The sequence below is a fragment of the Miscanthus floridulus genome, chromosome 13, assembly GCF_019320115.1.
Source record: "Miscanthus floridulus cultivar M001 chromosome 13, ASM1932011v1, whole genome shotgun sequence".
NCBI classification, from domain to species: Eukaryota; Viridiplantae; Streptophyta; class Magnoliopsida; order Poales; family Poaceae; genus Miscanthus; species Miscanthus floridulus.
The window spans coordinates 78576423-78720601 of record NC_089592.1 but is presented as its reverse complement, the minus strand read 5'-3'; the positions used below and the strand labels follow the sequence as shown (position 1 = coordinate 78720601).

The 144179-nt window shown below is 43.7% G+C and overlaps 4 protein-coding genes, 1 long non-coding RNA gene and 1 pseudogene across 8 annotated transcripts; 3 read left to right on the top strand and 3 right to left on the bottom strand.

The window, feature by feature from the left end:
- The first annotated feature begins 23518 nt into the window (after positions 1 to 23518).
- On the top strand, positions 23519 to 35804 carry LOC136501130 (E3 ubiquitin-protein ligase IPI1-like). Of its 2 annotated transcripts, XM_066496624.1 has the most exons (7): positions 23519 to 23852; positions 24553 to 24716; positions 25210 to 25268; positions 27996 to 28018; positions 28095 to 28316; positions 28389 to 28461; positions 34982 to 35804. In XM_066496624.1, the coding sequence occupies exons 1-7, from the start codon at positions 23696 to 23698 to the stop codon at positions 35493 to 35495; spliced, it is 1212 nt and encodes a 403-aa protein (XP_066352721.1). In that variant the 5' UTR covers positions 23519 to 23695; the 3' UTR covers positions 35496 to 35804. The 2 variants fall into 2 exon arrangements, with proteins under 2 accessions (XP_066352721.1, XP_066352720.1); XM_066496623.1 differs by having other exon boundaries at positions 28095 to 28461.
- An 18007-nt stretch (positions 35805 to 53811) lies between these two features.
- On the bottom strand, positions 53812 to 72745 carry LOC136500114 (eudesmanediol synthase-like; annotated as a pseudogene).
- Positions 72746 to 92718: 19973 nt separating this feature from the next.
- On the top strand, positions 92719 to 93697 carry LOC136498962 (uncharacterized). Its single transcript, XM_066494655.1, has one exon. It carries the CDS (start codon positions 92821 to 92823, stop codon positions 93481 to 93483), a length of 663 nt encoding a protein of 220 aa, XP_066350752.1. The 5' UTR covers positions 92719 to 92820; the 3' UTR covers positions 93484 to 93697.
- Positions 93698 to 99123: 5426 nt separating this feature from the next.
- Positions 99124 to 114689, top strand: LOC136499283 (E3 ubiquitin-protein ligase IPI1-like). 2 transcript variants are annotated; one of them, XM_066494998.1, is made up of 7 exons: positions 99124 to 99457; positions 100158 to 100321; positions 100815 to 100873; positions 103600 to 103622; positions 103699 to 103920; positions 103993 to 104065; positions 113867 to 114689. In XM_066494998.1, the coding sequence occupies exons 1-7, from the start codon at positions 99301 to 99303 to the stop codon at positions 114378 to 114380; spliced, it is 1212 nt and encodes a 403-aa protein (XP_066351095.1). In that variant the 5' UTR covers positions 99124 to 99300; the 3' UTR covers positions 114381 to 114689. The 2 variants fall into 2 exon arrangements, with proteins under 2 accessions (XP_066351095.1, XP_066351094.1); XM_066494997.1 differs by having other exon boundaries at positions 103699 to 104065.
- Positions 114690 to 121080: 6391 nt separating this feature from the next.
- LOC136501557 (beta-selinene synthase-like) lies at positions 121081 to 122537 on the bottom strand. The gene is made up of 3 exons (XM_066497077.1): positions 122317 to 122537; positions 121742 to 122114; positions 121081 to 121618 (listed from the first exon to the last, which is right to left on the bottom strand). Exons 1-3 carry the CDS (start codon positions 122534 to 122536, stop codon positions 121420 to 121422), a joined length of 792 nt encoding a protein of 263 aa, XP_066353174.1. The 5' UTR covers position 122537; the 3' UTR covers positions 121081 to 121419.
- A 17916-nt stretch (positions 122538 to 140453) lies between these two features.
- LOC136501558 (uncharacterized) lies at positions 140454 to 141979 on the bottom strand. 2 transcript variants are annotated; one of them, XR_010770311.1, is made up of 4 exons: positions 141684 to 141979; positions 141181 to 141410; positions 140855 to 141095; positions 140454 to 140773 (listed from the first exon to the last, which is right to left on the bottom strand). It is a non-coding gene; the product is annotated as an uncharacterized lncRNA (long non-coding RNA). The 2 variants fall into 2 exon arrangements; XR_010770310.1 differs by having other exon boundaries at positions 140855 to 141410.
- Positions 141980 to 144179: the final 2200 nt, after the last annotated feature.

The window sequence follows — 144179 nt, the reverse complement described above, 5'->3', positions numbered from 1 at the left end:
CACCGCAGCCAGCCCAGCCACCGCGTCTTCCTCGCGCCCGCAGCTGCTGACCACCCGGCCCCACTTGTCGGGGCCGTCCCCTTCCCCGCGCGGCTTAGCAACCGCCCATGCCCGGCACTGCAGCAACCGTCGCCCATGACGGGTGTCGTGGGAGCATCCCCCCACCCGCTCCTCGGTCCTGTTAAATAGCAACCAAGCCTCCTCCCGCGTGCCCCTGCTATTTTCCCGCTCTCTCTCACGCTCGCCGTGCTCAGGAACCACCGCAGCAGCAGCGCCGAGGATCGCTGACCGCCCCTCTGCGTGGATTGGTGTCCCTGAGCCGCCTCCGTCTCCTATTTTCTCTAGGGTGAGATTCATCGTGCCCTCCTCTCTCTCCCCTACCTTTACCCTTGGTATTTTGTGGCGTGTATGGCCGTGTCAAGTGCGCCGGCGAGCTCCTCCTCGCTGCCGGCCATGGCGGGTGCTGCGCGAGCCATCCCCGGCCGAGTTTTGTCCCGGGGTGGACTCGCCATCTTCCCCGCATCATCCCCATGGCCTCAGTGGGTCACACCGTGGCCTGTGGGCTGGTTTTCCCCGTGCGTCGGCGAGCTCCTCGTCGTCGACAATGGCGCCCCACCGTGGAAGTCACTGTTCTGGCCAGCACTTTCTTCTCCCTTCCCCTGGTTTCATTCTTGGCCTGCTCGTTTCTAATCCAACGGCCGAGATCATCCGATACCCCTTCGCGGGTTAATTTTCTAAAGAGACCCCCGGTTTACATCTAATTGAACCCGCAGTCCAAGGCGTAGTTCCCCGAATGCGCATTCTCGTTTGGAAAACGTAAACCTCACGGCTTAAGTCAAAAATACGTTTTCAGTATTTACAGAAATGCCATTTGAACTGTTTCGCTTATAAAATTGTCGTTTTAGCTCCGAATTGATCCATTCAAATCGCGTTAGCTTCGTAATTTCATAAGCTACATGTTAGAACTACTGTTAGTCAAGTTTGGAACTTTTTAGTTTCATGATTAGATTTAATTAAATATATGGCTATAGGAAAACCTGTTTAAATCATAACTTTCGCATTTTAGCTCTCGTTTTTCGTGAACTTCGCGTTGACGTGATCGTAGCGAGACGTAGATTATTTTTACAAATATTTTATCTTGTTTTCTATACTGTTGGTGTACTATTCTAATAATAGGAAATGTTTGCTTTGCATGAATGCTTTTGGAATGTTGAATGTTGCCGTGTTGGTCGCTGTTCAGACGGTGAGGAAAATGTTGGAGACCAAGAACTCTTCGACGACCAGCAGGAACAGCAAGAGTTTGTGAACCAAGGCAAGTATAGCATGGGCCTACCTTGATGTCCTATTTCAGTTTAATCAATTACTCATTTGCATGTGTCTAATTTTGATACCCGTAAGGACATCCTAGTGATTATTTATCCTGTTCCTTGTCTCCTATGGGTTAAATGCATATGGGTAGATTGCTAGTGCTCTAACTGAAATTGATCTACATGATGATGAATGACTCTATGAAACTAAGAGTTTAACATGATTTATAACACACTATTCCAAAGGGCGAAAGTGCAAATGACCTTTGTTCATGTTGCTCCTAGCCCTCCATAAGGACTTATCTGTCGACAAAAGCTGGAACCGACAGTGCAACCGAGAGAGTCATATGGCTCTGACTTTAGCTCAGTAATAGGATCTTTTCTAACTAGTTAGAGGTTACCTTTTTGGCTGCAAATGGGGCTTGCCACATTGGATATAGGGCTGCCTCTGTTCCTATAGTGTATAGCCGCGATGGATATGTGCCATAGGAAAGGGGGGTTCCTACATCTGCCTGCCAAGGAAACCTAGCGGCCCTAACTTGATAGAGAAACCTATGAAATGGCTTCATAGTGTACCCTGCCCACTCACCTTGGCAGTGACATAGGGAGTAATTAACCCGGGCATATGGGAATCATGACTCGCGGTGAATGTGCACCACCTCTGCAGAGGGTAACAAACTGTTATAATAGCCGTGCTCATGGTTACGAGCGGCCCAGAAAACTCATAGAATAACTGGTTACTTGTTGATGATCATTTAAGTTGTTCAATGATGATATATGGTACACTTGACCCTGATATATGTTCTTATGGGAATTAAATGGGAGCTTAAGCATAATTTGATAATATCTAATAATAAAAGCTTGTCGTACTAAAAATGCTAACTGTAGTAAACCAGAGTCAACCCTTTTTGAGCTTCATAACCCCATGTTAGCTTGTTAAGTACTGGAATGTACTTACACTTGTTTATTCTCTTTATTTGGATAAAAATCCCGGATGGGTAACAGATGACAACAGGGTATGAGGAATTCCTAGAGGATTTTTAGGCTTGTGGTCAACAAGTTGACCTTCCCTGTGATGAAGCCCACGAGAGTTTATTATCTTTTATTTTCCGCTGTGTGATGTAAGACTAAGTTGTATTATGGATGTGATGTAAGGGACACCGTGATGATACTTTATATGATTTGTCGACTTGTGTGTGTGACTGTTTCCTGGGCACACATGAGTATTGTGCATTCAATTTTATCCTTAAAATTAGGGTGTGACATCGATGCTATTGTAGAGTGGTTGGGATGGATACTGCTAGGCCTCCACAATTTGATGGCACTAACTTCCTCTACTATAAGGCTAGAATGGCTTGCCACCTTGAGGCAGGTTGATTTAGGTGTATGGAGAGTCACTCGTGATGGGATGAAATCTATTAAGAATCCTAAAAAGCCCACAAAGAGTGACGAAAAAGAAATGCATTTTAATGCTAGAGCTAAGAATTGCTTGTTTGAATCATTTAGCATGGATGTATTTAACCAAGTGTTCACCTTAAATACGGACACATGAAATTTGGTTACAACTCCTAAGAGCTCCATGACGGCACAAGTAATGTCCGTGAGCAAAAACATTGTCTAGCTAAGCAAAATTATGATTCCTTTGCTATGAATGATGATGAGCTTGTTCGTGATATGTATTCTCTATTGAATCTAATTATCAATGAGCTCCATTCAATAGGATTATTAAAGCTAGACGATAGTGGACATCGTAAGGAAGATCATCTTCGTTCTGCCACAAAAGAAATATGCAAGCATCATCACCATCCTTCACAACATGGAGAACTTGAGCACCATGACCCCGAGCATTGTCATTGGCAAGCTAGTGGCATTTGAAATGTCACATAAGATGGGTCAAGGAGAAGCATCTTCATCAAGCAAAGGCAAAGCTCTCGCTTGTAGCAAGAAGAAAAAGATGAAGGGCAAGAAAGTTGAGTCAAGCTCAAGCTCAAGCTCCTCAAGTGAAGAAGAAGAAGATGAGGATGATGATGATGATGAACAAGAATCAAGTGATGATGATCAATCTTCCTCCTCCACCTCCGACCTTGATGAAGAATTAATCAAACTTATCAAAAAGGTGGAGAAGATGATCGTAAGGCTCAATGTCAAGGGTGTGCCCATCCAAATTCAAGACCTCGTTTTCACTAATCAAAGAAACGAGCAAAGAAAGAGAGGATGCTATGGATACGGCGAGTTGGGGCACATTGTGGAAGTTTGTCCAAACAAGCCCGCACCCAAGGCAAAGAAGAAGGCAGTGCAAGAATAAAGCCCTCACATCAATAAGGTCATAGGATGATTCTTCAAGTGAAGAAGATCATCACAAGAAGCAAGGGCGCAAGCACTCATCATCAAGCTCTTCTCGTGTGTGCCTTATGGCATGAGGTAATGAAAGCTCATCCTCTAGTGAGAGCGATAGTGATGATGATTTGCCTTCTTATAATACAATTGTGCAATAAAATCTTAAATATGCTAAAGTTTGCACTAGTCAACAAAAGAAGCTCAAAAACTTAAAAGAAGAGCTAGGTAGTTCACAAGAAGCATACACAAATTTGCTTGAACAATATGAAAACTTTGCAAATCTCAATGTTGAACTATCCACTAAAATTGAGCAACTTGAGGCTAGTGCAACAACAAATGCATGCACAATCAATGATGAGCAACTTTTAAAGAAAAATGAAAAATTAAAAGAAAAGTTAGCTAGCTCACAAGAAGCTTATAATAGTTTGCTTGCTAAAATGGAAACCATGTGCAAACATTGTGATGAGCTAACTAATAAAGTTGCTAATCTTGAAGCCGTTAGCACAAACCCCACCAAGGCATCTAAAAAGAAAAGTTATATCTTTAACATGTCAAAAAGGGATGCCTCTACTTCTTGTAATGATTTATGTTTAGACTCACCCTTGTGCAACCAAGTTTGTGTTGAGAAAGTTATTGTAGATACATGCACACAAGAGGTTGCAAAGGAGAATGAGCAACTCAAGCAAGAAGTAGCTCGCCTCACCAAGGACTTGACTCAAGTAAAAGGCAAGGCGAAGCAAACCCAACTTCATCAAGATAACACCGTCAAGGGAGTGAAGAAGCTTGATGAAGGACAAACCATGGTTTGTTACGTGTGTCACAAGGAGGGTCACAAGTCCTATGAGTGCAAGGTGAAGAATGGGGGAGGAGCAAAGAAGAAGGAGAAAAAGCAAACAAGCAAGCTCTCCAACACCTACACCAACAAGGTGGACAAGAAGGCCTCCACTCCTTATCTCTTGAAGAAGAAGAAAAGTGACAAGGTGGTGGCCATCAAGGTGAACAAGCAAGCCAACAATGGGGTCAAACGCTTTTGGGTGCCAAAGGAAATTATTTCCAACATGAAGAGCACCAAGAAGGTTTGGATCCCGAAAGGGAAGTGAGAAGTTCGTCGGACTTCGGGGAATTTGGAGACTTGGCAAAGTTTGGGAGCATTTCATGGGGTGCATCATGATGGACAAAACCATTGCCAAGTGGGTTAGTGAATACTATGGACCCAAATTCCCCTTTCCCATGTTAGGTAACTAGATGTTATTACTTTTTAATTGATACATCTTGCAATTGGATTTTCCTACAATTGGTATCTTTAAGCATCTAGTTACTCTTCATGCCTAGGTTTGCATTTGCATGCTTATATCTTTTGTCATGCATACACTAGGTATTTCATATGGTAGGCTTGCTCGGTTACATTCTTAACCCTTGGAGCAAACCTACATGGTGTTAAAATTGCTTAGAAGCACGGCACATAGCTTGTCTTACTTTTGTTTATCTAATATGTGCTAAAATCCAAATTGTAGATAATCTCTCCCGAATATCTATTTTGAAAATGATTCTCACATTCATGAGATGTCATCTTTCAAGTGGTATTTTTGATTCTAAAATCAATGTGCATGATTTCTACAAAGTATTCTACATTTGTGTGCACATATTTAGGGAGAGTATCTCTACAACTTGGATGCTTTGAGACTAACACTTTTTCAAATGGTATCAAATTTTCAAACTTATCACATGTGTAGTAGTCTCATTGTAAGAAAATTGGAGTCCCCGGAGGTAAGCATCATTCTTCAATTGGCATCATCATCATTGATTTCATTTCATATCTATATGCTTTCTCCATGCATTATATAGATTAAACTCTCTTGTGCAATAAATTGCTAATTATGCATATGCTTTGCTTCCTACCATATGTATGCATACATTTAGGGGGAGCTTAGTCTATAAATGTGAGAGTCAAATTTTGTGATCCATTTCATTCTATACACAAAGGATCACGAAATTTGACCCTCCCTTGTGCTACTAATATCTTCCTTTTCGGTGTTTGATGCCAAAGGGGGAGAATTTGAAGGACCAAAGGCAAGCATCAAGTTGATGTCTACAAGTGGTAATGGTCCAAGAAAGGGAGGAAAGTGGATTATGGATTAGACTAAGTAATGGTAAAATTTGTAGGAATCCATAATGACACATAGGGACTTTTGTATGGGCAAGATGGTCTTTGATTGGTATTTGAGTAGGATTTTCTAGCATCATATAACCTTGCCCTTTGCATTGCATCCTAGCAAGTAGGTAGTTTTTAAATTTCAAAATCTCTATCATTTGCTTGCTTTGGTCGTGTTGTCATCAATCACCAAAAAGGGGGAGATTGTAAGGAAAATGGACCCTAAGCCCATTTACTTTAGATTTTGGTGTTTGATGACCAACACAACCAAATTAGACTAATGAATTTGCAAGTGTTTGTTTTGTAGTCCAACAGGGTGCAAGACGTGACTTGGACGAAGGCGACGTGATGATCCGATGATCAACACCTTAAGCAAGACCTTAGGAGCACAAGAAAAGATCCAAGATATCAAGCAAAGTCCAAGCATGAAGAAAGGAACCAAGCCGTACACAAGATCAAGAAGAAACAAGCTCGCAGACGTGACCGGACGCAAGGACCAGATGCTGGAAGCACGACCGGACGCTGGATCGGTGGCTCGGCAGACAGGCGACCTAACGCGAGGACCAGACGCTGGTGGCAACTGACCGGACACAGGAACACAGCGTCCGATCAAGTATAGAAAGGTTCTAGAGCGGCATATCTATGACTGGACACGTCCGGTGGCAGGCGACCGGACGCTAGCCAATGTCCAATCAGTGTTTTGCCGGCTCAACGGTCGGGACAACTGGACGTGTCCGGTCAGGACGATTCAACGTCCGGTCAGTAGCAATTTCGTGGGAATTTGACCCCAACGGCTACTTTCTCAGAGGGGCTTATAAATACAACCCCCAACTGGCCATTTGAGTAGTGTGGAGCTGAGGAAACATATCAAGGGTGTTGATACACCATTTTAGTGATCTCTACTTACATAGTGCTTAGTGTTTTATTAGGTGATTAGCATAAGTGCTTTGCGAAGTGCTTAGGTTGATTAGACCATCGCTTATGCGCTTGCTCTAGGTTTATGCCTAGTGTTTAGTTGCATACCTCTTACCACCCCATGCTTGCGAGCACAAGTGGTGTACATCGGAGGGCCTTGAAGTCTTGCGAGATCACACCAACCGTGTTTGTGGTGTGGCTGCCACCGTGTACCAGAGGGAACAAGGCCCGTGGTGTTTCGGCTGGAAGCTTGATAGTGAAGACGGCGGGGAGCATCCGGGAGAGGCTTGCCGGAAGGCACGTCGGAGACCCACTTGCGCGCGGGGAAGGCCCGAGGCTATCCATGGAGTTACCCGGCCGGGAGCTTGGCCCTTGTGAGGGATTCCTTGCGAGGTGCTCCAACGAGGACTAGGGGAAAGCTTGCGTGCTTCTCGATACCTCGGTAAAAATACCAGAGTCATCGACGGGAATTTGCATATCTCTACCTTGCTCTTTAGCTTCCGCATTTACATTGTTTACATTACTTGTTTAGCAGTAGAGATAGCAACTCACTAGCAAAACCGTAGTTGCACTTTTAGATAGTTCATCTATTGCATAGGTTTTGCTAGAGTTAAAAAAGAGGCCATAATTTTAGAGTTAGAATTTTTAAGTTTCCTAATTCATCCCCCCTCTTAGGCGTCACAGTCCCTTCAATGCCCAAGAGGGGGGGTGAATTGGGCTAATTCTAAATTTTCTTGTAATAATTAAATCCTACGGTTAGCCCAATTAACCCCTTGTGCCTAGAAAAGTGTTTCTATTAATCTAACGCACAACAGACTTGCAACCTATGTTCCAAACTTACTCTAGCATGGCAATTCTATGAATGTAAAGACAAGTATTGAATTGCTCAAAGTAAATGCTCAAAGTAAATAGAGAGAGAGGAACGCGGCGATGTTTTGCCGAGGTATCGAAGAGTCGCCACTCCCCACTAGTCCTCGTTGGAGCACCCACGCAAGGGTGTAGCTCCCCCTTGATCCGCGCAAGGATCAAGTGCTCTCTACGGGTTGATTCTTTGATACTCCATCACGGCGAATCACCCAAAACCGCTCACAACTTAAGTTGGGTCACCCACAAGCTCCGCCGAGTGATCACCAAGCTCCTAATCACCACCAAGCCATCTAGGTAATGGCGATCACCAAGAGTAACAAGCACGAACTCTCACTTGACCACTCAAAGCCTAATGAGAACGGTGGATGCACACTTTGCTACTCTTGATTCACTAATGAGGCTACTCTCTTGGATTCACGAATCTCAATCACCTCACTAGGACCTTGCTCTTCTTAGCACTCACAAACGTGTTTCTCAGCTGTTGGAATGAGCAAAAGTGACTCCACACACAAGTGGAGCTTCTATTTATAAGGCAGCCTAAAAAACGAACCGTTATGAGCTTTTGCGGGGTGATCGGACGCTCCGGTCATGTTGACCGGACGCTCTGGTCAGTTCAACCCGCATTCCAGTGATAATGTGTTGACCGGACGCTGGTAGGGTCCGATCACCACTGACTGGACGCGTTCGGTTGCATTAAACCCTCACTAGAACCTTACTGTACTCGACTGGACGTTGAACCCCCAGGGTCCGGTCAGCACTGATCGGACACGTCCGGTCATAGATTCCCTTCTCTGGAACCTTACTGGAGTCGATCGAACGCTGCCTCTCAGCGTCCGATCACTTGACCTCTCCAGCGTCCGATCACACCGAATGCAATCTCTTGATCAAATGAACTGACCAAACCCTGCGGCCAGCGTCCGGTTGCACCGGAGCTAGCGTCCGATCAGCATTTGACCCTCCATTCACTTCCAACTCTCGAACATATATGAATGAAGTTTGCTCCAATGGATCTTAGGCATATTGAGGAGCTACCTAGTGCTAGTTTTAACAAGTGTGCACCACACCTAACTCACTAGACTCATCTAGGTCAAGCTACCCGTCCATACCCCCCTTAATAGTATGGCCAAAGGAAAAAACAAAGTCCTAAACTACTCTAAGTGTCACTCCAACTCCAATCGACACTTAGAACTAGTCATCCTTAACCTTGTCATCCATCCTTTGAGAACCAAAATGATTTTTATCGTAGGGGCATGACCACCTCGATTGCCCAATTGATCTCCATTACCATGACCTAACTTAATTGCCTCTGTAAAACACACGTTAGTCATAGTAATCTTGTATTGTCATTAATCATCGAAACCCAACAAGGGGCCTAGATGCTTTCATAGTGACCAGGGAGTTTGGAACCCTACAAGATGAAACATGTGGTTAACATGTTTTAAACTAGTCATGCCTTTAAACTAACTGAAAATAGTGCCAAGAGATGGATCACTTACTGCATAGTTTGATCAAGAGGTGTAGGCTCAGTTGGAGTTGTCTTCTTCTTCTTCTTACCGCATAGTTTCCTCTTCTTAGATGGATCATCTCTAGTTTCTATAATCTCAACCACTTTTGGCTTGTAAGTCCTTTTCTTCTTAATTGGTGGTGCAGGTGGTGGTGCATCAGGGTCTAGGACAGTTTCATTATAGGTTTTCTAGAGGTGGCCAAGTCCATCACACCTTTTACACCTTCCCTTGCCCTTGCTAGTTGACCCACCCTTTTCAACTCCAACCATCCTTCTCTTCCTTGGCCTTCCTGCCTGCTTTATTGCATTTAGGAGGAAGGAGTTTGAAGCCAATTTCCACCTTTTCCCATTCTTCCTTGCCTGGCATAGGAGGCACAATAGTTGCATAAGTTGCTTCAAACATTTCTACAAAGTAGTAATGGTCAACAAAGTCCAATTCAACTCTTCTTGTGCCAATGAAAGCTATGGCATGCACACAAGGCAGACCAGTTAACTGCCAACCTCTACAAGTGCACTCTTTCTTGTCCAGATCAACAATGAACCTCCATTGGACTAGGTCCTTATTCACTCCTCCTACTTCTCCCACCATTGGGCCACTCTTGTGAATGGTGTACTTCAGATTTCTGCTCTTATTGTGCAGTTTCTTCATGACATGAGACAAAATCTTGAACCTAGACAACTTTGAGGCCAACTGCCTCCTTGTGCAAAACCTCTCCATGATCAACTGCCTTATCTTGTCCATGAGTTCAACAATAGGTAAGGACTTCAGCTCTCTAATCCAATTGTTGAAGGTCTCAGCTATGTTGTTGGTGACATAGTCACATTTGCTTGTTGTGCTAAACTTGGACCTTGCCCATAGCTGTTTGTGATTTTCCAACAGCCATGTTATTGCCTTTAGACATGCTTTGAGCATCTCATTCCAGTGCCTATCATGAGTTGTCTATCTATAGCACCTTGATGTAGGACACAAGTTCCTTTCAAACACTTCTCCCCTAAATCTCTTCTGAAAATTCTTGACAAGATGCCTCATGCAGTCTCTGTGCTCAACACTATTTCTGAAGACTTTGGTAACAGCCTTATCTATTCCTTTACTTGTAGTTAGCAACAAAGGAAATAATGTCAGGCTGCAGGGGATGAAACACTGAATGTAACACTGCAACAAACAATGAAGGAAACATACCTACATCAGTTGAAATAACAAGACTAGGTGGGGATCGAATAGCCTTGTGCATCATCTTCATGAACCATTCCCAATTCTCGTTGGTCTCACTGCCAAATACTCCATAGGCCACTAGGAACATCTAGTTGTGGCCATCAATCCCTACTACAGCTGCTAACTGCCCCTTCCACTTTGCTATCAAAACTGTGGAATTAATTCCTAGATAAGGTCTACAACCTTGGAGGAAGCCATCAATGCATGGCTTCAGTGCTACAAACATCCTACTAAATCTTCTCTTCTTGTCCACAATCTCCCACTTAATCTCTACAACACTGCCAGGACTCCTCTTCTCAATCGCTCTCTTCCAAGAAAACACATGTATAAAGCTGTCCTCCCAGCCACCCATTACCTCATCTAAGGCCATTTGTCGGCCGTCCCAAACAACGTAGTAGCTCAACTGGATGCAGTACTTCTCCTCCAACTTCTCCTTCAAAACTTTAGCCCCAAGAGTTGGATCCTCCCTGAGCCAGTTTATAACTCTATCCTTGACCCAGTGATTAGTAGCCATTCAATTCCTTTGGACTTTGCTTGTGCTGGCACAGTTATGCTTGTGTGATAACTTCTTAATCTACACCCATCAATAAAACAAGTAAAACAAGGAAACAATGTGAACAATGAGTATACAACTTCATTAAGACCTGAATCAAACACTAAATCAAACTCTAAAATGAACACATACCTGTCATGTCTTCCCATCTTGACACTGAGATGCATGAATCCTCCACCTACACCTCTTGGCCTTACAATGTGCTCTGTACTGCCGTGACTCACTATAAGGAACTACAAGTTCAACTTTATTAAGCACATCATATTGCCTAATACACCTCTTAAAATAGAAACCATCTTCAAAAGTAACACCAACAACTATCTTAGGGTTATCTATGTCAGTCACATTCACCACACCCTCATAGCCCCTCTCATCATCCACGACTAGTGGGTCATCATCTTCTAGGTTAGTGTTAGGATAGTAATCACAGTCATCATCACCATCATCATTTAGCACATCCTTGTACTTCTCTTTCTCATCATCTACTCCTACATACTCAATTTTATCAGACTCTCCCCAATCATCATCAGCATTAGTATCATCCTCATTATTATCATCACCTTCAGGATTAGCATCAACCTCAGGATTACCATCTCCATCAAGATTAGCGGCCACATCAGAATTAGCAGCCACATCAGGATTATCAACCTCAGTATCAGCAGCAACATCAGGGTTACTAACACATTCTGGAATATGAACAACTTTAGCATTATGATCATCTACTGGATTAGGCACTGGAATATGAACAGCTTTAGCATTATGATCATCTATTGGATTAGGCACTAGAATATCATCAGGCAAAATCATAGCTAGTGGCAGACAATTGACCTGACTCTGCTGTGTGCTAATAAGAGACTGACTATTAACAGAGGCATTAGCACTGGAAAACTGAGATTGTAACAAACGTGGACCAATGTCAATAACCTGTATAGTCAGTGGCAGCTTCCTACAGTCCTAATACACGTCAAATGCATGCAACAGAGCAGAATCAGAATCTATGCGCACTTTCTCATCCTTGGTTTTGTCAAAGAAAGTAACCTATAGTTCTTGATCCTGACCATGAACTATATCCTGACAAAGCAACTCATGAAAACCCATCCAATTGAAGAGATCCTTGTCCACCACATGCATGTAGTTAGCAGTTACATGATAATCATCAAGCACATCTGGTCTTTGATCTACATAGGCAGGTACTCTAATCACCAATCTACACGTGGCCATCGGATCCATCCTAAATCAAAACAAAGGAAAAGAACCAAACTAAAAGATTTCAAACCGCAACCTTTCTAACGCATCCACAGGCATACAAATCAAAAGAGTACGGGTTTAAAAAAGCTCACCCTTTTGGAATCCATTTCAATTGAGGAACCCTAGGCGGAGAACAAGGGCACTGCGCATTCTTCCTGCTGGGGGACTTCATCTTCGGGTCGCGGGGGTGCTCCAGATCCTTAGCCCCACATGGCGGCGGATGACGACCGAGGCTGGAGGTGTCAACGGCGGCGGGCACTGGGGTGGACGGCGGCGCGGCGAGCACTAGAGTCGAGTGGGCGGCGAGGAATGGAGTGTGGGATTAGGGACGGCGCGTGACCTAACCCTAATGGTCGGGTCGGGGCCGGTTCTTATGGGTCTAACCAGACCAGGTTAGGGGCGGACCCAAGTGTGGTTCAGGGGCACCGGATGTCCAAAATAAAGTTTTCTCTCTCCTCAACCGGCTGTAACCGATCCGCGGTGTCCTGTGACATAATTTCAACGAACCAGAGTGTTCTATGGCAAAATGCTCCAAAGTGGGTGTTCGCCAGCAAAGGACCATCACTTTGGATGCTCCAAAGTTGAGGTTTTGCAAATGCAACTAGCTGTTTGCAATGTTGCTGGAGCAATCAAGCAAAATGAAAAGGCGCTAACCTAGTGCCTAACCTTTTTTTCTCTCTTTTTGTCCCAACAAAAATAAAACTGGTCTGAAGATCTTGGGAAAAATTTATATATAGTTTTTTTCTTAGGAAAAGGAATGCTTCATGTATAAATCTACTATACTACTTGCAAGGTAAGATAAAAAAAAAGGTAGATTGTTCTTTTCTCAAAAACAAAATGTATACATGCTTATACTAGGAATTAGTAATTAGTAAATAGGGTTTTATTCCCCCTTCTTTGTTGATAAATGGTGTAGGTTATTATTGCAATCCTTCCTTTTTCACCTTTGTGAGCAAAGTATTCGATCTCAAGCCACAAACCAACACATTGCAGTGCACTTTCCTGATCGCACAGCACAGATCGACAAGCAACGAACTCCCATTCCCTCTTTCTACATATGCGTCAATCTATCCTTAGCCAACTGGAAGATAAGACACCACCAAGTTAAATCCAACTATCCAAGCCCAAAGGTCTTCTTTTGTGCAGTACTAATGGAATTGTCGATAAATGTACACTGATTGTCTAATGGAGATACATACATTACCACAAAAGTAGTCAATATAAACGGGTAAAAAAAGTGCATAACCAACTGTTTTATATCTATCTGCTGAAGAGGGTCAATGACATGGCTGCTGCAGACAATGAATCATGTTTGTTTCTAGTGAATCACGAACTGTCAAAAAAAAAAGGGCCAACCGTCTGAAATTTGTTTAGACCGTGCCACCTATATAAACAAAAGCCTGTTTGTGATCTATCTAAAAGATAGATTGGTATTGTTGAAAATCATTTGCAATGAGTTGCCAAAACAAAAAAAAAATAACAAGTATCTTACTTTCATAATTTTATTTATTCTATAGATGTTCCAGCCATATCCGAACACAAAATAGGAGTTTGTATCTTGAATACCATGAAGTCAACGCTATCAAGTAGGAGTATTTAATTTGATTGGAGGGGATTTTTTAGTTTAATACATTTTAATTAATATTTTAAAAATAATCTACTCTAATTCTTTTTTTAACCTAACTCTTTTGATTGCGCCAATCCGCATGGCGTGACAATATAACGTCGGCCCAACAAATCAGTCACGCTAGCAAAGCCAGGAGGAGCCACTCATTCCTAACTCCGGCGGCTTCGCCTGTTTGCTAGTTCATTTGGACAGGAGCTACAGCTCTTTTTGCATATGCTACCGTAATCTACACTTGTAAAACTGTATGCAATAGTATTTGGGAGTCGGAACCGAAGCGCCTTGAAGCGCCACCCAATGGGGCCTTATTGTATTAAAAAGAAGAGTTCGTGTTGATAAAGATTTTGATTTGCCTTCCAAAATCAATTTTATAGTACTGCTGTGCAAGCTATTTTGTGCGAGTTGTAGTGTTTATACATATTTATTTGGAACTCCATACGTTACAAAATTATAAGCCATGGCTTTTTCTAGAGTTGTATAGTTTTATCTACGCATCTAAATTTATACTATGTTTAGATACATAGTTTAAGCCCTTATAATTTGAAATGTACTTAATCAATTATAAATTATAAGACGTATGTTTTGACTTTTTATAGATACATAGTCGTTACTATGTATATAGATAAACAACTTGTATCTTGAAAATTCAGAGCATCTTATAATTTGGAGTGGACTAGATATATAGTAACAACTATGTATGTAGAAAAGTTAGAACACAACTTGTATCTATAAAACTCAGAGCATCTTATAATTTGAAGTCGAGTAGATATATAATAACAATTATGTATTTAGAAAAGTTAGAACGTCTTACAATTTGAAACAAACTAGATATATAATATCCCTCCATTCTAAACTATAAATATTAGCTTTTCTAGATATATTGTTTTGCTATGTATTTAGACATAGTGTAAGTAGCAAAAGCTATGTATATGTCTAGAAAAGCCAAAACGTTTTATAATTTAAAACGGAGGGAGTAACAGCTACATAGAAAAGCCAAACGTCTTGCAATTCAGAACGGATGGAGTAGTTAGTATATTTTTAAGACAAACAAGAGGGGTAAAACACCCCTATTGAAATTTGTTAGAAAAACAGTAGTATGGAGTAGTAATCTATTATTGCAATTAACAACCACGCTTTTCACCCTTTTCCGCCTTTCGCAGCAAAAGTACTTGATGTCAATTAACAAACCTAGCTACTACACATTCAGAGAGCTCCTTTCCTGATTACAAAGCCGCAGCAGTGACCGATCGACAAGCAACTCCTCTTATCTATACATGTGCGCCAATAATCTCCTCTCCGTTGCGACCGACCGATCGATCAATCGACACCGTGGTCAACTGAGGATTCATAAATCACCAAAGTCAATTCGTCTGCCCAACAAATTAAAGGTCTTCTTCCTACATACAGATCGAGTACGTACCAGCAGTATAGTAATAATAAAATAATTAATGGAATATAATAATTGCCGCTGCGTATACATATATATATATATATATATATATATATAAATAATTACGGAAATACTGTGCTCAGAGCGTCAGATCAACCGGATGCCCCCATTCGTGGGGCGCGACATCAGCCCAAGGGTCCAACGGTCGTATCTTCTCCAACGCATGGACACTTCCGCTCTCCAGAAGGCATCCAACAATCGCGTGACCACCGGTCGGCATCTCCAACGCGCGCCGAGCGTGGCCGCCCACTTTCCTCCATCTCCATCGCGCCTCTAGCCCGCAATGGCCACCCGCCTTCCTCCATCTCCGCCACGCCTCCCGTCTGCCACGGCCTTCTCCAGTGCGCGGATGGCCTTCTCCACCAGAGCGGTGACAGCTCGCGCCAGATCCGTCGTGGTCTTCTCCACCGGACCTATCATGGCCTTCTCCATCGAAGCAGCGAGCTCCGTGCCACCGATGAGCTCTACACCGGTGAATTTCAAGCGCCGACAAGCCTCCATTCCCAAGTAGCAAGGAGATGTTGTGCTGAAAGCGTATGTTGCAAACATATGTTTTCAGGTGTTTCAGATGTTTCAGAGGTATATTGCATGTGTTTCGTATCGATGTTGCAAAAGTAGATCGGGATGTTGCACATGCATGTTGCAATGGTTATGCACATATGTTTCAAATGTATGTCCAACTATTTCATTTTGTATCGACCTATGTTGTAAATGTTTTTATCTAGATGTTGCAAAAATAGATCTGGATGTTGCATATACATGCATGTTGCAAGCGTATGTTGAAAAATCAAGTGTTTCATCAGGTGTTTTCATACGTCTGTTGCAAGTGCTTCATCTGGATGTTGCATATGTTTACAATGGTTTTCAAGTGCTTTCAGATTTTTTTGCAAGTGTTTCAAACGTTTGTTTTGAGTGTTTCGTCATCTGTTTTCTTCTTTGTATGTTGCAACTATTGCATATGAATGTTTTAAAAGTAAATCGGGGGTTGCACGTATTGGGATGCATGTGGGCGGCGGCTAGAGGTCGAACGACGTCCGTGACGAGGCGGCACCGCTGCTGGGGTGCTCGATCGCAAGCCCTACACGCTGGGGTGCTCGTTCGCTCGGGGTGGGAACTATGTGACTCTAGCACCTCAGATCGGACGTTCGAGAGCTAGGAAGCCCGATATAATTATTGCCCCTTGCAAAAAAAAAACTCTATATAATTGTCCAACCGCTACGATGGCCGTGCGCCACACATACGCGTACGCGGCGACGCAACGAAATAAAGCGACCGGCCGGCCACGCGCGGAGACGAAACTAAAGGAAGCACGGCTAGCAGATAACGAGATAAAGCTAGGAAAAACAAACAAAGCAGCCGCAGGGCGTTAGATATGTGGTGCCGTGCATGGTGGGTCGACACGTATAGCGCAGGTGGTCGTCGTCAGCATGAGCCGAACTGCCATGCACACGACGCTACGTAAGCTGCAGCAAAGGCATGCTGCATCGACGGATCCAAGCGTGTGTGCAGGCAGGCAAGCAAGCAAAGGTAAGCTGTTGCGTCGTATCGTATGGAGAGCATTACACGACACGATCTACGACGTACGTAGGACGTACTGGCGCGCGTGATGATTCAATGCAAGTGCTCCTGTTTCGTGCATGCATTGCTCTGGTGCATTTTGAATCGCAAGGAAACACGCCACTCGCTTCTGGCCTGCCTAACTGGCCTATATATCTTCGCTCTCTCATCTCATCGCATCTCGTCTCGTCTCTCTGTACTTTGGCATGTGAATTCATGGAATCAAAGTCCATCGATACAAATCTCCAAGGTTTTCGTACCTTAGTACCTAATCCAGTGCCTTTAAATCAGTCGCATGCATGCACAAATCTCGATATCTTTTTTCATCTATAAAAGGACAAGGCACCCAACTCGTTCATTCCGACAACGAGAAGGCCTCCATATGCGTGCATGTCTCTGCAACTACATACTGCCAGCTGACTGCTGCTGTCTCGTACGTACAACCATATACTACCACTCGTGGATTTCACCTCTATCCTCTGGTCAGCTCACCGACCGAGCACACACAGCAACCGCCATGAAGAGCATTGGCAAGGCGGCCGAGTTCGTGAGCAAGGCTTTGGGCGCGCTGCCGCGGAAGGCCGGCGTCCTCAGGGCCCGCCTCCTCTTCCTGGCCTCGCCGCGCCGCAGGGCCGCGGTGCTCGCCGGGATATCCCGCCATATCCGCGCACTTACTACGCCGCGCCAGCCGTGCCAGGAGAAGGCGGCGGCGCAACAGCGGCAGCACTACTGCCGTGGCGCCTGCAGGCCCCTCGCGCCGGCGGACGACGAGGGCGGCGTAGTGCCTTTCTGCTTCCCCCCCAACCAGCTCCCCGCCAGCTTGCTACTAGTCGTCCAAGCTGTCGACGGCGACGGCGACGCCGGCAGCGACGGAGGGTGCACCGCCGACTCCGACTGGACACTCGCGCTGCGCTCGCTGTTCGATGACGACGAAGGTGGCCACCACCGTGGTGGCGATGATTACTTGCTGGCGGCCGACGACGACGAGGACGACGGAGAGGACGTGACGTCGGTGATCGACGTCATCCGGAGGCGCCGGGAGGGAGACGGGCAGGAGTTCAGGATCGAGGACGAGATCGACCGGGCCGCCGACATGTACATCACCAGGGTTCGCCGCCGGATGAGCGAGCAGCTGGAGGAGCTAATTGTGGCTACCGGTGCTGGCTCTGCTTCCCATTAGTTTTGTTCTTTTTTTGGGTGTTCGATTCGCATGCGTGACAGTACTTGACTCTTGACCGAGTCCTTTGTGTTTGTTTCTTGTTTGCACTGCTGTAAACTATTAATTTACTGTCCTGTTTGGAGTTTGGACGCAGAGATTCATTTTTCCGTGCATAAGCAGTGGCCTGTTTGTTTGGTTGAACTTTGCACTGCTGTAAACTACTGTATTTATTTTCTTTTTGAGCGAACTACTGTATTTATTTTTACGGATTACGATCTAAATCCTCGAAATGCTGTTTCGAAACAAGTCTTTTAACAATTATTCACTTGGTTTTCAATACTCAATGTCGGCCAAATTCACTGCACCACGACACTACAATAGCATCTAACGTCTGTTGCTAAAAGTTGACATTAGCGTTGAAGGGTGAGTCGTTAAAGCTCGTCCTCGAATCGTCAATTGCTAATATCAAATACTGCCATGGATGATCCGTTACTATAAATATTTTGCTTTTGTGTTGGATCATCAGTCGCTATATACGAGTAACTGAGTTGGATCGTCGGTCGCTAAATACTAATATCCATTAGCATGATGTTTTTGACCTGCTTCCACGAACATTTTAGCCCAAAAGTCACACGTAAACCAAGCCCATCTCACCCGGACCAAATACACAAAGCCGCTCTTTCTCCCTGCTCCCGATGCCCCTCCACACGCGCCGCCTCCGCACAAGACCGACGCTTGCCCAACTGCCCTCCCTCACCAAGACCGATGCCCGCCCTCCCGGCTGCTCGTCCCCGCCGGCTGCCCGGCCCCGGACGACTGCCCCGCCGCCCAGCCACCCTTCCCCGCCGGCTGCTCAGGCCCGAACGTCCACCCCGCCGCCGCCACCCACATCTCCGCACCGCCGGCCGCCTCCCGCGCGTCCACGCCACCGACCACCTCTACACGAGTCCACGTCGCTGGCCACCTTCTCTGTGAATCTGCGACGCTAGTAGCCTCCCGCAACATCCACTCCAGCAAGCAGGGCGAAGCTGTCTCCACGACGCCGGCGCATCTTGGGTTTCACGGCCGCACGTTGTTGGAGCCCTTCCTGTGGACGTGAGCTACTGCTGCTCTCTCTCAATCTCAGATTTGGATAGTAGTGGTTGAAATTAGTAGGTGTAATGCTGCTCTCTCATGATTTGTAGGGGTGGAAATTAGTAGGTGTAAAGCTTTTGGTTTGATTTAGTGAATAAAAATCGATTTGCAGGAACTACAGTGACAGCTTCGATTATTAGGCATTAGTGAATCCGAGGGTTTTTCAGTTTATTTGAAACGGATCTAACTGTTTCCTTGCATTTCAGTCGGAACTACAGTGAGAACTTCGATTATTAGGCATTAGTGAAAACATATGACTATTGCATTTGCTACGTCGTAGGAACCAGGAAGGTAAGTTATCTCCATACACTTTTACAACCATCTACAGACCAGCCATTGTATAAGCTTCTATTTTTTCTTACTAGCTTTGCATCATCTTCAAAGAAGAGTTCAATAGCTTCATGATTGTGTAAGCGGTAACTTTCAATATCATGCTTTGTTCTTGCAGCTCAAACCTCTTTGTTTTTTTTCCAATTAAATGTATAGCTACAGCATTATCATTTTATATAGCTGCATTGTCAGGTTTGGTGTATGCCATCATGGGCATTCATCGAATCTCCAGTTTTTGGTTGCTGCGACGATCCATATCAATTTTAGATAGCTGCATTGTCAAGTTTAGTGTATGCTATCATGACTATCCATGCATTCTCCAGTTTGGGTGCTGTGAAGATTCATCATATTTGCAGCCAGCAATTCAGTGCACTTGGGAATTCTTGTGTTTTTCTTTTCCAATTAGCCATTCACAACCAGACCTAAGATGAAAAGATGCAAAAAATAATTCAGTTATTGTTAGGCTTTTTTTGCCTCATAGTGCTTGTTTCTGTTGATATGCTTAGATTAGATTCTTATATATAAATTTTGAATGCTTAATTTCAGGAACAACTGAAGGAATGACGCAAGATGCTAACGGGGTTTCGGATGCAGTTCAATAAATAAAGGGAAAATCAGACATTGTATAAATTTGTTTGATACTTCAAGATCGACAAGGAGGAGGTAGGGACTTTGATCATCAATTGAACCTACCTTTAGGCCTGCAGTGCATACATCGGTTAATGTCATATTCCTGAGCTTCCTATATACGTATCTATTTATGTATGTGCTATTGTTAATTACATATAAGTTTATTTTCTATTATTACGTATGTATTATATAGTGTAGGCTGCCAATGTGGGCATGTTCAATCACAACGTCCTTGGCTATACGCATGTGTTTTTTTATTTTTTTTATGACCATACATATATGTTACACGCCAACCTACTCTGTACTCTTAAGAAGGATCCATGTGGGTGCTAGCCAGACAAAATCCATCCCGTGGCGAAGCGCGGGGGACCAGCTAGTCTTTCATTTATTTCTATACTTTGCCTGTTGATATCACACTGCATATACTAGATTATGATAATTTCTCCACTTGATCCATCGCATGTCATTTCTTTCAGAAGTACATACAGCCTGTTCGTTTGGCTGTAGCTTGTCGTATACGATCGTAAATTTCCAGCTGGAACAATATTTTTCTCTCACACAAACCAGCCAGCAGTACTACTTCACGAACCAGCAACGATACGAACCAGTCAACCGAACAGGCTGATAGTTTCCATCATGATCTGGCAACCTGATGACTGTAACAATATAGTGGAATGCCATTTCTTTATCTGTATTTGCATAGTACTTTTGGTTAATTTTATGGCTACTATACATTGATAATGGCACTGTAGGCTCTTCCTTAAACAATATCTAACCTATCTGAATCATACAATGCATCTAGAGTGTTAGTTAATGACTTGGTGGTCATTTATTTTCAGATCTGTAGTATGTTTCTGTCATCCTGTGTGAATTAATGCTTTCTGTGCTAATATGCAAATTTCAGTTTCTTTCAAACACATAGATTTACATGTACTGGATGTGTAGATTAGACAAAGGATAGCTTATTAGCTTGTCTTGTTGAGTCATTATCTTTGTTGTCTGCTTTGAGATTGTCATTGAATTGAAACACTGAAATGTTTGAGAAACAGTCAACTCAAGTAGTGAAGTCTGAAATACTAAAACTAAAACACAAACAACTACTGTCAACTAAAACTACCGATTGCTAAATTGATGAGTTGTGCATTAAGCTTGTTTATCTGAAAATGTTTTTTCCTAGTTGCATTGGACAATGGACATATTCAAAGAGTCCAGTTCTACACAAGAACGTTTTTTTGTAAACACTAAGATTGCTAGTGCAGTTCCACTCGATAATCTTGTACCTTATGCAGGTTTATTGTAGGCAATCAAGATCTTCTCAAAGTGTTCTTGGAACTTCTCAGAGGCGATATTTTCAAGGTGTTGAAAAATCTTCTTAGAGGCAAATCTTCTCAAGGTGTTGCAACGTCTTCTCAGAGGTGGACATGAACCCAACTAAGCACTGATGGTTGTGTATTTTGAGCTTTTATCTAATTTTTGATGGCTTCCATGGATAGCAAGTGCTAGTTTGTTTTTGTTCATCAGTTGTATATATATGTATCTTGAGACAAGTATAACTTGATTTTAAGTGACATGATTGAATATGTACGTGAGTTTGACAATTGAATAAGTATGCCTAATGTGATCATTTGTGTGTCATTCAAAATCTGTACAATGTAATTTGAATATTGTATTGGTCTTGAATGTTTGGTCCAATTTACACAGTTTTAAATATATCTGTTTTTTTACCTATTTAATTGAGCTCGATGGACTGACCCTGTTTGGTACAGCTTGTCTAGAAAGCGCTTTCTAGATAAGCTGCATAAATAGAGTAAAAGCGGCGGTCAAAATAAGCTGGTCTGATTCAACTTCTGTTTTTTAGTACAAATGGGAGCTATGGAAATAAGCGTGGCCAGAATAAGCCGTTGAAAAGCGTGACATTTGGCTGTTGATTTCAGCTTATTTTGGCCATAAGCAGTTTATAAACAATACCAAACAAGGCCACCGTTAGTTGCTAAAAGTTCTTATTGCGATGAACTGTTGGTCGCTAAAAGATCTAACATATTGTCGGTCGCTAAAAGTTGGGCCGTCGAACTATTCGTTGCTAAAGATGATGTCCGTCGCTGTATACATATAACAACGGTTTTATTAGCAACTACAGGGTTCGTTGCTATAACCTTTAGCAACTTACTGTCCATCGCTGCACACCTCTTTTAGCAATTCTAAATCAGTCGCTGTTTAGAGGTTGTGGTGTAGTGATTTACTATAATACCCAATAAATAAAAAACAAAAACAAGACACTACGTAGAAGATGCAAGAGTTCTTAACTCGCCCGCGGAAAGAGTTGATTGTCATGAGCTTATGTTGGTAACTATGAACAAGATACGATATGGACATAGTGCAATTTAAGCAACGCACTTTACATCCTAACAGGAAGAAGTTTATAAATACCAAGTGGCCTTGTACTGACCATGTATACACATAAAAGATGTTCCTAGAAATCATATACTTTGGCAAATGGCAAAGTGACATGATGACAAAGACTTTTATAAACCCGCTTGCCAAGAAAAGTACCACTTAATGGCCTGAACAGAAACCTAAAAACAACGCAATTATGCTAACCATAAGTATTATCAACTTGGATACCTTGGTTTTCTGTTTATCTATCAAGAAGCAATGTAGAGAACAAGATAATGGAAAATATTATACGGACTCAAGTGATGCAATTTGCATCCTAACAAGTTTACCAAAGTAGATTGTATACCATATATTACCTCACATGAAAAAGATGTCCTGAAATATAAATTTTGGTAAGTGACGTGCCAAAACAATTGTCATTGAAGGAATATACCCCTTATATGCACAGTGGTGGATCAAAGGATTCAAAGCTTGTGTGTTGTGTCAAACTTGTTGATTCTAACTCAATTAATTAATACAAACATTACACAATTAACATATAAAATTCTATATTCTATGAAGGGAGTTAAATGTATTTTTGGCAAAACCTATGGAAACGGGTGGCCTCACCGCTTATACATAGATCTATCACTGCTTATGCATGGAGGCATCCTAAAATGAAGCGCTGGTGCGCAAAAAGGAGAAGACCATTATGGAACTTAAATATATGAAATTTGGCAACTAATGTGACGAAAAATGTTTTATCAACCCACTTATATTGAAAAAATACCACATAATGCCTTTTGGCTATCAAGAAACAATGGTAGAAAACAAGGGGAGTGTGGGATGAACTCAAGTGAGGCTATTTATATCCCCATACAAGTTCGTTGAGTAGACTGTACCTGAAATACCACGTGTAAAAGATGTCTAAATAATAAAATTCGGCATGTGACGTAGTAGTAAATACTTGATCACATGCTTGTTTATTGATTGAAATAAAACCTGTGCACGCATGATCCCCTCAACAGAAATCTAAAAACGAACCTGTTCCTAAAAACAAACCATGACAAGTGTCACAAAAACATGCCAAAACATTTGCGAGGTAAACAAGCATAAAAAACACGCCAATAATCATCGTCCATTTTTTTCTCGATCACTACTCCCATTTCCCGTCTTCCACCCTCCTTCCATTCCATTCCGTTCGGACACACCGTCCTCGTTTCTCTCTCCTCCCCTCTCCTGTCCTGTCCTTCCCGTGCGAGCTCACGGTCCCCCCCTACCCCCACGAGCGCCTCCGCGGCGAGGAAGAGAGAGTCAGCAGGCGGAGCGGGGGCGCGCGCCGATGGATCTGAAGAGGTCGCCGCCGGCGGAGGCGGCCGGGGCCGGCGGCGGGGGCTGGGGCGGGGCCGCGGCCTGCTCCATCTGCCTGGATCCGGTGCTCGCCCGCGGCGCGGGCCGGTCCGTCGCCAAGCTGCAATGCGGACACGAGTTCCACCTAGGTCAGATTCCCTCGCGCCGCTGCTAGGCTACGGGCTTTCATCATCCGGATCTGCTTGAGACGGTCGGTTTGGTCGGGTACCGTGCCCCACGGGCGCAATTGGCCGTGGAACAGGCGTAATTTGCCGTAAGAGGGGAATTCTGGTGGGTAGATTTTCAGGATTTCATAGCGTCATCGACGTGGTTCAGACTTGAACAACGGAGATGTTCATACATGTTCGGATGATGATGATGGGGATGAGAACTGCACGTGTAAGAGTAACCGAGTAAGTAGAGCCATTCCCGCGTAATTGGAGCCCCAGGTCTGACGGGCAAATCCATAAGCTTGAATTTAGCGGTAATTTTGGTTGTTTCACTAGCGGTTGGCCGGTTGCTTGTGGCGATGTAGCTTAGTTATTAGGCCTATAAAGGCTTTTGCGTAGTGACAACATGAAAGGTTCGGACCTTTGGGGCTTGCTTTTCCAATTCAAGTTACGCCTTCTCGTGTCAAGTAATGACTGCATCCGGAAACTTTGTCAAGCACCAAACTTCAGTTCAACTTGAACACCATCAGCACAATTTTGTTGTCGCATCTGCTTTTTTCTGTTATCTCCAAGAATGTCTCTGTCACCTCACCCCTGTGCGTTTATGTGAATGTGTGCATGAAAAATACATTATGATATCTTAGGCTGATTGCTGAACTAAACACATTTTTCTTGCCAGATTGTATTGGGTCCGCATTCAATGCAAAAGGAGCGATGCAATGCCCTAATTGTCGGAAGATTGAGAAAGGTCGCTGGCTTTATGCAAGCGGACATCGCCCCTCTGCTGATATTGATATGGGTGGCTGGGTGACTAGCGACAACTATGATATCACCTCCGAGCTTGTAAGTGCACATATTTGAGTAAATAAACATTTATGTCATACAAGTACTAACTTACATTTCTGTTGATTCTGCTTCATGAGCAGTTATTTTTTTAGTTTGTATTATAGGCACTAGAACAGGTGTTACAGTGCTGCTGTCTTACAACGTTTTGGTATCTTGTTCTCCCTCTTTTCAGCGTGTAGTTTAACTAGGCAAATCGATCTTTGACCGTAAATTTTCCCTATAATATTTTATTGATACGAGTTACAATATCATAAATTCATATTCATCAGCAAGTGATTTTGATTAGAACCTAACACTATCTTTGTGGCACATGACTCATGTTATTGGATTAATTGTTGGTCAAAGCATGAACTTGAATAGTCAAACTACACGTTATAAAAATTAAAGGAGGGAATACTAGAAGACACATTTTGCAGTCTTAGTACATCATCATTACCTGTCATAATTTAACCTTTCCTATTTCTCATTATCCTGTGGTCTTTATTCACAGCCTTTTGGATTTCAATGGTGCCCCTTTAGTGGATTCACCCAGCTAGCATCTGTGTTTGAGTAAGTACTTCTCCTTACCTTTGATTGGATGGATTTTGCATCATGTTTTCAATGATTGTGAAGCAAGAATGAGGATGCCCTCTTCCTTAGATGGTACTCCCTCCAGTCTTACTTTCAAAAGAGAGTACCTATTTTGCCATAGGAAAATTTTGATGTCGGACACTGAGCTTAGATGGTACTCCCTCCAGTCCATTTTATTAGGCGACACAGCAAAAATCATGATTCCATTTATTAGGTGTGTTGCTTTGATCTCTGTGTGCATTAACTCAGCTGGAGAAGCTGAAGCGTCTAGCGCTGCTGCATGCGTGCGTTTCCATGAGCGGGGTGCGGGGTGGGCCAGGCTTGCGGCATGCATGCATACATGCAGAAGTCGTAGCGCGGCACCTGACATTAGTCATTGTGTACGTTTCGGTATTGCGATTTTTTCCCCTTTGCCTAATATACCAGATTGGATGGAGTATATGCTGTTTCACTCTGTTTTTGTCTATATTGGCCAAGTACCATTACAAAATCGTGATTCTAGCACACCTAACGATTGTTATACTTATGTACTCCCTCCGTACTGGTAATTCAAGTCGTTTTGGACAGCGACACGGTCTCCAAAGCATAACTTTGACTTCTTATTTTTATACAAATATATATATTTTTATGAAAATACTTTTCAAGACAAATCTATTCATATGGTTTTCACATTTCCAAACTCAACAACTTAAAGGATATTCATGATTTATATTCCCAATGTTTGACCCAAGCCTTGTCCAAAACGACTTGAATTACCAGTAGGGAGGGAGTATCTGATTTGAGGAGAGAGAAGGTGGGGGAGGATTGACATTTTCCCAATTGTCTTCATCCTCTCACGCCAGATAAGATAGTGGCCTCCCTCCTCCCTTCCTCTCTTTCCTTGTTCATCTGCTGTTGTGCTCTCGCCTCCTGGAAGCTAAGGTCGAGCCACATAGTTGCTGCTAAGGTCTATGCACACAGTCCCAGAAGTGCTCCTTCGTTACCTGTTGTGGTGGGGGTGAGTGGTGTCTGCCATGTTGGGCATCTCCGGCAGCAGTGGCGGAGGCGGAGGCGGAGGCGCAGCGGTTGTGGCATGAGCTACTCTGATGGTGTCAATGCGCGACGCTTGATCTTGACACTAGCCTGCCTGCGCTGTTCTGGTTCTACTCAGTGCTGCTCCTGTCTGCACTTGGGCGAGCGACTGCTCCACGTCGCCGGTGGCTTCACCGATCAAATCACTGCATGCCCCCTCCACCTCTTCGCCCTTCCTGAATCTGCCATGGTGAGCTGCATGTGCATAGGGAGGTTGTGGTTGTGCGTGAGGTGCCTCCTACGGGTGCGGAATGGAAGCGAGCAGCGGCATTTGGATCCGGCCCACTGCTGGAAGGGGATGGATGAGCTGCTGGCACCCGACTTGGACTCGCTGCTGGGGGACGAATATGATGTGGCAGCACAGACCAGACTGCGATTCATATTGCGAGAAGGAAGAGGTGGTGGCGGCCCACAGTTGCCAATCACCAACACAGGAGGAGAGAGGAGGAAGAACGGAAGTGGACCTGAGGGCAAAAAGACATTTCTACCCCCTGTCTCATATTGGAAAAATGATTGTTAAATGGCTGTGGTGTGAACGAGCAAAGGTCCATACTTTTGTAATGGTACCCGGCCAATTTGGCTGTTTGCGGTTTGAAATGGCAAATCCACGTAAGTTGGATGTTCCACATCAAAATTTGCCTGTCATGTGGCATGTCAATGGGTATGTTGGTTTGTTGAACTAATTACCTGCTATTTGCTCTTAGTTATCAGAAAACATATGAGAAACCAAAAATTGCAAGATGAATTCGACATGTCTACCTATGGCTGAAAGATAACCTAGAACTGTAGATGCTATCATCAATGGTTCATGATGATGATGATTAATGCATTAGTTAACCATATGACATGCCCCTTAGTACCATTTCGAGTTCCAGTCCACTAGACATATCTCTTATGAAGGCATGCCATGGTTTGGGCCTTTATTTATTGAAATAAAACTAAACCAACCTAGGAGGACTAGGCGTTTTATATTAAGAAGAAATAGACACCCAATTTTTTTCTCAACACGGACTCAAGCTTGGGAGTTGGGTGGTTTGGGCATAATTGCGGTCTTTATTTGTAACGAATGCATATAGGGCTATGCTACAGTACTCCAATTACCCCCTAAGAGCTAAGAGTTCTAATAAATCTGGACCATTGAATTTCCAAAGAGATAAAACCATTAATAAAAAAACAGAAAATGAGAAATATCCGGATAATCTGGTTTCTCCAGTGCGCATCTGTGGCCGCACCGTTGTCGGCAGCCCTGTCGTTCGTGTGCCTAGGAGGTAATAATTCATGATATCTTATCCAGATAGACGGTCCACAATCATTTTGGAGTATCGTAGAAATTGCCATATATATGCACATTTAGTTTTCAAGGGCAGTAGTATAAGTCGGCAGTTGTATAAGTCTGATGTTTACATGTTGTGATATCAATTATCATCATCAGGCAAAAACATGTTGCCTGCTTTCTGAATTGCCATTCCGTTGGTTCATGTGTGACGATTACCTGCTTATGCCGGATTACTATGTTTTTTTTGCTAAAAACAGCTCTTGTTTGTTTTATGGTGATACCGTATATGGACCCTCAGGTTCTTAAAAGAATGTTTCATTTATTCAAGTTCTTAATTTAACCTATTTTTTCTTTTGCAGGGAGCGTGAAGCGGAGCCAACTTGTAAGCATTTTGACCTAAACTTCAACGTGTTAAAGTTCTTTCATTTTTACTGCATTGATATTTCCCTTTTATGAAGATCACACAACTGGAGATCACTCAAGTGCTGCAAGCAGTTCACTTGTTTGCCCATATCTTGCCCTGCGTGGTTTTGTCCATCCTGTTCATGTGCCTTCTACTTCTAATTCTGGTGCTGAAAGCACTTCATTTCATCGGCATTCAACTGGCATGGAAGGCCATGCCACTCCTGATTTGAATAACGCTCCAGTTTTCCATGCTACTGAGTCAAGAAATCATGACAGTGAGCACAGACATTTGAGTAATCTTCCTGTATCAGGAATTCCTGAATATTCTATGACTCCATTTGGTATAGGATTACCAAGATATGACAGTGGCAGCCAACCGAGATTGAGATCATATGTACATCATCACCCCCTAATCCATAGGTATGCCCAATTCATGAATCTCATTTTAAGTAGGTTTGTATCATTAAAATATATGGTCATGTATTTAAGTATGTTTGTATCATTTAAATGCATGGTCTTGTATTTATACTTTCTAAACAGCCCCATTTTATGCTCAAAATTACATATACTCCACCTCAATTCATGGACGAAGCTAGAAGAAAACTAAGTGGGCATGCCACTTTAGCACAATCTGTATAGAAAATATGTTGTCTAAATAATAATAAAAACAACAATTTGAACAGTTCAACATAAATGATAGCAATCTACAATGGGAATGAAATACCGATAAAATGTTTCCAAATTGAAGAAACACAATAACAGTATTGATTAGTGTACCTAGTGAAGGTGAGAATATTAAAATCATGGACAAAAGATAGTTGGCACAGGCAAAACAAGGTCATCAACAGCTTAAAGAAAAGAGAACATATCATTCATTTTTCAACTCCCAACAGAAATAGATATATTGACCTTTTATTTTCATATGTATTCTGTCTCCTATCTATGAAATATACATATTAACCATGGCCTAATTTATACCTTTCTTCATTTCTTTTTCTAACAAAAAATAAGATCAGATTACTCATCACTAATGCAGTTGGCTGATTGCACAACAGTGTTTTCATATACTTCGGACTCACTGTATTTAAGACGACTTTCAAACCTATCAAACCAATTCCAGACATAAATATCAAGAAATTCCACCTTTAAACCCTAACCCTATGATCTGGTCAAACAACAAGAATCACATGAATGAAACCCAACCTAGAGTCTCTACTTGATGGGAATCAGAATACAACAACATAGCCTTTCAGTCCCAAGCAAGTTGGGGTAGTCTAGAGTTGAAACCCACCAAGAGCCTCAAGTCACGGTTTAGGCACTTCAATAGCTGCTTTCCAAGTATTCCTATTCAAACATAGATCTCTAGGTATATCCCAAGCTTTCAAATATCTTTTTATTGCCTTCCCCCATGTCAATTTCGGTCTTCCTCTACCTCTCCTCATATTATTAGCTTGGCTTAGGACTCCACAGTGCACTGGTGCCTCTGGAGGTCTCCTTTGGACATGGCCAAACCATCTCAACTGATGTTGGACAAGCTTTTCTTCAATTGGTGCTACCTCTAGGTGATCACGCATATCATCGTTCCAAACTCGGTCCATTCTTGTGTGACCGCAAATCCATCGCAACATACGTATTTTTGCAACACTCAGTTGTTGAACATGTCGAATCTTTGTAGGCCAACATTCTGCTCCATACAACATAGCCGGTCTAATCGTCGTTCTATAGAACTTGCATTTTAGCTTTTGTGGTACCCTCTTGTCACAGAGAATGTTAGAAGCTTGTCGTCACTTGATCCACCCTGCTTTGATTCTATGGCTAACATCCGCATCAATATCTCCATCCCTCTGTAGCATCAATCCCAGATACCGAAATGTATCCTTCTTAGCCACTACTTGACCTTCCAAGCTCACATCTCCCTCCTCCTGTACAACTCCGCCAAAGTCGCATCTCATGTTTTCGATTTTAGTTCTGCTCAATCTAAAACCTTTAGACTCAAGGGTCTGCCGCCATAACTCTAGCTTCCTATTTACTCTCGCCTGGCTTTCGTCCACTAATACTACATCATCAGCGAACAACATACACCACCAAGGGATATCCCCTTGTATGTTCCTGGTAACCTCATCCATTACCAAGGCAAAGGGATATGGGCTTAAGGCTGACTCTTGATGAAGTCCAATTTTAATCGGGAAGTAATCTGTGTTACCATCGTTTGTTCGAACACTAGTAACAATATTGTTGTACATGTCCTTGATGAGGGTCACGTACTTTGATGGGACTTTATGTTTGTCCAAAGACCACCACATAACATTTTTTGGTATCTTGTCATAAGTCTTCTCCAAGTGGATGAAAACCAAGTGGAGGTCCTTCTTCTGCTCTCTAAACCGCTCCATAACATGTCTTATTAAGAAGATTGCTTCTGTGGTTGACCTTCCAGGCATGAAACCAAATTGGTTTGTTGATATCTGCGTCGTTCCTCGCAGGCGCTGCTCGATGACTCTCTCCATAACTTCATAGTGCGGCTCATCAACTTAATTCTCCGATAATTAGTACAATTTTGGATGTCTCCCTTATTCTTGTAGATCGGTACCAATATGCTTTTTCTCCACTCCTTAGGCATCTTGTTCGATCGAAAGATATTGTTGAACATCTTGGTTAGCCATACTATAGCTATATCCCCGAGACACCTCCACACCTTGATTGGGATACCATCAGGGCCCATCGCTTTGCCCCCTTTTATCCTTTTCAAGGCTTCTCTGACCTCCGATTCTTAAATACTACAACAACAACAACAACAAAGCCTTTAAGTCCCAAACAAGTTGGGGTAGGCTAGAGTTGAAACCCAACAGAAGCAATCAAGGTTCAGGCACGTGAATAGCTGTCTTCCAAGCACTCCTATCTAAGGCTAAGTCTTTGGGTATATTCCATCCTTTCAAGTCTCCTTTTATTGCCTCTACCCAAGTCAACTTCGGTCTTCCTCTGCCTCTCTTCACGTTACTATCCTGGCCTAGGATTCCACTACGCACCGGTGCCTCTGGAGGTCTCCGTTGGACATGTCCAAACCATCTCAACCGGTGTTGGACAAGCTTCTTTTAAATTGGTGCTACCCCTAATCTATCACGTATATCATCGTTTCGAACTCGATCCCTTCTTGTATGACCGCAAATCCAACGCAACATACGCATTTCCGCGACACTTATCTGTTGAACATGTCGTTTTTTCGTAGGCCAACATTCTGCACCATACAACATAGCAGGTCTAATCGCCGTCCTATAAAACTTGCCTTTTAGCTTCTGTGGTACCTTTTTGTCACATAGGACACCAGATGCTTGCCGCCACTTCATCCACCCTGCTTTGATTCTATGGCTAACATCTTCATCAATATCCCCGTCTCTCTGTAGCATTGATCCTAAATATCGAAATGTATCCTTCCTAGGCACTACTTGACCTTCCAAACTAATATCCTCCTCCTCCCGAATAGTAGTGCCGAAGTCACATCTCATATACTCAGTTTTAGTTCTACTGAGTCTAAAACCTTTGGACTCCAAAGTCTCCCACCATAACTCCAGTTTCTGATTCACTCATGTTCGCCTTTCATCAACTAGCACTACATCGGCCGCGAAAAACATACACCAAGGGATGTCCCCTTGTATGTCCCATGTGACCTCATCCGAATCCTCCGCACAAAGCGCCTTTGTCATCAAACGAGTCGTCCAGCTGAATGGTGGTGTTCTCGTTCTCACCATTGAACAATTTATCAAAATACTCTTGCCATCTATGTCTGATCTCATCCTCCTTCACCAAGCGCTGCTCTCTCTCATCCTTTATGCACTTGACTTGGTTGAAGTCCCTTGTCTTTCTATCGCGAGCCCTAGCCATCCTATAAATGTCCTTCTCTCCTTCCTTCGTACTCAAATGTCGGTAAAGGTCCTCATAGGCCCGCCCCTTTGCCTCACTCACTGCTCGTTTTGCAGTCTTCTTTGCCACCTTGTACTTCTCTATGTTGTTTGCACACCTGTCATGATACAAGCGCTTATAGCACTCCTTCTTTTCCTTAATAGCCTTTTGCACATCTTCATTCCACCACCAAGTGTCTTTTGAGTCGCATCCGCTCCCTTTGGTCACTCCAAGCACCTCTGAAGCAACCTTCGGAACGCATGTTGCCATCTTCTCCCACATGCTATTTGCATCGCCTTCATCATTCCAAGGGCCCTCTTCAATGACCTTTTTCCTTAAAGACCTTTGATGCCTCCCCTTCTAATTTCCACCACTTCGTTCTAGCAACCCTAGCTTGTTTGTTCCCACGAGCTTGCACCAGAAAGCGGAAGTCGTTCTAGCAACCCTAGCTTGATGGGAATCAGAATAATTGACAGAATTGGAGCATTAGAAGAAAGATTGGTGAGGTTTTCTGCCTTGTTTTTGATGAGTAACAAGGATGACAGAAAGTGATGACTCCATGGCCAGCTGTGCTGCTGCAGCCGGCGACAGAGACAGCCTTGGGTGCAGCTAGGCATTCTTCACTACTCAGGCCACCAGCAATGGGAATTGAGGGGTACAGAGCCACATGGATGGTTGAGGGGGGCATCTTTGTCGGAAGATCCTCTATGGGCCAAGCTAGGCCTATTGGGATAGCATTCATTCCATTTTGGACTGTATCCTTGCTGTTTGCTTAACAGGCTTTTTGGTGTCACCCCGTGGCCACCGGTGGTTAGGGCTGGGACGTGAGGAAGATGAAGATGCTCTCACGATAGATTACTGATGGCTGCCAATGACATTTCCACCCCCACAAAACGTTGCTTGTCCCCATGACATGACCATGAATTGCATCTCCATGACTGGAGCCCAGAAATTCCAGAATCCCATTGTCTGCCATGTATGGCTTGAGTTGCTCACATTTGCTTGGGCTGACACCACTGTCTCTCCATGACAGAGTCACTTCAAACAATGTCACACCATGGTCTACCTAGCTTCTTGTTTGCAGGACCCACTCTGTACTCTGGAAGCAGCAATATTTCATCCACTTGGTCAAAAATGTTGTATACATCCTCAGCACTAAAACCCTGGGCCTTAGAACAGAAGACTTGGCCAAGTACTTTGATTTGCACAAACATTTGGTTTGTTACATCCATGCCAGGTTCTAGGAAGAGGGAAGAGTTGTCCCCATTGGTGCACAACTTGTGCACTATGCCTAGACCAAGCTGCAGGAAAACAGAACAAGCACTGTATTTTGCAAGTCTTTTGGTATCCAGTAATGTAGCGGACATCACAGGCCATTTGTTGTAGTAAGTTGTCCTGTGTCTCATTGTTAAATGGCATGCCCTCATGCCACACATCCGCATGAGGTGCTTCATTCAACAGTTCCCATCACATGCAGCAACTTTATTTCCATATGAGCCCTGAGCATGTCCAGTTCAGCCTGAGCTGCTGCATTGGCCTCAAGAGGTCATTCATCAAACAAATTATCCTCAACATATATGCCAGCATCCAATGGGAAGTAGTCGCTGCTATCATGACTCATGAGTGAGCACAGCCACGATGACAGGTTTGGCACTTGATTTGTTCTCCTCACCACTCAAAGTGCTCTCCATACTGAATTAATTGCTGCAGTAATCCATCCTTTGGGTCCATGTCAGATGACCTCTGTCATCCCATACGACGACTCTGATGCATTTTAGCAAGTTCTCAAGAGGAAGCAATACCAGGAGTTCCTGGTGACATTAGCATAACTGTTCTATATGTGATGCTTCCACTTCCACGAGAGGCATTTCCTCGAACATTGGTGATGAGTAATAATCAACATCAATGAGTTTGGTTTTGGTGATCTGCGCAGTGATCAAATTGATTTCTTCACACCCTACTCACTCTATGTGGTATGTGCTACTGACAACTCTTGATTAAGCCATGCTGCATCGTGGTTACAAAGAGGCATATCATTGAAGAGGCATATAAGTCATGAGCAACCTTGTCTGTCGCCTTGGATGCTAGACGGAGCGACTGCACTGCTGCCCACTGCATGTCAGGAGCACGATCCTTGGTAACTGAATTGAGCTGTGCAGTCATCTGTTGATATACGTGGTGCCAATTGATCCCAAGCGGACGTACAGCCCATCCATGCACTATGATCTGATCCAACATGTCCTCTGTTTTCTGCTGTGCCACCACTATTGCCTCCAACATGGGATTGTCTTCCGCCGCCACACAGCTCTTGAACTCATGTCGTGATCCACTGCCACTATGCATGCCGCGTGGATTCCAGTTGAGATCCACTACTGAGATCCCAATGAAATCTACTGCTGCTGCTCACCACCAGAAGCCCAAGATGTGGTCTACTGACACTAGGCACGCTGCGGAGCCGCCACCACACCCAGACCCACACTGAGAAAAGCTAGCTCTGAATATCAACTGTCGCACCTGTGGCCATCGGCGGTGAAGACTAGGAGATGAGGCGGTAGATTTCCTGTGGTTGCCGAAGAGGATTGCCGGGACACGAGAAGATTTGCTGCAGATGAGGTGGAGAGGGCAATATACCCTGTTTCAATTTCTGATTCGATCCTACTCTGCTCTGGCATGTCGTGTATATGTATAGACCATGCCTACAGGTGTTACACCAGGGGTTCATGGCTTTGGGCCATGCGGGTGCATGCATGGTAAAATGAGATGGCAGTAGCTGATTTTTTGTTTGGTAGTAGGTGCATCTGCACCCACATGGGATAATTAACTTTCGGTCTGCCTTAAATTGGCGGTGCCTAATAGCTGCTGCTGCCTAAGTTATGCTGAAGTTCAGCTGTAAAGCCCTAAAACTGAAAATTTGATCTGCTTGATGGTTCCATTGGCTAGTTCAAGCTTACTGAAATATTGTTTGCTACAAATCTTTGCCTGATTTTCTTTAGCTTTGTTAAATCACAAATTCCCCTATCTCTTATACGATGTTTAAATACTGCAGGCCAACACCTCGCAGTGGAAGCAATTTGGTGGCACCATTAGGGTCAGTTCCAGCTGTCGTGGCAGAGACTAGAGGCCATGGTCATGGTGCAAGAGGCCATATGTACCAACAGTCGATGCATTCATCTGTGCAGGGCAGCCCATTCCCTCCTACCACTAGAAGGGTTAGGCCCAGAGCCTTGACAATTACATCTTTCATTGCAGCGACTTCCTCAGGTGAGATTGGAGGGCCCCATGGATTTCCCGCTCCTGGAGCTGTGAACAGGAGCGTGTCTGATGCTGAGGGCATCTCTCGACCCATCGACCGACCATATACATGGGGCCGGGAGGGCTTTGCTCCATTCCCTTGGATCCCTGCTGAAGGCGAGTCTCACTGGTGGGGCACCTTCAATCCTATGCAGAACCATGCGCATGGAAGTTTTACCAGAAGGCCTTCTGGGGAGCGGCCGCAGAGTCACCCAGAGAACGGCTATCAGCCTGTGCCCCCTTCACAGAGGATGCCTCCGTTCTTGTGATTAGACGAGGCTGTTCCTCCAATTGTTGTGTATAAACATTATTTGATTCGAGACTTGAGAGAGAACAATGAGCGAAGGTCGACTGCACTGCAGCATCGAAACTGGTTAAGGGACCTGTATGATGTTTATGCCGCTGGTATTTTAGCGTTTTCGGTCCAGCAGCACTCAGGTTTCATTGAGCGCTGTAGTTTGTCCTAACTGATATGGTGTTGCATTGAGAAGGACTATTTGGAAACATGAGCTAAACTGCATCTCTGGTCCCAGGGATTCAAAAGCACCGAGTGCAGCTATGAAATTTGTTCGTCACAATCGTGTATTTCTGAATGATCTGTGGGCTGTGGCCTATGGTTGTTTCATGATCACTCATTTCCTCTGCCAGCACTGTAGCGGCGCTATTGCTTTTTTATGTTCACTAGTTGACAAACATGCAGTTACCGTGAATTATGTGGTAATGTGGTAATATCCAAAAATGTCAGCGCGCAAGGCAACCCCGCTTCCGTTGGTTTCATCTGCTGCCCGAAGGATGAGTTTTTGCTTTTGTATTGATTTGCGGCGGCAGGGAGCATGCAAATTTGCTGGAACAGTTGAGATTTAGTAACACAATGTTGGAGACATCTGCAGCGTTTACCATTTTTTTTCGTTACTGAGGTTGTGTTTAAACGGTTTCGGATGCTTTTCATGATGCAACAGCATGCGACTGTGATGATCATTCATCTTCCTTTCGTAGCATTTGTGCCTTGCGAGTTATCAATGGGTGTTCTAACCGATAAATGTAGTTGTCACAAGAAGTAAATTCCGCACACATGGTTATTTCCATGCTAATTTGACCAACAGGTCCCATGTGTCAGACACAGAGGATGTTATTTTGTAAATATCACACATTTGGATGGTTTTTTTTGGCAATCGCATCAGCAACCTAAACGGTACGGAGGCAGCATTGCCAAATTACACAGCCAGTGATTTTTTTGAAAAACAAAAAACATAGCTAGGCCTCAAGCTAAAACACCCTAAGGGTCTGTTTGAAAATAAATTGGGTGTGCGAGGGGCACACCGACACCTATGTGCGCTCCCCTCCTTGATGGACGCCACATGGAGCCCGATGGCATCGCACGTGCTGCATTTAGAGTTAGCCGCGGTCCTCGCCCCCCTTCCCGATGGACCGGCAAACCGACGTGAGGACCAACTACAGATGCGGCGCGTGCGATGCTGTCGGCCTCCACTTGGCATCCATCGGGGAGGGGAGCGCATGCAGGCGTCGGTGCGCGCCTCGTCCACCCAATTTATTTCCCAACATTTTTTTTTATTCTTGCATTTTTTTCTATGAAATTGAATTTATTCATGTGCTCTGGCCATGGCCAGCTTCCGCTTCTGGTTTTGTTCAGAAAGCTGCCACACATGCCAAGCACATTTGTGGACTATTGATGAGCAGTTAAATATACCAACTATTGAAACATTTATACAGGCGGGTGGTGAGGCATCTGTATGAGCGTTATTATTATTATTATTATTATTATTTTTGAGGTTAGGCAAATAAACAATATCTTAATGGCAACGCAAACATGATTAGTAACATAAGTGATTAGATTAACTAGAGCATCCAAATGCCATCTAAGCCTACTTAGCTAGGGCCGTCCCAGGACATGCGCGAGAAGGTACGGTATAGACCCCCCATGCAAGCACCCCCACCCACAATTTAGTGTCTAGATTAATATATTACTTCATCAATGGTACACAATGGAACGAGTCAACGACCTCTGCCATTACGAAAGATAATGATAAATTGATAAGTAAGTCCTAAATTTGTTTAAAATTATCAAAGTCTCTATAAAATATAGTATAAAGTAACCCATCAATTTGTATCTAATAACCCACATATGCTATTATAAAAAGTAAACTAAAAGATCTCTAAAAAAAAGATGTCTCTATACTTTATTAATCGTGATAAAATATACCAATGAAACTAATAACCCATTTTTGAATATATTAAAACTCTATCATAATGAATTTTGTAAGTTGTTGCTTTACATAAGTTAATGTTTTCAATAAAATATTTTGGCATATTAATGTTGGCAGTTTAATTTTAAGCACTCCACCTTTTCTCTAAAAAATAACAATACTACTACAAGATAGTTCTTTTTTGATAGAGGAAACTCAACATTTTCGATGTCGTGGTGTAGACTGAACTGACGGTTTATGTCATGTAATCCTCTCGTCCATCCCCATAACCAAAGCACTGGGGGCACCGGTCCAATTCTCACTTGGGCGATGGAAAGCCACCGTGTAAGGGTGGGGGCGGGGGGTCGGGGGTTTTCTCGGCCGGATGGGAAGGTCCTTCTTCTTATTTGTAATGCTGCGGGGGCAGTCTTAACCCCCGGTCGAGTTTTTTTTTAATAACTAAGACCAGGGTAGAACCAAGAGTCTATTTTAATAAAATATAAGAAAATTTGAAATAAAAGATACAATAAACACTGGAGATTGAAGTTAACACGTGGATAAAAAATTACAACAATTAATAGGATCAAAAGTCAAGAGTAAAAACTATAGATTCATGATGTAACAAAATGGACGCAACAAGAACTAATGTAAGTTAAACTAAGGTTCCGAGTATTAAAATCCCACATAAGTGCAGTGTAAAGGCTGAAAACACAAATAGAGTAAATTGATAATCTATAACAACTTGATAGAGTATCTACGTAGGTATTGTGTAGGAAATGAAGAGAGTTAAATGACACGGTAAGAAAAAACCAGCTATGCCGTCGATGCAGCTCCTCTGCTTGCCCGCTGCTGCAACTCAACCACCATCTCCGCTACCGCCTGCTTGGCCATTGTCCGCCACCGCCCGCCTAGTCAGTCGCCGTGCTCTATGCCTGGCCACCATCTTCACCACCACCGGATGTCCTCACAGGTTGATTCAACACATACAGAGAGAGAGAGAGAGAGAGAGCAAAATGACATATTGATAAGAGAGATAAACGAAATCAAAGATTGATTCAAGAAAGAGAGTGAAAGGATAGATCCATTGAGGAGTGAGGATGAGATATAGATATTGAGACCTCTCCGACCCGCGCAGCCCCGCTGTCCATGCCACCAGCGCGCTGCCCCCGTGCCCCCCCCCCAACGAGGCCCCATGCACCGCCGTGCTGCGCCGAGTAGGAGGGGGAGAGGATAAGGCTAGGGAAAGAGAGGGAGAGACTAGACCTAACTTCTCACTGAGTAAATCGAAGTTAATTTTATTTTCGGATCCAGAAACTAGGAGTACCGCTGGTTGGCAAAACAACCTGGTAGTGATACCCATCACTGTCGAGCTATTTTACCAACCGGTAGTGATAAATATCTCGGTTGGTTTTAAAATACGACAGTGATACGCTTTTTACTTACGAACCGACAATAATAGTATGGCAATGGTGGCTTGTTCTGTAGCAGTGGTCGAAAAGAACGTATGTAAATAAGGATGCACATGCAAAGTACTATGCCCCGACACGGTAAGAGTCTTCAACTTTTATTTACACCAACAAAAATCTGTTAAATTATAAGGTTAATTAACTACCTGCTGAGGAGTGTGGACATGACCGAAGAAGATGAAAGAACTTGGCCTCGGAGTAGTTCCTTTATTGAGACTATCCTTAGTGGTGGGGGGGGGGGGGGGGGGGGGGTTGTTGTTTGTGTGAATTTAGAACAACTTATACAGGGAGTCAAGCCACCAGGTTCGAGGTGGTTGGTTGACATCATTTCTAATTATAACAACCTACTTCATTATTCCCAAAAAATAGGCTATTTTTTTAATCCACAACGAAACATGGGCATTCAACTACTGGTGATAGTACATGCAACACTGATAGATGGGAGTGCATATATGTTTCCCGGACCAGTTGTTCATGCAAAGAGTAAGCTTAAATAGGGAAGTCCTTCAGCAGCAGGGAGGCAACAGTCTCCTTGAGGGTGTCACCATAGGTGAAGGCATCCCTGCCATGAAGGTAGAGCATCTCGTTCATCCTTGCCATGTTCACCACTACCTGAGCCGCTGGTAGTATTCCGCGGTCGAACTCCATATATGCCTGGTTGATCCTCCTCCACGCGTGCTAGCTCCACCATAGTTTTAAATGCCGCCGTTGCATCGTCAGGCGTCATGCGATGTTCCTTCATGTAGCACTCCAAAGAGCTGGCTACATCTTTCTTGCTATTCCTTGGCTGTGGACAAATAAATGCATGCATGTCAATGTGATCTCGTATACGCAATGCACCATCCATTTCAAATTACAAGTCACTTTGGTTTTGTTTAAATCAAACTTCTCTAATTTTAACTAACTTTATAGAAATATATATTGGCATCTACACTACTAAAATAAGTTCACTCTCAGGACATACTGCATGGTTGATTTAATGAAACTACTGTCTCCGTCCACAAAAGAATGTAATTCTCGGATTTTGAGGAGTCAAACAGTCTGAACTTTAACTAAATTTATATAAAAAAGTACAAGTATTTTTTATACAAAATAAGTACCATTAGATTAGTTATAGAATATATTTTCATAATAAATTTATTTAGAGATATAAATGCTAATGCTATTTACTATAAACTTGGTCAAATTTGAGCTCAATTCACTGGCACGGATACCATAATTGTATTTTTTTTACGGAGGGAGTAATTTGATATTGTAAATGTTGGTGAAAGCATCTAGGCCCCTAGTAGGGTTTCGGTGATTAATGACAATACAAGATTACTATGACTAACATGTGTTTTGCAGAGGTAATTAAGTTAGGTCATGGTAATGGAGATCGATTGGGCAATCAAAGTTGTCATGCCCCTACGATGGAAATTGTTTCGGTTTTCAAAGGATGGACGACAAGGTTAAGGATGAATAGTTCTAAGTGTCGATTAGAGTTGGAGAGACACTTAGAGTAGTTTAGGACTTTGTTTTTCCTTTGGCCGTACTATTAAGGGGGGTATGAACGGGTAGCTTGACCTAGTTGAGTCTAGTGAGTTAGGTGTGGTGCACACTTGTTAAAACTAGCTCTAGGTAGCTCCTATGAATGCCTAAGATCCTTTGGAGCAAACTTCATTCACATATGTTCGAGAGTTGGAAGTGAATGGAGGGTCAAATGTTGACGGGACGCTAGCCCCGGTGCGACCGGACGCTGGCCGCAGGGTCCGGTCAGTTCATTTGATCAGCTGTCTGCGTTCGGTGCGACCGGACGCAGAAGAGGTCATGTGACCGGACGCTGAAAGGCAGCGTCCGGTCGACTCCAGTAAGGTTCCAGAGAAGGGAATCTGCGACCGGACGCGTCCGGTCAGTACTGACCGGACCCTGAGGGTTCAGCGTCCGGTCGAATCCAGTAAGGTTCCAGTAAGGGTTTCATACGACCGGACGCGTCCGGTCAGTGCTGACCGGACCCTGCCAGCGTCCGTCATCTTATTTTTACTGGTTCGCGGGTTGAACTGACCAGAGCATCCGGTCAACACGACCGGAGCGTCCGATCACCCCGCAGAAGCTCATAACGATTCGTTTTTCAGGCTGCCTTATAAATAGAAGCTCCACTCGTGTGTTGAGTTACTTTTGCTCATTCCAACAGCTGAGAAACACGTTTGTGAGTGCCAAGAAGAGCAAGGTCCTAGCAAGGTCCTAGCTCATAACGTCTCTTTCTTTAGGGTGTTTGGTTACAAATGCTACATCTACAAGAAGCGGCAACACCTAGGGAAGTTCCAAAGACGTTGTGATATTGGTTTTCTTGTTGATTACTCATCGAAGTCCAAAGCATATAGAGTATTTAATCATGCCACCGGCTTGGTTAAAGAAACATATGATGTGGAATTTGATGAATCTAACGGCTCCCAAGGAGCACATGAGAATCTTGATGATGTAGGTGATGAACCATTGAGGGAGGCCATGAAGAATATTCCGGTGGGAGACATCAAGCCAAAAGATGATGAAGATGATGTACAAGTCATTAACCAACCTTCTTCATCAAGTGTGCCACAAGATGGTGAAAAAGATGGGAGAGTAAAAAATGAAGATACTCATATCTCCCCTGAGCAAATGGTGGTTTAAGCACAAGATGTTGATGCTCCACAACCTCCTTCCCAAGTGGTCAATAGAAGAAATACACCTCTCCTACAAGATCATCCACAAGATCTCATCATAGGGAGTCTATCAAAGGGTGTAATGACTTGATCTCAAAAACTTACTTCATTTATTGCTCACCACTCTTTTGTCTCTTGCTATGAGCCTACCAAGGTAGAAGAAGCTCTTAAAGATCTAGATTGGATCAATGCCATGCATGAAGAGTTGAACAACTTCACTCGCAATGAAGTTTGGACTCTTGAAGAGCGACCAAAAGGTGCAAGAGTCATTGGAACAAAGTGGGTGTTCCGCAACAAGCAAGATGATCAAGGTGTTGTTGTGAGGAACAAGGCAAGACTAGTAGCAAAGGGGTTCTCTCAAGTTGAAGGTTTGGATTTTGGAGAGACCTTTGCACCGGTTGCAAGATTAGAAGCCATCCGTATCCTTCTTGCATATGTATCACATCATGAAATGAAACTATATCAAATGGATGTGAAAAGTGTATTTTTAAATGGCTTTATTAATGAACTAGTCTATGTGGATCAACCTCCCGGGTTTGAAGACCCTAGATATCCTAATCATGTTTATAGGTTGTCCAAGGCACTATATGGGCTTAAGCAAGCCCCAAGAGCTTGGTATGAGCGTCTTCGGGACTTCCTTATTGAGAAGGGCTTTACCATTAGAAAGGTCGACACCACACTATTCACCAAGAAGCTTGATGGGCATATCTTCATTTGTCAAGTATATGTTGATGATATCATCTTTGGATCATCAAATAAAGACTCATGCAAAGAATTTAGTGAATTGATGTCGAAGGAGTTTGAGATGTCCATGATTGGTGAGGTTATATTCTTTCTTGGTTTTCAAGTCAAGCAAATGAAAGAAGGCATCTTCATCTCTCAAGAGAAATACACAAAAGATCTTTTCAAGAGATTCAAGATGGATGAATGTAAGCCAATCAAGACACCAATGCCTACCAATGGACATCTCGACCTAGATGAGGGAGGTAACCCGGTTGATCAAACTCTCTACCGTTCTATGATTGGTAGCTTGTTATATTTAACCGCATCTAGGCCCGACATCATGTTTAGTGTGTGTATGTGTGCTAGATTTCAAGCTAGTCCTAAGGAAACACATTTAATTACCGTAAAAAGAATCCTTAGGTATCTTAAGCACACACCAAGCATTGGCCTTTGGTATCCCAAAGAAGCTATATTTGAGTTAGTTGGCTATTCCGATTCGGATTACGCCGGATGCAAAGTTGATAGAAAAAGCACATCCGGAGGGTGCCATTTGCTTGGTAGATCACTTGTGTCTTGGTCCTCCAAGAAACAAAATAGTATGGCTTTATCCACCGCCGAAGCGGAATATATTGCCGCGGGTGCTTGTTGTGCACAAATTTTATACATGAAACAAACTTTGCTAGACTATGGTGTAGTTCGAGAAAAGGTACCTCTTTTGTGCGACAATGAAAGTGTGGTAAAACTTGTAAATAATCCGGTTCAACACTCTCGCACTAAGCACATAGATATCCACCATCACTTTCTAAGAGATCATGTTGCTAAAAATGATATATCACTAGAAGGTGTAAGAACCGAAGATCAATTAGCGGGTATCTTCACTAAACCGCTAGATGGGGCTACATTTTGTAGATTGCGGAATGAGCTCAATGTACTTGATTTTAGCAACTTCACTAAAAATTGAGCTTGTGTTGTCCCTTGTATTCATTGTAATATACAACATGTTTAATTTTTGGCAATGCATATAGGGCTTGTCTAACATGGTTAAGATAACCACCGAAAAGCGTGTGAAGAAGCTTAACCTTGGATCAAACTTGACAAGCAACTAGATTTACTTACAAGTATTGCATATGCATGAATGTTGTTTTGTCGTTTTGTTCCATTTGCCCTTTTATTGCCTATTTTCTTAAAAAGAATAATAGCCTAAGGCAAAATATTTTGAAAAATATGAGGGTTTGAGAGAGGTCACTCACATCAGTCCCAATTGGTGTTTATTTGGATCTTAGTCAAGTTGGGACTTGATTGGGAATAGGCAGCGCGAAGGATGTTTGAAGATTTGCTAGAAAAGGTGCACCGGACGCTACACCGGACACTGCTGTCCAGCGTTTGGTCAGTTTACAGGAGGTGAACTACTGGTGAAGGAGTGACCGGACGCTGCATTTGTGCGTCCGGTCAGGAGGGGATCCAGCATCCGATCGATCAAAGGAAGATCAAGCTGTACTGATCGGACCCTGCCTGCGTCCGGTCATGGACCACCGAACGCGTCCGGTCCCAATTCCAGAGGAATTGGACCTCTCTGGAATCGACCGGACGTTGGGTGGTAGCATCCGGTCGCTACCACCGGAGCGTCCGGTCAGTGGATCCTACGTGGCTTCAGGACTCTTTTTCCGTTTCCTTTCTTATCACGTTTGGGGAATCTATTTAACCGAACCGCCGTACCCTTTTCTCCGCATCCCGCCATGACCAAGCCATGCCCTAGCTAGCGCCATCGCTCCCGCGCCCAAGCCTCCGCACCGCCGTAGCTCGCCGCGCCACCACAGCTTCATCCCAAGTCCACGTGCCCGCCACTGCGCCTCCCTTGCCTGAGCTCGCCCCTGCCTCGCTCACCTCAGCGCCGCCGCAGAGGAGCCCGTTTGCCGAGCATCTCTATGCCATCGCCGCCATCGGCTCCCAGGCATCGAGCATCACTCAAGGATGATTCTAGTGCCTCAGGCCTACCCCTTTTTGGTAAAGCTTGATCTTTGTACCAATTTTTGATTTGCTTAGATCAAATTGCAATACAATGCACTGATTTCAAATAATCTAGGGCCATCAATTCATCGCTGTTCTTCGTAACCCTAGCCCTAGACGATTTCGAGGATTCCCCCGCGTGACGTCTTTCCTTTTCTCGGATCGCTGATTCATTAAGTAGCTTGCCCGTCGTCTCAATTTTATACCTACATTGCTTGCTTCCTAGGTTTTCGCATCTATTAGATATATTGTATTTATTCGTATATCTATCTATTCTATCGTGCAGCGAGTCAGTGCCATTGTGGTTCTTGTGGTAGTTGGCAGTCAACTTGGAGCCAAGCTCGCGAGTAAGGATCAAGGCCAAGCCTCGAGAGTGTCAGTTTGTCTGTTGATCTTCATCAGCGGCAGTTCACCCTCTTGTCAGATCAGATGGCTCGCACCAAGAACGTTGGTGGTGGCCTAGGTGATGATGATCGGAGGCCCCCGCCTCGCCAGCCTGCAGGATCGAAGGGCAAGTCAACAAAGCAGGTGACATCCAAGATGCGCAAGTACCCCGATGCAGAGACAGCGAGAGCAGCAGCAGTTGCAGAGGCCGCAGAGCGTGCCGAGAGAGGAGGCACTCGCAGTGGTGTTGTCATAGTAGATCCACAGCTCACACCAGCTCAGAGGGCAATAGTTGAGGAGGCTGAGCGTCTTCATGGTGGTCCACCTAGGACTGTCATGATGGCAGGACGTCGACTAGCTATTGAGGAGGCTCATCCTCAGGGGGAGTCCCAGTAGGAGGCACAACAGCAGCCCCCACCAGCAGAGCCTCAGCCAGCTCAGGAGACTCAGGAGGGTCAGTAGGCTGAGGAGACCGTGCCGGCACCCCAGCTACGCCGCTCTGGTCGGACCAGTGCCACAGTTCCATCGAGGCCAGCTACATAGCGTAGAGGTTCACGCCCTCCGCCCAGACCACAGGGTCCGTCTCTAGTGGTACACCTTGACTTGAGGGCCGCCACTGCCAGACAGGTTCGCTAGCTGCGTTTTGTTGAGTTTGACATGTGGTTCCCTCTGAGGAGGGATGAGAGAGCAACAGAGGGGTTCTACCACCGCTCCAGGAGGACTTCTACAATGCATATCTGAACAGTGGGGCAGTGTTTAGATCTCAGAGGGTCTGCAGTTTGGAGTCTATTGTGGCAGTAGCCGGAGAGCACATCCGCCCCTACTTATCATATTTGTCAGGGCTTGCAGATCTGATTGGCCGAACAGGAGTATATGTACCATCTTGGGTCCGGCAGTTTTATGCTTCACTCTATGTTGATCCGCATCACAACTTCATTCATTTTGCATTCAACGGCAGAGATTACAGGGTCATGAGCTTCAGGGCCTGAGAGATACTGAGGTTATAGGAGCAGCCTGTAAAATTGCATGAGGTATGTTATGGACAGCAGGAGCCTCCTAGGTGTCCTCATGGAGGGTTGGTGCCCCCTACAGATCTGGTGCGACATTGCTTCAAGGAGCCCTTTGGTGAGGGGTCGAGTAGGAACCCCAGTGACTTGACTCCTACAACGCGAGTGCTTGAGGCCATTATCAGGAGGACACTGCTTCCCAGGTTGGGATACAGGGAGGGTCTTACTCGCTTACAGCTCTAGCTCCTTAATGCCCTGATGCAGCAGACCGTATTCGACATTTGGGACCTCCTTCTATCAGAGATGGAGGATACTATTGCTAAGGGCTTCAAGGGTCGCCGACAGCTTCCTTATGCACATTGGGTCACATTCTTGATGCTACAGTGTGTGCACGTGAGGACCCCTGAGTTGGTTGTAGAGTACAGGGCTGCCACCACAGAGTTTCCCGCATATAACATGTCATAGAGGATCAGGCACAGCACTCCACAGGCACCAGCTCAGCCCAGCCATCGTCCAGATGTTCCCGAGTCAGCAGCTCAGCAGGACGAGATCATTAGAGGCATAGCCGCTATAGAGGAGGAGCAGCTTGAGGCACAGTAGGAGATGACTGAGTCCAGTGATAGCTCGGATGATGACTATCTACCGATTCCTCAGATGCCTCCACGCAGACATGATGCAGAGGCCGACAGTTCCAGCTCAGCTCTGCCAGCACCATAGACATACCCCACACTGATTGTCATTCTTGAGCGGATGCAGCAGGATCAGGCACGACAGGCACATGAGACCGCTGCCAACTTCGCACAGTTCCAGGCTCATCAGGACGAGTTCCAGAGGCAGCAGCAACTTCTCCAGCAGCAGCAGCAGCAGCAGATGCATCACCAGTAGATACTCATGCAGCAGTAGCTTATGGGCTTTATGCAGTATGTAGTGGCAGCACTTGGGGCCCCACTGCCACAGCCTTTAGCTTGCTCAGCCTGCCTTCACCACGACAACTCTAGCTATACAGCCCAGTAGGCTTCAGAGTCAGGGATAGCCTCTAGCTTAGTTTGCCTCACCCACAGTTCAGGTGTCCCAGTGGTTGTCCTCACCGGTGGTTGCCCCGCAGTTCACTCCATATCACACGAGTTTCTCACCAGAGCAGTCACCCTTGCTATTTGTGCCTGACATGTCAGTCTCTAGGAGTCTTGGAGCATCTTTCAGTGAGCTGACCGGCATGCCTACACCGCCTCATATGCATACTGCCGGTCCTTGCATAGTAGCTCCAGCCACAGTGACTACTTAGAGGCTCCCCTCGTCTGTCGCCTCGTCAGATCCTACGACAGACATACTAGCAGCTTCATAGGCAGCACCAGCCCCAGCTCAGACCTAGACCGCTTCAGCGACACTTCCTACCACAGAGGGTCAGTCAGTATAGAGCTCAGGGTCAGATGATGATGGTGCCCTGTTCTAGCTTGCCCCACGTCCTTCAGCACCCGACTCATCCGCTACAGCCCCGCCGACCGACCCTTAGGTTTTGGTGTTTGACGCCAAAGGGGGAGAGGGTTCGAGTATGTAGACTTAGGGGGAGCGTGATCTAGGGGGAGCTAGTTATATAGTATTAGCTTTTTATATACATTTGGAGTTTTATTTGTGTGGTACACTATTACTTATGCATTCGTGTGTTTACTTTCGTGCACATTATTATATCTATGTGATAGTGCTATCTACGTGATTGTGATATATGACATGTGTACTCTCTACTTTACATTATTTATATGTCATATCACTTGTGTTATGCTCATTTGCCTTTGCTTCCGCGTTTATACTCCAATGCAAATGAGCTTTGTTACATGTACTCATGCTTAATTCATATCCTTTGAGTACATTGTGTTGGCTTGGGTCATATAAGCTTGACTAATACTTTTGTTCTTATCGACAAAAGCTTATATGAACCAAGCCCGTCAAAAACCTCACTATTTCACATACTCGAGGTGGTATTGTCATCAATCACCAAAAAGGGGGAGATTGAAAGCATCTAGGCCCCTAGTAGGGTTTCGGTGATTAATGACAATACAAAATTACTATGACTAACGTGTGTTTTGCAGAGGTAATTAAGTTAGGTCATGGTAATGGAGATCAATTGGGCAATCAAAGTTGTCATGCCCCTACGATGGAAATCGTTTCGGTTTTCAAAGGATGGACGGCAAGGTTAAGGATGACTAGTTCTAAGTGTCGATTGGAGTTGGAGAGACACTTAGAGTAGTTTAGGATTTTGTTTTTCCTTTGGCCGTACTATTAAGGGGGGTATGAACGGGTAGCTTGACCTAGTTGAGTTTAGTGAGTTAGGTGTGGTGCACACTTGTTAAAACTAGCTCTAGGTAGCTCCTATGAATGCCTAAGATCCTTTGGAGCAAACTTCATTCACATATGTTTGAGAGTTAGAAGTGAATGGAGGGTCAAATGCTGACGGGACGCTGGCCCCGGTGCGACCGGACGCTGTCCGCAGGGTCCGGTCAGTTCATTTGATCAGCTGTCTGCGTTCGGTGCGACCGAACGCTGAAGAGGTCATGTGACCGGACACTGAAAGGCAGCGTCCGGTCGACTCCAGTAAGGTTCCAGAGAAGGGAATCTACGACCGGACGCGTCCGGTCAGTACTAACCAGACCCGGAGGGTTTAGTGTCTAGTCGAGTCCAGTAAGATTCCAGTAAGGGTTTTATACGACCGGACGCGTCCGGTCAGTGCTGACCGGACCCTGCCAGCGTCCGTCATCTCATTTTTACTGGTTCGCGGGTTGAACTGACTAGAGCGTCCGGTCAACACGACCGGAGCGTCCGGTCACCCCGCAGAAGCTCATAACGGTTCGTTTTTCAGGCTGCCTTATAAATAGAAGCTCCACTCATGTGTTGAGTTACTTTTGCTCATTCCAACAGCTAAGAAACACGTTTGTGAATGCCAAGAAGAGCAAGGTCCTAGTGAGGTGATTGAGATTTGAGAATCAAAGAGAGTAGCCTCATTAGTCAATCAAGAGTAGCAAAGTGTGCATCCATCTTCTCATTAGACTTCGCGTGGTCAAGTGAGAGTTCGTGCTTGTTACTCTTGGTGATCGCCATCACCTAGATGGCTTGGTGGTGGTTGGGAGCTTGGTGATCACTCGGCGGAGCTTGTGGGTGACCCAACTCAAGGTGTGAGCGGCTTTGGGTGATTCGCCGCGATGAAGTGTCGAATAATCAACCCGTAGAGAGCACTTGATCCTTGCGCGGATCAAGGGGGAGCTACACCCTTGTGCGGGTGCTCCAACGAGGACTAGTGGGGAGTGGCGACTCTCCGATACCTCGGTAAAACATCGCCGCGTTCCTCTCTCTCTTTACTTTGAGCATTTACTTTGAGTATTTACTTTGAGCAATTCATACTTGTCTTTACATTCATAGAATTGCCATGCTAGAGTAAGTTTGGAACATAGGTTGCAAGTCCTTTGTGCGTTAGTTTGATAGAAACACCTTTCTAGGCACAAGGGGTTAATTGGGCTATCCGTAGGATTTGATTATTGAAAGAAAATTTAGAATTAGCCTAATTCACCCCCTCTTGGGCATCTTGATCCTTTCAATTGGTACACTTTTTTTATATAGATTTAGTCAAAGTTAGAGAAGTTTAACTTAGCACAAAATTATAATTTGAAATAGAGGAAGTAAGTAAATCAAAATTCTGAAACGCTGCTATCCTTAGCGGAGGGAAGTACACGTGCTCGTATTTCTTGATTTATTTCAGTATTTAATTTAATGATATTAAGGCGCACATATAGTGACTTTTGGTCACTCTCAAGATCCGTCAGCCCAATCATTTAGAAGTGCACATAAAAGTAGGAGTATATTATATATGTGTGCATGCGTTTATGGCCCTATCTTATAATCCGTCTTTTCAGCTTATTTTTAGGTGTTCTAGAAAAAAGAAATAGAGAGAAAAATGTGTCTCTACCTATATACACACATGCCGCTCACGAATATACATTTAGGCCATGTTTAGTTCCTCTATTTTGCAAAATAATTTTGGATTCTAGGTCATATTTTTTGCAAAATGTAGCTAAACATGGGTGTGAAAAGTGCAAAAAGTTCCCCTCCAAAAAATTTCACATTTTGGACTCCAGACTCTCGAATCCGAAATTTTTCGCCTCGGTCCGCGGCTTGGACGCGCCTGGATGCGTCTGTATCCCTCGCCCGCTCCCTCCCTACCCTATCCATTCGCTCGGCCGCCACTCTCCTTCTTCCTTTCCCCATCTCCATCTCCGCCACTCTCCTCCACCACCGCCGCGCTGATCTCCCTTGCAGCCGCTCCTCTCGGTCTCTCCCCCACCTCCTCCATCGCCAACCTTCACCTTCTTCCCCACACTTCCTTCACCGCGGCCGGCCGTGCCCTCTCCGCACGTAGATCAGGCTTTCAAGCCGCGTCCGAGCACTCATGGACGGATTCAAAGGCAACGGCGGCGGGTACGGAAACGACAACGGCACCCGCGATTTCTTCTCCCAACCGGAGCACTCGTCGGCTTTCAACCTCTACTCCGACCTGCCGGCGTAGTTCCCTAGCTCAAGCTCCATCAGCGCTCAACGGGCCAGCCTCTCCTCCCACGATCTCAACTCCAACGCTACGGCCAGGACGAAGCAGATGGTGAGGGCGGCTTCTCCCCCTCTCCCATGCGCGTCCATGCCTCTGGGCGTACCCTTGGCGTTCGGACGGCTCGATCTGGCGGCGGAGGAGGCGGCATGGCCGGCCGCGCGGGCCTCAACTCCGGCGCTCCACGTGCCCCACGGCCGCCTCCACTCTCCGGCAGCGGCACGCGTGGATCTTCGTCCACCGCACATTCTGGATCGGTTCCCCATCGTGGTCGCCGGTCCCATTCTCCGGCAACTCATCCGACAGCCATGGCGGATGATAACTTCAACGTGGATCCGGTCGCAGATGGTGAAGAAGACGACCTCGAAGAGATTCCGGTGCCCACTAGGAACGTTCGAGCCTCGGTATGAACCATATCCTCCCTCACTGGCTTACCATTTTCACGTGTTTTCATTTGCCAAATGCATGATGTGTATGTACATATCTATGTTCCAATTTGGTTTAGGCTAGTCCATACCAATTTCTATAAGGTGTTGAAATGCCTGACAAAACTAGCTAAGGACATCATTAAGCCCGAGGACTTAGATTTTACAGCAATCCATCCTAGGCTGATGAGTCCACGGTTCTATCCATTTTCAAGGATTGTATAGGAGCAATTGACGGCACTTATGTACCTTGTGTTGTGCCAAGTCATAAGGTGATTCAACACATGTGTCGCAAGAGAATGACAACCCAAAATGTGTTGGCTATTTGTAACTTCGACATGAAGTTCACCTTTGTGCTTGCTGGATGGCCTGGATCAGTGCATGATATGAGAGTTTTCACTAATGCCACTATGACCTTCGGCCATGTCTTTCCACACCCACCAACAGGTAAACACCCATCAAGATGGAATGGCCAGATTACTTGTGATCGAGGTCACTAACTAACTGGTTGTGATGTGCAGGTAAATACTACCTGGTCGATTCCGGCTATCCAAACCGGCCAGGATACCTTGCACCTTACAAGGGAACCATGTATCATCTGCCAGAGTATCGTCATGCCTAGGAACCTCAAGGTAAAAAAGAAATCTTCAACTTTGCACATTCGTCTCTTAGAAATGTCATTGAGAGGTCTTTTGGGGTTTTGAAGATGAAGTGGAGGATTTTGTTGAGTATGCCGAGATATCCACCTCATGTGCAAAGCCAAATAATAGTAGCTTGCATGGCACTGCATAATTTTATTAGGAGCAGTGGCATAGTGGACAAGGATTTTGATCGTTGTGATTGTGATGAGAATTATGTGCCACTCGAAGCTCTGGTATCGCAGCCACAAACTCAGGCCTCGTCGTCAAGGGATGAATCTGCGTTGATGAATGCTTTCCGTGACTCAATTGCGCTTGCTTTGATGAATAGGACATTAAATTCGTACATGAGTGATGTGGTTTCTATGTATGAGTGATTGGTTTGTTATATGTTGTAATACTTATGTTGTAATGCTTATGAGTGATTGGTGCCTTCAGTTGTAATGGACTTGTGACATTGAACATTTGTATATGAGTTATATGGTTTCTGTGTATGAGTGATTCTGTGCATGCAAATGTGCTGAGCAGCATGCATAGCATGCATGTGCATGGTTGGTATTAATGGTCCAAAAGCATCATTTATTATGGGCAAATCTGTCATCTTTTGTTACAGCTCAAAAGTTTTCAGGTACATCTAAACAGGGTCTGAATTTTTTTGCAGAATTGGGTTTTCACCTTGAAAACATTTCGCAGAAAGTTTTCAACCCATTTCGCATCTAAACATCACCTTAATATTGAAAGGCATGGACCTAAGGCTGGATATCGAGCCATGACTCGGTACAGCTCGAGCTGGCTCAGCTTGTTAGGTTAATGAGCCAGCTTGGCTCAGCTCGTTAATATTAGCTAGAGGTGCAGCTCAGCTTGGCTCGTTAGCGAGCTCGAGCTGACTTGTTTAGCTCGTGAGCTACTAAAAAAAGACACATATGCTTATAATGTTTATACTACATTAATTCCAGAAGGTCACGTCCACTATTATGCAACCATATATGATTAATACACGTCAGGTTCATCAAAAGTATCAACCATGCAACATAGTTGGTCCATCCATGATCTATGCAGTTCCAGCATACTTACTAGTTGCTTGCCACCACAGACTTAGAAAAGTCCACAAATTCAATATCAGCATCATCATCTTCTCTCTGAAAAATAATCCATAAGAGTACCACAATAATTATAAAATCAAAATCCATATGAAACAACTAAAAATAAGGATTACATACCAATAGAATAGGTTGACATTTCTAGGTCAACATCATCATTTTTTGGATTTATGGTCGTGGGCTGATAGGCCCCAGCTCATGAGCAACTCGCGAGTTGGCTCGAGCTGACTCGTTAAAATAGCGAACTAGACTTCCAGCTCAGTTCGTGAAAAAGTTAAAACGAGCTGGGCCGAGCCGAGCCGAGCCGGCCACAAGTCGAGCGAGTTGGCGAGCCGCGAGTATTTTGTCCAGCCCTACATGGACCAAACACTGTGGGTACTCTATTTTAGTTTTTCTCATAAATGTATTAGCTAGTCATTGTGATGAACATTAGAGATAACAAGTTGTACCGATTTTGGAAAATCAGCCATGCGGTTCTTCTCCCATGGTTCCAAAATATCCAATTTCCTTGTAATTGCTCAATAATTTGATGGAGAACATGCGCAGGTATTCTGGTAGAATAGGGACCATGCTCTCAACCCATCAGCAGACATAAAATTTCGTTAGTTTCGATGACCATTCTAATTAAATCTTGTCTTTAAGTAGGATATCTTAATATTACTACAGGGAGGTCTCTAACAGAGTCTCATGTTAATCCTCAGGACATGCACTAGGAAGAAAAACAAATCCAAAAAAATATCACAATAATCAGAAATATCAGCCACAATAATATCTGTTGGCTACATTCGGTTTTCTAATTAAAAATTACGTACCCTAGCTACCTTTGCCACAATACTTTCTCACTAATTGTGTGTGCCGTGGCGATAATTTTTTTTGTCACTAATAAATTTCATATCAGTGAGGTAATATTTTTTTTTGCCACATATATCTTGTTAAATAGTGGCAAAACAATGTTTCACCACTCGATTTGCCACTAAAGATGCTTTCTGTGGTAAATTAATATTTTGTCACTAGTAACCGACATATATAACAACGATGAAAATTAGTTTTTTTCACAAACAACATGGCAAGTAGTGGCAAATTTAAATTTCGCCACAATATTTTCTCACTAATTGTGTGTCTTGTTGCGATAAATTTTTTTTGCCACTAATAAATGTCATATCAGTGAGAAATATTTTTTGCCAAGATATATTGTTAAATAGTGGCAAAACAATGTTTCGCCACTCGATTTGACTCTAAAGATGCTTTTTGTGGCGAATTAATATTTTGTCATTAATAACCAATATAATAGTGATGAAAACTAGTTTTGTCACAAATAGTATGGGCATTAGTGGCAAAGATAAATTTAGCCACATCATCATTTTATCACTAATGCTCCGTCGTCTTCCTGTAGTGAAGTGACAATTTATAGCCTGTGTAGTAGATATTAATAACCATAAAAAATAAGCAAAATACCATGCCTTTGTATAGCTTCGGTGAGTATCTGTCACTCCTCCAAGGTTGCGTGAGTATCGTAGTCGTAGGTGTCATCCATTGGGCTCAAGAATGCAAACGTCTTGGTGAATATGATTCGTGCACGGGAGTCCTCCTTCTCAGGGAACACTCCACTGGAAAACAAGTGTGTTTCCACGATGCGATTCCGAGCATAGGGAAGCTTCACATCGTTGTAGAGATCTCTCCACCATCTTTAATTTAATCATTAGATGAAATTAGTTATATATATTAGCACATTGTCAGCTAAGAACATAAAGGAGAGAAGATGACTTAAGGGCTCAAGGATGTGTGTACTGATGTGTAGGAGTACTCACAAGGAGAGGTTCTTGACCTCCTCGATGTAGAGAGGCCTGACTATACTGAAGTTCAGCCTCGCCAACTCAAGAATTGTGGCGTTGTGCGCCTCTTCTCGCTCATACTCAGTGATGTAGTACATGGCCTCCAGCCGCCGTGCCCAGCGAGGGCGTGGGATATTGAGGGCGCGGGACACCTGCTCCACCATCGGTGACCAGAGCTTGCCTTTTGGCGCCTCGCGAAGGCGATGGCGTCATCTAGGACAGCCTCTCCAGGAACTGCCATGTGAGCTGCGTTGTACAGGCTAAGTAGTCCCCTGGTATCTGTTGCCAAATCCATACTGAAACTACCCACGACATCTCTGAATTTGCCAAACACATCTGTAAATTATGCACATAAATTCATTAGAAGATCATATATATACCCTTTTTCGTCTATATACTAGGAGCAGATCTAGCTAGTGAAATCATCAAGTCTAGCAATGCGCTAGAATCCCTAGTTTTAGTTACTTACATATGCTACGTACAAATTAAAACAAACTAAAACATGAATATGTCAACCGGTGAGTTATTATAGCAATACCTGTTGATACCCAGAGGCCATGTTGTCTAAGCAGACCAAACCTGAGCGCAACAACATGCAGATCGCTGGAGCCGTCAAAATAATCCTGCTCTTCACTGTGGATACGGCTTAAAGCCACGTCAATCTCCTCATGGAAATGGTTGTCTATGCCAGGGCGTTTAAGGGTGTCCACCAGACTCAGCATGTCAGCTATGCTCAAGTCTTTGCTGGTCACAAACATCCGGCGCACTTGCCCCTTGAGCTCATCTGCCCTCTCTCTCATCCACTCTTCGGACCTCTGCTATCAAATGACTCAATATTTATACGATCGACTTTAAATACTGAAGACTTACTAGCTATACACCACTGCAAAAACGATTTCATTAAAGAGACAATGGTTTTATTTGTAGACATGTTATAGGCTCAGTTTTCACTCATCGCCACTGGAAATCGATTTTCAGATGAGATCATCTATCTCATCTTAAGGAAGGTCACCGCTAAAAGTTAGCTCATTTCAGAGGCAGCCTCCTTTATACGGGTTGCCTATGAAAATTTAAGCACATTATAGCCTCCTACACCCCTCTATGCTCCTTCATCATCTGTCTCCCTTGTCAAGAGCCATCTAGAGGAGACTGCGCACACCTATCGATCTCCCCTTTTGTCGCCTTGGGCGGCAACGCGTTGTCGTCAATGAGCTTGTTGGAGCTCCGACGATGCAAATGCATGACGACGGCTCCAACCCCTTGAGACCGGATCTCACCTCCTCCAACAAGCAACAACAACAGCGGTGGTGGCAGTAGGCATATATGGACTGCGAAATCCAAGCGTCTGGATCACCATGATGGCACCAGGGTCCATGGAGGGGGAGGGGGTTCCAATGCCCTAGCGACCGTGTCATCATCGTCCTCAACATACTACTAAAGTTGTGCATCTATGACTTAATGTTGTGCAGGTGCCCCATCGACCCCCTCAGTCGCATACCCTAGGTGAGCAATCCGGTTCATTGATTGCCCCCTCAATCACCACCTTGAGCATTGTCATGTCTCGACCCGGCCCTATGCTAAATATTCACTTTATGCATCTCTTGTGTCTCCAACAGGCTCTCTAATTAAGTTTCGTTCTCTATACTCCAATAGCTCATCATAATTTTTCTTGTGTAAAAAAACTCATTAGAAAACTACCGTACATTGAATTTAAAGAGTGATGTAGTCTCTCTATTAGTGGAGAGCATGAAGGGTGGTTTTGGAGAGCGAAAAAGATGGAGAGTAGTTTATTAGACAATCTTTTGGAGCTTGATTTGTTGTTTTTTCTTCTAAATATTGTGGTAAAGAATCCTGCAGTGTAGATGATGCTCTAAGGAAGCTGTGTCTCTTGGTTCCTTCCAAGTGTGTAGAATAACATTTCTGAATATAAATATTCCGTATTAGTTTCTTGACTTTGAGATCAATAATATTAGACAATTAATCTTGAATTGTTTGAATTTTTTTATGCCTAATAAAACGCGTGCCTGTAATATAAAATCTCAGCAAAATGTATACACGGAGGCGTGCATCCTGCTGCGCGCAAGGATGGCCTTGTGTTAGGCAGCGATCCAGACTTTAGGATGACGAATGAAATTGAACGCCTGGATCTACTACCTGGACCAGAGACAACTCTGTTTGTATTAGGTTTTCAAGCAAACACGTCTTTAGTGCATTCTTCTTGAGTTGAGAATAGATGAGTGAGCAGTCACTACTACAAAAATGGTTATCTACCCTTATCACCGCAGTTTATTCTAGAACCGGCGGTCCACTACCGTTTCTAGGGCCGGGGCGAGGGTGAAACTGTTTCACATTGCGGAGTTCGATTGTCCGCATGAGCACAAGAAACCACACCATGAGAGAAGAGGGACCGGACTACTGGCCAGAGAGACGCTGTACATCTACCACCATCAAAACAACATCGATCATCTGTTCATGTCGCGTAGTATATTACCTGTGACGGAGGAGTGTTAAGTCACAAAGAAGTCACCCCACACGCAGGCAGGTAAGTAAGCGCCAGCAGCGGTGGCGGCAACCGTTGTATCCCCGGTCTCCTTGTTAACAGCAGCCTCCTTCGCAGCCATATATACCAACCTTATTATTATTACTGGTTATTGGCTGCGACTGGCTCAGATTGCTCCGTATCCATACTGGTACCTCTATTTATAGTGGCTAACAGATGACATCCACATCATCTTCTAATAATAGTCATATCATGCCACTAACTTATAACATCTTAATGCAAGCTATCCACGTCGTCTTAAGTTCTATCTCAACATGCAAGACATCCACATCATCTTCCACTAATAGCCATGTCATGCCGCTAACTTCCAACCTCTTAATGCAAACTATCCATGTCATCTCAAGTTCTATCGCAACATACAAGACATCCACTAATAGCTATGACATGCCATTAACTTCCAACCTCTTAATACGTCATCTTAAGTTCTATCTCAATATGCAAGACATCCACATCATCTTCTACTAATAGTCATGTCATGCCACTAACTTCCAACATCTTAATGTAAGCTACCCACACCATCTCAAGTTCCATCTCAACACACAAGCAACATCATCTTCCACTAATAGCTATGTCATGTCATTAACTTCCAACCTCTTAATGCAAGCTATCCACGTCATCTCAAGTTCTATCTCAATATACAAGACATCCACGTCATCTTCCACTAATAGCCATGCCATGCCACTAACTTTTAGTCTCTTAATGTAAGCTATCCACGCCATCTCAAGTTCTATCTCAACATACATGACATCCACATCACCTTTCACTAATAGTCATGTCATGCCACTAACTTCCAACCTCTTAATGTAAGCTATCTACGTCATCTCAAGTTTTACCACAACATGCAAGACATCCACATTATGTTCCACTAACTATCCACATCATATTTCACTAACAGACATGTCATGACACTAACTTTCAATCTCTTAATGCAAACTATCCATGTCATCTCTACTTAATTTCATTTTTAATTTTGTGTAATCTCCACAGTAATGCACAGAGTATCTTCTAACTAAACTAAAAACTAGTCCACCTTTCAATCCGCCATTTAGATGGTCTAGAGCTAAACTTCATATGAATAAAATTTAGTCCAACGATCCAAACAGACCCAAAGCTACCTAGAACAAGGTTTGATGCCTTACGTGATCAGAAAGGAATTGAACCTTTCTCATCCAGAGAACTCGTAATTTTACTTTAATCAATGTACTACTCCCTACACTGAAATATATAAGGTATGGTCATCAATAAAAGATTATCCCAAATTATAACAAATTTTAGGTTAATTAATCCTTCTTTACACTCGTCGTATGCCTACCTACCATTAATGTCTATTCTCAACCAAAAAACCAAGTTCAAAATATAGTAAGCATAATATCTCCCATGGTTAGGGGAGAGTTAACTATATGTAATAAAATGCCTAAAATATCATATATTTGAGGATTCAGGGAGTAATCATATGCCTCCTGCACTGTGTGTACAGCGTGTGCAGCCATCGGTTTGAAAAATATTGTGAAAGGGTTGGGAATATCTATGTACCTTATGTATTCTTCGATTAAACAGCCAAGGTAGATTTTAGGTGGCGAGTTTCATGAGTATTGTACACTTCATTGATCTATCGTATTCACGTACTAGGTGGAAACATAAAAACCAATTAAAAAACATATTTTTAGTCGTTCAAAGTTTTTTCAAGTTTGGAATATCCATAGTGCATAAAAATATATGCTCCTGTGTAAAAATTGGGATGCAAACTCAAACTACAAAATTCATATGAGAATGACAAATTAAATATGCATGTGCAGTAGAAGACAAAAATCCTAGATTTTGTTTTGTAGTGTAGATGTACCTGGAATTTATCATTTTCATACAAACAAGATAGATAGATAGATAGATATAGCAGATATATAAATACTAGCAGGAACAACCCGGCTAGCAAGCATAAAAATGTAGCATGAGAAGGCAACGGTAGCGTATAAAATTGTTCGAAATTTTGCAGATAATGCAAAGCACACGGTGAAAAATAAGCACTAAGTAACAAACGGGCCAGATAAATGTATGTGATTGTCTGCATAAACCATAGAGCTAAGCAGCAAGTGGACACAAGGAGATTTTGTAAAGCATAATAAAAATAATATTAAAGCTAACAAAGATGGCATAAATTAGGAAATAGACACACATATATATTTTGGAAGGAAATCTATTCGGGCAAGTAATAATACGTAGGCCAAAAGACCTATTAATGTACAGGTACTGACTTTTAATATCTTTGTGCAATGTGCATATGAACCTATTTCTGCATGTACAGAAGGAAACTGTAGGTAGGTTCATAGTCTGAAATTCAGCAGCAAGTAGGGAAAATATTCGCAGGAACAACTGGCAATCTGTCTGAGATATTGCCTACAAAAACAAACTACCTCAGTTAGAGGGAAAACATATTTTTTTCCTAGGCTGGGCATATAAGATGGAAAAAATTCTAACCTTGAATAGATATGGATGGTGGGTCTAAGCTCCATCTTTTGGAACTACAATCCACCATGGTATGGCCATGTAGAATTCTGCAATGTCGGGCACTCTTGAAAGAATGAATCAAAGCATACTAAAGTTCTGTAAGGCAACTAAAAAGAAATCACAAAGAAATGGATGTCAAATGCAGAGGCAGCACCCAACCAACCACCGAAAGGGGTGAGAATAAAGATGGGATATCAGTGGAAAGGGCATCCTGTAAAGACCATATAACATAAGTAGCTGTTAGTATGAAATTCACCTAGTGAAGAGTACAGTGTGGAGTAGGAATATGAAATTACCACAACAATAGTAGGTCGGTAATTGTTGGAATTTCACAGCGAAACAACGTTTCAAAAAAGAAAAAAAGAAATTTCTCCAACTGCGATTAGCGTGGAATAAACCAATTTGGAAGCAGGTGCAATAATACATGATTGAAGCATCATGAATCACTACCACTCAGTTTATTGAACCTCTCAATGGATCCATTTACTGGAGCATCCTGTTATGTATTCCCAAATTAATTTGGCAGCCTGAAAAATCAAATACATACGAAGCAAAGTAATGAGGAAACCACGAAGAGTATGTGAGTATGTAAGGGCTAATTCCACACTGGCACAATGAAAGTTTGCCTGCGAAGGTAACCACTGGTAGAGAACCGAGCTTTACTCCCGGTGGAGAACCCCCTCTAGTCCCGGTTCCCCACCCGGGAGCAAGCATCCGGGACTAAAGGGGGGGGTCCTTTAGTCCCGGGTCAGGAACCGGGACTAAAGGAGGACCTTTAGTCCCGGTGGGTAACACCAACCGGGACTAAAGGTGCCTCCTGACATGCCACGAGGGCCGGCACCTTTAGTCCCGGTTGGTAATACGAACCGGGACTAAAGATTTTTTTCTTTTTTCTTTTCTTTTCATTTTTTTTGTTTTCTTTTCAAAATAGGTTTTCGAAGTCGTATTGTACGCTGCTAATTATACATTTATACGCGCATATAGTATGTTTCGGTTCAAGCACAATGAACGTATTAAATTACACAATTCAAGCATAGAAATGCATATGTGTATTTTACATTATATTATTTCATGTGCATATATTACAAAAGATTGCATTATAGTTGTTGTGACATAACAAATTTTCTCTCATCCTCTAGCTTGGCTTCAATGGCAGTGTTGGGTCGAAGTAGAACTCGCCCTTGGAATCGATGACCTGCTCATTAAAAAATCCGGCTATAGACTCTTGAATTGCTTTGATTTGGTCTTGCCGTATGACCTTTTCCTCCAACTATCGAGTCTACAGGTTTGAATTAAAGAAAAATAAATTAATATATGTACATATATATATATATATAAAGACATAGTAACACAATCAATAATAATAATTAAATGAATATATAGTGTATTTTTAACGTACTTTAAGTCTCTCTGTAGGAGTTCTTTGGGAGAGCACCTTGATAAACTTGCAAACATAGTAACCACAGTAGTTGTTTCCCTGTTCCTGCCTCAGACACCACTTTACGAGAAAAAGATTTGTCATCTAATCTGGTGATCCGGTGAAAGCTATATGTTTAATTAATAAAGATGATGCGATTCAGGGGACTTACTTTCAAAGGGATTACATTCAGTGGCGCTTTGCATTTTTCCATGTGTTGCTTCTCAATAAAGGTTTTCCAAACACTGCCCAATAAAAAATTTGCCACGTCATCAGATATAGTTAATCATCATGTTTGTGTGTATATATAGTTGCTAGAGATCCCGAAATTACCTCTGGATAATATCTATCATATCTTGGTAGTCTTGTTGTGGTTTTCTCATCGAGTCATAGATTATCAAGTGACTTTTCACCAGATCGATGTCCATCAATATCCAGTGATTGCTGCATGTGTTTATAGGATATAACGCATAACACTCATTAATTAACTAGAATCAACATATGAGCCATTAAGACTATGATCGACATGATTAACACTCACTTGAAGTTATAGGGAAAGAGTATATCCTTCTTGTGGCGTTGGTTCACTAAGAAGTTCATGATGTTATTCTCTGACTCAGACTTCCAATTAGTCTTTGGAGTAATTGGGTCTTTGAATACTATATGGGGATCAACAAAACCAATTTCATTGCAGCCTTCCTTTCTGAGCTCTGTCATTGTAAATCTGCATATATATAGTACTTGTTAGGATAATTTATATGCATATACACACATATGATGAGTTTAATAATAGATCGAAAGAATTATTACTTACAGGCAATAGCAGCTAATGATAACTTTGTCCAGAGAGGTCAGATGGCATAGTTGATGAAATTCTGCAAAGTCAACATACATAACATCATCGCCACGGAACCAATGTTCATCTCTAATTCTGACACCAACGCAGAAGTCTCCACTGGTAGACGCCTGCATGTACCACTTGTTTAGCAGGTACATTTGTGTCCCCAGATCAGATAAGGCTTGAGGGTTGTATAGACTCTGGCCTAGTACAAATTTTTTCTTCCAAATATCAACCTCCGCCGCACTCTCAATGTTTCCATCACTAAACATCTGGTAAAGGTCGAGACCAGTCTCATCAAGAAATTCACCAAGGTGATCCAAATCGACATCCGGAGGTATGTTTGCCTGATGCATTAATCCTAAATTCGAACCATATTCATTACCAATAACTAGCGGGGGGATTGATTGGTGCGCTTGTTGTCCGAGTTGGGCAACTCCTTTCCCTGCCCGCTTCTTTTTCTGTGCCGCCTCAATTGACTTGGTGAGAGTGCGGTCATAGTCTGATAACGTTGATTTGGACGACTTATGAGATTCCCGCTGTTGTTGCTGGTAAGAAGTCACCTTTTTTCTTAGAATATCTGGAGCTACGAAGAAGTACGGTTTCTCCGGGTTTCTCCTTGCTTCTTGATTCATTTTAAGTTTGTCATAGAATCTAGACATGTCTTTTTTATATGCATCAGTTCCTTCTTCCTTCTCTTCAGATATTATTTTGGGAATAGCCCTTGGTTTCACAGTGGCTTTCTTTGCAGGCGGGGACTGGTTCTTCGTTTGAGGGGCTAGCCTCTTGCTAGGCTTCTTGGTAGGCGGGGGCGGGGGAGGCATTGGAGACCTCCTTGGAGGTGTTGGCAGCGGCGTTGGAGACCTCCTTGGAGGTGGTGGCTGCGGCGTTGGAGACCTCCTTGGAGATGGTGTGGATGCAGCCTCGTCTTCCAACACAATGTCATCGTACAGAGCACTATGATGATCTGGCGATTGAACAATTGGATTTAGGTTGGGGGAGGATCTGCTACAAAAAAAGGAATGACATATTATTATGAGCAGATTGTTAATTATTTAAGCCAATACAAATTAATGATGTAGTGTTTTCATCCGCACGTACCTATGGTGAGGTAGTTCAGGAGGAGGTGGAGCCGACATCCCTAGAATGATGATGTAGCGCTTGCACCATAGAATGAATGTCTTCTCCGCTTCTCCTAGAGTCTTCTCGCCATCACCTCCAGGAATGTCAAGAGGCAAATCACTAAAACCTTTTTCAGCTTTATCTACCGAGATAGTAGCATATCCTTCTTGGATTATATTCCCATGAATCCTTGGTGTCTTGGTTCGATCGATAGGATTAACAAGACCGATAGCCACCTTGATTGTGGAATTCTCCTTCGGAATGTGTAGCTCACACGTTGTACAAGGTTCAGTGACGTCATCCACAGGGAAGCGCAGTCCTGTGTCCCCTTGATTTGGTATCTTCGTGGAAGCGCAGCTGCTTTTCAACTGAACAGATTGGCTAATGTTGATTCCTGGCTCTGATGCCTGCTTGCTTGCACTCACTGCTATTTGCACTTGCCTTCTGATTTCCTCCTGCATTCTCGCTTCAAGGTTTTTTTCCCGCTCCTGTGCTTCACGCACCGCTTCCTCCAACCTCTGGAGCCGCTGTGCCTCTTCTTCCTTCTTTCTCTAGCGACTTCTGTAGGAAGGTCTGTCCTGAGGGAATCCATGCTCCCACGAGACACTTCCTTTGCCTCTAGTTCGGCCACCATGTTCAATAGTCCCGATGGCGTATGTCAGCTCATCCTTCTCTCTGTTGGGCCTGAACGCACCACTAGCAGTAGCTCTCTGAGCATAAAACAATCTTTCTGCTGCTTCTTGCAGTCTTGCGCCATAAACACACTTCCCTGTCTTCTGGTCTAGTGTTCCCCCATGAGCGAAAAACCAATTCTTTGCACGTTCTCCCCACTCGAGTGATTCTGGTCTGATACCCTTGGCAAGAAGGTCTGCTTCCATTTTGTTCCACTTCTTAATGGCAGTTGGGTAGCCACCTGATCCCAAGGTATGGTGGTATGTCTTCTGTTGGGCATTACGTTGGTTCTTTATCACCCGACTCACACCCTCTTCCGAAGTCTTGTACTATACAAACTTATCCCAATAGGGCCTCTGCTTTGAGATCGGGCCTGGGACAGTAAAATCTGGTGCTATGTTCTTCTTGACATACGTCGTGTATAGGTGTTTCTTCCAAGTCTAAAACTAGGTGGCCATCTTCTTCATTGCCCAATCCCTAACTCGCTCCTTCAATTCATCACCATCTATTATATCATCATAACCACCTGTTTGGAGCGTGAAATGTACCAAGACATCATTCCAAATTAACGCCTTGTCACGATCGGAGACAAAACTGATATGAGGAGCATTGGTCTTCTTCTTTCATTCACGGGTACTAATCGAGAGCCGGTCCCGTACAAGGTAACCACAGTGGTGCACAAATTTTATTTTATTCGGCCCCCCCGGTTCTCCTGTATCCACATTGAACTCCGAGATGATGAAGCGACCCTCCAATGGCTTTTTGGGACCTCGAACATTTTTACTCTTCGTTGTAGTTGTTGATGTCGATCCAGAGGGCTACAAAACATAAACATTATTTTTAATGTCATGAGCACACATAAGACATATGATAATATATATAGCTAATAATAAAAAATATATACTTGGCCAATATGTTGTTGCTCATTTTGTTCAAGAGCTAAGTACTGACTCCCGTCATCTGCATCCTCTTGCACGTTATTTTTAGCACCATCATCGCCGGCAACTTGAGTGCCAGTGTTGATCAAATTCATCATCAACTCCTCCTCATCCATATTTCTTGGGTCGGCCATCTAGCTTCAAAAAACAAAACCAATATATAGTACGTCAAATCTTTGCTTATTACATGCGTAAAATCTACGAACAATATGCATTATTAAATCTTGCCCCTCGGTCACGGACGCAATTCGCCACACTAGGACGAACTACGTCGGTACTAGGGCGAATTAGGGCTATACATAAACGGCCGAGGGCAAATTGCATCGGTGACTAGGGCGAACCACGTCGGTGACATCAACAGCGCGGTTCGCCCTGGTGTGATTATTTAGCATTAACGATAACGATAATACGAATGTTGATCAACTAGGCCACGAGAAAGGGCGGTGTGACAAGAGTGGCGGTGCTCCACTCCGCCGTATATATGTCTGTACACATGGGTGAACGAGGGCGGCGGTGCTCCGCCGTATACATAGAAACGCATGGACGAAATGCATATGAATACAAATGACGTATATATACGTGTCGGCGCGGTGGCCGGTGTGCTGACGACGATGACGTGAGGCGGGCTGGCGTGCTGACGACGACGACGACGTGAGGCGGGCCGGGGCGGTGTCGGTGCGTGATTGTCTGTAGCCATGCATGCAAGTCCAACCAAAACTGCTAACATCATCACATGTGATATTTTTGATAAACTAAAAAACGCTTAGTTTACAAACTAGGTATCAAAATTGAGTTCCTATTTGACCATTATATATCCTACAACAAATCCTTCAAAAAAAAGACCCTACATGAATATATTTGGATAAAATTTCATTAACAAACATTGATCTATGAAGATAGAAAAAATTCTTCTATTGAAACTGCATCTTGGAATAATGGCATATCATATAGTGATGAATATATGGCGGTTGATGGGCTGGATCATTTTTAGCTTTAGTGACAACGACAATGGTTGCCATCCTGAGGAGTTTGTAACGAAAGTTCATTAGCGGATGGTTCGTAGCGTTGTTTCCAAATAATATATAACGTGTTTATTATACAAGCCATGGATTTACACCGATCTAATTAATTTCTAAAGTAATTTCATTGGTGGTCCTTAATTAAACTTGTCATGAGTTCAGGTCCCAGTGATCTTAAAATGTATTTTTGTACCATAAAATGCAGTTTTTGACACTCTAATTAAACTTGCTAATTTATCCATATAATATCCAAATATTCAAAACTTGCGTTAAGATATGTTTTTTATTTAAAATCATTTAGAGTTCCAAATATTCATTTTTAGTTCCTAGATTTTGTGATTCAAAATTTGGAATTTTCAATCGACCTCGAGCATTGACATGGCTTACACCAAAGTTATAGTTTTCGACGTGATCTATAACTCGGCAGTGGAGGGCTCGGACGAATGTACAAAGAGATCGACGAATATATCACCTCGATCGAGCTCGGCAGTGTGGAGGGCCTCGGGCGCGGTGGGGCAACGCGCGGTGGAGGCCGACCTTGGGCGCGGAGGAGGGCGCGGTGGAGGGCCACGGGCGCGCGCGGAGGAGGGGCACGGGCGCGCGCGGTGGAGGCCGCACGAGGAAGAAGAGGGCGGCGCCGGTGTCACAGAAGGCGAACGGACGCGGCGCGAGGAAGAAGAGGGCGGCGGTGTTCGATGAGGAAGAAGACGAGCGGATCGATCTGCGCCAGGCGCTGGAGGTTATATACCAGAGAGAATTACTCCCGGTGCCAGCCACCAACCAGGAGTAAAAACCCTTTACTCCCGGTGCGTATTACCAACCGGGAGTAAAGAGTTTTTTTGGCGGGCCACGAAACTACAGCCCACCTTTACTCCCGGGTGGGCTTCCCACCCGGGAGTAAAGGTGGCCTGCAGTTTTGTTTCCCGCCTGTTTTAAGCAATAGTCTTGTTAAATACAATAGAAATGCAATAGTTTTTGTTAAATACATAGTAAATTAAATAAAAGGCATAAAATTATTTTGTTAAAAATATGAATTTTCTTTTTGTTTATTGCACATAGGAAAAATCTATAACCTAACTTTTTTTATTTTTTGTTAGAATTATAAAACATAATGTAACTAATATTTATTATTTCGTTAATGCAAAAATGTAGTGTTTAATTAAAATTATTAAAACTATTGGTTTTGGACAGGAAATTTGTTTTCACATCATTTTAACATTAATATTTTAATTTTTCATCACTCAGTATCCTAATTTACCTTTTTGAGAGAGAAATCCCACCAAATCAAACATTGATTTAATTTGAAACATGACATAATAAACATCTGAATTCACAATTATTACATAATATCTTAAACACACACTATATTAAATCACTATATCATCAAGTGGGCACAGCAGTGAACTTCTTCTTTACGTATGTCCCTTGGTTATGATCGCTTCGTAACCATGGAGTGTCCTCATCATTTACCAAGATGCTAGGGTCTTTGTTCACTTTGAAGGGCGGAATTCGGTCATCCTTTTCATATTCTTCTGACATGTCCGACTTGTCCTCAATTCCCACGATGACTCTTTTCCCTGAAAGAACTATGTGGCGCTTTGGCTCTTTGGTTGAGTCATTATCGTTTTTCCCTCTTTTTGGTTTGGTAGACATATCATTGACATAGAACACCTGATTCACATCCTTGGCAAGGACGAATGGTTCGTCTTTGTACCCAATATTACTAAGGTCTACTGTTGTCATTCCATACTCGTTGTCTACTGTTACCCCGCCTCCGGTCACCTTGACCCATTGGCACTTGAACAATGGGATCTTCAAAGTAGGTGCATATTCTAGTTCCCATATTTCATCTATGCGTCCATAATATGTCTGCTTATTCCCATTCGGGTCTGCGGCATCTATGCGGACACCACTGTTTTGGTTGGTACTCCTTTTATCTTGGGCTACTGTGTAGAATATGTTCCCATTTATCTCGTACCCTTTGTATGTGACGATATGCCATGATGGTTGCATAGCCAATAAATACAGTTGCTCATGGATGCTCTCATCACCTTGACATTTTTTTCGCAACCAACCGCCGAAAGTTTCCATGTGCTTATGCGTAATCCAAGCTTCAGTCTTCCCTGGAAACTCGGATCGTAAGAGATCCTTGTGTGTCTTAATATACGGATCTACCAAAGAGGAGTTCTATAGAACTGTGTAGTGCGCTTTATTGAAATAATCATCATCCGTACCAATATATGTTTTCCTCCCTAGTGTCCCCTTTCCGCTTAGTCTCCCCTCATGTGTCGATTCAGGAACACCAATCGAGTCAAGGTCGGGAATAAAGTCAACACAGAACTCAATGACCTCTTCTGTTCCATAGCCCTTGGCGATGCTTCCTTCTGGGCGAGCACGGTTGTGAACATATTTCTTTAGGACTCCCATGAATCTCTCTAAGGGGAACATGTTGTGTAGGAACACAGGACCGAGAGTGAAAATCTCCTTGACTAGGTGAACTAGGAGGCGTGTCATAATATCAAAGAAGGAAGGAGGGAACACCAACTCAAAGCTGACGAGACATTGAACCACATCATTCTGTAGTTTAGCTAGATCAGTTGGATCAATTGCCTTCTGAGAAATTGCATTGAGGAATGCACATAGCTTCACGGTGGCTAGACGTACATTTGGAGGTAGAATTCCTCTTAATGCAACTGGAAGTAATTGCGTCATGAGAACGTGACAGTCATGGGACTTTAAGTTACAGAATTTCTTCTCTGGCACATTTATAATACCCTTTATATTCGAGGAGAATCCAGATGGTACCTTGATGTTGTTTAAGCATTCAAACATGATTTCCTTCTCCTCTTTGCTTAGAGTGTAGCTAGCAGGACGTAAGTAATGGCATCCATCATCTGTCTTCTCTGGATGCAGGTTGTCTCTTTCTCTCAAACAACGCAAGTCCTGTCGTGCTTCAAATGTGTCCTTAGGCTTTCCATACACACCCATAATGCCTAGCAGGTTCACACAAAGATTCTTCGTTAGGTGCATCACGTCGATCGAGCTACGGACCTCCAGGACTTGCCAATAGGGTAGGTCCCAAAATATGGACTTTTTCTTCCATATGGGTGCGTGACCAGTTAGCGTCTTTCAGAATAGGTTGGCTTCCATGTCCTTTTCCAAAGACGACTTTCACATCATTGACCATATCGAGTACATCCTCACCGGTTCGGTTGCGAGGCTTGGTCAGGTGGTCTGCCTTCCCTTTAAAATGCTTGCCTTTCTTTCTTACGGGGTGATTTCCAGGAAGAAATCGACGATGGCCAAGGTACACGACCTTTCGACATTTTTTCAAGAATACACCTCTAATATCACCGAAGCAGTGTGTGCATGCATTATATCCCTTGTTTGACTGTCCTGAAAGATTACTTAGAGTAGGCCAATCATTGATTGTTACGAACAACAATGCTCGCAGATCAAAGTGTTCCTGTTTGTACTCATCCCACACACGTACACCTTCTTTATTCCACAAAATGAGAAGTTCGTCAATAAGTGGTCTCAGGTACACATCGATGTCATTGCCAGGTTGCTTCAGGGCCTTGGATGAGCACAGGCATCATAATGAACTTCCGCTTCATGCATAACCAAGGAGGAATGTTGTAGATACTTAGAGTAACAGGCCAAGTGCTATGACTACTGTTCTGCTCTCCAAAAGGATTGATACCATCTGTACTTAAAGCAAACCTTAAGTTTCTTGCGTCATTTGCAAACTCCGGGAATTCTCTGTCGATTGCTCTCCACTGGGACCCATCAGCAGGGTGTCTCAACATATTATCTACCTTACGGTCTTCTTTGTGCCATCGTAACAATTTTGCATGTTCTTTGTTTCTGAACAGACGTTTCAAGCGTGGTATTATAGGAGCATACCACATAACCTTGGCAGGGATTTTCTTACGCGGACGTTCGCCCTCAACATCACCAGGGTCATCTCGCCTGATCTTATACCGCGACGCATGGCATACCGGGCATGCATCCAATTTCTTGTACTCTTTGCCACGGTATAGGATACAATCATTAGGACATGCATGTATCTTCTCTATTTCTAACCCCATAGGACAGACAACTTATTTTGCTTCGTAGGTAGTGGCGGGCAATTCATTGTACTTCGGAAGCATCTTTTTTGGATTTTTAGTAACTCTCCAAATCCCTTGTCAGATACACCATTCTTTGCCTTCCATTGCAGCAATTCTAGTGTGGTTCCCAACTTTTTCTGCCTTGCATCACAAGTTGGGTACAACAATTTCTTGTGATCTTCTAGCATCCGCTCGAACTTGATCTTCTCCTTTTCACTTTCACATTCTCTTTGTGCATCACGAATGACCTGACAAAGATCATCAGCCGGCTCATCTTCTGCGGCTACCTCTTCTTCAGCTTCTCCCATTGCAGTATCATTGAAGCACGCACCATCAGGAATAATATCATTGTCGTCCCATTGTTCTTCTTCACCTTCTTCCATTACAACACCGGTTTCTCCGTGCTTTGTCCAACAAATATAGTTTGGCATGAAACCCGACTTGAACAAGTGTGAATGAAGAGTCCTTGAGCAAGGATATTCCACCGTATTCTTACATATGGCACATGGGCAGCACATGAAACCGTCGCGTTTGTTTGCCTCGGCCGCACGTAACAAAGAATGCACGCCGTCAATGAACTCTTGGGAGCGGCGATCAGCATTATACATCCAATGACGGCTCATCTGCATTACATGACATAAATATCATATTAAAACCTAGATCATAATTAATTATTTATACAACATGCGTGCCACCACAAAAGATACAAATTTATGAAAGCATCGCTACAATGTAGACAATCCCAACTACCACTAAAAGAACTAAAGCTAAAATACATTTCAGGAGCACAAGGATTTCGCGACCAATCTCAACTAAAACAGACAGATTCCCCCGATTGTGCAACATCTTTGGGCTTCTTCGGCTGGATCACTGCCTCATTAGCCGCCGTATCTGCCTGTTGTGCAAGATATTTTTGCACGAGTTCAACATACTCTTCCTCCCAGTAGAAGCCTGAACATCGTCCACTGCCATCCCACTGAAATTAAAACAAAAAATTAGAACTTTAATCACAACCATCATGAAAATAGGTATAAACTAACCATAATCATTAAATACGATAAAATAACTCACATTGCGATCCGGACACTTGTAGAAGATACGATCCTTATTGGGACCCTCCTTCTTCACTCGGTACTCCATCACAATCTTCGTCTCATCACGACACTTGCCGCATGGAATGAGAGGAAGGCCCGGCCTAAGTCGCTTTGGAAACCCATGAGAGGCCGAGGACCCGGAAGCAGTTGCCATCTACTCTCTATACTCATTTTTTAATACACTATAAATTTCTCCTTTTATAAACAAATAAAATTAACAAACTATAAAATTATCTAGCTCCTCCTTGACGTCCGTTACCGCTCGGCAGAGAACATGCTCGCCGAAATGAACACGGTCCACTAGTTCAACTAGTACGGATTTTCTATAATTTTTTAACTATTTTCTAAGTTTTTCATTTCATAAAAAGTTAAAATAAAAAGTACGGTGATTGACAGACTACTGCGACGATATCGGGACATGTGAATAAATAACCATCCGTACTAGTTGAACTTGCTTACGTGATCATCTCGGCGAGCATTTCTCCACCGGACGGCACCGTACTTGGTCAAGGAAGAGCTCCGATTCTACGAGGAAGGGAACACGGTCTCCCACGACCATTGTCGCTCTCCCTCGTAGAATCAAAGCTCCTCCTTGATGTCCGTTACCGCTCGACAGAGAACATGCTTGCCGAGCTGAACACGGTCCGCAAGTTCAACTAGTACGGATTTTCTATAATTTTCTAACTATTTTCTAAGTTTTTATTTATATATACTACGTTTAGGTACGGTGATTGATAGACTACTGCGACGATATCGGGACATGTGAATAAATAACCATCCGTACTAGTTGACCTTGCTTACGTGATCAGCTCGACGAGCATTTCTCCACCGGACGGCACCATACTTGGTCAAGGAAGAGCTCCGATTCTACGAGGAAGGGAACACGGTCTTCCACGACCGTTGTCGCTCTCCCTCGTAGAATCAAATCTCCTCCTTGACGTCCGTTACCGCTCGGCAGAGAACATCCTCGCCGACCTGAACACGGTCCGCAAGTTCAACTAGTAAGAATTTGCTATAATTTTCTAACTATTTTCTAACTTTATATTTATATATACTTTAACCTTCTTTCATGTAAATATGTAAGCTTGAAGTGATTTTGAGCTCAAATTGCTTACAAATGAAAAAAACCACAATAAAGAACCATAAATATATATAGTGAACAAAATGGCATAAGAAAATGGTAAAAAATGAGAGTATGAGATTGGTAACCTTTACAACTGAAGAATCGACGGAGGAATCGAAGAAATCGACGGAGGAATCGAAGAATGGATGGAGGAACAATGGAGGGAGGGAGGAAGCAAGAACACTACTGCAGTGAGCTTCAAAATGTGCTGAGCTCGGGCTCGGAGAGGAAGGAGGAGGCGGCCGATTTATAAAGGGAGAACATTTAGTCCCGGTTGATGGATCCAACCGGGACTAAAGGTAACTTTCCAACCCCGGGCGCAGCCACGGCCCGGGAGTAGACCTTTACTCCCGGTTGGAGCCACCAACCGGGAGTAAAAGTATACCTTTAGTCCCGGTTGGTGGCTCCAACCGGGACTAAAGGTCCCTGCCACCTCTGTCTGGCGCAGTAGCCGTTGGGCAGGGACCTTTAGTCCCGGTCGGATCCACCAACCGGGACTAAAGGTATCTCTAGTCCCGGGCGCAAAAAATCCCGGGACTAGAGCCCATTTTGGCCGAGGATCAAAGGTCTGTTCTCTACTAGTGAACGCACAGTAGGCACCCAATGATGGGAAGAAGTAACCTATGCATGCCTAGAAACAGTGAGTGGGAGAACAAAGCCAGTGGAAATCAGGTGGACAACACCGTGGGTGAGAGCGACCTAAGGACGTGGACACGAAGGTGTGAGGAAGGGAGAGATATGACAGTACCTGGATCTGCTAGCTCACGCCAACGGCCGGGTTGTGCCGCTAGGGTTTGGCCGCGATGGGGCTCTCGTGCTGGCGTAGCACAGCGTCGGGCTGCCAGAGTCAGCAAGAGGGAGGAGTGGAGCGCACGGTGGTGGGAGAGGCGGAGTGCGCCGGTAACCCGAGCTGGAAGGGTGGCGCGGTGGCGTCGCCAACCTCGGTGTGGGCGGGCACATGCGAGGAGGAGGCTGTAGGGGCGACGGCATGCGTAGCGAGGAGGCGTCCGAGGCGGCACACGGGGAGGCGAGGAGCACCGCATAGGCGAGCACCGGAGCGATGTGGAGGAGGATTTTTCCTTTTTTGTTTTTCTTTTGTCGAGGCGGAGGAAGGCTGAAGGGATAAGGCTATCTGCACTCGTCCACCTCTATTTCCATCTCTAAAAAGGAATATTCTATCCTAGTCATTGAGATTCTCTACTCTATATCCATTTCTTCCGCACCCGTGTTATCTCTATCCCATACTCTATACCCACTATTCCATATTTTATTCCCCTCTCTCCCCCTTTCTCTCTCACCAACTCTCTCTCTCTCTCTGTGCTACAGTGTTTAGCGTGTGTGCTGCGCGCGCTGGGCTTCCAGGTGCACTGTGCCGCCGGGACGCTGCAGGCCGGTTTACAGGCGCGCGGTGCGGGCGCGCGGTGCCGGGCCGTTTAGCGGCCGCGGTGCGGATAGCCTAAGGAGTGCGGGCTGCGGTGACTGCGGCATCGTTGGGGGCTGGGCTTTACTGGAAGGTTGCTTGCCGTGGTGACCATCATTCGCGAATCCAAGGGACAGAAATACCAGGTGACGTGGCTTCGCGAGGAGACAGAAAATGTAGGTAGATTTTCAAAAGCGAGTTTACATCTCCACTTTTGTTTGTGAGCACATATTTGTATCCACTATATATGGACATGTCAAATTTTATATTCTTTTGAACAACCGAAAGTTTGAAATATGTTTTTTGAATTGCTTTCCATGTTTTCAGTTAATTAGCATGTCGTTTCACTATATATATCTTGCCACATTTCTACGCTTGCCATATATACCAAGGCAGACCCTTAGACACAAACTGATCCCTTCGGCTTTGTGGGAATCATCTTGCTGGTCCTTCTCCCACTTTGCCTACGCCAGATTGATGATGTCAAAGCAGGAGTGGCGGTAATTTACTCCTATTTGCGATGATTCCTTTTTAAACGATAATCTGTAGGGTCATTCCTGGCCTCCCACACCCTCGCTAGAGACTAGGAGTGAGAAGGACAAGGGTTTCCTACAGGAGAGATAACGCGACGCGAGTCAAGCCACAACGAGACAAGAGGTCAAACAGTAATAAATTCTGAAATAAATGGTCATTAATGTGTAAGGTCCTGCCTCAACATTGTTGCCCCTTGTATTTATAGAGCATACCCGGGGCTATGTAAAATCTACCGTACCTAAATAGGAGAGCCCCCTTCGCTATTTTTCTGTGATCTCATGAAGCCACGTCACCATGTAGGACCCACTTCTCTCCAGCTTCAGAATGCGCAATGACCATCACCACTAAACCAGCATTAATGTATCAAACCACACTAGATATGCAAGTGGAAATCACATCCGCAGGTCTCCACTTTTTGCCCCATCGCATCCCTCCTTTCAAATTCCATACAGGAGTACTATATAATTATAGCTCCCGGCTGTAGCAGAAGCAAAAAAATGATAGAATATTTGGTGGCCGTCTTCTGGGGCCTCAATTGCAAAGCTTTTTACGTGGACGGATGATGACGAGCTTGATTTGGCTGCTGGCACAGTCAAGGGAGGCAACGCTTCCTCAAGGGCGGCGGTGGAGGTGAGCGTTCTCAGATTGTGTTGGCGCTCGCTGCCTTTCTTTCTCTGTGCTCGATCTGCTACTTTCACCTCCTGCTCACGAGTGGAAGAGGATGCAGGCGTGTGTGCCCAGTGGAGGGAGGCGCGGGCGAATGCAGCCATGCATCGATGCCTCGGGCGGAGGGAGTAGCGGCATCGGGTATAGCAGTGGGCGCGAACAGATCAAGGATGAAAGAGCAGGCATCCAGGAACAAGGTGTTTGCGCGGATGGGGAAAAGCCAGGAAAAACTGCTCTATCCCGGCCGCCCAAAAGTGATGCTCAGTTCATTTTCCGTAAGTGCTTGGTCGCATGAAAATTCTAACACGATGAGGGTATCAATTTAAATATAGGAGATTATTTTTCAATTTTACTATTTTATCACTCTATGAATCCTTTAAATATAGTTTACTATAGGTATCGTCTAGTAGATATAAATATAGAAACCAGGATATTTGGGTGTGCATGCAGAAGGAGGATAGTTGTGTGGATGTCAAGTCACGTACGTCTTAATAAATAATGATGCACCGCATTACATATTTTTTTATCACTACTTTTCATCTATAAACTACATCTTGCAAGTCTGCAGGTGTGTTGTGCCTCAGTGCGTCTAGCTCCATGTTTGAAAAACTTTAATTTGGTCCTCGGCACAAAAAAAAAGGAAGGAGAACAGCGTTTCTGTAGTAGCTGGTATATATATGCAGCCTTTGTTAATTTTGGTACCCAGTAGCCGTGAGGAGCAACCAAACATACTGACCAACAACCTAAGGCAGTTTCGTTGAACACTTTAACAAAGAAGTTATTTGGTGCAATCTAAATCTAAGGCTAGCTGTTAGATGAATTTGGTACAACATGGAACAGATCTAAAAATACTTCAATTATATATGTCCACAAGGCCTGTCAACATATCCCGTGCTTCAGCATAGCCTAAATTATCTCTACATAATTATTAAAAGGTTCGTTGACAAATTAAGTGCGTAAACCAACAAAGCCGTGGATACTCTCTCTATTCATTTCGTAATACAATGCCCAATTAGATATTCTATAATATCTACCTCGTGTGATAAATTTACCAATTATTAATTTACGTATGTTTTCGTTCTTTTATTTGGGAGATAATAGCATCGAGACATCCGGATAGAAGTGCGCACGCCGCTCCTTCCTCCTTACCCCCTCCTCTCTCTCTCCGCGAGTCCGGACGACATGCCTCCTCCCCACACCCGCCGCTGCAACCGCGCACTCTCCCCCCTGAATCCCCTCCTCTCCGCATGGGCAGGACCCAGGAGCCGGGATGAGGACGACTAGACGAGCGCGCCCCGTCCGCATGACCCCAGGTGCGCCGCACACCTCGACCGCCAGCCCCCAACACGCCCATCCACCAACCTTGGCTCGCCGCGCCCCATCCCCCAGAGTTCGGGTCATGCCCCAGTATCCGCAAGAGGGGCCATCGCGCACTTAGCAGCAAAGCATCTGCCTAAGTGCGGAGACTAAAGCGACATCAGTGGCAAAGCATCTGCCATAGCAGCAGTGGCAGCAAAGCATCCATTAGAGAGAGCGTAAGCGACCAAGTATCCGCTGGGAAGAATCAAACGACTGTGGCAACACCAAACACCAGGGTTCGACAAACCAATGTGGAGAGAAGTTGAAGCACAAGTAGGCACAACCATCAAGGAGCCACTTCGGTAAGAGGTGCGGGACGGTAGTAGACTTGCTCCAACAAAGCCTTCAAGAAGGGAATGACACCTACAGACACCATCAATGTTGGGAGAAGCGCATGAGACTTTCATCCTAGGACCTACCCCAACAACTTCCACGACAAATAGAAACTTTGATGACGCCTCCAACAAGGTAGGTTGTGCAGACAACACCACTAGCGCCAGCCATAGTAGGAAGCTGGGCAGGGTTTTTACCTAGTAACTAGTCGACCACAGACGGAAGAGGGAGGCACCACCTGCACAGTCTCGGCCATGGGCGTGGTGACCGAGACACCGGGAGCATGACGACTATCGCGGGGTCAGAACCACGACAAGCATTGTTGTTCGATTCGGTGTCAGAGTACGTGTCTCCAGTGGCTCGGGTGGACTCAAGAACACAAGAACCACAGAGAGGACGCAGCGGTTTATCCTGGTTCGGGTCAATCGGTGGCCTACGTCCAGCAGCTAATGATCCTTATACTCAAAAGCACCCAAAATCGGGGAGTTACAACATGGTTGTAGAGAGATTTGGTAGGGGGTTACCTCGGTGCTAATCCTAAGGTTGCCTCGCCGCCGGTGGAGTCTTCCCCTCGTCGGAGAGGAGGAAAACGATGGGATGCAGTGGAGGAGCTCTCGGTGCCCCTCTTTGGGTTGCCTTGCTCTCAGTGCTGAGCAGAGGCCAAGGAATGGAATGGAGTTGAATGATCTATCTTCTAGTGATCGTCCTCCTAGGTCCGACCTTATCTCTTATATAACGAGATAGGTCGAGTACATGGCGGTTTGGGGGAACTAGTCTATGGTCTACATGCGTTGGAGTCCAGGAGGGCCTTGCAGCAATGCGCTATGGACCATGGCGGTGTCCTAGAGCTGAAGAAGCCTTGGGCATCGTCTGACTGCTCTGTTCTGACACTCTGCGTGTCAGGCTGTGTCGGCTTGGACCGGTCTCCCCTAGGTGGACCTTCTGCAGTCTTGACGGTGAAGGAGGCTGGCTTCAAGGGCTAACATGTGGGCCCAGGGGCCTTCAAGCCTCTGGAGGCCATGGGGAAGCTTTGTCTTCTTGTGTCATGCCCCATGCATGACCTTGTCGGGGAAGTGGCCGGCAATGCCATGCCCAAGGGGTAGCGTTGGGGAGCCTCCGAGCCTCTGTTGCTCGAGGCGTGTCTTCTTGTGCCCGGGCCTTGGCTTGTGTCGTTAGTGGGGCAGGAGCCAAGGACTAGGACAAGGTGTTGTCATAGATCGGGAGCCTCAAGGCTCGGGGAAGCCCCTGAGCCCCAAGCGAAAGTTGTGGCAGCGTTAGGATAGACCAAGGTTTTCCTCAGAGGGTGCGCGCAAGCGTACCCAATGGGTATGGACCCTGAGCCCTCGGATGATCCTAGAGGGGTTGGTCAGGGGGTCTTCATTGTTCGAGAACCATTAGACTCGAGACTTAACATACCCATTTGTTATGATCTCATCAGGAGCCCCTAAGCCCTTTGTGGCCTCACTCAGCGTGATGGCGACGAAGGGCTGAATTCGATCTTCTATTGACTGAACCCTCCTTGGCGGGGATGGCTTCTGCTGACAAGGGTGTTGTGCCCTGCTTGGGGCCATCTTTCCTAATGTGATAGGCGTTGCTCAGCTGTCAGGGCCAGGCAACGATGGTGTTGATCCCTTCATGAGCCTATGTCACATAGGTCTTTGACTCAAGCGAGGGCTCAGCGAACTCGTCTAGGACCTGCCGACCTTAGGCCTAGGGGTGCCCTTCTTTTTTATTAGAGCCTGCCATGGGTCGGGTGATCGAGAGTGTTTGGGATCCGGCTCGGGACCATCTGATTATCTAGAGCGCCACACCCTTCTGAGGGCTGTGATAGCAGGTCCTGATCCTCTCGAGATGGCCTTCTGGGGATGACCTTCTGTGGCCATTGATCGAGATGCGGGGAGCACACCGAGCTTTGAATGGAGGCCCTCGTTGGGCTCGCTGCTCAGCGGCTCCTACCCCAACTCTAGGGAGTTGGTTGGTTTTCAAGGGTGCGTCACCCGAGCGCCTATCGATCGGGGGGTCGAGTTGCTCCATCTAGGGAGCTGGCACAACCCCTGAGGCCGTAGTGGGGCCTCCTTATTAGTGGAAGTGGTGGCTTTAGGGCATGTCCCTTCCGCTGATGTCTTGCGTAGGCAGTTGATGGCATCTGGGCTGTTGTGCCTAGAGGAGTTATGGCATGCACCCCTGTGCCATACCACTTCATTTGGAAGATGGGACGTCGAGGCCATGTGGAGAAGATCTGGCAGAGGAGGAGCCACGACACTTGGTGCGCATGGATCTAGGCCATCGATGATAGCCGATGGGCCCGAGGGGAGTCAGATTCCCTCAAGTCCTGCGAGGAGGTGTGCGCGGAGTGGGCGGCGTGCATGGTGGAAAGTGGAGCGAAGACTTGACTTGCTGTCAGTGGTTCCCTGACTCTGCCTTTACTACGCTACCATCATCAAGCAACTACCCGAAGGTGTGCTTCAGGGATTGAGAAGACGCCAGGTCAGTTCCTTAGGGCCCCTTTAGGCTGTTGATGGCTTATTGGAGGGCCCAGAGCCGCTCATAGTGCATCATCTAGGATATAAAGGGCAGCCTCGGGGGATGCGGCATCTTCAATCCCTTCCTCTAGCCCCTTCTCTTCTTCCTCTTAGATCCTTCTTCTTCAGCGATGATGGCGATGATGAAGTGCAATGCTTCCCTCTAGGTGAGCCTATCTTGGTACGCCGGGCGACTACTTCTTCGAGGGTGGAAGGACTCCAGCAAGGGGAAGGTCATGGCAGCTCGTGGAGGGGGGTGAGGGTTGGTGTCGAGGGATGCTATCCTTTCCTCATGTGCTGCCACCCTTGATACTTCCCTGACTGTGTGCGCCGCCACGCTCCTTCCCCGCCATCTTCCTCTAGAGGGTAGAAGAACTCTAGCGATGTTGATTGCTAGGGCTCCCTCTTTTATCAGGGGAAGAGCACTTCAATCACAGTGGGGGTCATCGTCCGACGCAGAGCTAAAAGGTCCTAATATGGCTAGAGGGGGCATGAATAGCCTATTTAAAAATCTACAAATCAACTAGAGCAATTTGATTAGTATGACAAATAGCGAAATGCAAACTTGCTCTAGCTCTACAAGGGTTGCAAGCCCCTATCCAACAATTCTAGTTGCAATGATTACTAGTCACACAACTTGCAATGTTACTACTCACTAAGAGCTCTCAAACTTGCTACTCTAAAGAGCTTCACTAGATGAACTTAAAATAACAAAGCAAGCTCTCAATTCTAATTACACTAAAGAGCTTGCCACAACTAGTTTGCAAGAATATAAATGAGTGAGTAGGGTGATTATACCACCGTGTAGAGGAGTGAACCAATCACAAGATGAATACTAAATCAATCACCGGGAGAATACCAAAGGGCAAGAGACAACCAATTTTTCTCCCAAGGTTCACGTGTTTGCCGGCACGGTAGTTCCCGTTGTGTCGACCAACACTTGGTGGTTCGGCGGTTAAGAGGTGTTGCATGAACCTCGTCCACACAATTGGACATCGCAAGAACCTACCCACAAGTGAGGTAACTCAATGACATGAGCAATCCACCAGAGTTACCTATCGGCTCTCCGCCAGGTAAGGCACAAGACCCCTCACAATCATCACGATCGGAGCCGGAGACAATCACCAACCTTTGCACAATGATCCTCGCTGCTCCAAGCCATCTAGGTGGCGGCAACCACCAAGAGTAACAAGTGAATCCCGCAGCGAAACACGAATGCCAAGTGCCTCTAGATGCAATCACTCAAGCAATGCACTTGGATTCTCTCCTAATCTCACAAAGATGATGAATCAATGATGGAGATGAGTGGGAGGGCTTTGGCTAAGCTCACAAGGTTGCTATGTCAATGCAAATGGCCAAGAGAGTGAGCTTGAGCCGGCCATGGGGCTTAAATAGAAGCCCCCATGAAATAGAGCCGTTGGGCTCCTCACTGCACTGAACACGAGCTGACTGGATGCTGGACCTCAGCGTCCGGTCGTGCGATGTGCGCCACATGTCATCGGCTTCCAACGCCGATCGCCCGATTTCAACGGTCAAGAGATGACTGGACGCGTCAGTTAGAAAGTGACCAGACGCTGGACCTCAGCGTCCGGTCATTTCTAGTAAGGTTCCAAATGTGACATTTCACGACCGGACGCGTCCAGTCATGCTCGATCGGACTCACCCAGCATCCGGTCACTCACTGTCTCCTCTGTGTGTCCCACGTCAGCGTACGTCAGCACTGATCGGACGCACCCTACCAGCGTCTGGTCACTTTTAGCACCAGCGTCTGGTCAAAGACCGAGACCACGCGCTCACTGCTGCTACTGACCGGACGCGCCGGTCCAATAGAGACTAGCGTTCGGTCACTTATAGTGACCTTCGTCTTTTCTGTCTAGGGCGCCGGTGGCATCGTCGGACTATCCGCACTCTACAGGCGGACACTCCACCAGTGAAGTTTCTAACCCTTGCTCAAATGTGCCAACCACCAAGTGTATCACCTTGTGCACATGTGTTAGCATATTTTCACAAACATTGTCAAGGGTGTTAGCACTCCACTAGATCCTAAATGCATATGCAATGAGTTAGAGCATCTAGTGGCACTTTGATAACCGCATTTCAATACGAGTTTCACCCCTCTTAATAGTACGGCTATCTAACCTAAATGTGATCATACTCGCTAAGTGTCTTGATCACCAAAACAAAATGGCTCCTACTGTTTATACCTTTGCCTTGAGCCTTTTGTTTTTCTCTTTCTTCTTTTCTAAGTTCAAGCATTTGATCATCACCATGCCATCACCATCGTCATGATCTTCGCCATTGCTTCATCACTTGGAGTAGTGCTACCTATCTCATAATCACTTTGATAAACTAGGTTAGCACTTAGGGTTTCATCAATTAACCAAAACCAAACTAGAGCTTTTAATCTTCCCCTTTTTGGTAATTGATGACAACCCTTTCACAAAGATATGAGTTGAAATTTAATTGAATCCATGTTGCTTGCCCAAGCATATTTACCATGTGTAAAGGATATGGACAAGTTTCATGAATCCCAAATGGTAGCAATTGCTCCCCCTACATATGTGCTAAGAGTTTGGATTGTAGCTTGCACATATGCTTAGATAGGAAATATAGGAGACAATGTTTACCAAATGATGCTAAGGTATAAGAGATGGACCTTTGAAGCGTGATACCAATCAGAGTGCACCAATATACCTTCCTTAGCACTATTAGTAACTAGACATACACAAAAACTAGAATACCCCATGAGATCAACATTACAAGCAAGGGTCTAGTTTCCATAGAATGAACATAAGTCTAGTTACTTTAGCCTATGCATGCTAGTTTTTCATTTCATCATTCAAGCCTATAACTAGCATCACCACACAAGTATGAATATTGAAATTTAGAACTCGTGCCATGTAAGCAAATATATGAAATGCACATTCAAATGGAACATACAAGTTTATGAGCTTGCTCCCCATACTTGTGTGCATTTTTTTACGATCCCTTTGCAATGTCATTTCATTTGTTTTCTCCTCCTATCTTACTATCTTTGTGAATTTCTCTCCCCCTTTGTCAACAAGTAGCACAAAAGATGAGCTCAAATTATAGATAGGTTGGGGTGAAACCATGTGAAATGAGGATCATTTTCCCAATTTGGTTCAATCTAGATCACTTGCAAAAGATATTTAACTCGGTTTGATCCAAGGACAAGCTTCTTCACATCTCCAAATAAGGGTTATCTTGTACCATGTTGAGTTAAACACTTATAGCTTATTTTCTAGATCAAACACTAGGTTTACAAGCCACAAACATGTCATATGCTACCACTAGATCATTTCAAGCATACAAGCAATAGTGACACCATACAAGCATCAAATTCATTTGTTTTCATGAATGAGCCTATTCAAATGTGAAATATGTCTAGATGCACTAAACATGTCCTTAGCAAGGATGTATACTATGCCAATCAACTTTTACCTTGAATTGCTCAAAGGAGAGGCATATCATATAAATTGGGGGTGCATCAACACATATTGGAGAAGTCAAGTATGTTCAATTCATTCCTTAGCTTGCAAAACCTCTTTTCATCAAGTGGCTTGGTGAAGATATCGGCAAGTTGATTTTCGGTGCCCACACTCTCAATGCAAATATTCCCTTTTTGTTGGTGATCTCTTATAAAATGATGGTGGACATCAATGTGCTTTGTTCTTGAATGTTGAACCGGGTTGTTGGTGAGCTTTATGGCACTCTCATTGTCACATAGCAATGGCACTTGCTTGAATTTGATCCCAAAGTCACTCAAAGTAGCCTTCATCCAAAGTAACTAAGCACAACAACTAACGGCCGAAATGTACTCCGCTTCGGCGGTTGAAATGTAACACCTCGGGCGTTTAAATACTAAAACCTACCATGTCATCATCTGCATTGCACATCATTTTGTGTTAGTGAAAATTTGGATATGCATACACTAAAACAAGTTTACCTTTATGTTATATTGTTGACTTGTATGGTTTGAATCAAGTTAAAAACTTTTGTATTGGATTGAATTTCCGAAAACCCTAATTTACAGCATTTAAATTCTACCATGAAAACCTAATTCAAAATCTAAGCACATTTTGGGGTTGAGCCTAAAAGAAAAAGTGTAGAGCTTGTCAAGTTGTACAAAGTTTGTTTTTGGAGTTTTCAAAGTTGTTATATAAAATTTGAAGTAATTTGGAAAGGCGAAATGTACTTAAAGTGTCCCTTTTTGAATTTAAACTTACATTTCAAAATGTAGACCAAATTAGAGTATGGTTATTAAAGCAAAGTTGTAGAACTTTGAATTTGGAACAACTGTTATTTTTGGAGATTTTTGAGTTAGTTTATAAATTTGGGAGTAATTTGGGAAATTAGGCGAGTGGTAATTCTATAATTTTGGTGAACAGTACCTGCGGGCGACACCTCACCGCCGGTGACCTTCTGGTTTCCAGGCGTGCTCGTGGCCACATTTGGCTTCGCGCTGGCATGGAGAAGGCCGCGGCGTGGCTTCTTCTTACTTCCTGGCCTCGCTATAAGCTTGTGACGTCGCCGTTCTTCTTCTTTTCTCCTCCCCTGTTTTTCCCGACGCCGCCACCATAGCTCCATCGAGCTCGCGCCGTCACCGTAGCGCCACCTAGTCATAGCAAAGCCCATCATAGCCCCGCTTGCTCCTTGCGCACCTTGTCGACCAGCCATTGAAGCTTGACTCCGCCAGGAAACCGCAGTGCGCGCCTTTCTTCCTCGTGGCCGGCAGCACCACCGTTGTGTGCGCGTCGCCGTGGCCAGCAATCCACGATGCGTCTTGGCTCTTGCTCAGCATAGTTCCTACTTCGCCATGTTGCCATGGTGCTTTGTGCCCTGTTATTTGAGCTTGTTGTCCATCGCAGCCACCGGAACACCACCGCCGACGAAGCTTACGTCGCCATGATTGCTGTGACCGACAACGAGCTTCACCGTTGCTTCTCTGGTCCTATTTTTGCTCAAACATGTTTGGGGTGAGCTCCTAATCCTTTCCTAGCGCTTAGTTTAACTGCTACCAGTCTTGTTTCACCGGCATAGCGCAGCCGCACCGTCGTGGCCGCCATGGCTGGCATCAAGCTCGAACCTCGTCGTAATTAGTCTAGTTAGTGCCACCAATCGACGCGCTGTGATATGGGGAACGTGGTAGTACCTTCGTCGTGGCCGGAGGCCTAACCGGCGATGAGTTACTGGCGGTCAAACGCGTGGTCATCGCTGCTGTGTGAGGGAGACGACGCTGACATGTGGGACCCCGTTGTCAGTGACTCTGTGTTTGAAAATGGATTTTTCTATTTTGCATATTTGAATGAATAGCGATGTGATTTGTTATTTTTGTGTAGAATTAATTAGAGCCACCTTCCCTTGCCCTTGCTAGGTTGACCCACCCTTTTCAACTCCAACCATCCTTCTCTTCCTTGGCCTTCCTGCTGCTTTATTGCATTTAGGAGGAAGGAGTTTGAAGCCAATTTCCACCTTTTCCCATTCTTCCTTGCCTAGGCATAGGAGGCACAATAGTTGCATAAGTTGCTTCAAACATTTCTACAAAGTAGTAATGGTCAACAAAGTCCAATTCAACTCTTCTTGTGCCAATGAAAGCTATGGCATGCACACAAGGCAGACCAGTTAACTGCCAACCTCTACAAGTGCACTCTTTCTTGTCCAGATCAACAATGAACCTCCATTGGACTAGGTCCTTATTCACTCCTCCTACTTCTCCCACCATTGGGCCACTCTTGTGAATGGTGTACTTCAGATTTCTGCTCTTATTGTGCTAGTTTCTTCATGACATGAGACAAAATCTTGAACCTAGACAACTTTGAGGCCAACTGCCTCCTTGTGCAAAACCTCTCCATGATCAACTGCCTTATCTTGTCCATGAGTTCAACAATAGGTAAGGACTTCAGCTCTCTAATCCAATTGTTGAAGGTCTCAGCTATGTTGTTGGTGACATAGTCACATTTGCTTGTTGTGCTAAACTTGGACCTTGCCCATAGCTGTTTGTGATTTTCCAACAGCCATGTTATTGCCTTTAGGACATGCTTTGAGCATCTCATTCTAGTGCCTATCATGAGTTGTCTATCTATAGCACCTTGATGTAGGACACAAGTTCCTTTCAAACACTTCTCCCCTAAATCTCTTCTGAAAATTCTTGACAAGATGCCTCATGCAGTCTCTGTGCTCAACACTATTTCTGAAGACTTTGGTAACAGCCTTATCTATTCCTTTACTTGTAGTTAGCAACAAAGGAAATAATGTCAGGCTGCAGGGGATGAAACACTGAATGTAACACTGCAACAAACAATGAAGGAAACATACCTACATCAGTTGAAATAACAAGACTAGGTGGGGATCGAATAGCCTTGTGCATCATCTTCATGAACCATTCCCAATTCTCGTTGGTCTCACTGCCAAATACTCCATAGGCCACTAGGAACATCTAGTTGTGGCCATCAATCCCTACTACAGCTGCTAACTGCCCCTTCCACTTTGCTATCAAAACTGTGGAATTAATTCCTAGATAAGGTCTACAACCTTGGAGGAAGCCATCAATGCATGGCTTCAGTGCTACAAACATCCTACTAAATCTTCTCTTCTTGTCCACAATCTCCCACTTAATCTCTACAACACTGCCAGGACTCCTCTTCTCAATCGCTCTCTTCCAAGAAAACACATGTATAAAGCTGTCCTCCCTAGCCACCCATTACCTCATCTAAGGCCATTTGTCGGCCGTCCCAAACAACGTAGTAGCTCAACTGGATGCAGTACTTCTCCTCCAACTTCTCCTTCAAAACTTTAGCCCCAAGAGTTGGATCCTCCCTGAGCCAGTTTATAACTCTATCCTTGACCCAGTGATTAGTAGCCATTCAATTCCTTTGGACTTTGCTTGTGCTGGCACAGTTATGCTTGTGTGATAACTTCTTAATCTACACCCATCAATAAAACAAGTAAAACAAGGAAACAATGTGAACAATGAGTATACAACTTCATTAAGACCTGAATCAAACACTAAATCAAACTCTAAAATGAACACATACCTGTCATGTCTTCCCATCTTGACACTGAGATGCATGAATCCTCCACCTACACCTCTTGGCCTTACAATGTGCTCTGTACTGCCGTGACTCACTATAAGGAACTACAAGTTCAACTTTATTAAGCACATCATATTGCCTAATACACCTCTTAAAATAGAAACCATCTTCAAAAGTAACACCAACAACTATCTTAGGGTTATCTATGTCAGTCACATTCACCACACCCTCATAGCCCCTCTCATCATCCACGACTAGTGGGTCATCATCTTCTAGGTTAGTGTTAGGATAGTAATCACAGTCATCATCACCATCATCATTTAGCACATCCTTGTACTTCTCTTTCTCATCATCTACTCCTACATACTCAATTTTATCAGACTCTCCCCAATCATCATCAGCATTAGTATCATCCTCATTATTATCATCACCTTCAGGATTAGCATCAACCTCAGGATTACCATCTCCATCAAGATTAGCGGCCACATCAGAATTAGCAGCCACATCAGGATTATCAACCTCAGTATCAGCAGCAACATCAGGGTTACTAACACATTCTGGAATATGAACAACTTTAGCATTATGATCATCTACTGGATTAGGCACTGGAATATGAACAGCTTTAGCATTATGATCATCTATTGGATTAGGCACTAGAATATCATCAGGCAAAATCATAGCTAGTGGCAGACAATTGACCTGACTCTGCTGTGTGCTAATAAGAGACTGACTATTAACAGAGGCATTAGCACTGGAAAACTGAGATTGTAACAAACGTGGACCAATGTCAATAACCTGTATAGTCAGTGGCAGCTTCCTACAGTCCCTAATACACGTCAAATGCATGCAACAGAGCAGAATCAGAATCTATGCGCACTTTCTCATCCTTGGTTTTGTCAAAGAAAGTAACCTATAGTTCTTGATCCTGACCATGAACTATATCCTGACAAAGCAACTCATGAAAACCCATCCAATTGAAGAGATCCTTGTCCACCACATGCATGTAGTTAGCAGTTACATGATAATCATCAAGCACATCTGGTCTTTGATCTACATAGGCAGGTACTCTAATCACCAATCTACACGTGGCCATCGGATCCATCCTAAATCAAAACAAAGGAAAAGAACCAAACTAAAAGATTTCAAACCGCAACCTTTCTAACGCATCCACAGGCATACAAATCAAAAGAGTACGGGTTTAAAAAAGCTCACCCTTTTGGAATCCATTTCAATTGAGGAACCCTAGGCGGAGAACAAGGGCACTTGCGCATTCTTCCTGCTGGGGGACTTCATCTTCGGGTCGCGGGGGTGCTCCAGATCCTTAGCCCCACATGGCGGCGGATGACGACCGAGGCTGGAGGTGTCAACGGCGGCGGGCACTGGGGTGGACGGCGGCGCGGCGAGCACTAGAGTCGAGTGGGCAGGCGAGGAATGGAGTGTGGGATTAGGGACGGCGCGTGACCTAACCCTAATGGTCGGGTCGGGGACCGGTTCTTATGGGTCTAACCAGACCAGGTTAGGGGCGGACCCAAGTGTGGTTCAGGGGCACCGGATGTCCAAAATAAAGTTTTCTCTCTCCTCAACCGGCTGTAACCGATCCGCGGTGTCCTGTGACATAATTTCAACGAACCAGAGTGTTCTATGGCAAAATGCTCCAAAGTGGGTGTTCGCCAGCAAAGGACCATCACTTTGGATGCTCCAAAGTTGAGGTTTTGCAAATGCAACTAGCTGTTTGCAATGTTGCTGGAGCAATCAAGCAAAATGAAAAGGCGCTAACCTAGTGCCTAACCTTTTTTTCTCTCTTTTTGTCCCAACAAAAATAAAACTGGTCTGAAGATCTTGGGAAAAATTTATATATAGTTTTTTTCTTAGGAAAAGGAATGCTTCATGTATAAATCTACTATACTACTTGCAAGGTAAGATAAAAAAAAAAGGTAGATTGTTCTTTTCTCAAAAACAAAATGTATACATGCTTATACTAGGAATTAGTAATTAGTAAATAGGGTTTTATTCCCCCTTCTTTGTTGATAAATGGTGTAGGTTATTATTGCAATCCTTCCTTTTTCACCTTTGTGAGCAAAGTATTCGATCTCAAGCCACAAACCAACACATTGCAGTGCACTTTCCTGATCGCACAGCACAGATCGACAAGCAACGAACTCCCATTCCCTCTTTCTACATATGCGTCAATCTATCCTTAGCCAACTGGAAGATAAGACACCACCAAGTTAAATCCAACTATCCAAGCCCGAAAGGTCTTCTTTTGTGCAGTACTAATGGAATTGTCGATAAATGTACACTGATTGTCTAATGGAGATACATACATTACCACAAAAGTAGTCAATATAAACGGGTAAAAAAAGTGCATAACCAACTGTTTTATATCTATCTGCTGAAGAGGGTCAATGATATGGCTGCTGCAGACAATGAATCATGTTTGTTTCTAGTGAATCACGAACTGTCAAAAAAAAAAGGGCCAACCGTCTGAAATTTGTTTAGACCGTGCCACCTATATAAACAAAAGCCTGTTTGTGATCTATCTAAAAGATAGATTGGTATTGTTGAAAATCATTTGCAATGAGTTGCCAAAACAAAAAAAAATAACAAGTATCTTACTTTCATAATTTTATTTATTCTATAGATGTTCCAGCCATATCCGAACACAAAATAGGAGTTTGTATCTTGAATACCATGAAGTCAACGCTATCAAGTAGGAGTATTTAATTTGATTGGAGGGGATTTTTTAGTTTAATACATTTTAATTAATATTTTAAAAATAATCTACTCTAATTCTTTTTTTAACCTAACTCTTTTGATTGCGCCAATCCGCATGGCGTGACAATATAACGTCGGCCCAACAAATCAGTCAAGCTAGCAAAGCCAGGAGGAGCCACTCATTCCTAACTCCGGCGGCTTCGCCTGTTTGCTAGTTCATTTGGACAGGAGCTACAGCTCTTTTTGCATATGCTACCGTAATCTACGCCCTTGTTTAGTTTGATCCCAAAATCCAAAAAGTTGCTACAGTACCTGTCACATCGAATGTTTGCGGCCCGTATATGGAGCATTAAATGTAGACGAAAAGAAAAACTAATTGCACAATTTGGTGGAAAATTGCGAGACGAACGTTTTAAGCCTAATTAGTCAATGTTTGGATGCTATTTGTCAAATAAAAATGAAGGTGCTACAGTAGCCCCAAAATCCAAATTTCGCGAACTAAACAAGAGCTACACTTGTAAAACTGTATGCAATAGTATTTGGGAGTCGGAACCGAAGCGCCTTGAAGCGCCACCCAATGGGGCCTTATTATATTAAAAAGAAGAGTTCGTGTTGATAAAGATTTTGATTTGCCTTCCAAAATCAATTTTATAGTACTGCTGTGCAAGCTATTTTGTGCGAGTTGTAGTGTTTATATATATTTATTTGGAACTCCACACGTTACAAAATTATAAGCCATGGCTTTTTCTAGAGTTGTATAGTTTTATCTACGCATCTAAATTTATACTATGTTTAGATACATAGTTTAAGCCCTTATAATTTGAAATGTACTTAATCAATTTTAAATTATAAGACGTATGTTTTGACTTTTTATAGATACATAGTCGTTACTATGTATATAGATAAACAACTTGTATCTTGAAAATTCAGAGCATCTTATAATTTGGAGTGGACTAGATATATAGTAACAACTATGTATGTAGAAAAGTTAGAACACAACTTGTATCTATAAAACTCAGAGCATCTTATAATTTGAAGTCGAGTAGATATATAATAACAATTATGTATTTAGAAAAGTTAGAACGTCTTACAATTTGAAACAAACTAGATATATAATATCCCTCCATTCTAAACTATAAATATTAGCTTTTCTAGATATATTGTTTTGCTATGTATTTAGACATAGTGTAAGTAGCAAAAGCTATGTATATGTCTAGAAAAGCCAAAACGTTTATAATTTAAAACGGAGGGAGTAACAGCTACATAGAAAAGCCAAACGTCTTGCAATTCAGAACGGATGGAGTAGTTAGTATATTTTTAAGACAAACAAGAGGGGTAAAACACCCCTATTGAAATTTGTTAGAAAAACAGTAGTATGGAGTAGTAATCTATTATTGCAATTAACAACCACGCTTTTCACCCTTTTCCGCCTTTCGCAGCAAAAGTACTTGATGTCAATTAACAAACCTAGCTACTACACATTCAGAGAGCTCCTTTCCTGATTACAAAGCCGCAGCAGTGACCGATCGACAAGCAACTCCTCTTATCTATATATCCCTTTCTACATGTGCGCCAATAATCTCCTCTCCGTTGCGACCGACCGATCGATCAATCGACACCGTGGTCAACTGAGGATTCATAAATCACCAAAGTCAATTCGTCTGCCCAACAAATTAAAGGTCTTCTTCCTACATACAGATCGAGTACGTACCAGCAGTATAGTAATAATAAAATAATTAATGGAATATAATAATTGCCGCTGCGTATACATATACATTATATTATATAGATCTAATATCTATATATATAGTATATATATATATATATATATATAGGGAGAGGCTATTCAGTAGCCAGCTACAGAATAAGTTATTCTGTAGCCACCCTCCATTTACCATAATTTTATATACTAATTCGCAATGTCAATATATATTTACTATAGTTGGTTACTAATAACACATAGGGATATTTACCATAACGTTATAGTAAACCACTTAGTAAGAAGTTACTATAATCTCATAAATTAACATAGTAATTATAGTAACTCAAGGTGGCTACAGAATAGGTTATTTTGTAGCCAGCTATAGAGTAGTTGTTCTATATATATATATATATATATATATATATATATATATATATATATATATATATATATATATATATATATAGGGAGAGGCTATTCAGTAGCCGGCTACAAAATAAGTTATTCTGTAGCCACCTCCATTTACTATAATTTTATATACTAATTTACCATAATATCAATACATATTTACGATAGTTGAGTTACTATAACACATGGGGATATTTACCATAACGTTATATTAAATCACTTAGTAAGGAGTTACTATAATCTCGTAAATTAATATAGTAATTATCGTAACTCAAAGTGGCTACAGAATAAGTTATTCTGTAGCCGGCTACAGGACAGTAGTTCTATATATAGGTATATATATATATATATATATATATATATATATATATATATATATATACATATATATATATATATATATATATATATAAATAATTACGGAAATACTGTGCTCAGAGCGTCAGATCAACCGGATGCCCCCATTCGTGGGGCGCGACATCAGCCCAAGGGTCCAACGGTCGTATCTTCTCCAACGCATGGACACTTCCGCTCTCCAGAAGGCATCCAACAATCGCGTGACCACCGGTCGGCATCTCCAACGCGCGCCGAGCGTGGCCGCCCACTTTCCTCCATCTCCATCGCGCCTCTAGCCCGCAATGGCCACCCGCCTTCCTCCATCTCCGCCACGCCTCCCGTCCGCCACGGCCTTCTCCAGTGCGCGGATGGCCTTCTCCACCAGAGCGGTGACAGCTCGCGCCAGATCCGTCGTGGTCTTCTCCACCGGACCTATCATGGCCTTCTCCATCGAAGCAGCGAGCTCCGTGCCACCGATGAGCTCTACACCGGTGAATTTCAAGCGCCGACAAGCCTCCATTCCCAAGTAGCAAGGAGATGTTGTGCTGAAAGCGTATGTTGCAAACATATGTTTTCAGGTGTTTCAGATGTTTTCAGAGTGTATATTGCATGTGTTTCGTATCGATGTTGCAAAAGTAGATCGGGATGTTGCACATGCATGTTGCAATGGTTATGCACATATGTTTCAAGTGTATGTCCAACTATTTCATTTTGTATCGACCTATGTTGTAAATGTTTTTATCTAGATGTTGCAAAAATAGATCTGGATGTTGCATATACATGCATGTTGCAAGTGTATGTTGAAAAATCAAGTGTTTCATCAGGTGTTTTCATACGTCTGTTGCAAGTGCTTCATCTGGATGTTGCATATGTTTACAATGGTTTTCAAATGCTTTCAGATTTTTTTGCAAGTGTTTCAAACGTTTGTTTTGAGTGTTTCGTCATCTGTTTTCTTCTTTGTATGTTGCAACTAGTTGCATATGAATGTTTTAAAAGTAAATCGGGGGTTGCACGTATTGGGATGCATGTGGGCGGCGGCTAGAGGTCGAACGACGTCCGTGACGAGGCGGCACCGCTGCTGGGGTGCTCGATCGCAAGCCCTACACGCTGGGGTGCTCGTTCGCTCGGGGTGGGTAACTATGTGACTCTAGCACCTCAGATCGGACGTTGGAGAGCTAGGAAGCCCGATATAATTATTGCCCCTTGCAAAAAAAAAACTCTATATAATTGTCCAACCGCTACGATGGCCGTGCGCCACACATACGCGTACGCGGCGACGCAACGAAATAAAGCGACCGGCCGGCCACGCGCGGAGACGAAACTAAAGGAAGCACGGCTAGCAGATAACGAGATAAAGCTAGGAAAAACAAACAAAGCAGCCGCAGGGCGTTAGATATGTGGTGCCGTGCATGGTGGGTCGACACGTATAGCGCAGGTGGTCGTCGTCAGCATGAGCCGAACTGCCATGCACACGACGCTACGTAAGCTGCAGCAAAGGCATGCTGCATCGACGGATCCAAGCGTGTGTGCAGGCAGGCAAGCAAGCAAAGGTAAGCTGTTGCGTCGTATCGTATGGAGAGCATTACACGACACGATCTACGACGTACGTAGGACGTACTGGCGCGCGTGATGATTCAATGCAAGTGCTCCTGTTTCGTGCATGCATTGCTCTGGTGCATTTTGAATCGCAAGGAAACACGCCACTCGCTTCTGGCCTGCCTAACTGGCCTATATATCTTCGCTCTCTCATCTCATCGCATCTCGTCTCGTCTCTCTGTACTTTGGCATGTGAATTCATGGAATCAAAGTCCATCGATACAAATCTCCAAGGTTTTCGTACCTTAATTCGTACCTAATCCAGTGCCTTTAAATCAGTCGCATGCATGCACAAATCTCGATATCTTTTTTCATCTATAAAAGGACAAGGCACCCAACTCGTTCATTCCGACAACGAGAAGGCCTCCATATGCGTGCATGTCTCTGCAACTACATACTGCCAGCTGACTGCTGCTGTCTCGTACGTACAACCATATACTACCACTCGTGGATTTCACCTCTATCCTCTGGTCAGCTCACCGACCGAGCACACACAGCAACCGCCATGAAGAGCATTGGCAAGGCGGCCGAGTTCGTGAGCAAGGCTTTGGGCGCGCTGCCGCGGAAGGCCGGCGTCCTCAGGGCCCGCCTCCTCTTCCTGGCCTCGCCGCGCCGCAGGGCCGCGGTGCTCGCCGGGATATCCCGCCATATCCGCGCACTTACTACGCCGCGCCAGCCGTGCCAGGAGAAGGCGGCGGCGCAACAGCGGCAGCACTACTGCCGTGGCGCCTGCAGGCCCCTCGCGCCGGCGGACGACGAGGGCGGCGTAGTGCCTTTCTGCTTCCCCCCCAACCAGCTCCCCGCCAGCTTGCTACTAGTCGTCCAAGCTGTCGACGGCGACGGCGACGCCGGCAGCGACGGAGGGTGCACCGCCGACTCCGACTGGACACTCGCGCTGCGCTCGCTGTTCGATGACGACGAAGGTGGCCACCACCGTGGTGGCGATGATTACTTGCTGGCGGCCGACGACGACGAGGACGACGGAGAGGACGTGACGTCGGTGATCGACGTCATCCGGAGGCGCCGGGAGGGAGACGGGCAGGAGTTCAGGATCGAGGACGAGATCGACCGGGCCGCCGACATGTACATCACCAGGGTTCGCCGCCGGATGAGCGAGCAGCTGGAGGAGCTAATTGTGGCTACCGGTGCTGGCTCTGCTTCCCATTAGTTTTGTTCTTTTTTTGGGTGTTCGATTCGCATGCGTGACAGTACTTGACTCTTGACCGAGTCCTTTGTGTTTGTTTCTTGTTTGCACTGCTGTAAACTATTAATTTACTGTCCTGTTTGGAGTTTGGACGCAGAGATTCATTTTTCCGTGCATAAGCAGTGGCCTGTTTGTTTGGTTGAACTTTGCACTGCTGTAAACTACTGTATTTATTTTCTTTTTGAGCGAACTACTGTATTTATTTGTACGGATTACGATCTAAATCCTCGAAATGCTGTTTCGAAACAAGTCTTTTAACAATTATTCACTTGGTTTTCAATACTCAATGTCGGCCAAATTCACTGCACCACGACACTACAATAGCATCTAACGTCTGTTGCTAAAAGTTGACATTAGCGTTGAAGGGTGAGTCGTTAAAGCTCGTCCTCGAATCGTCAATTGCTAATATCAAATACTGCGATGGATGATCCGTTACTATAAATATTTTGCTTTTGCGTTAGATCATCAGTCGCTATATACGAGTAACTGAGTTGGATCGTCGGTCGCTAAATACTAATATCCATTAGCATGATGTTTTTGACCCTGCTTCCACGAACATTTTAGCCCAAAAGTCACACGTAAACCAAGCCCATCTCACCCGGACCAAATACACAAAGCCGCTCTTTCTCCCTGCTCCCGATGCCCCTCCACACGCGCCGCCTCCGCACAAGACCGACGCTTGCCCAACTGCCCTCCCTCACCAAGACCGATGCCCGCCCTCCCGGCTGCTCGTCCCCGCCGGCTGCCCGGCCCCGGATGACTACCCCGCCGCCCAGCCGCCCTTCCCCGCCGGCTGCTCGGGCCCGAACGTCCACCCCGCCGCTGCCACCCACATCTCCGCACCGCCGGCCGCCTCCCGCGCGTCCACGCCACCGACCAGCCTCTATGCGAGTCCACGTCGCTGGCCACCTTCTCTGTGAATCTGCGACGCTAGGTAGCCTCCCGCAACATCCACTCCAGCAAGCAGGGCGAAGCTGTCCTCCACGACGCCGGCGCATCTTGGGTTTCACGGCCGCACGTTGTTGGAGCCCTTCCTGTGGATGTGAGCTACTGCTGCTCTCTCTCAATCTCATATCAGGATAGTAGTGGTTGAAATTAGTAGGTGTAATGCTGCTCTCTCATGATTTGTAGGGGTGGAAATTAGTAGGTGTAAAGCTTTTGGTTTGATTTAGTGAATAAAAATCGATTTGTAAGAACTACAGTGACAGCTTCAATTATTAGGCATTAGTGAATTCGAGGGTTTTTCAGTTTATTTGAAACGGATCTAACTGTTTCCTTGCATTTCAGTCGGAACTATAGTGAGAACTTCGATTATTAGGCATTAGTGAAAACATATGACTATTGCATTTGCTACGTCGTAGAAACCAGGAAGGTAAGTTATCTCCATACACTTTTACAACCATCTACAGACCAGCCACTGTATAAGCTTCTATTTTTTCTTACTAGCTTTGCATCATCTTCAAAGAAGAGTTCAATAGCTTCATGATTGTGTAAGCGGTAACTTTCAATATCATGCTTTGTTCTTGCAGCTCAAACCTCTTTGTTTTTTTCCAATTAAATGTATAGCTACAGCATTATCATTTTATATAGCTGCATTGTCAGGTTTGGTGTATGCCATCATGGGTATTCATCGAATCTCCAGTTTTTTGTTGCTGCGACGATTCATATCAATTTTAGATAGCTGCACTGTCAAGTTTAGTGTATGCTATCATGACTATCCATGCATTCTCCAGTTTGGGTGCTGTGAAGATTCATCATATTTGTAGCCAGCAATTCAGTGCACTTGGGAATTCTTGTGTTTTTCTTTTCCAATTAGCCATTCACAACCAGACCTAAGATGAAAAGATGCAAAAAATAATTCAGTTATTGTTAGGCTTTTTTTGCCTCATAGTGCTTGTTTCTGTTGATATGCTTAGATTAGATTCTTATATATAAATTTTGAATGCTTAATTTCAGGAACAACTGAAGGAATGACGCAAGATGCTGACGGGGTTTCGGATGCAGTTCAATAAATAAAGGGAAAACCAGACATTGTATAAATTTGTTTGATACTTCAAGATCGACGAGGAGGTAGGGACTTTGATCATCAATTGAACCTACCTTTAGGCCTGCAGTGCATACATCAGTTAATGTCATATTCCTGAGCTTCCTATATACGTATCTATTTATGTATGTGCTATTGTTAATTACATATGAGTTTATTTTCTATTATTACGTATGTATTATATAGTGTAGGCTGCCAATATGGGCATGTTCAATCACAATGTCCTTGGCTATACGGATGTGTTTTTTTATTTTTTTATGACCATACATATGTGTTACACGCCAACCTACTCTGTACTCTTAAGAAGGATCCATGTGGGTGCTAGCCAGACAAAATCCATCCCGTGGCGAAGCGCGGGGGACCAGCTAGTCTTTCATTTATTTCTATACTTTGCCTGTTGATATGACACTGTATATACTAGATTATGATAATTTCTCCACTTGATCCATCGCATGTCATTTTTTTCAGAAGTACATACAGCCTGTTCGTTTGGCTGTGGCTTGTCGTATACGATCGTAAATTTCCAGCTGGAACAGTATTTTTCTCTCACACAAACCAGCCAGCAGTACTACTTCACGAACTAGCAACGATACGAACCAGTCAACCGAACAGGCTGATAGTTTCCATCATGATCTGGCAACCTGATGACTCTAACAATATAGTGGAATGCCATTTCTTTATCTGTATTTGCATAGTACTTTTGGTTAATTTTATGGCTACTATACATTGATAATGGCACTGTAGGCTCTTCCTTAAACAGTATCTAACCTATCTGAATCATACAATGCATCTAGAGTGTTAGTTAATGACTTGGTGGTCATTTATTTTCAGATCTGTAGTATGTTCCTGTCATCCTGTGTGAATTAATGCTTTCTATGCTAATATGCAAATTTCAGTTTCTTTCAAACACATAGATTTACATGTACTGGATGTGTAGATTAGACAAAGGATAGCTTATTAGCTTGTCTTGTTGAGTCATTATCTTTGTTGTCTGCTTTGAGATTGTCATTGAATTGATACACTGAAATGTTTGAGAAACAATCAACTCAAGTAGTGAAGTCTGAAATACTGAAACTAAAACACAAACAACTACTGTCAACTAAAACTACCGATTGCCAAATTGATGAGTTGTGCATTAAGCTTGTTTATCTGAAAATGTTTTTTCCTAGTTGCATTGGACAATGGACATATTCAAAGAGTCCAGTTCTACACAAGAACGTTTTTTTGTAAACACTAAGATTGCTAGTGCAGTTCCACTCGATAATCTTGTACCTTATGCAGGTTTGTTGTAGGCAATCAAGATCTTCTCAAAGTGTTCTTGGAACTTCTCAGAGGCGATATTTTCAAGGTGTTGAAAAATCTTCTTAGAGGCAAATCTTCTCAAGGTGTTGCAACGTCTTCTCAGAGGTGGACATGAACCCAACTAAGCACTGATGGTTGTGTATTTTGAGCTTTTACCTAATTTTTGATGGCTTCCATGGATAGCAAGTGCTAGTTTGTTTTTGTTCATCAGTTGTATATATATGTATCTTGAGACAAGTATAACTTGATTTTAAGTGACATGATTGAATATGTACGTGAGTTTGACAATTGAATAAGTATGCCTAATGTGATCATTTGTGTGTGTCATTCAAAATCTGTATAATGTAATTTGAATATTGCATTGGTCCTGAATGTTTGGTCCAATTTACACAGTTTTAAATATATCTGTTTTTTTACATATTTAATTGAGCTCGATGGACTGACCCTATTTGGTACAGTTTGTCTGGGAAGCGCTTCCTAGATAAGCTGCACAAATAGAGTAAAAACGGTGGTCAAAATAAGCTGGTCTGATTCAACTTCTGTTTTTTTAGTACAAATGGAAGCTATGAAAATAAGCGTGGCCAGAATAAGCTGTTGAAAAGCGTGATATTTGGCTGTTGATTTCAGCTTATTTTGGCCATAAGCAGCTTATAAACAGTACCAAACAGGGCCACCGTTAGTTGCTAAAAGTTCTTATTGCGATGAACTGTTGGTCGCTAAAAGATCTAACATGTTGTCGGTCGCTAAAAGTTGGGCCGTCGAGCTGTTCGTTGCTAAAGATGATGTTCGTCGCTGTATACATATAACAACGGTTTTATTAGCAACTACAGGGTTCATTGCTATAACCTTTAGCAACTGACTATCCATCGTTGCACACCTCTTTTAGCAATTCTAAATCAGTCGCTGTTTAGAGGTTGTGGTGTAGTGATTTACTATAATACCCAATAAATAAAAAAACAAAAACAAGACACTACGTAGAAGAGTCAATCGTTATGCAAGAGTTCTTAACTTGCCCGCGGAAAGAGTTGATTGTCATGAGCTTATGTTGGTAACTATGAACAAGATACGACATGGACATAGTGCAATTTAAGCAACGCACTTTACATCCTAACAGGAAGAAGTTTATAAATACCAAGTGGCCTTGTACCGACCATGTATACACATAAAAGATGTTCCTAGGAATCATATATACTTTGGCAAATGGCAAAGTGACATGATGACAAAGACTTTTATAAACCCGCTTGCCAAGAAAAGTATCACTTAATGGCCTGAACAGAAACCTAAAAACAACACAATTATGCTAACCACAAGTATTATCAACTCGTATACCTTGGTTTTCTGTTTATCTATCAAGAAGCAATGTAGAGAACAAGATCATGGAAAATATTATACGGACTCAAGTGATGCAATTTGCATCCTAACAAGTTTACCAAAGTAGATTGTATACCATATATTACCTCACATGAAAAAGATGTCCTAAATATAAATTTTGGTAAGTGACGTGCCAAAACAATTATATAAACCCCAGTCATTGAAGGAATATACCCCTTATATGCACAGTGGTGGATCAAAGGATTCAAAGCTTGTGCGTTGTGTCAAACTTGTTGATTCTAACTCAATTAATTAATACAAACATTACACAATTAACATATAAAATTCTATATTCTATGAAGGGAGTTAAATGTATTTTTGGCAAAATCTATGGAAACGGGTAGCCTCACCACTTATACATAGATCTACCACTGCTTATGCATGGAGGCATCCTAAAATGGAGCGCTCATACGCAAAAAGGAGAGGACCATTATGGAACTTAAATATATGAAATTTGGCAACTAATGTGACGAAAAATGTTTTATCAACCCACTTATATTGAAAAAATACCACATAATGCCTTTTGGCTATCAAGAAACAATGGTAGAAAACAAGGGGAGTGTGGGATGAACTCAAGTGAGGCTATTTATATCCTCATACAAGTTCGTTGAGTAGACTGTACCCTGAAATACCATGTGTAAAAGATGTGTCTAAATAATAAAATTCGGCATGTGACGTAGTAGTAAATACTTGATCACATGCCTGTTTATTGATTGAAATAAAACCTGTGCACGCATGATCCCCTCAACAGAAATATAAAAACGAACCTGTTCCTAAAAACAAACCATGACAAGTGTCACAAAAACATGCCAAAACATTTGCGAGGTAAACAAGCATAAAAAACACGCCAATAATCATCGTCCATTTTTTCTCGATCACTACTCCCATTTCCCGTCTTCCACCCTCCTTCCATTCCATTCCGTTCGGACACACCGTCCTCGTTTCTCTCTCCTCCCCTCTCCTGTCCTGTCCTTCCCGTGCGAGCTCACGGTCCCCCCCTACCCCCACGAGCGCCTCCGCGGCGAGGAAGAGAGAGTCAGCAGGCGGAGCGGGGGCGCGCGCCGATGGATCTGAAGAGGTCGCCGCCGGCGGAGGCGGCCGGGGCCGGCGGCGGGGGCAGGGGCGGGGCCGCGGCCTGCTCCATCTGCCTGGATCCGGTGCTCGCCCGCGGCGCGGGCCGGTCCGTCGCCAAGCTGCAATGCGGACACGAGTTCCACCTAGGTCAGATTCCCTCGCGCCGCTGCTAGGCTACGGGCTTTCATCATCCGGATCTGCTTGAGACGGTCGGTTTGGTCGGGTACCGTGCCCCACGGGCGCAATTGGCCGTGGAACAGGCGTAATTTGCCGTAAGAGGGGAATTCTGGTGGGTAGATTTTCAGGATTTCATAGCGTCATCGACGTGGTTCAGACTTGAACAACGGAGATGTTCATACATGTTCGGATGATGATGATGGGGATGAGAACTGCACGTGTAAGAGTAACCGAGTAAGTAGAGCCATTCCCGCGTAATTGGAGCCCCAGGTCTGGCGGGCAAATCCGTAAGCTTGAATTTAGCGGTAATTTTGGTTGTTTCACTAGCGGTTGGCCGGTTGCTTGTGGCGATTTAGCTTAGTTATTAGGCCTATAAAGGCTTTTGCGTAGTGACAACATGAAAGGTTCGGACCTTTGGGGCTTGTTTTTCCAATTCAGGTCACGCCTTCTCGTGTCAAGTAATGACTGCATCCGGAAACTTTGTCGAGCACCAAACTTTAGTTCAACTTGAACACCATCAGCACAATTTTGTTGTCGCATCTGCTTTTTTCTGTTATCTCCAAGAATTTCTCTGTCACCTCACCCCTGTGCGTTTATGTGAATGTGTGCATGAAAAATACATTATGATATCTTAGGCAGATTGCTGAACTAAACACGTTTTTCTTGCCAGATTGTATTGGGTCCGCATTCAATGCAAAAGGAGCGATGCAATGCCCTAATTGTCGGAAGATTGAGAAAGGTCGCTGGCTTTATGCAAGCGGACATCGCCCCTCTGCTGATATTGATATGGGTGGCTGGGTGACTAGCGACAACTATGATATCACCTCCGAGCTTGTAAGTGCACATATTTGAGTAAATAAACATTTATGTCATACAAGTACTAACTTACATTTCTGTTGATTCTGCTTCATGAGCAGTTGTTTTTTTAGTTTGTATTATAGGCACTAGAACAGGTGTTACAGTGCTGCTGTCTTACAATGTTTTGGTATCTTGTTCTCCCTCTTTTCAGGGTGTAGTTTAACTAGGCAAATCGATCTTTGACCGTAAATTTTCCCTATAATATTTTATTGATACGAGTTACAATATCATAAATTCATATTCATCAGCAAGTGATTTTGATTAGAACCTAACACTATCTTTGTGGCACATGACTCATGTTATTGGATTAATTGTTGGTCAAAGCATGAACTTGAATAGTCAAACTACACGTTATAAAAATTAAAGGAGGGAATACTAGAAGACACATTTTGCAGTCTTAGTACATCATCATTACCTGTCATAATTTAACCTTTCCTATTTCTCATTATCCTGTGGTCTTTATTCACAGCCTTTTGGATTTCAGTGGTGCCCCTTTAGTGGATTCACCCAGCTAGCATCTGTGTTTGAGTAAGTACTTCTCCTTACCTTTGATTGGATGGATTTTGCATCATGTTTTCAATGATTGTGAAGCAAGAATGAGGATGCCCTCTTCCTTAGATGGTACTCCCTCCAGTCTTACTTTCAAAAGAGAGTACCTATTTTGCCATAGGAAAATTTTGATGTCGGACACTGAGCTTAGATGGTACTCCCTCCAGTCCATTTTATTAGGCGACACAGCAAAAATCATGATTCCATTTATTAGGTGTGTTGCTTTGATCTCTGTGTGCATTAACTCAGCTGGAGAAGCTGAAGCGTCTAGCGCTGCTGCATGCGTGCGTTTCCATGAGCGGGGTGCGGGGTGGGCCAGGCTTGCGGCATGCATGCATACATGCAGAAGTCGTAGCGCGGCACCTGACATTAGTCATTGTGTACGTTTCGGTATTGCGATTTTTTCCCCTTTGCCTAATATACCAGATTGGATGGAGTATATGCTGTTTCACTCTGTTTTTGTCTATATTGGCCAATTACCATTACAAAATCGTGATTCTAGCACACCTAACGATTGTTATACTTATGTACTCCCTCCGTACTGGTAATTCAAGTCGTTTTGGACAGCGACACGGTCTCCAAAGCATAACTTTGACTTCTTATTTTTATACAAATATATATATTTTTATGAAAATACTTTTCAAGACAAATCTATTCATATGGTTTTCACATTTCCAAACTCAACAACTTAAAGGATATTCATGATTTATATTCCCAATGTTTGACCCAAGCCTTGTCCAAAACGACTTGAATTACCAGTAGGGAGGGAGTATCTGATTTGAGGAGAGAGAAGGTGGGGGAGGATTGACATTTTCCCAATTGTCTTCATCCTCTCACGCCAGATAAGATAGTGGCCTCCCTCCTCCCTTCCTCTCTTTCCTTGTTCATCTGCTGTTGTGCTCTCGCCTCCTGGAAGCTAAGGTCGAGCCACATAGTTGCTGCTAAGGTCTATGCACACAGTCCCAGAAGTGCTCCTTCGTTACCTGTTGTGGTGGGGGTGAGTGGTGTCTGCTATGTTGGGCATCTCCGGCAGCAGTGGCGGAGGCGGAGGCGGAGGCGCAGCGGTTGTGGCATGAGCTACTCTGATGGTGTCAATGCGCGACGCTTGATCTTGACACTAGCCTGCCTGCGCTGTTCTGGTTCTACTCAGTGCTGCTCCTGTCTGCACTTGGGCGAGCGACTGCTCCACGTCGCCGGTGGCTTCACCGATCAAATCACTGCATGCCCCCTCCACCTCTTCGCCCTTCCTGAATCTGCCATGGTGAGCTGCATGTGCATAGGGAGGTTGTGGTTGTGCGTGAGGTGCCTCCTACGGGTGCGGAATGGAAGCGAGCAGCGGCATTTGGATCCGGCCCACTGCTGGAAGGGGATGGATGAGCTGCTGGCACCCGACTTGGACTCGCTGCTGGGGGACGAATATGATGTGGCAGCACAGACCAGGCTGCGATTCATATTGCGAGAAGGAAGAGGTGGTGGCGGCCCACAGTTGCCAATCACAACACAGGAAGAGAGAGGAGGAAGAACGGAAGTGGACCTGAGGGCAAAAAGACATTTCTACCCCCTGTCTCATATTGGAAAAATGATTGTTAAATGGCTGTGGTGTGAACGAGCAAAGGTCCATACTTTTGTAATGGTACCCGGCCAATTTGGCTGTTTGCGGTTTGAAATGGCAAATCCACGTAAGTTGGATGTTCCACATCAAAATTTGCCTGTCATGTGGCATGTCAATGGGTATGTTGGTTTGTTGAACTAATTACCTGCTATTTTCTCTTAGTTATCAGAAAACATATGAGAAACCAAAAATTGCAAGATGAATTCGACATGTCTAACTATGGCTGAAAGATAACCTAGAACTGTAGATGCTATCATCAATGGTTCATGATGATGATGATTAATGCATTAGTTAACCATATGACATGCCCCTTAGTACCATTTCGAGTTCCAGTCCACTAGACATATCTCTTATGAAGGCATGCCATGGTTTGGGCCTTTATTTATTGAAATAAAACTAAACCAACCTAGGAGGACTAGGCGTTTTATATTAAGAAGAAATAGACACCCAATTTTTTTCTCAACACGGACTCAAGCTTGGGAGTTGGGTGGTTTGGGCATAATTGCGGTCTTTATTTGTAACGAATGCATATAGGGCTATGCTACAGTACTCCAATTACCCCCTAAGAGCTAAGAGTTCTAATAAATCTGGACCATTGAACTTCCAAAGAGATAAAATCATTAATAAAAAAACAGAAAATGAGAAATATCCGGATAATCTGGTTTCTCCAGTGCGCATCTGTGGCCGCACCGTTGTCGGCAGCCCTGTCGTTCGTGTGCCTAGGAGGTAATAATTCATGATATCTTATCCAGATAGGCGGTCCACAATCATTTTGGAGTATCGTAGAAATTGCCATATATATGCACATTTAGTTTTCAAGGGCAGTAGTATAAGTCGGCAGTTGTATAAGTCTGATGTTTACATGTTGTGATATCAATTATCATCATCAGGCAAAAACATGTTGCCTGCTTTCTGAATTGCCATTCCGTTGGTTCATGTGTGACGATTACCTGCTTATGCCGGATTACTATGTTTTTTTTGCTAAAAACAGCTCTTGTTTGTTTTATGGTGATACCGTATATGGACCCTCAGGTTCTTAAAAGAATGTTTCATTTATTCAAGTTCTTAATTTAACCTATTTTTTCTTTTGCAGGGAGCGTGAAGCGGAGCCAACTTGTAAGCATTTTGACCTAAACTTCAACGTGTTAAAGTTCTTTCATTTTTACTGCATTGATATTTCCCTTTTATGAAGATCACACAACTGGAGATCACTCAAGTGCTGCAAGCAGTTCACTTGTTTGCCCATATCTTGCCCTGCGTGGTTTTGTCCATCCTGTTCATGTGCCTTCTACTTCTAATTCTGGTGCTGAAAGCACTTCATTTCATCGGCATTCAACTGGCTTGGAAGGCCATGCCACTCCTGATTTGAATAACGCTCCAGTTTTCCATGCTACTGAGTCAAGAAATCATGACAGTGAGCACAGACATTTGAGTAATCTTCCTGTATCAGGAATTCCTGAATATTCTATGACTCCATTTGGTATAGGATTACCAAGATATGACAGTGGCAGCCAACCGAGATTGAGATCATATGTACATCATCACCCCCTAATCCATAGGTATGCCCAATTCATGAATCTCATTTTAAGTAGGTTTGTATCATTAAAATATATGGTCATGTATTTAAGTATGTTTGTATCATTTAAACGCATGGTCTTGTATTTATACTTTCTAAACAGCCCCATTTTATGCTGAAAATTACATATACTTCACCTCAATTCATGGACGAAGCTAGAAGAAAACTAAGTGGGCATGCCACTTTAGCACAATACAACAACAACAAACAACAACAAAGCCTTTAAGTCCCAAACAAGTTGGGGTAGGCTAGAGTTGAAACCCAACAGAAGCAATCAAGGTTCAGGCACGTGAATAGCTGTCTTCCAAGCACTCCTATCTAAGGCTAAGTCTTTGGGTATATTCCATCCTTTCAAGTCTCTTTTTATTGCCTCTACCCAAGTCAACTTCGGTCTTCCTCGGCCTCTCTTCACGTTACTATCCTGACTTAGGATTCCACTACGCACCGGTGCATCTGGAGGTCTCCGTTGCACATGTCCAAACCATCTCAACCGGTGTTGGACAAGCTTTTCTTCAATTGGTGCTACCCCTAATCTCTCACGTATATCATCGTTCCGAACTCGATCCCTTCTTGTATGACCGCAAATCCAACGCAACATACGCATTTCCGCGACACTTAGCTGTTGAATATATCGTCTTTTCGTAGGCCAACATTCTGCACCATACAACATAGCAGGTCTAATCGCCGTCCTATAAAACTTGCCTTTTAGCTTCTGTGGTACCCTTTTGTCACATAGGACACCAGACGCTTGCCGCCACTTCATCCACCCTGCTTTGATTCTATGGCTAACATCTTCATCAATATCCCCGTCCCTCTGTAGCATTGATCCTAAATATCGAAAGGTATCCTTCCTAGGCACTACTTGATCTTCCAAACTAACATCTTCCTCCTCCCGAGTAGTAGTGCCGAAGTCACATCTCATATACTCAGTTTTAGTTCTACTAAGTCTAAAATCCTTGGACTCCAAGGTCTCCCGCCATAACTCCAGTTTCTGATTCACTCCTGTCCGGCTTTCATCAACTAGCACTACATCGTCCGCGAAAAGCATACACCAAGGGATGTCCCCTTGTATGTCCCTTGTGACCTCATCCATCACTAAAGCAAACAAATAAGGGCTCAAAGCTGACCCTTGATGTAGTCCTATCTTAATCGGGAAGTCATCCGTGTCTCCATCGCTTGTTCGAACTCTAGTCACAACATTGCTGTACATGTCCTTAATGAGCCCGACGTACTTCGTTGGGACTTTATGTTTGTCCAAAGCCCACCACATAACATTCCTTGGTATTTTATCATAAGCCTTCTCTAAGTCAATAAAAACCATATGTAGGTCCTTCTTCTTCTCCCTATACCGCTCCATAACTTGTCTTATTAAGAAAATGGCTTCCATGGTTGACCTTCCGGGCATGAAACCAAATTGGTTCATAGAGACCCGCGTTATTGCTCTTAAGCGATGCTCGATAACTCTCTCCCATAGCTTCATAGTATGGCTCATCAACTTAATTCCCCGATAATTTGTACAACTTTGAATATCTCCTTTATTCTTGTAGATCGGTACCAATATACTTCTCCTCCACTCATCAGGCATCTTGTTCGATCGAAAAATATGGTTGAACAGCTTGGTTAACCATACTACAGCTATGTCCCCGAGGCATCTCCACACCTCGATTGGGATACCATCCGGTCCCATCGCCTTACCTCCTTTCATCCTTTTCAACGCCTCTCTGACCTCAGATTCTTGGATTCTCCGCACAAAGCGCCTATTGGTGTCATCAAAAGAGTCATCCAACTGAAAGGTTGTGTCCATATTCTCACCATTGAACAATTTGTCAAAATACTCTTGCCATCGATGTCGGATCTCATCCTCCTTTACCAAGAGATGCTCTCTTTCATCCTTAATGCACTTAACTTGGTTGAAGTCCCGTGTCTTTCTCTCACGAACCCTAGCCATCCTATAAATGTCCTTCTCTCCTTCCTTCGTACTCAAATGTTGGTAAAGATCCTCGTACGCTCTACCCTTTGCCACACTTACAGCTCGCTTTGCAGTCTTCTTTGCCACCTTGTACTTCTCTATGTTGTCCACACTCCTGTCATGGTACAAGCGTCTATAGCATTCTTTCTTCTCCTTAATAGCCCTTTGGACCTCCTCATTCCACCACCAAGTATCTTTAGCCTCGCGTCCCCTTCCTTTGGTTACTCCACACACCTCTGAGGCTACCTTCCGAATGTTGGTTGCCATCTTGTCCCACATATTGTTTATGTCGTCTTCTTCCTTCCAAGAGCCCTCTTTGATAACCCTTTCCCTAAATACCTCTGACGTCTCCCCTTTCAGTTTCCACCACTTTGTTCTTTCAATCTTAGCTTGTTTATCCCTACGGGCACGCACCTGAAAACGAAAATCTGCCACCAAAAGCTTATGTTGAGAAACAACACACTCCCCTGGTATCACCTTACAATCCAAGCATGCTCGTTTGTCCTTTCTTCTTGCGAGGACAAAGTCAATCTGGCTACAGTGTTGTCCGCTACTGAAGGTCACTAGATGAGATTCTCTCTTTCTAAAGAAAGTGTTGGCTATCATCAAGTCAAAAGCTACCACGAAGTCCAGAACTTCCTCCCCCCTCCTGATTCCTACTACCATACCCAAAACCTCCATGAACTGCCTCGAAACCTGCGCTTGTAGTACCTACATGCCCATTAAGATCTCCTCCTATAAAAAGCTTCTCACTACTAGGTATAGCTCTAACCAGACCATCTAAGTCTTCCCAGAACTGTCTCTTAGCACTCTCGTCGAGGCCTACTTGGGGGGCATACGCACTAATTACGTTCAAGACCATATCACCAACGACAAGCTTGACTAAGATAATCCTATCTCCTTGCCTTCTCACTCCCACCACACCATTCTTGAGGCTCTTATCAATCAAAACTCCTACTCCATTTCTATTCGCAACTGTCCCTGTGTACCAAAGCTTGAAACCTGTATTGTCCACCTCCTTCGCCTTCTGACCCTTCCATTTAGTCTCTTGAACGCATAATATATTTACACGCCTCCTAGTCGCGGTATCAACTAATTCTCTTAACTTACCTGTAAGTGACCATACATTCCAACTACCTAAATGGATCCTAGTTGGTTCGACTAGCTTCCTTACCCTTCGCACCCGTCGACTCTGATGCAAAGACCCTTGCTCATTTTTCACTACACCCGGGCGCCGATGTAGCGCGCCACTAAGGAAGCGACGACCCGATCCTTGGTTACTTGACACCATGCCCAGATCACGACACGGCGCGTCACGGGGGTGACGACCCGGCCCTTGCCCATTTAACACCATACCCGGGTTCCGATATGGCGCGTCGCTAAGAGGGTTACGCCCCAACGATTTTCTTTCGGGTTTCATCTCCATTTAAGTGGCTAGGTTTTTACATTGGCTCGCCACGCCTAACACAACCCTCCTCCTTTACCAGGGCTTGGGACCTGCTATGCTGGGACACCAAAGGCGCCCCACCATAGGCGGAGTTGCCACTTTAGCACAATCTGTATAGAAAATATGTTGTCTAAATAATAATAAAAACAACAATTTGAACAGTTCAACATAAATGATAGCAATCTACAATGGGAATGAAATACCGATAAAATGTTTCCAAATTGAAGAAACACAATAACAGTATTGATTAGTGTACCTAGTGAAGGTGAGAATATTAAAATCATGGACAAAAGATAGTTGGCACAGGCAAAACAAGGTCATCAACAGCCTAAAGAAAAGAGAACATATCATTCATTTTTCAACTCCCAACAGAAATAGATATATTGACCTTTTATTTTCATATGTATTCTGTCTCCTATCTATGAAATATACATATTAACCATGGCCTAATTTATACCTTTCTTCATTTCTTTTTCTAACAAAAAATAAGATCAGATTACTCATCACTAATGCAGTTGGCTGATTGCACAACAGTGTTTTCATATACTTCGGACTCACTGTATTTAAGACGACTTTCAAACCTATCAAACCAATTCCAGACATAAATATCAAGAAATTCCACCTTTAAACCCTAACCCTATGATCTGGTCAAACAACAAGAATCACATGAATGAAACCCAACCTAGAGTCTCTACTTGATGGGAATCAGAATACAACAACAACATAGCCTTTCAGTCCCAAGCAAGTTGGGGTAGTCTAGAGTTGAAACCCACCAAGAGCCTCAAGTCACGGTTCAGGCACTTCAATAGCTGCTTTCCAAGTACTCCTATTCAAACATAGATCTCTAGGTATATCCCAAGCTTTCAAATATCTTTTTATTGCCTTCCTCCATGTCAATTTCGGTCTTCCTCTACCTCTCCTCATATTATTAGCTTGGCTTAAGACTCCACAGTGCACTGGTGCCTCTGGAGGTCTCCTTTGGACATGGCCAAACCATCTCAACTGATGTTGGACAAGCTTTTCTTCAATTGGTGCTACCTCTAGGTGATCACGCATATCATCGTTCGAAACTCGGTCCATTCTTGTGTGACCGCAAATCCATCGCAACATACGCATTTCTGCAACACTCAGTTGTTGAACATGTCGAATCTTTGTAGGCCAACATTCTGCTCCATACAATATAGCCGGTCTAATCGTCGTTCTATAGAACTTGCCTTTTAGCTTTTGTGGTACTCTCTTGTCACAGAGAATGTTAGAAGCTTGTCGCCACTTGATCCACCCTGCTTTGATTCTATGGCTAACATCCGCATCAATATCTCCATCCCTCTGTAGCATCGATCCCAGATACCGAAATGTATCCTTCTTAGCCACTACTTGACCTTCCAAGCTCACATCTTCCTCCTCCTGTACAACTCCGCCAAAGTCGCATCTCATGTATTCGATTTTAGTTCTGCTCAATCTAAAACCTTTAGACTCAAGGGTCTGCCGCCATAACTCTAGTTTCCTATTTACTCTCGCCTGGCTTTTGTCCACTAATACTACATCATCAGCGAACAACATACACCACCAAGGGATATCCCCTTGTATGTTCCTGGTAACCTCATCCATTACCAAGGCAAAGGGATATGGGCTTAAGGCTGACTCTTGATGAAGTCCAATTTTAATCGGGAAGTAATCTGTGTTACTATCGTTTGTTCGAACACTAGTAACAACATTGTTGTACATGTCCTTGATGAGGGTCACGTACTTTGATGGGACTTTATGTTTGTCCAAAGACCACCACATAATATTTTTTGGTATCTTGTCATAAGCCTTCTCCAAGTGGATGAAAACCAAGTGGAGGTTCTTCTTCTGCTCTCTAAACCGCTCCATAACATGTCTTATTAAGAAGATTGCTTCTGTGGTTGACCTTCCAGGCATGAAACCAAATTGGTTTGTTGATATCTGCGTCGTTCCTCGCAGGCGCTGCTCGATGACTCTCTCCATAACTTCATAGTGCGGCTCATCAACTTAATTCCCCGATAATTAGTACAATTTTGGATGTCTCCCTTATTCTTGTAGATCGGTACCAATATGCTTTTTCTCCACTCCTTAGGCATCTTGTTCGATCGAAAGATATTGTTGAACATCTTGGTTAGCCATACTATAGCTATATCCCCGAGACACCTCCACACCTTGATTGGGATACCATCAGGGCCCATCGCTTTGCCCCCTTTCATCCTTTTCAAGGCTTCTCTGACCTCCGATTCTTGAATACAACAACAACAACAACAACAAAGCCTTTAAGTCCCAAACAAGTTGGGGTAGGCTAGAGTTGAAACCCAGCAGAAGCAATCAAGGTTTAGGCACGTGAATAGCTGTCTTCCAAGCACTCCTATCTAAGGCTAAGTCTTTGGGTATATTCCATCCTTTCAAGTCTCATTTTATTGCCTCTACCCAAGTCAACTTCGGTCTTCCTCTGCCTCTCTTCACGTTACTATCCTGGCCTAGGATTCCACTACGTATCGGTGCCTCTGGAGGTCTCCGTTGGACATGTCCAAACCATCTCAACCGGTGTTGGACAAGCTTCTCTTAAATTGGTGCTACCCCTAATCTATCACGTATATCATCGTTCCAAACTCGATCCCTTCTTGTATGACCACAAATCCAACGCAACATACGCATTTCCGCGACACTTAGCTGTTGAATATGTCGTCTTTTCGTAGGCCAACATTCTGCACCATACAACATAGCAGGTCTAATCGCCGTCCTATAAAACTTACCTTTTAGTTTCTGTGGTACCCTTTTGTCACATAGGACACCAGATGCTTGCCACCACTTCATCCACCCTGCTTTGATTCTATGGCTAACATCTTCATCAATATCCCCGTCTCTCTGTAGCATTGATCCTAAATATCGAAATGTATCCTTCCTAGGCACTACTTGACCTTTCAAACTAATATCCTCCTCCTCCCGAATAGTAGTGCCGAAGTCACATCTCATATACTCAGTTTTAATTCTACTGAGTCTAAAACCTTTGGACTCCAAAGTTTCCCGCCATAACTCCAGTTTCTGATTCACTCATGTTCGGCTTTTATCAACTAGCACTACATCGTCCGCGAAAAGCATACACCAAGGGATGTCCCCTTGTATGTCCCTTGTGACCTCATCCGAACCCTCCGCACAAAGCGCCTGTGTCATCAAACGAGTCGTCCAGCTGAACGGTGGTGTTCTCGTTCTCACCATTGAACAATTTATCAAAATACTCTTGCCATCTATGTCTGATCTCATCCTCCTTCACCAAGTGCTGCTCTCTCTCATCCTTTATGCACTTGACTTGGTTGAAGTCCCTTGTCTTTCTATCGCGAGCCCTAGCCATCCTATAAATGTCCTTCTCTCCTTCCTTCGTACTCAAATGTCTGTAAAGGTCCTCATAGGCCCGCCCCTTTGCCTCACTCACCGCTCGTTTTGCAGTCTTCTTTGCCACCTTGTACTTCTCTATGTTGTTTGCACACCTGTCATGATACAAGCGCTTATAGTACTCCTTTTCCTTAATAGCCTTTTGCACATCTTCATTCCACCACCAAGTGTCTTTTGAGTCGCATCCGCTCCCTTTGGTCACTCCAAGCACCTCTGAAGCAACCTTCGGAACGCATGTTGCTATCTTCTCCCACATGCTATTTGCATCGCCTTCATCATTCCAAGGGCCCTCTTCAATGACCTTTTTCCTTAAAGACCTTTGATGCCTCCCCTTCTAATTTCCACCACTTCGTTCTAGCAACCCTAGCTTGATGGGAATCGGAATAATTGACAGAATTGGAGCATTAGAAGAAAGATTGGTGAGGTTTTCTGCCTTGTTTTTGATGAGTAACAAGGATGACAGAAAGTGATGACTCCATGGCCAGCTGTGCTGCTGCAGCCGGCGACAGAGACAGCCTTGGGTGCAGCTAGGCATTCTTCACTACTCAGGCCACCAGCAATGGGAATTGAGGGGTACAGAGCCACATGGATGGTTGAGGGGGGCATCTTTGTCGGAAGATCCTCTATGGGCCAAGCTAGGCCTATTGGGATAGCATTCATTCCATTTTGGACTGTATCCTTGCTGTTTGCTTAACAGGCTTTTTGGTGTCACCCCGTGGCCACCGGTGGTTAGGGCTGGGACGTGAGGAAGATGAAGATGCTCTCACGATAGATTACTGATGGCTGCCAATGACATTTCCACCCCCACAAAACGTTGCTTGTCCCCATGACATGACCATGAATTGCATCTCCATGACTGGAGCCCAGAAATTCCAGAATCCCATTGTCTGCCATGTATGGCTTGAGTTGCTCACATTTGCTTGGGCTGACACCACTGTCTCTCCATGACAGAGTCACTTCAAACAATGTCACACCATGGTCTACCTAGCTTCTTGTTTGCAGGACCCACTCTGTACTCTGGAAGCAGCAATATTTCATCCACTTGGTCAAAAATGTTGTATACATCCTCAGCACTAAAACCCTGGGCCTTAGAACAGAAGACTTGGCCAAGTACTTTGATTTGCACAAACATTTGGTTTGTTACATCCATGCCAGGTTCTAGGAAGAGGGAAGAGTTGTCCCCATTGGTGCACAACTTGTGCACTATGCCTAGACCAAGCTGCAGGAAAACAGAACAAGCACTGTATTTTGCAAGTCTTTTGGTATCCAGTAATGTAGCGGACATCACAGGCCATTTGTTGTAGTAAGTTGTCCTGTGTCTCATTGTTAAATGGCATGCCCTCATGCCACACATCCGCATGAGGTGCTTCATTCAACAGTTCCCATCACATGCAGCAACTTTATTTCCATATGAGCCCTGAGCATGTCCAGTTCAGCCTGAGCTGCTGCATTGGCCTCAAGAGGTCATTCATCAAACAAATTATCCTCAACATATATGCCAGCATCCAATGGGAAGTAGTCGCTGCTATCATGACTCATGAGTGAGCACAGCCACTGATGACAGGTTTGGCACTTGATTTGTTCTCCTCACCACTCAAAGTGCTCTCCATACTGAATTAATTGCTGCAGTAATCCATCCTTTGGGTCCATGTCAGATGACCTCTGTCATCCCATACGACGACTCTGATGCATTTTAGCAAGTTCTTAAGAGGAAGCAATACCAGGAGTTCCTGGTGACATTAGCATAACTGTTCTATATGTGATGCTTCCACTTCCACGAGAGGCATTTCCTCGAACATTGGTGATGAGTAATAATCAACATCAATGAGTTTGGTTTTGGTGATCTGCTGCAGTGATCAAATTGATTTCTTCACACCCTACTCACTCTATGTGGTATGTGCTACTGACAACTCTTGATTAAGCCATGCTGCATCGTGGTTACAAAGAGGCATATCATTGAAGAGGCATATAAGTCATGAGCAACCTTGTCTGTCGCCTTGGATGCTAGACGGAGCGACTGCACTGCTGCCCACTGCATGTCAGGAGCACGATCCTTGGTAACTGAATTGAGCTGTGCAGTCATCTGTTGATATACGTGGTGCCAATTGATCCCAAGCGGACGTACAGCCCATCCATGCACTATGATCTGATCCAACATGTCCTCTGTTTTCTGCTGTGCCACCACTATTGCCTCCAACATGGGATTGTCTTCCGCCGCCACACACAGCTCTTGAACTCATGTCGTGATCCACTGCCACTATGCATGCCGCGTGGATTCCAGTTGAGATCCACTACTGAGATCCCAATGAAATCTACTGCTGCTGCTCACCACCAGAAGCGCAAGATGTGGTCTACTGACACTAGGCACGCTGCGGAGCCGCCACCACACCCAGACCCACACTGAGAAAAGCTAGCTCTGAATATCAACTGTCGCACCTGTGGCCATCGGCGGTGAAGACTAGGAGATGAGGCGGTAGATTTCCTGTGGTTGCCGAAGAGGATTGCCGGGACACTGAGAAGATTTGCTGCAGATGAGGTGGAGAGGGCAATATACCCTGTTTCAATTTCTGATTCGATCCTACTCTGCTCTGGCATGTCGTGTATATGTATAGACCATGTCTACAGGTGTTACACCAGGGGTTCATGGCTTTGGGCCATGCGGGTGCATGCATGGTAAAATGAGATGGCAGTAGCTGATTTTTTGTTTGGTAGTAGGTGCATCTGCACCCACATGGGATAATTAACTTTCGGTCTGCCTTAAATAGGCGGTGCCTAATAGCTGCTGCTGCCTAAGTTATGCTGAAGTTCAGCTGTAAAGCCCTAAAACTGAAAATTTGATCTGCTTGATGGTTCCATTGGCTAGTTCAAGCTTACTGAAATATTGTTTGCTACAAATCTTTGCCTGATTTTCTTTAGCTTTGTTAAATCACAAATTCCCCTATCTCTTATACGATGTTTAAATACTGCAGGCCAACACCTCGCAGTGGAAGCAATTTGGTGGCACCATTAGGGTCAGTTCCAGCTGTCGTGGCAGAGACTAGAGGCCATGGTCATGGTGCAAGAGGCCATATGTACCAACAGTCGATGCATTCATCTGTGCAGGGCAGCCCATTCCCTCCTACCACTAGAAGGGTTAGGCCCAGAGCCTTGACAATTACATCTTTCATTGCAGCGACTTCCTCAGGTGAGATTGGAGGGCCCCATGGATTTCCCGCTCCTGGAGCTGTGAACAGGAGCGTGTCTGATGCTGAGGGCATCTCTCGACCCATCGACCGACCATATACATGGGGCCGGGAGGGCTTTGCTCCGTTCCCTTGGATCCCTGCTGAAGGCGAGTCTCACTGGTGGGGCACCTTCAATCCTATGCAGAACCATGCGCATGGAAGTTTTACCAGAAGGCCTTCTGGGGAGCGGCCGCAGAGTCACCCAGAGAACGGCTATCAGCCTGTGCCCCCTTCACAGAGGATGCCTCCGTTCTTGTGATTAGACGAGGCTGTTCCTCCAATTGTTGTGTATAAACATTATTTGATTCGAGACTTGAGAGAGAACAATGAGCGAAGGTCGACTGCACTGCAGCATCGAAACTGGTTAAGGGACCTGTATGATGTTTATGCCGCTGGTATTTTAGCGTTTTCGGTCCAGCAGCACTCAGGTTTCATTGAGCGCTGTAGTTTGTCCTAACTGATATGGTGTTGCATCGAGAAGGACTATTTGGAAACATGAGCTAAACTGCATCTCTGGTCCCAGGGATTCAAAAGCACCGAGTGCAGCTATGAAATTTGTTCGTCACAATCGTGTATTTCTGAATGATCTGTGGGCTGTGGCCTATGGTTGTTTCATGATCACTCATTTCCTCTGCCAGTACTGTAGCGACGCTATTGCTTTTTTATGTTCACTAGTTGACAAACATGCAGTTACCGTGAATTATGTGGTAATATCCAAAAATGTCAGCGCGCAAGGCAACCCCGCTTCCGTTGGTTTGATCTGCTGCTCGAAGGATGAGTTTTTGCTTTTGTATTGATTTGCGGCGGCAGGGAGCATGCAAATTTGCTGGAACAGTTGAGATTTAGTAACACAATGTTGGAGACATCTGCAGCGTTTACCATTTTTTTTCGTTACCGAGGTTGTGTTTAAACGGTTTCGGATGCTTTTCATGATGCAACAGCATGCGACTGTGATGATCATTCATCTTCCTTTCGTAGCATTTGTGCCTTGCGAGTTATCAATGGGTGTTCTAACCGATAAATGTAGTTGTCACAAGAAGTAAATTCCACACACATGGTTATTTCCATGCTAATTTGACCAACAGGTCCCACGTGTCATAGACACAGAGGATGTTATTTTGTAAATATCACACATTTGGATGGTTTTTTTTGGCAATCGCATCAGCAACCTAAACGGTACGGAGGCAGCTTTGCCAAATTACACAGCCAGTGATTTTTTTTAAAAACAAAAAACATAGCTAGGCCTCAAGCTAAAACACCCTAAGGGTCTGTTTAGAAATAAATTGGGTGGGCGAGGGACACACCAACATCTATGTGCGCTCCCCTCCCTAATAGACGCCACATGGAGTCCGATGACATCGCACGCGCCACATTTGGAGTTAGCCGCGGTCCTCGCTCCCCTCCTCGATGGACCGGCAAACCGACGCGAGGACCAACTCCAGATGCGGCGCGTGTGATGCCGTCGGCCTCCACGTGGCATCGAGGGGAGCGCACACAGGTGTCGGTGCGCGGCTCGCCCACCCAATTTATTTCCCAACAAAAAAATTATTCTTGCGGTTTTTCTATGAAATTGAATTTATTCATGTGCTCTGGCCATGGCCAGCTTCCGCTTCTGGTTTTGTTCAGAAAGCTGCCACACATGCCAAGCACATTTGTGGACTATTGATGAGCAGTTAAATATACCAACTATTGAAACATTTATACAGGCGGGTGGTGAGGCATCTGTATGAGCGTTATTATTATTATTATTATTTTTGAGGTTAGGCAAATAAACAATATCTTAATGGCAACGCAAACATGATTAGTAACATAAGTGATTAGATTAACTAGAGCATCCAAATGCCATCTAAGCCTACTTAGCTAGGGCCGTCCCAGGACATGCGCGAGAAGGTACGGTATAGACCCCCCATGCAAGCACCCCCACCCACAATTTAGTGTCTAGATTAATATATTACTTCATCAATGGTACACAATGGAACGAGTCAACGACCTCTGCCACTTACGAAAGATAATGATAAATTGATAAGTAAGTCCTAAATTTGTTTAAATTATCGAAGTCTCTATAAAATATAGTATAAAGTAACCCATCAATTTGTATCTAATAACCCACATATGCTATTATAAAAAGTAAACTAAAAGATCTCTCAAAAAAAGATGTCTCTATACTTTATTAATCGTGATAAAATATACCAATGAAACTAATAACCCATTTTTGAATATATTAAAACTCTATCATAATGAATTTTGTAAGTTGTTGCTTTACATAAGTTAATGTTTTCAATAAAATATTTCGGCATATTAATGTTGGCAGTTTAATTTTAAGCACTCCACCTTTTCTCTAAAAAATAACAATACTACTACAAGATAGTTCTTTTTTGATAGAGGAAACTCAACATTTTCGATGTCGTGGTGTAGACTGAACTGACGGTTTATGTCATGTAATCCTCTCGTCAATCCCCATAACCAAAGCACTAGGGGGCACCGGTCCCAATTCTCACTTAGGCGACTGGAAAGCCACCGTGTAAGGGTGGGGGCGGGGGGTCGGGGGTTTTCTCGGCCGGGTGAGAAGGTCCTTCTTCTTATTTGTAATGCTGCGGGGGCAGTCTTAACCCCCGGTCGAGTTTTTTTTAATAACTAAGACCAGGGTAGGACCAAGAGTCTATTTTAATAAAATATAAGAAAATTGAAATAAAAGATACAATAAACACTGGAGATTGAAGTTAACACGTGGATAAAAAATTACAACAATTAATAGGATCAAAAGTCAAGAGTAAAAACTATAGATTCATGATGTAACAAAATGGACTGCAACAAGAACTAATGTAAGTTAAACTAAGGTTCCGAGTATTAAAATCCCACATAAGTGCAGTGTAAAGGCTGAAAACACAAATAGAGTAAATTGATAATCTATAACAACTTGATAGAGTATCTACGTAGGTATTGTGTAGGAAATGAAGAGAGTTAAATGACACGGTAAGAAAAAACCAGCTATGCCGTCGATGCAGCTCCTCTGCTTGCCCGCTGCTGCAACTCGACCACCATCTCCGCCTACTGCCTGCTTGGCCATTGTCCGCCACCGCCCGCCTAGTCAGTCGCCGTGCTCTATGCCTGGCCACCATCTTCACCGCCACCGGATGTCCTCACAGGTTGATTCAACACATACAGAGAGAGAGAGAGAGAGAGAGAGAGAGAGAGAGAGAGAGAGAGAGAGAGAGAGAGAGAGAGAGAGAGAGAGAGAGAGAGAGAGAGAGAGAGCAAAATCACATATTGATAAGAGAGATAAACGAAATCAAAGATTGATTCAAGAAAGAGAGTGAAAGGATAGATCCATTGAGGAGTGAGGATGAGATATAGATATTGAGACCTCTCCGACCCGCGCAGCCCCGCTGTCCATGCCACCAGCGCGCTGCCCCCCGTGCACCCTCCCCCCCCCCCCCCCCCCCCCCCCCCCCCCCCCCCCAACGAGGCCCCATGCACCGCCGTGCTGCGCCGAGTAGGAGGGGGAGAGGATAAGGCTAGGGAAAGAGAGGGAGAGACTAGACCTAACTTCTCACTGAGTAAATCGAAGTTAATTTTATTTTCGGATCCAGAAACTAGGAGTACCGCTGGTTGGCAAAACAACCTGGTACTGGTACTGATACCCATCACTGCCGAGCTATTTTACCAACCGGTAGTGATAAATATCTCGGTTGGTTTTAAAATACGACAGTGATACGCTTTTTACTTACGAACCGACAATAATAGTATGGCAACGGTGGCTTGTTCTGTAGCAGTGGTCGAAAAGAACGTATGTAAATAAGGATGCACATGCAAAGTACTATGCCCCGACACGGTAAGAGTCTTCAACTTTTATTTACACCAACAAAAATCTGTTAAATTATAAGGTTAATTAACTACCTGCTGAGGAGTGTGGACATGACCGAAGAAGATGAAAGAACTTGGCCTCGGAGTAGTTCCTTTATTGAGACTATCCTTAGTGGTGTGTGTGGGTGGGGGTGGGGGTGGGTGGGTGGGTGGGTGGGGGGGGGGGGGGGGGGTTGTGTTTGTGTGAATTTAGAACAACTTATACAGGGAGTCAAGCCACCAGGTTCGAGGTGGTTGGTTGACATCATTTCTAATTATAACAACCTACTTCATTATTCCCAAAAAATAGGCTATTTTTTTTAATCCACAACGAAACATGGGCATTCAACTACTGGTGATAGTACATGCAACACTGATAGATGGGAGTGCATATATGTTTCCCGGACCAGTTGTTCATGCAAAGAGTAAGCTTAAATAGGGAAGTCCTTCAGCAGCAGGGAGGCAACAGTCTCCTTGAGGGTGTCACCATAGGTGAAGGCATCCCTGCCATGAAGGTAGAGCATCTCGTTCATCCTTGCCATGTTCACCACTACCTGAGCCGCTGGTAGTATTCCGCGGTCGAACTCCATATATGCCTGGTTGATCCTCCTCCACGCGTGCTAGCTCCACCATAGTTTTAAATGCCGCCGTTGCATCGTCAGGCGTCATGCGATGTTCCTTCATGTAGCACTCCAAAGACCTGGCTACATCTTTCTTGCTATTCCTTGGCTGTGGACAAATAAATGCATGCATATGCATGTCAATGTGATCTCATGTACGCGATGCTCCGTCCATTTCAAATTATAAGTCACTTTAGTTTTGTTTAAATCAAACTTCTCTAATTTTAACTAACTTTATAGAAATATATATTGGCATCTACACTACTAAAATAAGTTCACTCTCAGGACATACTGCATGGTTGATTGAATGAAACTACTACCTCCATCCACAAAAGAATGTAATTATCGGATTTTAAGAAGTCAATAGTCTTAACTTTAACTAAATTTATATAAAAAAATACAAGTATTTTTTATACAAAATAAGTATCATTAGATTAGTTATAGAATATATTTTCATAATAAATTTATTTAGAGATATAAATGCTAATACTATTTACTATAAACTTGATCAAATTTGAGCTCAATTAACCGGCACGGATACCATAATTGTATTCTTTTGTGAACGGAGGAAGTAATTTGATATTGTAAATGTTGGTACACTTTTTTTTTATAGATTTAGTCAAAGTTAGAGAAGTTTAACTTAGCACAAAATTATAATTTGAAATAGAGGAAGTAAGTATATCAAAATTCTGAAACGCTGCTATCCTTAGCGGAGGGAAGTACACGTGCTCGTATTTCTTAATTTATTTCAGTATTTAATTTAATGATATTAAGGCGCACATATAGTGACTTTTGGTCACTCTCAGGATCCGTCAGCCCAATCATTTAGAAGTGCACATAGAAGTACTATATATGTGTGCATGCGTTTACATGGTGAGTGTGTCACGTCTATGTTTTAAGGTGTTCTGAAAAAAGAAATAGAGAGAGAAAAATGTGTGTCTCTACACCCCTTATACACACACACGTGCGGCTCACGAATATACATTTAATATTGAAAGGCATGGACCTAGGGCTAGATATCGAGCCTACTCGGCTCGGCTTGGTCCAGCTCGAGCTGGCTCAGCTTGTTAGGCTCTCGGCTCAGCTCGTTAATATTACGAGCCAGAGGTGTAGCTCAGCTTGGCTCGTTAGTGAGCTTGAGCTGGCTCATTTAGCTCACGAGCTACTAAAAAAATAGGACACACATGTTTATAATATTTATACTACATTAATTTTAGAAGGTCACATCCACTATTATACAACCATACATGATTAATACACATCAGGTTCATTAAAAGTATCAACCATGCAACATAGTTGATCCATCCATGATCCATGCAGTTCCAGCATACTTACTAGTTGCTTGCCACCACAGACTTAGGAAAGTCCACAAATTCAATATCAGCATCACCATCTTATCCCTAGAAAATAATCTATAAATCAACATTTAAGTACCACAACAATTATAAAATCAAAACCCATATGAAACAGCTGAAAATAAGGATTACATACCAATAGAATATGTTTGACATTTTTAGATCAGTATCATCATCTTTTGGATTCATGGTCGTGGGCTGATAGGCCTCAGTCAGTGAGCAGCTCGCGAGCTGGCTCGTTAAAATAGCGAGCTAGACTTCCAGCTCAGCTCGTGAAAAAGTTAAAACGAGCCGAGCCGAACCGAGCCGGCCACAAGTCAAGCGAGTTGGCGAGCCGCGAGTATTTTGTCCAGCCCTACATGGACCAAACACTGTGGGTACTCTATTTTAGTTTTTGTCGTAAATGTATTAGCTAGTCATTGTGATGAACATTAGAGATAACAAGTTGTACCGATTTTGGAAAATCAGCCATGCGGTTCTTCTCCCATGGTTCCAAAATATCCAATTTCCTTGTAATTGCTCAATAATTTGATGGAGAACATGCGCAGGTATTCTGGTAGAATAGGGACCATGCTCTCATCCCATCAGCAGACATAAAATTTCGTTAGTTTCGATGACCATTCTAATTAAATCTGGTCTTTAAGTAGGATATCTTAATATTACTACAGGGAGGTCTCTAACAGAGTCTCATGTTAATCCTCAGGACATGCACTAGGAAGAAAATCAAATCCAAAAAAATATCACAATAATCAGAAATATCAGCCACAATAATATCTGTTGGCTACATTCGGTTTTCTAATTAAAAATTACGTACCCTAGCTACCTTTGCCACAATACTTTCTCAATAATTGTGTGTGCCGTGGTGATAATTTTTTTTGTCACTAATAAATTTCATATCAGTGAGGTAATAATTTTTTGCCACATATATCTTGTTAAATAGTGGCAAAACAATGTTTCACCACTCAATTTGCCACTAAAGATGCTTTCTGTGGCAAATTAATATTTTGTCACTAGTAACCGACATAACAATGATGAAAATTAGTTTTTTTCACAAAAGGCATGGCAAGTAGTGGCAAATTTAAATTTTGCCACAATATTTTCTCACTAATTGTGTGTCTTGTTGCGATATTTTTTTTGCCACTAATAAATGTCATATCAGTGAGAAATATTTTTTGCTAAGATATCTTGTTAAATAGTGGCAAAACAATGTTTCGCCACTCGATTTGACTCTAAAGATGCTTTTTGTGGTGAATTAATATTTTGTCATTAATAACCAATATAATAGTGATGAAAACTAGTTTTGTCACAAATAGTATGGGCATTATTAGTGGCAAAGATAAATTTAGCCACATCATCATTTTATCACTAATGCTCCGTCTTCCTGTAGTGAAGTGACAATTTATAGCCTGTGTAGTAGATATTAATAACCATAAAAAATAAGCAAAATACCATGCCTTTGTATAGCTTCGGTGAGTATCTGTCACTCCTCCAAGGTTGCGTGAGTATCGTAGTCGTAGGTGTCATCCATTGGGCTCAAGAATGCAAACGTCTTGGTGAATATGATTCGTGCACGGGAGTGCTCCTTCTCAGGGAACACTCCACTGGAAAACAAGTGTGTTTCCACGATGCGATTCCGAGCATAGGGAAGCTTCACATCGTTGTAGAGATCTCTCCACCATCTTTAATTTAATCATTAGATGAAATTAGTTATATATATTAGCACATTGTCAGCTAAGAACATAAAGGAGAGAAGATGACTTAAGGGCTCAAGGATGTGTGTACTGATGTGTAGGAGTACTCACAAGGAGAGGTTCTTGACCTCCTCGATGTAGAGAGGCCTGACTATACTGAAGTTCAGCCTCGCCAACTCAAGAATTGTGGCGTTGTGCGCCTCTTCTCGCTCATACTCAGTGATGTAGTACATGGCCTCCAGCCGCCGTGCCCAGCGAGGGCGTGGGATATTGAGGGCGCGGGACACCTGCTCCACCATCGGTGACCTGAGCTTGCCTTTTGCGGCCTCAAGGTGGCGCCTCGCGAAGGCGATGGCGTCATCTAGGACAGCCTCTCCAGGAACTGCCATGTGAGCTGCGTTGTACAGGCTAAGTAGTCCCCTGGTATCTGTTGCCAAATCCATACTGAAACTACCCACGGCATCTCTGAATTTGTCAAACACATCTGTAAATTATGCACATAAATTCATTAGAAGATCATATATATACCCTTTTCCGTCTATATACTAGGAGCAGATCTAGATAGTGAAATCATCAAGTCTAGCAATGCGCTAGAATCCCTAGTTTTAGTTACTTACATATGCTACGTACAAATTAAAACAAACTAAAACATGAATATGTCAACCGGTGAGTTATTATAGCAATACCTGTTGATAGCCAGAGGCCATGTTGTCTAAGCAGACCAAACCTGAGCGCAACAACATGCAGATCGCTGGAGCCGTCAAAATAATCCTGCTCTTCACTGTGGATACGGCTTAAAGCCACGTCAATCTCCTCATGGAAATGGTTGTCTATGCCAGGGCGTTTAAGGGTGTCCACCAGACTCAGCATGTCAGCTATGCTCAAGTCTTTGCCGGTCACAAACATCTGGCGCACTTTTTTTTTCTCCAACGTGCCTCGGGCACGGTTTTCATTAAGCAGGAGAAGATAGTTACTCGAAATTACAAATAAATGCCCTGGTAATCCATCTATTACCAAAGCACAACGGCCCATGGGCAGCAAGCAAATTTGATTTACATACTACTATGCTTGCGACGGGAATGACTCATGGAGACTACGTTAGTGTTAGCAAGGACAGGAGCTGCTTGTATCCTGCCAAACACCACTCCTCAGCCTCGCCCAAGATCGAGCAAGCCAGACCAGCCGCGTCAGTAGAAACTCCATAAAAAATGTACGAGTTCCTCTTCTTCCACAGTGTCCAGCCAACTAGGAAGAAAAGCGAATGAAACCCCTTTCTCGCCGGTTTGACAACGAGGTTTCTTTCGCGTCAGTAGAAACATCCGGCGCACTTGCCCCTTGAGCTCATCTGCCCTCTCTCTCATCCACTCTTCGGACCTCTGCTATCAAATGACTCAATATTTATAAGATCGACTTTAAATACTGAAGACTTACTAGCTATACACCACTGCAAAAACGATTTCATTAAAGAGACAATGGTTTTATTTGTAGACATGTTATAGGCTCAATTTTCACTCATCGCCACTGGAAATCGATTTTCAGATGAGATCATCTATCTCATCTTAAGGAAGGTCACCGCTAAAAGTTAGCTCATTTCAGAGGCAGCCTCCTTTATACGGGTTGCCTATGAAAATTTAAGCACATTATAGCCTCCTACACCCCTCTATGCTCCTTCATCTCTCTCTCTCTCTCACACACACAGTCATCTGTCTCCCTTGTCAAGAGCCATCTAGAGAGGAGACTGCGCACACCTATCGATCTCCCCTTTTATCGCCTTCGGCGGCAACGCGTTGTTGTCAACGAGCTTGTTGGAGCTCCGATGCAAATGCATGACGACGGCTCCAACTAGGGATGAAAACGGATCGGATATGGACGGATATCACCGATATTACATTTGTTTTCATATTTCTGTCTGGATTCGGATTCGAATACAGATAGTATCAACTATGTCGGATAGGATACGATTGGATATCGACATCATAAATATGCGATTTGAGTATTCGGATACGGATATGGTATCGGATGTTGGATATCCGGACTCAGATACGGACAGATCTCAACCCCTCTAAACGGATTCGGTTTCGAATACGGTCGGAAAATATCTGTACCGTTTTCATCCCTAGCTCCAACCCCTTGTCACCAGATCTCACCTCCTCCAACAAGCAACAACAACGGCGGTGGTGGCAATAGGCATATACACTACTACATAATCGATTTTTAGGGGCAGCTCGTAACCCTTTGTAGGGGCGGTTTGGCCAGCCGCCCCTATCGAACCGTCTCTACAAATCATGCATTTGTAGGGGCGGTTCCCAGGCCGCCCTACAAATCGATTTGTAGGGGCGGCTGTAGTACCAGCCGCCCCTACAAATACCTGTTTGTAGGGGCAGCTCAATCTAGAACCGCCCTTAGAGTACGTTTTCCGCAAAAAAAAATTCAAATTTACAATTCAAAATCGCGTTGCCGAACGTCCCGCGACCAACGTTCCGAACCGCGTTCGCGTTGCCGAACGCCTCGCGACCAACATTCCAAACCGCGTTCGCGTTGCCGAACGCCCCACGACCAACGTTCCGAACCGCGTTCGCGTTGCCGAACGCCCCGCGACCAGCGTTCCGAACCGCGTTCGCGTTGCCGAACTCCCCGCGACCACGACTACAAGCACAAGAGTGTTATATAAACTACAATTACAAGTACAATTCACAAGAATATATACAATCCATCATTAAATATACAAATTCCATACACATTGTTATCAACGTCCTAGAGCTAGCCTTTCAGTCTCACGAAGGTGTTGGTACTGAGGATTTCTACCTAAGTAAGACTCTCGATCATGGTAGGCGCCTCTGACATGTACAATCTGGTCCAATATGAAGTTGCAAAGGTCGCCGACAAGCTCTAAGAGTTGGTCATCCTTGTATGGGTCTCTTTTCATTCCTTTCTCTTCTTTCTACTACAAGAGAATAAGTTTTGGTTTAGTATTTCATACCATGTACGAAGTTTTTATACTATAGGTGAAGAGGTTCAAACTTATCCTTAAGGGGTGTCTTCTATAGGCACCGGTGTTACTTATCATAGAACATATATAGTATCCACAATGTATACTCCCAGGCTTCTGCTTGGGGCACTGTTTGTTTTGCATATGAAAATGTTAAGTAATGCTTTTGACAGCCATGTAATAGAGTATTGAAGAAGTAAGTTACACTTACTGCACATAGTGTTTTTATAGCCAGCTTTTCCTTCCTTGCTGCATCATGCCTTCCATGATGATTAGTGACATAAAACCTAAATGCCATGTTCGAATTATTTTAGCAAATACAACTTGTTAGTATCCAAAAGTGAACGTTACAAGTATGTATACAAACATATAAGCTAATGAGGATTGTCGATATGTATACGTCTTGAGAATCAATATGAAGTCTTTGTATGTCACCGGGTCCCTATCTATTGAATCAAAGACCCATGCCATGCTCCTCCCAACATCGACGGCTATACAAATCTAGTGGTTACTGCATGGATTTAATCATAGAACTAGATAAGCTCTTTTGCATCGAATAAAATATATCGAACAAAGCTTTAAGTATAGAGTTGAACTTACTCGAAGTTGTATGGTAGCCATATAGTAGAGTGTTGTTGGAGATTTTTGAAAGCCAGGGCAATGTATGCCGCAACCTTAAGGGACTCTTCCCTTAGTTTCGTCGTACGGATGCGCTCTTTCTCCCGAAGAGTCTTTGCAGCAGCTAGCTCTTTGGCATCCAGTGTCCACTGTTTAGGGTAATTAAAATTTGTTTGGCTATAGCTTGAGGGTCTAGATACCCGGCTTTCACACTTGGCATTTGTTTGACAATGTGCACTTGCATTCTACAAATCACGGTGTGGGTTAGTTACAACAAAATTCAAAGATTATATTCATATCATATCGGGAGGACAAGGACTTACAGGCACCACGTGCGAATTAGATTCATCTCTATTTCTCCCAGGTGAAAGTATGTGTGCATGTCATTGAAGTCAAAGACAATTTTCCCGGCTAGGCTTCCAAATGTGCCGGTGGGGAAGCATGCTTGTATGAGATCTATGCTCGTTGGGAGAACATGCAAGTACCAATCATGGAACCTTCTCATTGCAAGTGGTAGGCGCTGGATGTCCTGGTTTGGTAGGAAGGGCTTGCCTCTTTCATATGTTTTTGGGCAATCCTTTGACCATTTGATGGCATCAACATTTGGATACTGCTTTGCAATTTGGTGGAGTTTGCTAGTGACGGCCTCCTCAGAACCCCGTGATGGGACTTTTTTTAACTTGGTTCTTAGGCTTGAACTGGTCATGGGAAAACCACTTGGACACCGATGAGACATCTTTGATCAGAACATAAACTGGCCTTATGGTGATTGGATGCTTCTTTTGAAGTTTCCATTTAGGCATGTCCTCATCTTCTTGTGCATCACCTTCTTTAGGAGGCACTCATTGTTCATGTATCGGCTGTGCTTGTTGAGAAGACTGTGGTATCTCATCATGCACTTGCTCGGTACGAGCTGAAGAAGGTTGTGGCATATCATCAGGCACATGCTCGCTAGGAGGCGGTGAAGAATGTGGCATCTCAGGAATGTGGTGGTCACAAGATGGTGAAAATATCTTCCCGACCTCAACAACTCGCTCCAAATTTGGGAGAGGGGGAGGCGGCGAAGAAGCAGTCAATATAATGTCCCATTTGTGCCAGAGGATGAACTGCCCCATAATGTCTCTGAGTAACACCAGCCTCTCGGGAGTTGCGTAGTCTATCCTCCACTACATGAACTCAGGCTTCACTGTATGCACCTCGACCCTAGTATAGTCCGGCGATATCTTATTATTGTGGTGTAAGCCAACGGGAGGATGTGCCACACCCGTTGCCACCTCCATCATAGTGTTCTGCCAGCCGCTGAGAAACACCAAGGTGCAACTAGTTGGTTCCCGTATGCGATCGATGGGGGTTGTGGCTGTAGTGGAACCTTGGCTGCTAGGAACTTTTGGAGGGCTGCCAACTAGGGATGGCAACGGGTACCCGCGACCCGTTTACCCGCGGGTAAAAACCCTATTAGGGTACGGGTTTGGGGGATTTTGCCCCCCACGGGTACGTTACTAGGTGATTACCTCACCCATCGGGTGAAGCGGGTATGGGTGCGTTCTTATATACCCCAAACCCGTTACCCGTTGGGTCCCCCATTTGAGTATGATACATAGGCCCATCCAGTCATTAAACAGTATATAGAGAAGAAAACCCTAGTGTTCCAATTAATCCTCCTCATTCAGCAGCGCCGCAACCCAGGCGTCTTCGTGTCTGTTCGCATCCGCTTCCTGCGCCGCATACTTGCATGATCATTCTGAATTTTTGATGATGTTAGCTTTGTGAATTGTGATCTTGTGTTATTGTTAAATGGGGATGGGTCACCCGATGGGTACCCGTTACCCACGCGGGTGATGGGTCTAGGTAAATTTGAGACCCGTCACGGGTGACGGGTACGGGTGACGGGGTGTTTAAACCCTGGTGGGGGCGGGTGTGTTCTTCTGCCCCCCACCGGGTTTCTCACCCGTTGCCATCCCTACTGCCAACTAATGCCAGTTCTCCCGGTGGCATCACTAATATCCGTGGCTCCGTAGACAGTCCTTGCTCCTCCAGCGCCTTCGCAACTAGAGTCTTCACTTAGAGCTCAAGACTAGTCTCCCGGTCTCTGCTATGTTTCTTGTACATATGTCTATCCTCTTCAAATCCTTGCTTCTAAGTCATCCTTTTCCCTAGCCCCCTGGTGCGGCCTGTGTGCTCCTTATTTTCCAAGCCAAGGCTAAGCTCATCACTCTCTCTAGAAGGATTGAATGAGCCCTTCTCCTTGTCTTCAACATATTTTAGTATCCTTGATACTGCCTCTTGGGTCTCCGGCTTATCAAACTTAAGATTACCGCCGGATGATTCTGTACTCCTCGTATATATCCAATTCCTTGAGCGTACTTTCAAATTCGTCACATCAATATTCCCAGCAGTTGCGGCCTCTTCATCCATCTTCCTAAACTGCTCTTCCTTGGCATAGTAGCCCCTGGGGCCTAGATGATGGTGGTGTTTGTTCCTCTTCGCTAGCTCGGTGTTACGGGCACTGAGCTCCAATGCCTCCGGTAAAGTCTTTTGAGCCACGAGTTCCTCCCATTGACTAGGAGTTATTTTGCCAAACTCGTTGAAGGGAGTTAACCCCTTTTGGATATACTTCGTGTTGAGCTCCAACCTCCAACGTTGGAATGACTCTCCCATCATCCTGAAAGCATTTTTTTACCAATTCGTGCTTACCCTATGGAAATATAAAATTGAGCTTCAGCTGCCTATCCCATAGTGCATTCTTTGTGTTCTCTGGTACCTCTTTCCAGTTAGGGATTGCTGGGTTCAATTTATCTCTTACTAGGGCCCCGATCGCATTACGGAATCGTCCTCTTAATTCCTTTGACTCAAGGATCTCCCCTGCTGGCCCGACCTCCATTATCACATAGCATACCTTATCTGGATATAGATTTCCTTTTCTATCCCCTCGTTTCCTCTGCTCTCCTTTCCTCTACTCCGTCTTGTCCAGCGAGATGTCACGGACATCGATGTTGTCTTTTCCAAGTTTCAGGAGGGACCTGTATATACAACAGGTCAAAGTGTTAGCAGAGGTAACACAACCAAAGCTTTAGCAAAATTTACAAGCTAAGGCTTTTTCCCTACCTCCTCGTTCGGGTCAAAATCCTTGTCCAAATCTTCCTCCATTGGCCTCCTTCTGCTTCACGTGGGAAAGGATCCTCGGGACTTACATATCCCTCTTCTGAGTCCTCCTCCTCATCATTATCAACTTCTTCGCCTTCAGCAGCCTCTCCTGCTCTTCCTTCTGCTCCCCCTTCCTCCTTGTCACACTGCTCCTGAGTAAGCATCACTTCTAGATCCTTTTCTACCTCGTTATCAAACTGTTCCTGAGTAAGCTAGTCCTCTAGTGCTTGCTCCTCATAGGTTGGCTGCTCATCATGCTCGGGGCATCGGGCTGAACTGTCTGGTGTCCGTGATATTATTTCACGCTTTGTTCTAATAGATGCAAGAAAGTGTGCTTTAGGTACGCGAGAATGTATAAGAATTAAAAAAGGTCTATAAACCAAAGTAGTCCTATAAAATAACAATATATAAAAAAAACGAGAAGTAGCAATAGTAGAGGTCTCATAAACATGTCAATCATCATCTGATCTTGAACTTGGAGCATCAAGGCATCATAATAGAGAAGAGAGAAGGTAATGTAGGGGCGGCTGCTAATGAGGCCAAGTTCATCACAAGTTCTTGATCATCAGCTCATATTCCATATAATGTATGGACTTGGACAATTTCATCATCGGCAAAACAAAGGAGAGGAGAGGAGAGATTTGGCAAAAAAAGCAACAACTGCTTAACAAACATAGAGAGAAAAAGGTGTAAAAAAGCAGCTGCTGCTTCCCAAACATAGAGGATAGGAAAGGTGACAAAAATAGAGGAGAGGGGAGATTTGGCAAAAAAAGCAGGTGCTGCTTCCCAAAAGAAGCAACAGCTGCCATACTGACTTTGCTCGATCACACATGAACATCATATGCTTAATATCTTCCGAACCTGATAGGCAGATCGGACAATCAGAAGTAGTAGACAGTAGTAGTAGGGAAGTGGTAGAAGTAGTTGATAGAAGTACAAGTAGTTGATAGAAGATAGAAGTAAAAGTAGTAAACAGTAGTAGTAGGAAAGTAGTAGAAATAGTAGAAGTAGCAAAAAAGCAACAGCTGCTTAGGAGAGGAGAGGAGTAGAGTGGAGTAGAGGAGAGTAGTAGTAGTAGAAGAGGAGTGGTAGAGTAGTAGGAGAAGAGCAGGAGGACAGTAGAGTAGTAGAGTAGTAGGAGGAGTAGCAAGTAGTAGTAATAAGAGTTGTAGGAGACCAATCAGCAGCCACTAGTAGTAAGAGTAGTACATGAAAGTAAGGCACATACAAGCTAAATATTGTGAAACATACACAAGAGATAAAAGTTCATATAAAACACAAGGCATTTCTACACATGAAAAATAACAAGCAAGGAGCAACCAACATAAGGAAGACATCGTGCACTAACTAAATAAAGACAACAGGACTCTCCTTTTTCCTTTCATCACAATTTGTTTGGTGAAGGTGCAAGAGCAAGTCAATAGAACATATACAACTCTAGTACAACAATCATGTTCTATAGGTGCCATCCAGTTAATCAAAACCAGCTATCAAAGTATCTGAATTTTTAAGGCGGCAGCAGTACAGATGCTTAGAAAAATCATAACTAGAGTTCTGGACAACGAAAAAGAATTATCCTTTAACAATCCGGAAAGCCTATGCAATTCTCTACATCTGTCTAGTTATTACTAGAATCAGACTCTGCAGTTATCAAGGTCGAAAATAAGAAAGACCCACTGCTGCGCAAAGCAAGGTCAAAACCTGTCAGGCTACATCTAAAAATCATAACCAGAGTTCTATCCATCCAAAAAGTATGTTCTTTAGCAATCCAAAAAGCTTGGGAAATACTCTACATCTTTCTAGTTATATTAGGGAGCTGATTTGGCAGTTAAAGTGGTCGAAAAATCAAACTAATCTATGGCTGTACAGAACATGGTCAGAATCTGTCAATAAACTTCTAAAATCTATATCTCCCAAACCTTAATAGCTAAAATCACAAAATTTCATGACAGCAATGGTATGTAAATTCCCTACAACTTTTGTATTTTCATGTTCTGTAGGAAGCGCCATTTAGTAAACGAAATCATCATCCAACTCAGAACTGTTGAACTGAAATTTCAGGACATATTGCTTAACAATTTTTAGCCTTTTCTTTATTTGTTTCCAATTCAAAGCGCAGCACCTACCAATTATGTCTACTAAATCTAGTATGCTCCTAATCATATAAGTGAGTAATCTCAACCAGAACAATGATAGAAAATTAGTAATTGCAAATAACATAAATCTATCTTCAAAAACTGTAACCTGCAATCTCAAACTCCCAAGAACTTGGTATTGCTTCCAACTCTAATAGATCTTGTAGATTATCAAAATGGGGCATAAAGAATCTATCCATTGTGCTCAACAATTATAAGAACAGCACCACAAGATTTAATTGATGAGAGAGGCAGACCTAAGGACTAACACTTATCAAACATGAAACAACCATACCATGAGCTTTGCTTATCAACCAAAAATACAAACCACAAGGGCTCTACTGGCACCTTCACAAACACAATCCACAAAGGCATGACCATACTACACTAGCACAATGACACAAACACGCAACCAAGAATAATTATCCATCACATGCACATACTCAACGCGAATTGCAGGAAAGGGGAATTACCACCGCTGCAATGTACTAGCAGATGAATAGCCATGTGAGGACTCCATAGTTAGGGTTGATGATGAGGACTAGCAAATTAGTTTAGCTCAGGGCATATGTCACCAGGGGAAATGAGACATACCTACGCGATGGCCGTTAGTAGGAGGTGGCAGATGGTGGTCCCTCGCTGTTTCGGCGCAGCTCCAGCGTAGGGCTTTTGAGCTCTGCCGCCGGCGCAGGCTCCGCTCCCTCGCAACACAGATCCACTGAGCTCAAACCCGGTGTTTGCGGATCAACGCCGGTGGAAGTGCGCGGACGCCGGAGAGCACGGGAAGGAGTGCGGACGCCGGTGGAGGTGCGCGGACGCTGGTGGAGGAGCGCGGATGCCGGTGGAGGGGGCGCGGGTGCGGGGAGGGGGCGTGCGGGTACGGAGATGGGGCGCGAGGGTGCGCCGCCGGCCAGGTGCGCCGCGGCACCTCAAGGTCGAAAACTCTAGCGCCGGCGGCCGGTCGGAAACCCTAGGGCGGGGAGTAGGCGCGCGGGTGCAGGGCGGGGGCGCGGGCGTCGGGACAGGTCCAGGAGGTGGCGTCGGCGGGGCAGCCTGACGACGTCAGAGGAAGAAGACAACGCCCAACAGGCTAACACCCGTGCGCCCTTGTATTTATACTCGCGACGATTTCTACAAATATTTTCAATTTTTTTAAATTATTAATTATGTATTTTTTATATCATATAAACACAAAGTAATATAAAAACAATTGTGTATATGCATAAATATAATATTTTGTATTATTATATATATGAAGAAATATATATATATAAACAATTGCAGTCAAAACAATATAGAAAACAAAAAAAAAACAAAAATTAAAAATTTGAATTTGAAAACCTTGACTATAATTTTATGACATTGAATGAAATAAAATGAAAATGTTGTAAACATAAAAGTTGTATAACTCATCAACATGTATAACTTTTATTTTGGTCATCTTGTCATGTGACTTTATTTGAACGATTCAAATTTTGAAATTCAAATAATTTCAACTTGAAACAATATTTTGAAAGAGTAAATGATTTCAGATGAAAAACTCATGAATACCAAAGTTGTAGAACTTATCAATATCTACAACTTTTATTTTGATCATATTTTCATTTGACCAAATTTGAATAGTTGAAATTTTGAATTTCAATAAATGGCAACTTCAAACAAGATTTTGAAACCTTAAATGATTTCAACAATAAAAGTCGTGAACATAAAAGTTGTTGAACTCATTACTATCTACAACTTTTATTTTGGTCACTTCTTCATGTGACAAAGTATTAGTAAACATTGTTCATAAATTCACATATGACTCATAGTTTCATGAACTATATGAGAAACATGTTAATTTGTGAATAATGTTGCAAAGGGTAGTCATCTGGATGTTGCAAAGGGTAGTCTCACACACATGCATAAATATAGTCTCACACACATACAAAAATATGTAGTCTTACACACGTACATAAATATATAGTCTCACACGCATGCATAAATGAAGTCTTACAAACACACACTTACACAAACACTCCACGTTCAACAACTAGCTAGCCCGCTGTAACGACTTTTCCCTTGACACCTTTTTGTTCCCATGGCAATATATCTTTGGGGAGGTTCTTTTCCACAACACTGATCTTCTTAGGAAAGTCTGTGAATAGCGGCATCTCATCGTAGTTACTGTAAGCTTCAACATCGTCCACGCCATCAACTCCAATAATGTAGTATTTCCCGAAGGCAACCACGTGCTTTGTCTTCTTCTTCGGGGAGAGGTTACTTTGTGGGTCAGACATATAGAAAACTTGTGCGACACATGAAGCGAGCACCCAAGGGTCATCTTGGTAGCCTAGATTCTCGAGGTCCAGGACTCTCAATCGATCTTGTTCAGTTGGTATTGTTTGATCCAGCGGCATCGAAACAGGGCCACCGTTATATCCCTTCCATAGTCAAGTTCCCATATCTCTTCAATGATGCCAAAGTATTGGATCTTTTGCCCCAATCCATCAAGAGCCTCTATTTGAACGCCATTGTTTTGGTTCACATATTTACTATCCTTTGCGTAGGTATAGTACATATACCCATTGATGTCATAAGCATTCCAAAATGTCACTTGTCTCGATGGCCCCTCCGCCAACCTACTGATGGTAATAGAGTCTATGGTTTCTTTAGGTGGTATGTTTTAGTCCTTCAACCATGTAGTTAGTCGTTGCTTGTGTTGTTTCATGACCCAATCATTCGAACGGCCATTTCTCTCCGCTATAATGATAGCCAAGTGTTCATCAATGTATGGTTGCATCAGTTGTGTACTCTGCAAGATACTGTAATGCGCCTGACTCACCTCTTTGTAATCATGGTCGATGAACACTTTTCTACCACTGGTGCCCTTCCCAGCCAGCCTACCCTTGTGACGAGAATCAGGTTTACCAATTCCTTTCTATACTTTTAGGTACTCTTGACAGCACTCGATGACTTCTTCAGTACTGTAACCCTCTATCATGGAGCCCTCTAGGTATGCTCAATTATGCACGTATCGACTTAGAACCGACATGAGCCGCTCATAGGACCACATTTCATGCAAGTAGCAAGGGCCCAACGCCTGTATCTGATGAACCATGTGAATCATGAGATGTGGCATTATATCAAAAAAGCAGGAGGTAAACACATCTCTAGTTGGTTTTGTGTCTCCACCACAAATTCATGTAGGCCACTCAGCTCTTGCTTGCCAATCGTATTCTATGAGATCTTTGAAAAGAAGTAGCACATGCGGGTGATGGCCATTTTCAAGAACTCTGGCTTTATAGCCTTGATTGCAATAGGTAGAAACACTGTCAGCATCACATGGCAATCATGAGCCTTGTAGTGTGTTATTAACAAGTTCTTCATCGATACTAGCTTCTTCACATTTGCTAAAAACCCAGTCGGGACTTTGACCCCCCTCAGGAAAGTGCATATAGCTCTCTTCTCGTCTGGTGTTAGGTTGAAGCACGCCGCGGGCAGAGTGTATTTTTCATTAGCCTCAGGTACCGGGTGAAGTTGTGGCATCATGTTTAGCTGCACCATGTCTTTCCGTGCTTTCAGACCATCCTTTGACTTGCCTGTGTCTATCAAGGTAGCAATGAGACTCTTAAAGACATTCTTCTGCACGTGCATAGCATCAATGGCATGGGGGACCTCCAAGTCTGGCCAATAAGGCAGATACTGAAAGAAGATCGATTGTTTCTTGAAAGGTACACCTTCGACAGGAGGTGTGCTTCTATCTCTGTTAGTCCCATCCGGATTCTTCTTTCCATAGATGACGCGTATATTTTTCACCATTCTGTACACGTGTTCTCCGTTATGATGTCTCTCCGGAGAGGGTTCAATCTCCGAGGCGTTGTCATAAAATCTAAAGAACAATTTGCTGCAGTACTTATGACTTGTCTTTAAGAAGCATCGGTTCCTTAGGTAAACTATTTTCTTAGATGCATCCAGGTACACTCATGTAGTACCATCCAAGCAAACCAAGCATCATGTCTTCCCTTTGATCTATCTAGACAAAGCAAACATCGTGGGGTAATCATTGGTAGTAACAAATATTATTGCTCTACATATAAAGTCCTCCTTTTGGAACGCATCGTACATCTGCTCCCCATGCCTCCATAGCCTCTCCATTTCTTGCATCAAAGGCTCGAGGAACACGTCTATATCAATGCCTGGTTGTTTAGGGCCAGAAATAAGAATAGTGAGGAGAAGGTACTTTCTCTTCTGACACAACCATATTAGGATGTCGTAGATGGTCAAGATCACTGGCCAAGTGCTGTGGTCGCTTATCCTCTCATTGAAGGGATTCATTCCATCGGTGCTCAAGCCAAACTGTACATTCCTTGGGTCATCGCTGAATTCTTTGTGCTTCTCATCAAACATTTGCCACTGACTACAATCAGTCGGGTGTGCAATCTTATCATCATCCACCTTGCGCTCATCATCCCACCATGTCATGAGTGTGGCTTCTTTAGGGTTTAGGAAGATACGTCTCAATTGGTCGGTCACTGGCAGGTACCACATTACCAAGGCATGAATTCTTCTCTGCTTTGCATCGTTGCCTAATGGAGTGTCCTCTGGGGGCTGAGATTCTTGTACCACCTTTTTTGTACCCTTCTTATTCCTCTTTTTCTCTGTGGAGGCTTCATCCCCACCGTAAAGGTCATTGTTCTTGTACCGGCTGGCCCCACACCAGAGACATTTATCCAGTGACTTGAACGTTTTGCCATGAAAAAGTATACAGTGATTGGGGCATGCATAGATTTTTTAACCCCCATTGTCAATGGACTTATGACCTTCTTTGCTTGGTATGTGTTGGCGGGAACTGAGTTTGGTTGTGGCAGCACCCATGATAGGAGATACAATAGATCATTGAAACTACAGTCTGACTAGCCGTACTTAGCCTTCAGGATAAGCAGCTCAAGCACAAAACGTAGCAATGTCCAATGTGTCGGACAACCCTTTTCAACATACACAGTCTCCTTCGATGCTTTTGTCACCCTTTCCAAATTTTCTAGACCTTCTGGGCTATTTAGTAAAATCTCTGATCCAAAGGCTCGAATCATGTCCTCCAAATCATCTTCATCCCCGACACGTGCTCCACCATCATTATTGGCACCACCTTCATCGTTACCATCCCAACCACCAGCATCACCACCTTGTTCATTACCAAACTCGAAATCCATTCGTGCATCAAGCTCTGCTGAATATTGGGACAGGGATTCTATGATTTCGTCGTCGTATTCCTCCTCATCCTCGTCGTTAACAATAACCGTTTCACCATGATGAATCCACACCGTGTAGTCCTCAACAAATCCTCGCATAATCAAATGTGACCTGATGATAGTCACATCTATCCATGCCATACGGTTCTTACAATCTTTACAGGGGTAAATAATTGTATCCTTATTCTCTTTCAATGTCGTTGCATGCTTCTTTGCGGCTTCAATAAATTTATCCACCTCTTCATGGAAACCTGCCTTGAACCTTAACGAACCATACATCCAAGAGTTCCTGTACTCCATCTTTTACAACAACAACAAAACAAACATTAAAGGACTACTTATTCAGATATATATAAAAATGAATCAAATTAATAATTACTTGAGAATAATTGTATATACTTCAGATATATATGAATATAAATCTAATATAATTACATGAAGCATACAAACACACCACGGTAGAGGAAAATTAATTAATGGCCCATTTATCCATAAATAATTAAAATACATATTTATTGATTACAATAAATAATTTCAAAGACAATAATTAGCAACAATTATACTTTACCCAATATCTTTCATACAAACCGTAGTCCAATTTTATCAAACATAAATTTACAAAAACGAAATTAATAAAAAAACCAAACCCTAGATCTAGATCTACATGCACATGAAACATGCATAAAACTAACTAATTGTTCACTAAAATCAAGAAACATGGACCAAATAAGGGTATGATCTTATTCCCCTCCCTAATTTACCCTAGTACATTTAAAACTTGGGTCTAATTTGCTTCATAAGTAGTTCAAGCACCATAGAAGAGAGAGAAAAACAAAACTCTAATTACTCACTAACCAACCATTAAAACTTCAAAAAAAATATAGAATAATATTTTCTTACCTTCTACGACCTCTCCACCAAAGGATTTGAGATCAAAACCTTACCTCCTTAGTAGAGCAATTTTTGGAAGGTGCCTAAGGCCTCCCCACCTTTCTTTCACGGGTTGAAGTGAGTGATCTGAGGAGGAAGAAGGTGCTGCAGCTGTTTTATATGTGGGTCATTTGTTGGGGTGACTGATGATTGAGCCGTCCCTACAAATCAGAGCTATTTATACGGGGGCATTTGTAGGGGCGGCTCAATCACCAGCCGCCCCTACAAATCATACCCCATTTGTAGGGGTGGCTCGTATCACCAGCCACTCCTGCTGTTCCATTTATAGGGGCGGCTGGTGTCTAGGCACCCGAGCACACCACTGTAGGGGCGGCTCCATATCACTACGTAAAAAATGATTTTTAGGAACGGTTCGATTTTTTTGTAGGGGCGGCTGGTGATGGAGCCGCCCCTATAAAAAATTCGAACCGTTGCTAAAAATCGTTTTTTACGTAGTGATATGGATTGCGAAATCCAAGGGTCTGGATCACCATGATGGCACCAGGGTCCATGGAGGGGGAGGGGCTTCCAACGCCCTAGCGACCGTGTCATCATCGTCCTCAACATACTACTAAAGTTGTGCATCTATGACTTAATGTTGTGCAGGTGCCCCATCGACCCCCTCAGTCGCATACCCTAGGTGAGCAATCCGGTTCATTGATTGCCCCCTCAATCACCACCTTGAGCATTGTCATGTCTCGACCCGGCCCTACGCTAAATATTCACTTTATGCATCTCTTGTGTCTCCAACAGGCTCTCTAATTAAGTTTCGTTCTCTATACTCCAATAGCTCATCATAATTTTTCTTGTGTAAAAAAAACTCATTAGAAAACTACCGTACATTGAATTTAAAGAGTGATGTAGTCTCTCTATTAGTGGAGAGCATGAAGGGTGGTTTTGGAGAGCGAAAAAGATGGAGAGTAGTTTATTAGACAATCTTTTGGAGCTTGATTTGTTGTTTTTTCTTCTAAATATTGTGGTAAAGAATCCTGCAGTGTAGATGATGCTCTAAGGAAGCTGTGTCTCTTGGTTCCTTCCAAGTGTGTAGAATAACATTTCTGAATATAAATATTCCGTATTAGTTTCTTGACTTTGAGATCAATAATATTAGACAATTAATCTTGAATTGTTTGAAATTTTTATGCCTAATAAAACGCGTGCCTGTAATATAAAATCTCAGCAAAATGTATACACGGAGGCGTGCATCCTGCTGCGCGCAAGGATGGCCTTGTGTTAGGCAGCGATCCAGACTTTAGGATGACGAATGAAATTGAACGCCTGGATCTACTACCTGGACCAGAGACAACTCTGTTTGTATTAGGTTTTCAAGCAAACACGTCTTTAGTGCATTCTTCTTGAGTTGAGAATAGATGAGTGAGCAGTCACTACTACAAAAATGGTTATCTACCCTTATCACCGCAGTTTATTCTAGAACCGGCGGTCCACTACCGTTTCTAGGGCCGGGGCGAGGGTGAAACTGTTTCACATTGCGGAGTTCGATTGTCCGCATGAGCACAAGAAACCACACCATGAGAGAAGAGGGACCGGACTACTGGCCAGAGAGACGCTGTACATCTACCACCATCAAAACAACATCGATCATCTGTTCATGTCGCGTAGTATATTACCTGTGACGGAGGAGTGTTAAGTCACAAAGAAGTCACCCCACACGCAGGCAGGTAAGTAAGCGCCAGCAGCGGTGGCGGCAACCGTTGTATCCCCGGTCTCCTTGTTAACAGCAGCCTCCTTCGCAGCCATATATACCAACCTTATTATTATTACTGGTTATTGGCTGCGACTGGCTCAGATTGCTCCGTATCCATACTGGTACCTCTATTTATAGTGGCTAACAGATGACATCCACATCGTCTTCTAATAATAGTCATATCATGCCACTAACTTATAACATCTTAATGCAAGCTATCCACGTCGTCTTAAGTTCTATCTCAACATGCAAGACATCCACATCATCTTCCACTAATAGCCATGTCATGCCGCTAACTTCCAACCTCTTAATGCAAACTATCCATGTCATCTCAAGTTCTATCGCAACATACAAGACATCCACTAATAGCTATGACATGCCATTAACTTCCAACCTCTTAATACGTCATCTTAAGTTCTATCTCAATATGCAAGACATCCACATCATCTTCTACTAATAGTCATGTCATGCCACTAACTTCCAACATCTTAATGTAAGCTACCCACACCATCTCAAGTTCCATCTCAACACACAAGCAACATCATCTTCCACTAATAGCTATGTCATGTCATTAACTTCCAACCTCTTAATGCAAGCTATCCACGTCATCTCAAGTTCTATCTCAACATACAAGACATCCACGTTATCTTCCACTAATAGCCATGCCATGCCACTAACTTTTAGTCTCTTAATGTAAGCTATCCACGCCATCTCAAGTTCTATCTCAACATACATGATATCCACATCACCTTTCACTAATAGTCATGTCATGCCACTAACTTCCAACCTCTTAATGTAAGCTATCTACGTCATCTCAAGTTTTACCACAACATGCAAGACATCCACATTATGTTCCACTAACTATCCACATCATATTTCACTAACAGACATGTCATGACACTAACTTTCAATCTCTTAATGCAAACTATCCATGTCATCTCTACTTAATTTCATTTTTAATTTTGTGTAATCTCCACAGTAATGCGCAGAGTATCTTCTAACTAAACTAAAAACTAGTCCACCTTTCAATCCGCCATTTAGATGGTCTAGAGCTAAACTTCATATGAATAAAATTTAGTCCAACGATCCAAACAGACCCAAAGCTACCTAGAACAAGGTTTGATGCCTTACGTGATCAGAAAGGAATTGAACCTTTCTCATCCAGAGAACTCGTAATTTTACTTTAATCAATGTACTACTCCCTACACTGAAATATATAAGATATGGTCATCAATAAAAGATTATCCCAAATTATAACAAATTTTAGGTTAATTAATCCTTCTTTACACTCGTCGTATGCCTACCTACCATTAATGTCTATTCTCAACCAAAAAACCAAGTTCAAAATATAGTAAGCATAATATCTCCCATGGTTAGGGGAGAGTTAACTATATGTAATAAAATGCCTAAAATATCATATATTTGAGGATTCAGGGAGTAATCATATGCCTCCTGCACTGTGTGTACAGCGTGTGCAGCCAGCGGTTTGAAAAATATTGTGAAAGGGTTGGGAATATCTATGTACCTTATGTATTCTTCGATTAAACAGCCAAGGTAGATTTTAGGTGGCGAGTTTCATGAGTATTGTACACTTCATTGATCTATCGTATTCACGTACTAGGTGGAAACATAAAAACCAATTAAAAAACATATTTTTAGTCGTTCAAAGTTTTTTCAAGTTTGGAATATCCATAGTGCATAAAAATATATGCTCCTGTGTAAAAATTGGGATGCAAACTCAAACTACAAAATTCATATGAGAATGACAAATTAAATATGCATGTGCAGTAGAAGACAAAAATCCTAGATTTTGTTTTGTAGTGTAGATGTACCTGGAATTTATCATTTTCATACAAACAAGATAGATAGATAGATAGATAGATAGATATAGCAGATATATAAATACTAGCAGGAACAACCCGGCTAGCAAGCATAAAAATGTAGCATGAGAAGGCAACGGTAGCGTTTAAAATTGTTCGAAATTTTGCAGATAATGCAAAGCACACGGTGAAAAATAAGCACTAAGTAACAAACGGGCTAGATAAATGTATGTGATTGTCTGCATAAACCATAGAGCTAAGCAGCAAGTGGACACAAGGAGATTTTGTAAAGCATAATAAAAATAATATTAAAGCTAACAAAGATGGCATAAATTAGGAAATAGACACACATATATATTTTGGAAGGAAATCTATTCGGGCAAGTAACAATACGTAGGCCAAAAGACCTATTAATGTACAGGTACTGACTTTTAATATCTTTGTGCAATGTGCATATGAACCTATTTCTGCATGTACAGAAGGAAACTGTAGGTAGGTTCATAGTCTGAAATTCAGCAGCAAGTAGGGAAAATATTCGCAGGAACAATTGGCAATCTGTCTGAGATATTGCCTACAAAAACAAACTACCTCAGTTAGAGGGAAAACATATTTTTTTCCTAGGCTGGGCATATAAGATGGAAAAAATTCTAACCTTGAATAGATATGGATGGTGGGTCTAAGCTCCATCTTTTGGAACTACAATCCACCATGGTATGGCCATGTAGAATTCTGCAATGTCGGGCACTCTTGAAAGAATGAATCAAAGCATACTAAAGTTCTGTAAGGCAACTAAAAAGAAATCACAAAGAAATGGATGTCAAATGCAGAGGCAGCACCCAACCAACCACCGAAAGGGGTGAGAATAAAGATGGGATATCAGTGGAAAGGGCATCCTGTAAAGACCATATAACATAAGTAGCTGTTAGTATGAAATTCACCTAGTGAAGAGTACAGTGTGGAGTAGGAATATGAAATTACCACAACAATAGTAGGTCGGTAATTGTTGGAATTTCACAGCGAAACAACGTTTCAAAAAAGAAAAAAGAAATTTCTCCAACTGCGATTAGCGTGGAATAAACCAATTTGGAAGCAGGTGCAATAATACATGATTGAAGCATCATGAATCACTACCACTCAGTTTATTGAACCTCTCAATGGATCCATTTACTGGAGCATCCTGTTATGTATTCCCAAATTAATTTGGCAGCCTGAAAAATCAAATACATACGAAGCAAAGTAATGAGGAAACCACGAAGAGTATGTGAGTATGTAAGGGCTAATTCCACACTGGCACAATGAAAGTTTGCCTGCGAAGGTAACGCACAGTAGGCACCCAATGATGGGAAGAAGTAACCTATGCATGCCTAGAAACAGTGAGTGGGAGAACAAAGCCAGTGGAAATCAGGTGGACAACACCGTGGGTGAGAGCGACCTAAGGACGTGGACACGAAGGTGTGAGGAAGGGAGAGATATGACAGTACCTGGATCTGCTAGCTCACGCCAACGGCCGGGTTGTGCCGCTAGGGTTTGGCCGCGATGGGGCTCTCGTGCTGGCGTAGCACAGCGTCGGGCTGCCAGAGTCAGCAAGAGGGAGGAGTGGAGCGCATGGTGGTGGGAGAGGCGGAGTGCGCCGGTAACCCGAGCTGGAAGGGTGGCGCGGTGGCGTCGCCAACCTCGGTGTGGGCGGGCACATGCGAGGAGGAGGCTGTAGGGGCGACGGCATGCGTAGCGAGGAGGCGTCCGAGGCGGCACACGGGGAGGCGAGGAGCACCGCATAGGCGAGCACCGGAGCGATGTGGAGGAGGATTTTTCCTTTTTTGTTTTTCTTTTGTCGAGGCGGAGGAAGGCTGAAGGGATAAGGCTATCTGCACTCGTCTACCTCTATTTCCATCTCTAAAAAGGAATATTATATCCTAGTCATTGAGATTCTCTACTCTATATCCATTTCTTCCGCACCCGTGTTATCTCTATCCCATACTCTATACCCACTATTCCATATTTTATTCCCCTCTCTCCCCCTTTCTCTCTCACCAACTCTCTCTCTCCGTGCTACAGTGTTTAGCGTGTGTGCTGCGCGCGCTGGGCTTCTAGGTGCACTGTGCCGCCGGGACGCTGTAGGCCGGTTTACAGGCGCGCGGTGCGAGCGCGCGGTGCCGGGCCGTTTAGCGGTCGCGGTGCGGATAGCCTAAGGAGTGCGGGCTGCGGTGACTGCGGCGTCGTTGGGGGCTGGGCTTTACTGGAAGGTTGCTTGCCGTGGTGACCATCATTCGCGAATCCAAGGGACAGAAATACCAAGTGACGTGGCTTTGCGAGGAGACAGAAAATGTAGGTAGATTTTCAAAAGCGAGTTTACATCTCCACTTTTGTTTGTGAGCACATATTTGTATCCACTATATATGGACATGTCAAATTTTATATTCTTTTGAACAACCGAAAGTTGGAAATATGTTTTTTGAATTGCTTTCCATGTTTTCAGTTAATTAGCATGTCGTTTCACCATATATATCTTGTCACATTTCTACGCTTGCCATATATACCAAGACAGACCCTTAGACACAAACTGATCCCTTTGGCTTTGTGGGAATCATCTTGCTGGTCCTTCTCCCATTTTGCCTACGCCAGATTGATGATGTCAAAGCAGGAGTGGCGGTAATTTACTCCTATTTGCGATGATTCCTTTTTAAACGATAATCTGTAGGGTCATTCCTGGCCTCCCACACCCTCGCTAGAGACTAAGAGTGAGAAGGACGAGGGTTTCCTACAGGGGAGAGAGAACGCGACGCGAGTCAAGCGACAACGAGACAAGAGGTCAAACAGTAATAAATTCTGAAATAAATGACTATTAATGTGTAAGGTCCTACCTCAACATTGCTGCCCCTTGTATTTATATAGCATACCCGGGCCTATGTGAAATCTACCGTATCTAAATAGGAGAGCCCCATTAGCTATTTTTCTGTGATCTCACGAAGCCACGTCACCATGTAGGACCCACTTCTCTCCAGCTTCAGAATGCGCAATGACCATCACCACTAAATCAGCATTAATGTATCAAACCACACTAGCGCCTTGTTTAGATGCCACCAAAATTCTAAGTTTTTTTACTCTCTCTCCATCACATCAATTTTTAGCCATTTGCATGGAGTATTAAATGTAGGTAAAAAAATAACTAATTACACAGTTTAGTTGGAAATCACGAGATGAATCTTTTGAGCCTAGTTGGTCCACGATTGGACAATATTTGTCAAATAAGACGAAAGTAATACTATTCATCGATTTGAAATTTTTGCAGCATCTAAACGAGGCGATATGCAAGTGGAAAGTCACATCCGCAGGTCTCCACTTTTTGCCCCATCGCATCCCTCCTTTCAAATTCCATACAGGAGTACTATATAATTATAGCTCCCGGCTGTAGCAGAAGCAAAAAAAATGATACAATATTTGGTGGCGGTCTTCTGGGGCCTCAATTGCAAAGCTTTTTACGTGGACGGATGATGACGAGCTTGATTTGGCTGCTGGCACAGTCAAGGGAGGCACCGCGTCCTCAAGGGCGGCGGTGGAGGTGAGCGTTCTCAGATTGTGTTCGCACTCGCTGCCTTTCTTTCTCTGTGCTCGATCTGCTACTTTCACCTCCTGCTCACGAGTGGAAGAGGATGCAGGCGTGTGTGCCCAGTGGAGGGAGGCGCGGGCGAATGCAGCCATGCAGGTGGAGGAGCAGCGTCGCTGCCTCGGGCGGAGGGAGTAGCGGCATCGGGTATAGCAGTGGGCGCGAACAGATCAAGGATGAAAGAGCAGGCATCCAGGAACAAGGTGTTTGCGCGGATGGGGAAAAGCCAGGAAAAACTGCTCTATCCCGGCTGCCCAAAAGTGATGCTCAGTTCATTTTCCGTAAGTGCTTGGTCGCATGAAAATTCTAACACGATGAGGGTATCAATTTAAATATAGGAGATTATTTTTCAATTTTACTATTTTATCACTCT

Coding starts and splice junctions, on each gene's coding strand:
- LOC136501557 (XM_066497077.1), bottom strand. CDS start 122,536: ATGTTTGTGACCGGCAAAGACTTGAGCATAGCTGACATGCTGAGTCTG. Junction 122,115..122,316: donor TGGCCTCTGGCTATCAACAG/GTATTGCTATAA, acceptor CATAATTTACAG/ATGTGTTTGACAAATTCAGA. Junction 121,619..121,741: donor GAGGTCAAGAACCTCTCCTT/GTGAGTACTCCT, acceptor ATTAAATTAAAG/ATGGTGGAGAGATCTCTACA.
- LOC136501130 (XM_066496623.1), top strand. CDS start 23,696: ATGGATCTGAAGAGGTCGCCGCCGGCGGAGGCGGCCGGGGCCGGCGGC. Junction 24,717..25,209: donor ATGATATCACCTCCGAGCTT/GTAAGTGCACAT, acceptor CTTTATTCACAG/CCTTTTGGATTTCAATGGTG. Junction 28,019..28,094: donor GCGTGAAGCGGAGCCAACTT/GTAAGCATTTTG, acceptor CCTTTTATGAAG/ATCACACAACTGGAGATCAC.
- LOC136498962 (XM_066494655.1), top strand. CDS start 92,821: ATGAAGAGCATTGGCAAGGCGGCCGAGTTCGTGAGCAAGGCTTTGGGC.
- LOC136499283 (XM_066494997.1), top strand. CDS start 99,301: ATGGATCTGAAGAGGTCGCCGCCGGCGGAGGCGGCCGGGGCCGGCGGC. Junction 99,458..100,157: donor CGGACACGAGTTCCACCTAG/GTCAGATTCCCT, acceptor TTTTCTTGCCAG/ATTGTATTGGGTCCGCATTC. Junction 104,066..113,866: donor CATCACCCCCTAATCCATAG/GTATGCCCAATT, acceptor TAAATACTGCAG/GCCAACACCTCGCAGTGGAA.